This window comes from Meriones unguiculatus, chromosome 2 (assembly GCF_030254825.1).
Source record: "Meriones unguiculatus strain TT.TT164.6M chromosome 2, Bangor_MerUng_6.1, whole genome shotgun sequence".
Lineage (NCBI taxonomy): Eukaryota > Metazoa > Chordata > Mammalia > Rodentia > Muridae > Meriones > Meriones unguiculatus.
Window position 1 is genome coordinate 131,387,540 of NC_083350.1, and position 115,989 is coordinate 131,503,528.

A 115,989-nucleotide genomic window follows, 5' to 3' on the forward strand; every position below is an offset into this window, starting at 1 on the left:
CCACATAGAGAAAGTGTCAATGTTCACATATTATCCAGTTTCTTCTGTTCACTACAAAAGTATGTAGGAAGTAAGTGAAAAGCAGACAAGATGTATAGTGTATATTTCTAAAATAGTAAAAATATCCTGAATATTATTATTATTATTATTATTATTATTATTATTGCTCAAGTCCTAGAATCTTGGAAACACTGAAATAACTATACTCAGAATTAGGACAAGTTTTTAGTTGTACTACTGTATGAATTGAAAATTTGGAATTTTGAAAATAAATCATTTTAGACATTTGAAAAATGTGTAGTAAAAATACGCCTTTGGGGAAATATGCTTTAAAATGGTCATGTTCAAATTCAACTCAACAGACAATGACTGGTCTCTGCCCTAGGCAAGCCATTTAGTAGCATCCCAGCCCTTTGTGGACATTTTTGGTAGGCAGTAGCCATGTGTGAAAATTTAAATGAATTAAAATTAAATGCATCAAAATGTACTTCTGATTGCACCATACTTTAAGGTACTCTATAGCCACAGGAGGAATGGGTAGATTCATAACAATTTCCTCGTCACAGAAAGTCTGGGTACAATGTCATGATACTAGACTACTAAGAAGGAATGGCCAACTGCCTCTGAAAGGGCTTGTTTCCTCTAGAGGCTACATTTACTGCTCAAGCACATGAAAAACACAGGGCAGACTTTTGGCAGACTCATCACCAACTGTGACAAAAGGGAAGCACCATGATCAGGCCATTATGCGAAGCATCTCCTTGACGTGTTGCGATGAATTAACTGTCATGCCTTCTATGTTCCTCGCCTTTCCAATATTCCTCAGGGATCAACCACAGCAGTCTACACCAAAGGCAGGTGTCTCTTATGTTCGCCCATCTCAGAGCATGCTACAGTCACCACAGATGCCGAAGAATGGACAATTCTGCGATCCTAGAGAGAGGTCTGTCAGATACACAGGGCTCTGCTGTTGGCCCAGTCATACTTGGAAAGGAGATGCAGAACTGATGGCAGTGTGGCCTAAGAGTGAGGGAACTGTCTAAGGTTGAACGGTAGAGCTCAGGTGGCAGAGCTTTCAGACCACCCTTCCTCCTTCTGGAGCCTGCCTGTATTGGGGTTTCTTTGGCCAGAGATAAATGTTGGCACGGAAGCATGTTGGTGTAACTCAAACTCTTCAGGCCTTCTCCCTACTCTACAGAGTCCCATCTTGATTGTCACTATGCCCATGTTCAGTAAAAGTCATGAAGGAAGGGAGGAGATACATCTGTCCTGTACTCCAAATTTTAAGCTAAACAAAATTGAAGGCAGACAAAGAAGGCAGACATAAGAGGCGTAATATAACTAGGTCAAGAAATGAAGCTGATACTTGTTTCTATACGGAGATATCTGGGCCACTCTGACACCTTATGTTTCTGTGTGCTTGTGGGTCTCCATACCACCCAGCAGTGAGCCTGTGAGTGAACAGACACAGCACTAACCGTTACCCCACTCAGGCTTATCTCTCTTGCAGGTTTCTGAGCTAGCAGTTCGAGCATCGGCTCTGCAGCTCTGCACCATTCTTCATGAGAATCATTTCAGCAGAAGCCTAGATTTCCTCTAAATCCCCAAACGACAATGCAAATGAAGGAATTAAGAACAAAGTTCATCACTCCACTTTTTGTATTTATTATTATTGTAACCAGTAAAAATTGCCGTAGCAGTAATTCTGGATCCATCCAAATCATCTCCTGTTAGCATTTCATTCCTTGGGGTCTCAAACATTTCCAAATTTTGATCATATTAATTTCAGATATAAATAGCTCTGTGAGCTGCCAGTGCCTGAAGAAGGATTAGGGTCTAGCTCTCTAATTTTAGAAAAGGCACCAAACCAACTTTGCAGAGATTTAGTTGAGGAAACCTCTCTAAAGTGGAAAGAGACTGAAAGAGACAATTTTAGGACTAAGGGCAAAACTCAAACTGTACTGAAATTGTACGTAGGACAGACCTAGATCCGGTGTGAAAAGGTACAAGTGTTTTTAATAGTAACTGTCTTTTTAAATCTCAGCCTTGGCAACTCAGCCACTGAAAAAGGTTATGCATCTGTGGGTACAGCACAGTGGAACATTTAATCAGAAAGCAGAGAATTTCTGGAACAAATAAGACAAATAAAAGCCTAGACATGAAAACATTAACTGGCACCATAAGTTCAGAGGACACATGTGTCCAAATTCACTGGGCTTCTGGCCCAAAAAGCAAAGTCTGTGGAAGACTTAGAAGAATTACATTGTTTCTGAATTCACACAGTGGCCTGTTGCCATGCTAACTTGGATCGTCTGTAATGAGATATGAGAGATTAACAAAACAAACTGCAAAGGCTTAGAAACAAATATTTCTTAGTAACAGCATTGAGATGGGTTTCTTTTTTCTTTTTTTCTGGAAAAGAAATAAGTGGCCTTTAACGTCTTCATGGGAAATACCTGGGGTTTATGTCAATGATCTTCTAGTCTGGGTATGATGGCACTGGAACATACTGAATGTATTAGTTAATGACTAATGAATCACATTTTATTTGTGTGTTGTAGGATAGTTTATAAGCTCTTGTGGTTAACGCATGCAATAAAACATCTCTGAGTGAACCATGCTGCAAGGCTTACACTGGCTTTGCCTCCCTAGTTCAGGGGGGAAGAATGGTTCCAGAAGGCAAGTCAGGCATGGTTGTGTGCAAACTGATCACTACAATTACCCTTTGCTATGACAAAGACCTCAGAGCATCAGGCCCTGCTAACATTTGCTCCCCAGCTATGATTGAAACAACATGACTTATATTTATCAGGCACCGTGGAATTCCAGTGTGTTTTCTCTGGTGTAAAATAGACAGCATTATCTTCCTAACTTTAGGTTTGGGTAAGGTTTAAAATTTTCTTAGATATATATGGTATCACAGAGCTAAGCTGAAGAGGCGACATGAATGCCTTTATGTAAGTAAGCCTGACTCAGTCCTTTTCAGTTGAATTGAGTGGGAAGAATTTGCTAAACAAATTAGAAACAAGTTAAAAGAAATTACCAAACAGGTCAGGACTGTTCTAACAAAGTGCTATATAGGGAAAAAGAAGATTCTTGTAAAAGAAGATATAACGAGGTAGGCTCTAAAGAGATGGAGACAGTCCTGGGAGGTAGACAGCAGGTCCGAGAAATGGGAAGCGTGAGTCAGTGAGAAGACCAGCCTGCACAAATACTCCAGGAAGGAAATAGCTACCCACTTTTAGGTTTATCCCCTCTATTGTTTAAGTTCACAAGGAACTCAAGCACCTAGATCAACCTCTATGCTGCACAGGTGTTGTTCAGATTGGGGACTGAGCTGGAAGCTCTCCAGGATCTACACTGGGCATCCAGTGCTCTCTAATCCTGGAACCATTATAACATAGTCTGAGCACCTACCAGTAGATACAATTTAAAACATTCTGGTTAGAAGGATGAAGAAGATGCAGTTCTGGTGTCCAGGGAGGTCAGGGTAAACCAAAGAACTGTACCTAATTTGTGGAGTGGGCCCAAACATGATAATAAATATTAACCAAAAACAAGGGGCATCCCATCTGTCTTGAGGTAGAGAAGACTGCCTCAAGATATCATATATCAACAGTATATGATAGGAGTTTGCAAGCAGAACAAATAATGGTGAAGGGAAGAAAGAAAGGATGTGACTGCAGGTAATGGAAATATCAGGAACACCTACAAAGTCCTACTAGTGAAGAAAAAGAGTCCACAAAGCTGCAATGGAGAAAATGTTATAGGTATTTTGATGGGGTGAGGGACAGATCCTGCCAGAGTTTTATTAGGAAACCAGAGCATGAGGAAGAGCATGATGAGGCATTGGAGCCCAGCTGAGGATCCACGGAAGAAGCCGGTTACAGAAAGGAGGAGGCATGAAAGGTGTTCCAGTGGTACCTCAGCTATCTCAAGAGGATGCTGGTGTGGTCACAAAAGCCTGGATTAAAGTGATAGCGTTAGATGAGGGGGGGGGGAAAAGAATCACAACAGAAATAGATCCGCCAGGCTTTGTAAAGAAAAGATCAAAGACAATCTTTAGACTTGGAAATAATGGCATCACCAAATAGGACAGGGACAAGACCAAAAGTAATCAGGAATAAGTGCTACTTAAGCTCGAAGAAATATTCCTAATGCCGAACACATGCTGCTCTATTCTCAAACAACAGGGCAATGCTTTTTCCCTTAATGACTGTGTTGTCTGCCATGACAGGTGGCCCAAAGGAGGGTAAACAGGACCAGAGGACCTCCAGGTCACTGGCTCAATGTCATGGTTCTCAAGTGTCTAAACTTGTTGCCGTCTCTTATCTAACAGCTGTCCACTGACTTATATGAAAAGAATCAGAAGGCTTCAGTTAGGCTCTAGTGAAAACAGGTGTTCCTCTTTAGCCCTGATACCAACCTTGGTAGAGGAGAGACTTTTGTGAAAAACTAAACCACTTCTAGTGTTTAGGTTGTCTGCTAAGATATTTTTTTTTAACTAATCAGAACCATTTTCCCAGTAGCATTCAACCAAGGGACAGCAGATCTGTTCACAATAATTAAAAATTTTAGGGATCGAGTGCTTGCCTAGCACACATGAAGCCCTGAGTTCAATTTCCAATACCACATAAGCTGAGCATAGAGGTACACACCTGTAATCACAGCACTCAGGAGGTAGGGGCAGGAGGGCCAGCAGTTCAAAGTCATCCTTGACTACATAGCAAATCTGAGGAAACCCTGGGATACATGAGACACCCCCTCTCTTAGCAAAAAGACTTGCTAAAGCTGTCCTTAACCAGTTTTCCTGCTTTTATCTGACCTTCACTCTTTCAAGGTCATTTCCCAAAGTGACCACCATGTTGCAGAGGTCTTTTCTGTTCGGTTCTTTAACAGCATCTGGTCCTGGGGGTTGGGGGAGGGACATTCAGCTTGAAAGAATGGGTTTCTCTCTATTTGGAAGGTATTCCACATCCAGATAGTGGCACTATAGGTTTTTGAAGTGTATACATATATATTAGTAAATATATATGTATATATATAAATGTGTGTGTGTATATATATATATATATATATATATATATATATATCTTTGCAGCTCTGCCAGAACCCAGGATGATTATCAACAATGTAAGTAAGGAATCAAATCACAGCATTTTTCCACATCCCACTAACCAGATTGCACAAAAAGCAGAAAGTAGCCACAACAACTGATTAAAACTTCAAAGACAATCTTGACACGAGTTATACACCTGTTTGCAATCTTGATACAGAAAGTGTGTCCAGCATCTTTACCATAAGCATTGTGGGTTTTAATTTTGGAATTTCTGGGTTATTAGAGAAGTTTTCTTTCTTTCTTTCTTTCTTTTTCATGGTGATGGAGGAGGCTCTGTGAACTCAGCAGGGACTGATTCCTGAAAAGGAAAGAACAGCCAGGCTACCCACATGAACAGCAGAAATCTTATGAAGAAAATCAAACTAGAGCTAGCTGCTTATAGTTAAACAACAGATTCAGCCAGGGATCTTTCCTGTTATAAAGCATCTTGAGTATTTTCAGTGTTCTGATATGATGCCAGAGAGTCTTTGATTTGTTTGTTTGAGTATTTGTATTCATGTGGGCAAATGAGTTTGCCAGAGCATAAGAAGGCCAGGGGACAGATATCATTCCTCTGGTACTAGCCACTGTTTCTTATTTTATTTATTTACTCTAAGTTTAATTTTATTGATTTATATTGGCCTGAAGTCTGCCAAGTAAGCTCAACTGGCTAGCAATGGACCTCCCAAGTCCATCTGTCTCCACCTCTGGACCATGCCTACCTTTTTCCTGTTTTTATTTGTATTTCTTATGTGAGTTCTGGAAATCAAACAGGTCCTTAGGCTTCTAAGACAAGCATTTTTTGGATGGGAGCCATCTCCCCAGCTCTATTATTGTTTAAAACTCTTTATTTTTACTAGGGAAATTGAACTTCAAATGCTAGGGGGAAAAGCCCAATAGATCAACTAAACTAGGCCTCTCCACCCGTCACAGAAACCCCTTGCTGCTCTATCAATAACTGATAGTGTCAGTTTGCAATAACTCTCACTGGTGAGGTGTTTTCAGGAAGTCTCCCAACCTCATGCCAGAAAAAAATCTCACCTACACTGAACTTTTCATTACTCGATTCTTAATTTCATAGCGAAGATGCTTGGTGAAAAGTATCCCTCTCTCTCAGAGATCAAGGTAGCACTAGCATGATAAATGAGCTGGAGGCCTGAATCAGTCCTTCAACACTGGCTACCTGTTAGAGTGAGTCAGGGTATTTTAAAAGAATATTTCAAAGCTTCAAATCCAGGGACTACCCAATAAAAACCCTAGAGTGATTGAGACTGAAGCTTATGCCCTCAACATGACCCTAACGTACACCACCATATTGAGAATCACTTTTTCAGATTTGGTGCACCTCCAAGGGGAGGGAATTCTGCACAGTACTTTTGCACTCGTTGATGCTGAGCTCAAGTGACACCTAACCTTAACTCCCCATTGAAGATACCCACAGTACAGTAAGCCGGAAGCCACCTGATTTCTCCTGTGTAGACAGCTGCCCTCAGGCGGTTTCAAAGGTCAAGCACTTTAGAACCACTGCACTATGGCTAGGACACGGAAGCTCCATGCCTGAGAAAATTCACTATAAGCCCAATTGGTTCTCCCTATGCATGAGCTCTGTGGCCTCAGCCAACCTGGACTACAGACACACACACACTAACAATAATAATACTGATACTAATAATAATTACATCTGCATGAATAATAATACAAGGTTTTATTTCTTGTTGATCTCACAACCATTTACATAATTATACATAATCTAAAGTTTTTTGGGTTTTTTTTGTTTTGTTTTTCAAGACAAGGTTTCTCTGTGTAACCTTGGCTGTCCTGGAATTGCCTTGTAAACCAGGCTGGCCTTGAACTCACAGAGATCTGCCTGCCTCTGCCTCCTTGAGTGCTGGGAATCCAGGCCTGTGTCACCGCACCTGGCTTAAAGCTTAAAGCTTTTTAAAGAGCATGGGAGGAGTTTGGGAAGAGGTTAAGGGACTAAGAGCACGTGCTGCTTTTAGATAAACCTGCAGCACTCACATCAGGCTCCCCCAGCAGCCTGTAACTCTGGGGCATCCAAAGCCTCCGACCTCTGTAGACACCTGGACTCATTATATAATTATTAATAAATAACATATTAAGACACGATAAATAAAATAAATACTTATAGGACACTGGAAGATTTTCTGGCTGTGATTGAGCACCGACATTTTTATGAGTACTTGAGCCTTCATGGATTTTAGGATGACAGGAGCTCCTGGAGCCAATTCCTCAACAGGAGCCTCAGCCTGTGTCAGAGCAATCAGATACCCGTGTATAAGATTGCACAGACAGCCACACAAATGAATGTCTATTTTGAGTAATAAGTTGAAGTTGTATCCATAGAAACAACCAAGTTAATAATCATAATGGCTAATTAGGTAAGTGATTTCCAAAACCTATTCGAATGATAACTAATGTAATAAACTTCAGATTCTAACTCGGTGACATATTTTTCCATGCTTCTCTTAATAGTCCATTAAGGCTTGGCAATAAAAGTCAAGTTTTTAAACCTCAACAACATTGATTTACCCTCTTAAAAATAGCACTTGAAAAAGCTAAGCTTTTGGCGTCCTCCAGAACCCACCCTCTTTCCTTCCATCACTGCACAACCAGCTTCCTCTTGTTTCCTTAGAGTACAGAGGAAGGGGCAAGGCTGTGGAGACTTCTCAGTGGTAGAACACATAATTGACATGACCTGGGTTGCCTGTGATCTCTGCACCACAAAAAAAAGATAGAAATGGTGTCATTTGCCCCATATCAGGGGGTAAAAATTTGAGATAAATAACATCCATCTTAAAATGCTTTCCACATAGTTACTAGTAGATAAGACATCGTAACTCTTATTAAAATCCTATGCTAAACGTGGGAGCCTATCGGGATTAACGTACTATCAGAGTCTGAGCACTTGGTAATGAGTGACAAACACAAGCATCAAGTAACACCCTTCTGTTGTCTCACCAGAACATTGCAACTGGCAGGGACTAGCCTTACCCACCCTCTTTTCCAACTCCTTTTGATTTTTTTTAAGAAGGATAATGGGCAAAAATGTTTAGTGGTTACCTCTTTTGTGCCGCAATAATTTCTCTCAATTGTTCTTCAAGGTAGGGCTGGGACAGTTCTAGACAGTATTTTTCCTTCCTATCTTTTTCATTTCTGCTTTGGTCTAGCTACCAACCCCAAAGCTTGCAAGCAGGTTTCTGTGGCCTGATAAAAACACAGAGGTTCTATGTCAGTGTAATTCATTCAGCCAAGCAAACTAACTCACACGATTGCTCAGAATCTTCTGTCCTTTTCATTCTCGATAGGGTCATGTTGCCCTAGAGGTGAAGAAAGCCCTAATTCCATGCTAGCATGGTGGCTCAGCGAGGTGCTTGGCACTCAGCCTGAAGGACCTGAGTTTGATCCCTGAGTCCCACACAGTAGAAGACGAAGTTGTCCTCCACACAGGTGCTGTGGGAGACAAGCCCCACCCCACTGCCGCAGACACTTGCACACAGATAGGATAAGATAAGTACAAATGTAACAACTGTTTTAAAGGCCGGATACATTCCTGAGATCTGCTTATATTACATACAAATGCGTAATAGTAACTACCACAGCAGAAAGAATTTATATGTGTATGGGGGGAGGTGTTGGAGGGGGGTTGCTTGTGTGCTTGTGTGCCTGTGGAGACAAAAGATCAAGTACCTTTCTCTATTGCCCTTCATCTTGTTTTTTTGAAACTGGGACTCTCAATGAACCGAGAATTCATGGAATAGGCTGTGCTGGCTGCCCAGGAAATCCCAGAGACCGTCTTCTCTGTCTTCCCAAGTACCGGGACCACAGATGTTTGCTGTTGCCAGCCCTGACTTGTAACATGGCCCTGTGGATCTGAAATCAGGTGTTCATTTTAGGCTGGCACGCCCTGTACCAACAGCAATCTCCTCAGCCCATTTGCACACTGGAAGGCGTGGATTGACAGCCCTGTAAGGAGCCCTTGTTATAGACAAGGCACAGAGAGCACAGAGCTTCCCCGCAGTCACACAGCCAGGAGGAAAGGGAAGGCCTCCTCATGCCTAGCTAAATGTTTATTCATGAGGTGAGTCCGCTGCTTTCCAGAGCTCTCTCCAACTGTCTGCACAAAGCAGCACCACAGCCATCATTTCCAGCTCAGGAAAAAGCAATAGTAACTCTCCCACCCTGCTTCCCTCCCACACCGCCCCCCCCCCGGGGGGACTCATACCGGTGAATGTCTCAGGACCAAATGCATGACTGACAGCTTTTGGTAATCTGGCCAATTCTCACACTGGGAATGTTAAATGAGGAGGTCCTAAAACTTCCTTGAGAACACTCCCCATGCAAATTGCATCATAGAAATTCTGAGCACTGCTTGTGGAGAGCCAGCCCCACCACCATTGTCACTACAAGCCCGATAGACTTGATCAACAAGCTGGAAGTCCACAGAGCCCTGCCTGTGCCAGGATGCAATGCTTGTGACAGCCAGGTTTCGAATTAAAGGCTGGGGGAGAAGCTGGTGCTGCTGCCAGCATCTGCCTTGGGAGAGACGGGTCAACCAATAAGGAGGGCCCAGTCAGCGCGTAGCAGAAACAGAAGGACAAGGCTGCATGTGAGTAGCAGCTGGGAGTTTGCCTGTTATTCCTAACACAAAGGAGATACAAAAAGAAAGAAGAAAGAAAGAAAGAAAGAAAGAAAGAAAGAAAGAAAGAAAGAAAGAAAGAAAGAAAGAAATTAAGGAAGGAAGGAAGGAAGGAAGAAGGAAGGAAGAAGGAACACAAAGGAGATACAAAAAGAAAGAAGAAAAAGAAAGAAAGAAAGAAAGAAAGAGAGAAAGAAAGAAAGAAAGAAAGAAAGAAAGAGAGAAAGGAAGAAGGAATGAAGGAATGAAGGAAGAAAGGAAGGAAGGAAGGAAGGAAGGAAGGAAGGAAGGAAGGAAGGAAAGAAAAGAAAAGAAAAGAAAAGAAAAGAAAAGAAAAGAAAAGAAAAGAAAAGAAAAGAAAAGAGAAAAGAAAAGAAAAGAAATTGCATGAATTGTTATGGAAGTCACTAAACACAAAGAGTAAGAATCTCCAGTCATCATAAGACCCCAACCCCTGTTTTGTGTGGAGGCCATGTAATCAGAGAGGAACATGGCCAGTGGGCAGGATACAGGAACAGACGATGATTGATGCTTTGTTATCTTTAAAGGTTATGTGGAAATGTTCACCAAGAGACAGCAGAAACCCCTTCAATCCAACCTGAAGGAGGAAGCACTATGCAGTTTCCCAAACTGTGGTTCATACCCTCCAGAGCGGCAATCTTTTAGAAGCTTCAGAGAACAAACTCACTTCTTTTTTTTTTTTTTAAGTGTAGATGTTTAATTGTACACACTGAAAGAAACACAACCAGCACATTAAGCTCATGATTTTCTGACCATTGTTGATTAGTATACAGGCTGATTTACTTAAACGGAAAAAGAAAAGCAACTGACTGACAGAAAAGTATTGACCACATGGAGTACAGGTGGTGTGTGACTGCAGAAAAATGCAAGGTTGATGCTGAAGTAACTGAATATGGGAAAGTATAGCAGACTGGTTTCAGGCATAAGGGCTTCAGTTTGGGTCCTGAACCTAGTCTCCTCTAATGGGATAAGATGTAACTCCCATCTGTTATCTATGAATGAGGATAAGGATAGTGACTTCAAAAAGCATAGCAAAGTTCAATTGTATGGAGTGAAGGACCTTGGAAGCTGTTAATTGGCCATGGTTCCAATGCCCTGGATAGACGCAGCAGATGAGAATAAAGCCAGACTTACCAACTGCACTTAACAATGCCCCTTCCAGACCATCATGATCAAATCTAGACAGAGGAGGCCAATTTTGCCCACCGTGGACTTGCCATCCTACCCCTGCTCCAACACTCTCCAAAAGAGCTGCCCACAGCTGCTCTGGAGTTAGTCAGGGGGCTTGGTGCTGGTAGCACTTAGACTAGCATGTAAAGGTGACATTGCCCTCCTGGGTAGGTGTCATCAGTCTGCAAAGTGTGAGCCGATTGTTTGCATTCCCAGGACATAACTCACAGTTCTTCTCCATCCTAGGCCAGCATGGAAACAACCTGTATCTTGACATCAAACAGAAGTTCCCATCATAACTGTCCTGCCTTGCTTCTTAAATACTTCAAGTCATGAGATGTTCTTCTCATCAAGTCTTGCACTGGCAGAGAAACGAGGTGACTTAAAGCAGCCTTTGATTCCTGTGATAAGACTGTGTACAAGTGTGTTTATGTGCATTTAAAGATGGAGTGTCACTAGATAGTTCAAATGCACGGGGTCCAGAGATCCTCTGGCCTTAGGCTCCCAAATAGCCATTGCTTCAACCTCCAAAAAAGCATTTGTTTTAAAAGCTGCATAAAGTGGAGAATTGTCTTCCATCCACAATGCGAAGGCCTGAAGGTGTAGAACATGCCAGAGAGGACCCCTGCCCAGCTCCATAATGCACGAGAGCATCATAGCACTCCTGAGACCACTCCTGAGTCGACCCCTGACACTTAGGAGACCTCAGGCACCACTAAGAGGAGCAAGTAAGCGGTGGAGAAATGAAAGAGAATCAAAAACAGAGAAAGATGTGGATACAATGAAGAAAGGCAGAACTGGAGATTTTGGAAGTAAGAAACGGCCTGATGTGAGTAGCTGGTAATGCCATCTGGGACCATGGTGGGGTCCTGGTCTGTGCTGCCACCAGTAGCCATGTCTGGGTCCATAACCCTGCAGCAGCCCAGGTCTGTTACCACCAAAGGCCAGGCAGATGTCCTCGGTCTGGGCTGTCACCCTGGGACTTGTCAACAACTGAGGGACTGTGCAGAACTGGCCCCACCCTTCACCTGGGCACTGTGGGAGAGCTTGCCCTGGGCCGATGAGAATATGAGAGCTGATCCTGCCCCTAGCCAGCTGCAGCACTCAGGGGAGAAGGCCCCACACATTGTGGGAGTTGTGGGTGAGCCCACCTGAGAAGAGAAGCATCGGAGACCTGTCCCGACCACTCATCTCCTGTGAGGTGGTGTGGACAAGGGAGAGATACCCTCCTCTCCACTCATCGTAAGGCAGGCAGGAGGCCTGGGGTCATGAGAGTAGCAGAGCTGGCCCTGCTCCTCACCTGCTGTAGCACGCAGGAAGACTGGTCCTGCACCTCACCTGGGCAGCCCAGTAGAGCTGGCTCTAGATATGGGATTTCTGGGTCATCCACCTGAGGACGTGAGTATGAGACAGCAGCCCTGCCTCTTGTCTGCTAGGAGGTGAAACAAACGAGGGAGAGGCACCCTTTCCCTCTCCTTCATCTCTCACCATCTCTGGCAGGCAGGAGAGCTAGCCCCAGAGTCATGAGAGTAGGAGAACTAGACACATTCCTTACCAACTGCAAAAAGCAGGAAAGCAGATCCTCACTGGCAGCAGGGTAGAACTGGCCCTGGTTGCAGGGCTGCTGGTGAGCCGGTCCCGAGGATGTGAAAGCAGGAGAGCTGGTGGGCTGACCAGCTCAGATACCTCTCAGGCCCAGATCCAGGCCTTTGAATTAACCCACCCCAACATCCACCCCACTGAGGAACTGCTGGAGTGCATGAAGGGGCCTGTCCTACAGGTTGAAAAACTACAGGGTCTCAATGACACAGGCAACAACAGGATATCTGAGAGGAGTCGCAGTGAAGTCCCAGTGTTGACTGAGTAGCAGAAGCCAGAGGCCTCAAACCAGATCAATAAGTCATTGCAATGAACCATTTGCAAGCAAAGAAATGTGAAAAAAAATGTATGCTGTAGGACATGCTGTTAGACCCTACAGCTTCCATAATAAGATATTTTTCCCTGTTGGAGGGAAGGCTGCAAGGGTTGGGGCAAGAATAAGGACAAGGGGAGATGAGTGGGATTGGGGTACATGATGTGAAATTCACACTGAAAAAAAAAAAAAACAAAAAACAATAGAAGGTTTAAAAAAATTAAAATTCCCAAATATTACAACCCAGCACAAACTATTAGCATTTTGACATTTTCTTCTAAACTTTCTCTGTGAAATCTTTTTGAAAAATGCAGTTTGGTGTCTCCATGACCACTGTCTGAGTATTTCACCATGGAACCACTAGGTTTTTGAATGTCTGTTATAGCTGCAGCATTGCATCACAGATGCAAAAGAATGTGTCAAATGTGTTTTTACTATATGTTTAAACTTTCATGTTTTTATTATTTCCGGGAAAATAAATACCTTGATGTGTATTGTCCCATATTTCAGAGTATTTCCTTAGGAATGTTTTTGACTATGTGTGCTTCTCCTCCTGTCTGGGAGGCTGTTTGCCACCAGCCCACGAAAGCAGGAGGGGCGGCAGGAAATGAGGCTCAGAGCTTAGAAGGCTGGCAAGCACGATGGAGATCAGATGCTCCAGAAACCACTTCAGGGAGCTGGTTCAACTTTAATTCCAGAGAACAAAGGCTATAGACCCCTTGGGGAGTGGGTGGGAAGCGCCAAGGATAGACGTACATAACTGGTTACACCTAGACCCTTCGGGGATGCTTGGCTTGCCTTAAACAGCATGTTTCTATCCTGTGAACCGGAAGACAGTACCTCATTATCCTATAGGTGCAGGGAGAGGGGAGCTACCAGGGAGCTGTGTCAACGGCTATATATCAAATGTGGCTAGGGGCATCTAGAGTGTCTAGAGACACTCTCCAGACGAAGTCAGGCAGAGAGTAGGAGGCCTTGCTGAGGAGAGGGAGTCCTGCACCTTAAGGAGCTCAGAATGACTATCTGAACTGGGAGGACTGAAACCTCAAACAGCAGGGTCCTTCCAACACCAACAACTATGTAATTACTGGACTAAAGTATAGACACGTTCTATTGTTTTTAGAATTTTAAAATTTATTCTGTCACAATTAGATATACATACCACGAATCTTGATTAGATCCAACCTCTTCAACTTTACTTCCTTCTCCTACATGTATGTCTCCTCCTCCTCCTCCTACTCCTCAATAATTCTCTCAATATAATTAGTGATACCTTTATGCACATGGTTGGGGGGATAGCTACCAGAGCACAAGCAATCTGTAGGGTCATTTGTTTGTTTGGGGAAATCTGTGGCATAGTCTTGTGTAGCTTAGGCTAGCCTCAAACTTGCTAAGCATTGGAAGACAAGTTTTACCTCCTGACCCTCCTGTCTCCACCTCAAGGGTGCTAAGATTACCACCATGCACAACAATGCCAGCCTCTTAGGGTTTCTTTTAAATTACTTTTATGTGTATGGGTGCTGCCTGTATGTATTGTGTGTGCCACTTATGTGCCTGGTACCCTCAGAGGTCAAAAGAAGGCATTGGATGCCCTAGAACTCGCGTTATAAATAATCATCATCTACGATGTGGAGGCTGGGAACTGTAGTTGGGTCTTCTGCAAGAGCAACAAAAACTCTTAAAAGCTGAATTTTAATTTTATAGACTAGATATGGTTTTGGCTTAAAAGACAAGATTGTGCCTTTTATGGGCATATTAAATTAAAAATAATGTTAGTTGATTTAGTTTGGAAAATTACATCTCTACGTTGATTTCAGACATAAACTGTGCCTGAGATGACACTGAACATTATAGAGAAACTTAACTTTGGTTCAATAAAAAAATAAAATAAAATAAAAAATAAAAAAAACCACACAGTATTTAGCACGTCCTCAGATATGGCCCAGATAAAGCTATCCTTCTCAAAGGGAATTCTCCTCTTAGTCTCCTCACCCTTCCACCAGCTCCATCCCATACCCATCAATAGATGGCAGTTCTGCAGTGATGAGACCCGTTAGCTCTGCCTCACATTAGGGATTTGCATGCATGGGTGTCTCTGCTAGGATGATTCATTGTTCTTGGGCAAGAATGATGTTCTGTTCATCTGCAAATTCATTTGTGACCACAAAGTGTTGCCTTAATCACAGCAGAGGATGACTGAACAGAGGTCAAATTGTGCTGAACTTTGACCTATGAGAAGGTGACAGTTTAAGATGGTGACACCTCGTTGACCTTAGGGTCACAATGAGTCAACCTAGAGCCTGCCTCTTGTGCCTCCTGAGCTGCTTTGTCACTTGATATAGGAATGACAGCACGTCTCCCCAACACCTCCTCTAAGGTTCAATTAGTGTCACCTAAGCATGCCCTCCTCAGTTGTGAGCTGCTGGAGTTCGTGGAGGAGCCAGTCCTGCAGAGCCAGATGTCATTGCTGAATAGAGCTGGTCCTAGGCCCCCAGCAGGCCCCTGGCAGGAGCCTCTGTAGCTGCAGCCTGCACTGCATGCCCTGCTGGGAGACAGAGAGCACAGAACAGTGGTACTCTCTGCAGGCTGCCAGCACAAAGGTTGAGCCAGAGGAGGATGGAGATGAGGCAGGCAGGCATTTGCATGAAGCCTGCCCCCAACTGCCCTGCCTAACCCCAAGATTGTTCTGACTCTGGGCAACAGCAGGATGTCTGAGACGAATCTCAGCATTGCAAATTTGTTCAGTATTTATGGTGTGTCAGAAACCGGAAACCTAGAAGCAGGCTAAAAATCCGTTGCAATGAATATTTGCATGTAAACTTCTGTAGTCTGTGCTACCACAGGAGGCCGTGTCAGCATCCATGTTTTGGTTTGCTGCTGGAGCCATGTTGATGTGAGTGGCCTGTACTGCCTCCTGAGGCCATGTTGACTGTTGGTATGTACATCTGTAAGTATGTGCTGCTGGAAGACTATCTTGGAGTCCATGGTCCTCCTGTAGCTGAGAGTCGTGTTAATGTCAGGGACTACAGTGGTCTCCACGGCCTGTGCTGCAGCAGAGGGCAGTCTGTGCTCTGTACTGCCACTGAAGACCATGTGGAGGCCTGTGGCACATGCTGACACTGGAGGTCGTGTGGATGTCTGTGGATCAGGCTGTCTGCAGAAACTATGTGGGTGCCCATGATCCATGCTGTAAAGGGCAAGGAATCTACTTTTGCAGTGGTACTGATGACTGCAGACTCAGAGTAGAGAAAGAGAGTCTTAGAAGGCTTCGGTGCAACCCCTACCCCCACACCACCCCCCTCAAAAAAGTAACAGCTTAGACATAAAGCCATTGAAAAGCTACCACTCCTGGGCATACACCCGAAGGATGCTCCACCATACAACAAGGACATTTGTTCAACCACGTTCATAGCCAGAAACTGGAAACAACCTAGATGTCCCTCAACCAAAGAATGGGTAAAAAAAAAAAAAAACAAAAACTGGTACATTTACACAATAGAATACTACTCAGCCATTAAAAACAAGGAAATCATGAAATTTGCAGGCAAATGGATGGAACTAGAAAAGATCACCCTGAGTGAAGTAATACAGACTGAAAAAGACCTGGTATATACTCACTTATAAGCAGACTTTAGTCATATAGTACAGGATAGACATACTGCAATGCACAGGCCCCAAGAAGATAAGTCTGATGGGCATCTTGGGCTTCCTGTGGGCCCACTAGTTAGGGGAGTTGGGGTAGATCATGGCATGGACTATGTTGCCTGCTTTTTGATCACTTGGTCCTGATGGGACCTCCCTAACACCCAGGGTGGCTGGGTTGGTGTCCCAATCCTTCCACCGGAAGTCTTTTCTGGTTACAGGAGATGGTCCTTTCAGGTTCCCTGCCCCCCATTGCACAGAGTCACCCTCATAGATTCCAGGGAGTTTCCTTGTTCTAGGTTTCTAGCTAATCCCAAATATGCTCCCCCCACTGAGTCCAGTATTCTCTCCCTTCATTTGCCCCCCACCCACTTGATCCCTCCTGCTCCTCTCCTCACCCATTCCCCACCCAGTTCCGCTCTTCCATCCATGCCTGATGTCTGTTACATTTCCTTTTCTCACAAGATTCAATAGTCACCCCGTGGGCCCTCCTTGTTACGTAGCTTCTTTGGGTCTGTGGATTGTAGCATGGCTATCCTTCACTTTATGGCTCATATACACTTATAAGTGAGTACACACCATGTTTGTCTTTCTGGATCTGGATTACCTCATTCAGGATGATATTTTCTGGACCCATGTATTTGCCTATAAATTTTATAGTGTCCTTGATTTTAGTAGCTGAATAATACTCCATTGTGTAAATGCACCACATTTTCTTTATTCTTTCTTTGGTTGGGAGACATCTAGGTTGTTTCTAGTTTCTGGTTATTCCAAATGAAACTGCTATGAAGATAGTTGAGCTCATGTGTCCTTGTGGTATGGTGGAACATCTTTTGTGTATATGGCCAGTGGTAGGTATAGCTGGGTTTTGAGGCAGAACCATTCCCGGTTTTCTGAGGAACAGCTAAACTGATCACCAAAGTGGTTGTACAAGTGTGCACTACCACCAAAACTGAAGGAGGGTTCCCCTTGCTCTACATCCTCTCCAGCATGTGTTGTCACTTGAGTTTTTTACCTTAGTCATTCTGACGAGTGTAAGATGGACTCTCAGAGTCATTTTGATTTGCATTTTCCTGATGACTAAGGATATTGAACATTTCTTTAAGTGCTTCTTAGCCATTCGAGTTTCCTATGTTGAGAATTCTCTGGTTAGATATATACCCCATATTTCCAATTGGGTTATTTGGTTTGTTAATATCTAGTTTCATGAGTTCTTTTTTATTATTTATTTTTTTATTTTTATGTATATGAGTGCTCTATCTGCATGTACACCTGCATGTCAGAAGAGGACATCAGATCCCAGTATAGATAGTTGTGAGCCACCATGCAGTGCTTGGAATCGAACTCAGGACCTCTGCAAGAGCAGACAATGATCTTAACTGCTGAGCCATCTATCTCTCCTCATGAGTTCTTTATATATTTTGGATATCATCCCTTTGTCAGATACAGGGGTGATGAAGAGCTTTTCCCATTCTGTAGGCTGCTGTTTTCTCCTTTTGACAATGTGCTACAGAACCTTTTCATGAGGTTTCATTTATTAATTGTTGATCTTAGTGCCTGTGCTGTTGTTCAGGAAGTTGTCTCCTGTGCCAATGTGTTTAAAGCTATTCCCCACTTTCTCTTCTATCAAATCCTAGTGTATCTGGTTTCATATTGGGACTAGGACTTGAGTTTTGTGCAGGGTGACAGATAGAAATCTATTTGCATTCTTCTCCACATAGACATCCAATTAGACCAGCACAATTTGTTGAAGATGCTTTTCTTTTTTTCTTTTCTTTTTTGGTATAGTTTTGGCTTCTTTGTCAAAAATCAAGTGTGAATTTATTTCTGGTCTTTATTTTGATTTCATTGATCAACCTGTCTGTTTTTATGCCAGTCCCATGCAGTTTTTATTCCAATTGCTCTGCAGTACAGCTTGAAGTCAGGAATAGTGATACCTCCAGAATTGCTTTTATTGTACAGGATTGTTTTAGTTATCCCGGGTTTTTTATTTTTTATTTTTGTTGTTGTTGTTGTTTTTCCAGACTGCTTTCTTATACAACTTAGGACCACCTACCAAGAGATGGTATCACTCACAATAAGCTGGGCCTTCCCCATCAATCACTAATTGAGAAAATGTCCTATAGACTTGCCTACAACCTGACCTTATAAAGGCATTTTTTTTTAATTGAGGTTCCTTCCTCTCAGATGACTTTAGCTTGTGTCAATTTGACATCAAACCATCCATCACAGGTGGAAATACAAGTAAATTTAATATCTAACAGCTAACTCAAACAGAAGCAATTTGAGTTCCTGTGTGAGACTTTAATGTGAATAGCTGGTCGATATTTTAAGAGTTATGTGCAGAGCAGAAGTTACTTCATTCTCAGTCACTTGCTGCAGGCTGGCTTCCAAAATGGATCAAGCCTCCTGCACAGAGCTACAGAAATTGACCAATGACAAGTATTTAGGCCAGTCAGTCCCAGTCAATTGTGACACTTGGATGTCCCTCCACCCACAGGCACATCAGTTATGCCAAAGGAAGATCAATTCTTCCCCAACTGTGGACATTAGGCGGAGGAGTCATGTGATCAGCTCCATGTATCACAGGAATCAGTCCTCAGGGTGGACCGAGTACCTTCAGAAAAGTTTGCTTCCTTAGGCACAGCATTTGGCAAGATAAGAACAGAGTCAGATCATATGAGGTCATTTTGCTCTGGAGGCCCAATTTTTCTTTGTGAGAGGGGCTATTTTCTAATTAGGTAGCATAAAACCTCACAGCCCCGCAATCTGCTTCCCTCCTAAAATATGGGCTACCTTAGAATGCCGAGAGTAAACACTTGCCACAGCACCTGGTGATAGCCTTTGCACCCATGTGTTCTTGAATGCTGACAGATGTCCTAACAATATATTGTGTGTAGATGTGAAGGAAAAATGGGTTTGGTTCTTTGGTCCTTGACTTTCTTCTCTGAAGAAGATGAAGATGTCAGGAACACTGAGGAATGGGTAGCCTTCCCTCCTCCAACGAATTACCATCCCCAGTGTGTGGACAATGCTGCCCTAGCTGCCCCCTGTAACCTTGGGAGTTGGGAGCTTTGTTCTTGGTCTCTAGTTCACACTTAGTTAACTGATACTGGCTTTCACCATCAACCACAAACACAAGAACAGGCACAGGACATTCAGGCAGAGCTGAGCTTCCTCATAGCTGGGTAGCTGGTTAGCCTAGAACACAGCTGGCCCATGATGGGAAAGGGACTTAAGGAAGCTTGACATGAACCTCAGCTTTCTACTCCTGATGACAGGTGGACGGTGGTAAGTTTCTGTGACTGATGACTACCAGTCACCTGATCCTGTCAGGTTAGCTACTCTAGGATCAGGTGTTTGAGCACTAAGCAGTAGGATACTACTAAAGAAATGCATGTAACAAAACAAAATCTGAAACAATTACACATTGAGAATTCACTATGACCTTGGGAACTGCTAATTTTTATTTAACTCCAACATAGCACATAGGTAGGTACATTTGTCCCAGGAATAGGAAAACTAAAGCTCTGAAAATTGGATCAACTCAAAGTTCAAGAAGTCACAAATTAAAACAGACTAGACAAACAAACAAAAAACAGACTAGAAAAGGTGAAATAGATTTGAATCCTGCTTAACTGTCTGAATCTCCTGTACCCATATAAAGATGTTGTTACAATACCACATACTTGAAATCCCAACACTGGGAAAGAAGAGACAGGAAGATCCTTGGAACTCACTGCTCAGCCAGCCTAGCCTAACTGATGAACTCCAGAAGATGGACAGCATTATAGGAGATGACTTGTGAGATCACACTCTGGCTTTCACATGTTCATGTATACACATCAACACACACATGAGCATACACACACACACATGCACACACACAAATTTTAAAAAAAATTTGTCATGTGGGGTTAAAATCATGATCAGGCCAGGCATGGTGGCACACACTCCTAATCCCAGTACTCAGATGGCAGAGATGGGAGAATCTCTGAGTTCAAGGCCAGCCTGGTATACAGAGAAAATGCCAAGACAGCTACAAAGAGAGATTCTTTCTTGAAAAAAAAACAAAAAGAAAGGAAGGAAGAGAGAGGAAGGAAGAAGGGAGGAAAGGAGGAAGGAAGAAAAAGAAATAGTCACAATCGCCTATAGAATGTGAGTTTTATGGAACTGGCAAGGCAGAGTGAAGGAGGAAAGGAAAAGAAAGGGAAGGGGAAAAAAGAGAAGGGGTGAGAAAAAAAGAAGAAAGAGAGAAAACTAAATCTCAAAGACAAAACTTAAAGTTACTCATTTTTCAGTTTACTTTTCCCTACTAGAGAGGTCTGTACTTCATTCCCACACGTCACATTCACCTAAATTCACCAAGCAGACTGCTAACTTAGGCCTTTTCACACACACACACACACACACACACACACACACACCAACACACCAACAATTTAGTCCATGTTTCTTTCTCCTCTCCTGGCTAAAATTTGTCTTTATGATGAGAAATGAGGAAAAAGAAACACATCAGTGAATAGCGAAGTCAACCACAGATTTTCAAGTGGAGGAAGTATCCTTAAGATGATAAGCACATCTTCAGACATGAGTGAGAACTTGCACCCTGAAGGTTGGTGACATATTAAACACACCAGTTTACAACTCAGTGTTTCTGTCCAGCATGGCTTTTCTACCTTCCTTCTCTCAACTCTACCCTACGTAGTCCTCAAGATGTTAATCACTTCACGAACCAGACTTCTAGAACAGGCTGTTTGAGTCCCCTTTACTCTTTTTGTTGTAATAGTGTTGTTGTTGTTGTTGTTGCTATTTCTTTGTTTTTGTTTTTGAGATAAGGTTGCCTTAAACTCCATGTCCATCCAAGTATGACCTTGAACTCCTGGTCATTATGTCCTTACCACTTCAGTGCTGAGAATACAAGCATATGCCATCAAGCTCACTTTATGAAGTACTTGGCTTAAAACCCCAGGCCTCGTGCATGCTTGGTGAGCACTCTATAGCTGAGCTAGCCATCCTCTACTCTTCATTAAGTCCCTTTGTAAGTCTTGTCACTAGCATGACCACTGACGTTGCCATCCCTTCTTCCAACTGTGGTCTCCCCAGGGGCAGGGACAGTTGTTTACCGCTCTAGTTGGCAATGTGAATCTGGGAAAGTGGGGCCTAAAAAGGAGAAAGAGTAGGGTCTCACACAATAGGTAACTTTATTCAGAGTATCAGACAGTTTTTACTCTAAAGTTAAAAAAGAGCAACATAAGTAAAGTGCATAATCACAAAGACAAGTGGCACATGTCAAAAACGTGTTTTCCAGAGAGGCATGTGTAGTGACATTTTAAAGAATTCTGGAATTTGGTTCCTTTAAAAAAAAAACACACACACACACAAAAATATTATAAGAATGTCCTTTCATTTCATTCCCAGGTGTGGGGATGTGGGGTGGCTTCAGACTATCTGCAGCAATTGACTAGGACTTGCCTCATGCTTTAGTAGAGCTGGTTTTGCCAGCTGCAGATAGTTCTGAGACTGTGTGATGTTTGAAATTCTGGTTACTTTTCAGAAGGTACATAAATGCGAGGGCTCTAAAAGGTTGGGTCAGTGGTTGCTAGTTGTTTAGGGAGATTGGTTGTTTTACTAGTAGCCATGGTGAAAAAAGAAACAAAAGGAAAGAAGTTAGATTCAGGGATTTTCCTAATTCCTCTCCCCGCTCTATCCTTTTTCTCTAATCTAAATGGGGGTTGGGGTTGAAGAACCCATAAAGTAGCAAAAACAAGCTATAGACATGTGAATAACAACAGCTACAGTAAGCTCACTGCTATCTGCTATACCTAAGGAAAACATGGAAACACACTCTAAGAACAATTCTGTGTTTTATAGAAACTGAGGCCACAAGACTCTTATCTTGTTATTTTGGAGTTTTCTCACACAGAAGTCTCCTCACACAGCTTCATTCTTGGACTGTGTTCTGACAGACACGGTCATTGTTCTCTTTATTACCTGCAAAAACCTGAGAGGTAATGGCATCTGGGAAAAACTGAATGACCCTGATTAAATTGTTTCTCATTATAAATAAATAATACTCAGATAAATGAAACTCAAAATTGAGGTCACAGTTTTTGTTTGCTTTTATCTATCTACACTTGGTAGTGATGCCCAGCTGGTTCCAAAACGCTGCAAGCCCCTAAACCAAAATTATATAAATTAAAGCACTTTACGTTAAATCAAGTTTATGTCGCATTCCTGCCTGAGTGAAAGTAAATTTCACATGTCCTTAAAGTTTCCTTTCCGTGTATCTTGATACAAATTTATTAAGTTCTAGAAATTTCCAGTCATTTCTGTGGTTTGGTGTCCTTTAGCACATACTGATCCACAGATGTTCTCTTTCCTTGGTTTTAAATGGCCCTAAATAATTCTAACCTCACCATTTCCTAATGGCCTCCCTTTTACTAGATTCTTGTGAAATGTGCTTTTAAGTGCTGGGGCTTTCTGCTAGAGCAATGAGACCTTATGAATCATTTAGGATCCCTGACCCTCAGCTTTTCCCTTTGGAATATCTGTAAGCTCTGCCTTTGTGGGTAAGAGCGAGCAGAACTCAAGAGCATGCCAAGAAAGCAGTTGGCAGGATGTATACTGGGATGGTTAGGCAATAGCAATCCAGCTTTGGAGGTTGTGGTAAGAATTTTGGTTTCTTTGAAAATACAGAAATGTTGTATGAATACGCTTTTGTTTCAACCCCAGATGTTGGGGCTGGTTCAGATTGATCATAGAAGCTAACTGTGGTTTGTCTCATGCTCTGGCAGGGGCATGGTTTTGCCAGCTGAGGATACTTTACATTTGGAATTCTGGGGACTCTTGAGAGGGTGTATAATACCTTAAGCCTTAAGGATGGTGGCTGCTCCCCCTTCTGCTGCTTGCTGCTTGCTGCTGCTGTTGCTGCTGCTGCTTTTTGCTGTTGGTTGGACTGCTGGTTGCTAGTTGGAGATACCTTGACTACGAAGATCAAACTTGCACCAAGGAACTTGAAACTCTTAATCAGCAGAAAGTAGTCCAGCAATATCTAACCTTCTTTCTCTTCTACCTAGTGTTGGGGCACAGTTGGAAGGAATAGGGTTTGTATAGGGAGGTAGGAAAAAGAACCGAGTAAACTAGCCGAAACTCCAGCTACAGAAGGTTCCAATCATGATTCTGGTAGGCCAGGGATATTTCTTTTTTAGAATCATTGCAGGATGATTGAAAATGTATATCAAATGCAAGTCAATCATAAAGGAATAAATTTACTTTTGTAGGTTAGATTAGTAAATATAAGAAAGATGGGCTCTTAGTCTGGGTCTTCTTGAGTTCAAAGAAATCACACTCAGTGCTTTGGCCAGTAAGGCAGCATGTTAGGACTCTTTTGGAAGCTCTGTTTGATGGAATCGATATTAGTAACCTCTGAAAATGTTCCAGAAGAGTTCCTTTCGCATTAGTTCCATTTATTTCCACAAAGCTACATGGAATACATCAAAACACCACCCATTATTCCAATACCTGAAGGTCCCAAATAACAGACCTTGCTGCCATACCCATTCCCTTGAAACAAACTGTCATACCTCTCCCCTGCTGAGGTGAGTTCATCAGTTAGTGCTGGGCATAGTTCAGGTGGGCCTAAAGAAATAACCTAAATAAGAGAGGCCACTTTAAAGGAAGTACAGAAATAAGGTATGGCTTCTGTTCGAGAGAAGCCCAGCATGTCCTGGAGTTGGCAGGTGAGCAAACAATAATTATAATCCACTGTAAGACAAGGATTGTCTGAAAAAAGGACTCCAGGTGCTCAGAAAGTGATCCCAAGAATTGACAAATAACATTACAAGGAAATTTGAAACTTCTCCCCAGCAAAGAAAATCACCACCGGAAAGAATAAATAGCCCGAGGAATGGGAGAAAATCTTTGCCAACTGTCCTAGTTTGCTTTAGTTGTCAACTTGACACAGTTTAGAGTCATCATTCACTGACAGGTTGGCTGACGCATGCTTCCCAGCAAAGCTCGGGATCTCAGCCACTCAGGTGGCTGACCCCCTGAGGAACTGAATATGTAAGTATAGCCTCAGCCTGGGAAACTTCAGGAGACTCCATCTCAAAAATAAAAGCATGTAAGCATGAGGAACTGAGTTAGAATCCGCAGGAACCTATGGAGAACCATACATGGCAGCTCATAAACTTTTAAGCCCAACACTGCAGTGGGAATGGGAGCCCTGACTCACAGACCAGCTATCCTGGCAAACACACCAAGAAAAAGACAATAGGCCTTGTCTCAAGACAGGTAGAAGGTGAAACCCAACACACACACACACACACACACACACACACACACACACACACTCCTCCTGTTGCAAAACAGGAAAGTGAGCACAAAGAAGTAACACGGATGTTTAAGGTTCCCTAGGTAGGAAATGACTCTATGTTCAGGGCAGGGCAATATTTTGTTCTAACTGAATAGTCAGCTACCACCACAAAGGTTGTTTTTGAAAGTACTGACTAACTTCTTGCAACCCTATATTTGGAAATACCTGTGCAAAAACTGAAACCAGGAGGAAACAAAAGTAACACTGTCAGATTTCATCTCATGCATTTGGTTTCAGCGCTTTTGAAAGGTGGGGTGTGGGGTATGGGGGAATGCTATGTGGTAAAGTACTTGATGCACCCCTGTGAAGAAGTGAGTTCAGATCCCCATAAAACCCTCGTCTGTGATGCAGTGCTCAGAAGGGCTAAAGCAGCCAGTCAGTCTAACTGACTAGGTGACCTCCAGGTTCAGGGAGAAAACATGACTCAAAAAAAAAAAAAATAAAGCCAGCACAATGGCTCAGCAAGTAAAGGCACGGGCCACCAAGCCTGACACCCTACACAGTCTTCAGAACCCACAGGGTAGAAGGTGAGAACCCAGGCCTACAAGTTGTCCTGTGACCTCCACACACACTCAGTCAGCCAAATCGGCCAATAAACAAGTAAAGCACAGAGTGCTAGAGGATCCCCGAAATCAAGCTCTGTCCTACACACACCACACGCGTGAACACATGACACACAGAATAGTACTAACACCGCCTCTTAGCCCTGTGTCACAGGGTGAGATTCCTTACAGACTCGGACCTGGATCTTCAGTTTGAACAGTTAGCAGGCACGTGATGGTTTAAAACAAGTGGGTTAAGTTTGTGTGGCTGCGTGGCATTTTCAGTCATCGCCCTAGTTATGTAATACATGGAATGTTGTGTGCTCCTCTATAATAACTAGCTGAATGCATCCTCCAAACTTTCAGGAGATCCAGGAGTCACCATAGACCACGTTCTAGAATCTCAATTTCCGGAGTTAAAACTCCTTGGCTCAAGTGGAAGTTGATGACGCGCTAAAGTGTTCTGATGAAGTTGGGCTGACCTGGGAGCTCCAGGTATCACCTGAGGAAAATGAAGTTTACTGTTTCCTGCCAGCAGCTGCAGGTGGAGCATGAGCAGCCAGTCCACAGGCAAAGCAAAGGGGTTTTCCTTCCTCCTGAAGCCTTGGTGAGGACCCAAACGGTTACCTTTTCCTTTTGTCACCCCAAGACACACTGAAAGTGCCACAGGACATTACCTAGCACCTAATTAAGCATGCAGAATTTTGTCACTTGTACAGCACCTGCCACATGCTTGGTGTTTGTGTTAGTTACATTTCTGTTGCTGTGATAAAATGCCATGACCAAAAACAGGTTAAGGAAAAAGAGTTCCAGAGGAATAGAGAGCTTATCATCATGGATTTCGTTCATCATCATCATGGTAGAAAGCATGGTGGCATACATGCAGACATGGCTCTGGAGAGGTAGCTGAGAGTTCTAGATCAGGATCTTCGGGCAGCAGGAAGAGACGATGACAGTGGGCCTGCCTTGAGAATCTGAAACCTCAAAGCCCGCCCCCGGCCACACGCTTTCACTAACAAGACCATACCTACCCCAACAAGGCCACACTTCCAACAATGCCACTTCCTGTGAGTCTATGAGGGCCATTTTCATTAAAATCACATCCTTCTAGTAAATATTTTCTCTGGAGCATTCCCTCATCCTGAAGCCTCCTCCTTCTTACTGACTTTCATAACTATGCTTTACAGACAGAGTTGGGCCTCTTCAAATATCCCTCCATACCTGGCATCTACTCCTTGGCAATAAACCAGTTGTGAGCTCAAGTGATACTGCAAGGACATGATGACAGTGTACTTCTGGTCTTTGGTTCCCAGGTTTCACACTATTTTGAGGTCAGATATTTGTTCTGAATTCCACACTAATTATGTTATTAGTGTTACTTCAAACACCTGGCTATCTTTAGTGGGTGTGCAGTCCTGCGGATGGAGACTTTTACATGTTAAGCAAATGTCCAACCACTGAGCTGCATCCCTAGCCACCAGTTATTGTTAACAGACTCTAAGCTAAGGAAAGGGGAGTCTCGCATTTGCCCACATATTATAATTTCTGGGACATTTAATCTTAAGCTAATTTTGCACCACCCCGAAGGCAGATCCCTCTGTGCGCTACATAGGACACCCCATGAGTCCCGAGCTTTCAAGCCCCGCAGTAGGAATAGGAATAATATAGACTTTTCGGGACTACTCCTTTCTCCCTTCCGGGTGGATCTTTAGCCAGCCTGAAGATAGATGCTCAGATGCATCATGGGTCAGCAGTCAGCTGCATGCTCCAGGCAGTTCCTTGGCTGATTCTTGGTAAACACCCTCTCCAGCTCACCAACCCTGAACATTTTATCTCACAGCCTCCCAGTTTCATCTCCTTGGCTCAATGCATCTGCCAAGCTTCGCTGAGATCCCAACTCCCTTCCAGTCAGCCAGACGAGCTCAGACTCACTCAGCTCTGCCTCCTAGCATGTGGTCTCCCCTGCTCTTCAGTGTGTGGTGTTTGAAGTATTACAAACTGCCTTTTGATGTATGAGATCTACCTTTCCAGGCCCTTTGCTGTCAACCAGCAACTGCAGCTTTATGGGAGTCTACATGGAAAGATCCCTTTGAGTTGCCCCTTAGAGGAGGTTCCTGATAGTTTGAACCCAAGTGATGACTACAAGAAGAATTCTAGTGTTGGGTACAACATGGGTAGCATGCCTGGCAGATAATGTCAAGACACACCAATTCCCGGGATAGTTAGTTACCAGTGATTGTCACGTTGACAGGTTCTAAAGGCACCTAAGAAACAAACCTCTGGGTAAGTCTCTGAAAGAGTGTCACAGTCACACCACTCCTAACCTGCACAGCATGACTCCTTGGCGTTCTAGGCTGAATAAACAGGGAAAGTGACCAGCATTCATCTCTCTTCTTCTGCCTAGGGACACAGCATAACTGGTCACCTCACCCTTCTGCTTTTCTTCTATAATGGACTGGACTGTGTCTTCCTGAACTCTGAGCCAAAATAACCCCTGACATTCTTAGCTGTTTGTTTCTTTGTTTGTTTGTTTGTTTGTTTGTTTGTTTGCCAGAGCTACAAGAAAAGCAGCTAATGATGCAACCTCTTTGGTAGTTGGTGGCGGTTCTTTCTTTTTCTTGAAAGAAAATAATTCATAACCGAAAGCCGCGAACATCGGGGCTGTCTCTACTTCTGCATCAGTCTGGAGCCACTACATCTGGCAGGCTCCTTCCTGTGTGTCAAGGAGTGTAGAGTCAGGACCTTATTCACAGCCCATTTTTACAGTGACTCATTTTTTTTTTCCAGTGTCTTTTTCCAATATGTATGTGGGTTATTTGTGCCGCATCATGGCTCCAACAAGCCAGAAACTGGGAATATGCAACACAGGGCCTTCATTCTTATCTCATTTTGCTTAACTTCCTCTCCTCATCTTTTCATTTAGGACTCCTCTCCCACCAGAAACGTCAAAATCTTCTGTTTTGCATTGTTTCTCAGGGTGCCGGGCTTTAAAGTGTGCCACCATTGAGCTGTGCTGCTCCGGACCAACTTCTAACTCCCGGTCCTTTCTCCCCTAACCCACGCCTGGGTTACTATGCAGACAGTAGTGTTCTGAACACACTTTGGGCCAGCTCTGCACTCAACATCACTGGCCCAGTTTTGTAGGCAGAGGAGGGTGAACCAGCCCCCAGTGAATGAATCAAAGGAAATGGAAGGAACTGAGCCACCCTCCCTATTTGCATTTTGCCTGCAATGTGGAAAGGGTCTTCATGGGGAAAAAAATTTTTTTTGGAATTCCCCTCAGACACAGAGTAAGAGGACACACAAGAAAATCTGGTCTAAGAAAAAGGCATCATACATGTATTTTCACTTTGAATTATGTAAGAACAGATGGGAACTGTCTCTGGTGGCAAACCCACAAGTGACCAATCATTTTGTCAGGTGTCTATCTCAGGACTGTTGACACTGATGTGTGAATTAGGGAAATTCTCAGGTGGCAGTGAGGAGCATCAGGTGACACTGTGAGAAAGTGTTCGCTTTGAATTCTCTCCTACTCCTCCGATTATATCAAGATGAGAGTACTGAGAAGTCTTGGCCTCTCTGACACTTGGTGCTCTTTTGTAACAGGGAAGAAAATGGCTCAGGGTGTTAGATTAAAAAGAGAATTCAGCTAAAATTGAATGTTTCTTTTTCATTTATTTTTGTGATCATCTTTTTTTTTCCTAAACATTTTACAGATTGTGATATGAAGACTGTCTCATTCATGTTTATTGTGCTAAAAAAAGAAAAGCTCCATCCATCAGAAATGCCAACATGCAATGTCATGGCATTGACCATCACAAGCTGTATTCCATCACAAGCCAGACAATGGAACAAGAATGAAGATGCAAAGAGTTAGGTCAGGCTTGGCGCTCATGAAGGAAACAAAGTAGGTTTCTTGCTGTGGCATAGGCCTGGCCAGGGTCTTCCAGGGTCTGGGAGACAGTGAAACTGTCCATCAAACTGTGTGGCATTTGGCCACACTGGGAGGCCTTTACATCAGTTCCCTAGGTCATCACACTGCTTCTCCTATGAGTATAGAATGACATACATAGATGTGCACTTCTGAGGCTGAGGCATACTCGAGAGAGGCTGGCAGCTAGGGAAACCCACACATCCGCACACAAACATACCACACACACACAGACTGCTCACACAAATGAGTCATACACAGAGCACACACGTATAGACACCTTCCTCACACCAAATACAGACAAACATACAGTACACCAGACATGTGTACCAAACACCAAACACATGTACCAAGCTCCACAGAAATGCCACAAATTCGTATCACATACAACATACCACATCAGAAATATAATACACATAGCATATACCAATCATACATACAGAACATACATGCAGCACATTCCACATACATATCACACACACACACACACACACACCACATACCATATACACATAAAACATACACACACCACATCCACATAACATATATAGCACACTACACACAAGTACATGCACATGTGCATCACACGCACACACGCACACACCCACATACACACACCAGACCTTCCTTGAAAGGTCAGAACAGTCCATCTTATTTCTATGGCCAATTAATGAAAAAAATTTTTTCTTTTCACTACTAGTAAATCTAGGCTAGACTTGTGTGTCTGAGTCTGTGTTTCACAACGACAGCACGTGTTCATCCCTACGAACACTGGGTTGTGGCTCCTTTCAGAATAACAGCTCTTAGCTTTTAAAACTAGGAACTCTGGGTGAGAACGTCTCTGCTGTCGGCAGTTGCTTGGCCCTTCAGAGGGCCTAGACTGGGGCCATACTTCTGGGAGACTGTCTGCCATCCATCACCGTGGAAAGAAACTGTGAGAGAGAAGGTAAAAGGAGGGAGAGAAGCAAGGAAAGAGAAAAGCTCTAATCCCATTCAAGGTTTCCTAGGAAAATGGAAAAACCTAAGATCACTGCCAATTGTCTGGGGAGACATTTTTCTTCCTGATCTATTTTTGGCAGTCAGTTCGGCTTCATGCACCATTGTTTTACTTATGGCATGTACAGTAGCCAGAGAGAAAGCCGTAATGTCTTTTCTGTCTGCCGGGAATCTCATATTTTCCTGCACGATGATGAACGGTCTAATCGCAGCAATCTTTTTTTCTTTGAGGCATCACAGTGTTTAAAACATCTCCGAATCCGCAGACCACGTTTAAAATGAACAAGACTCTCCCAACGCACTAAACACAGTAACCATGGTAAAAAATTAGCAGAGCCCACCAAGCAGTAGGGTATCATCATTTGTCAGAGACGTCAATGAATACCAAGCCCCAGAGGGGTGAGGGATGTAGAAAAAGAACAAGCATGTCCACACTAAGGAAGCATCTGTTTTGAGGGCTTTGTTGTTGTTTTTATTTTCCTCTTAAAGTATGTTACTCAAGTATTTAAGCAAGGGCATAAAATTAGACTTTGTTGTGGCAAAACTAATCGCAGCTGGCAGAGTGAACTCAAGTCTGTGACTGCCTTCTTTATCTTCCGTTTAACCTTCCGTGAAAGGTAACCCTGTGTGGCACTGCCTAGCTGCTTCAGTTGCTTTTATCTTTAATGGAATTTTTCAAAAGTTTGAACTCTTCACAGGGAAATCTCTGTGACATTGGAAGCTGACTCATGTTTCCTAGTTTTTCACGAAACAATGATATTTCTTCCCCTTTGATGCTCTCGTCTGACTCCACAGGAAATTTTACTACAGGGCCACTTTCATCTCTTTCCTGGTTTGAAGATAAATGACCCTTGGTCTCCTTGAGCCCTGCATAAATCACAAAGCAATCTACTAAGAGATAACTGTGGCAAGCAGCGCCAACAGAAATCAAAAGGACAGTCAGAAACATCCATGCTGAGTTCCTGAGGAGGAACTGAGGCAGAGTGACCATCCATGTCATCCCTAGTCTAAGACACAGGCACAGCACGCAGAGTCTGTGGGGGACACAGGCACTGGCTCATAGTGTCCCCCACATAGTGGGGGTCATAGAGCCTACAGCACTGAATGTCAGTCACAGGTAATCCCTCGTGCTGTGCTCTTCCTCAGAACATGACCTATTAGAAATTCCTATAAGTACATTAATGATGAGCCTTTGCCTTGGGATTTTCTAAATTAGTAAATGTTTTTATTAGACTGCATTAATGAAATATTAACTGGACCAGAGCAAAGTCATCATTTGTAATCTTGCCATCCTGAGAACATTTCTGTTTGAGCATACATACATCATTTAAAAAAAAAAAAAAAACCAACAGAGCAGAGAGAGAATTCTCCAGACTCTCCATGGCCTCCATTTTCACTTCAGGAAAGAATGCTTCTCTCATCCTCACTTAGTCTTCAAGTGCATGTGTTCGTGTGTCTGCGTGTTTGTGTGTATGGGGGTGCACATTTCAAAAAGTCTTCCTCCATTGCTTTCCACTTTACATTCTGCTGCAGGTAATCTCATTAAATCCAGGACGCTCCAGTTCTGGCTACTCTAACTACCTAGCTTGCCATGAGGTCCCTTCTGTCTGCCCCCCAGGTGACGTGATTCCAGGTGACTGCTGGACCTTCCCCAGCGTTTTTAATGTGGGCTTCGACGATCCCAGCTCTGGTCCCCATGCTTGTGCAGCAAGTGTTTGCCCACTGAACCTTCTCCCAGCTGTTAACATTTACTTAACATGGATTTTTCTTGAACCTCAAGTTGGACAGTGTGGTCACTTGAATAAAAATGGCAGCCACAGGTCCATAGGGAGTGGCACTATTAGGAATGTGGCCTTGAAGTAGGTGTGGTAACTAGGGGCTGAGCTTTGAGGTCACAGAAGCTCAAGCCAGGTCACTTGCTGCTGCCTGTGGACCAAGATGTAGAACTCTCGGCTCTTCCCTCACCATGGCTGCCTGCACACCATCATGCTTTCTGCCATGATGATAATGGACTAACCCCTCTGAACTGTAAGGCAGCCCCAGTGAAATGTTTTCCTTCATAAGACTTGCTGTGGTCAAGGTATCTCTTCACAGCAATAGAACCGTAACTGACACAGACACTATAAGGGTGTCCTTACCAGCTCAGGTTCTGAATTGTAAATGTCTGAATCTGGGTTCCACCACTGCTGGTCTGAGGACCTTGGATAGTCTCTAAGCCTCCAGTTTTACCTACATGCAAAAATGGGAGCCTTGATAGCATTTCATTCCAAGGGTTATTTGGAAACTTACATGAGAGTTGCAATAAAAAGCCATTACTATCAGCCCTGGCTCAAAACAACCATTTAATAGGTGTTCACTGTTTTTTATTACTTACAATAAAAAAAAATTATTTTTAGCTGATGACATTATACTTGAAGATATAAGAAAAGACTTCCACGTATTTAAAGGCAGGGCAGCATTTCCACCCATCTCTTCTCTTCCTAGACACAGTTCACACCCAGAGAGCCTCCCGCAGCAGGCCGTGGTGCAGGTTCTGAGCTCCCACTTCTTGCAGTGAGCAGGGTTTGCCCTCAGTCCCCCAGTCATTTTTGTTTTTTTTTTTTTTGTTGTTGTTGTTGTTGTTGTCTTTGCTTATTGCTTATTGTATCTGCTAGTCTGGCCCTGTTTTCGGCATACTGAATATCTACAGGAATTTACCCTGGGAACTTAACTTCCCAGCCCTAAAGCCTTTCTCAGTCTCCTTGCTTTAGAATGAGGTCACCTTTTCTGGAACTCTCTGCGATTTTAGCAAGCCCTCGGGAATGAAGCAACAAAGTCAGCAAAGCTGAGATAAATGCTGATATGTCAACAGAAATAAGCAAAATCTGGCCAACCTCAAAGCTACATTCAAACCTAGAAAGTCATTTCCTTGTACTTTAGAAGTACAGATTTGGGCTCAGGGCAACCTTCCTTCTTTTCTTTCCATGTCTTTCTGTGTTTAATTATTCATTCTTCTCCTCTGACACTAGAGGAACACCAATTTTTCTAACTCTAGTTGTCAGCCTGATAAAACCTAGAATCATCTTGGAGGAAGGTCTTCATGCAGGATGATATGGATCAGGTTGTGGGTGTCTGTATAAGACTATCTTGATTACTCTAATTGATACGGGAAGACCCAATCTAAAAATGAAAACCCCTGGTTTGGGGCCCTGGACTGTATAAGAATAGAGACGGCTGGGCCTAAACATGCGTGCTCTCATATACCTCCCAAGTTCCCAATGCCTGGACTCCCCTGAAACTGTGAGCTAAAATAAGCCCCTTTCCCCCTAAGTGGCTTTTTTTTTTTTTTAATGTCAGGGTACTTATCACAATTGTAGAACTAAAACAAGGGGAGATCATTTCAAGGTACTTACAGTTTGACTCATAACAGGAAGTAATCAGTATCTTGTTTCAAAAATCTATTCTACAGGAGACTATCACAGCATACCAGGGCCGAGGAAAGTCTAAAAAAGCATCCAACTTACAGCTTAGCTACAAACCTATCACTACTGTCAATCAGAGAAGAATTATGCTTTTGATTTGTCATCCAAAATAATCTTTTCAGAAACTTGGAAAATGGATAGCATCAGCTCAGCTGAAGAGCTTCACCCTATGCTGCCCAAGGCTCATTTTTACCATGCTTTAAGATCTGTCTATTTTGACAGAGACCCTAAGTTACATGAACAATAAGCTTCTTTGAAGATTTTAAAGAAACCCTGCTCTATGGCTGGATATACTGATTTGTTAAGAGTGTGCACCTAGGATTCAGAAGACAATGTCTAATTAAAGAAAAAAAAATGTGGTTTAACCCAGGTCTGCTATGGAAGTGGGCACTTAAAATGGTAGAAAACACTAGTGCTAGCAAAGCCAACACTCCACTGTGCACCCCATAAACACTTGATGTGTTTATGAATGTTCACCTTATGCTGATGGAGATAATGCTTCACTTACCAGGCTTGCCCTGCTCTCTCTATGGCACCAGTTGGTTAGGAGGGAGGCCTTGGCTCTGCTTGTGTGCAGGGGCATCCATTCTTTCTTCTTTCCCACACGCTGTGTCTTCTCCTCCACCTAGGCTCAACCACCCTTCACCAGATCACCAGACCACGGAAAAGGACATCTGCCTTGTACTTCAAAAATAAAATAGATATATACCGTGCTGCCACTGCCTACCTGTGGTAGTTGGAATAAGACTGGCCCCATGGGCTCAAATATTTGAATATTTTCGAAGTGTCATTAGGATTGGTAGCATTGGTGAGATGGGTGTGGCCTTGTTGGAGGAAGTGTATCACTAGGGTGGGCTTTCCAGCTTCAGAAGCTCAAGCCATGTCCAGTGGTTCAATTTTTTTGTTTTCTGTTTTCCTGCTGCCTGCTGGTCCAAATATAGAACCCTGAGCTGTCCTTCCAGAGTGCCACCATGCTTCCAATCATGATGACAACAGACTAAACCTCTTAATTGTAAACAAGAACCAGCTATATATTATTCTTTGTCAGAGTTGTGGTGGTCATGGTATCTCTTAACAACAAGACACTGACCTATTATACAATACAAGTTGCTATGAAAAATGAAAGCCCCTGTCCCCGACACAGGACTTACAGCCTCTTTTTTTACTTCTTTGGGAGCCTGGGAAATATTAGCTAAGCAAAGAGTTCAGAAGAGAGAGAGGAAGGTCAGCAGCTGAGGACTGGTGTTGGATACTTTGCCTATCAGGCGCCGGGGCATAGCAGGCAGCTCCTCAATATGAGGAACTGATTTCTAACCTTTTGCTTAAGAATCTCCCAATCAGTTCCCTTTACGGAGGGGCCAGCCTAAGGACAGTCAGTCTTTAAAACAAGCTTAAGGAGGTAGTATGTTCTATCCATGTTACAGATGTGGAAATTAGCACAGACCAGTTAAACCACTCAAGTTTAGACAGCTTTCAGCACTGGCAAGGCAAGAATTTTAACTCTAGGCTGACTTGAATGCTAAGCTTTTCAATAGATTCCAGCCATGCTACCAGCACAGTAACAGTCCAAGTCTGACGACCCCCTAAAACCTGACCCGGCCACACATCTTCAAAGGACCAGGAAACAGACACATAATGGTGAAAAGCAGAACGAAGAGAGTAAGAGAGAGAGAAAGAGGGAGGGGTAGAGAGACTTTTGAATGTGGTTATAGTAGGAAAAGAACAAAGATAATCAGTAACCATTCTTTCCAGCATCCGAATCCCTCCCACCCTCGGTCCATCTTCAACTTTCTGTCACATAGCTGAGGCTTAAGCAGAGGGCAGGGGCTGAGTATAAGGCATCCCACTCAAGGTGTAGCATGTCCTTCACAACCCACCATCGTCTCAGCTCCATCCTCTCCTGCAAGGTGGCCTGATAAGTTATCGGGACTCTATGAAATCTCTTTCTGGGACACAGGTTCCTACTCTGGTTGACACAAGGCTTCGTGCCTTTTCTTTTTCTACATGAGATTTCTTGGGAAATTCCAATTTGTAGGGAATCATTGATTCAATGGTCTGACAGCCAAAGGAAGAAACATCAGTGTCTCTATAGAAATATTCATACCTGCCAGGACAGCTACAGTCTCTTTTCCTGAAAAAGTAAGTCAAGCCTCACCCTCGCCTACACCTCCAGCTTGTCTAGGCCCTCAACATCCTTCCATGCAGGAAGACCAGATGAATTAAAGACAAACTTTACAGCAGAGTATAATAAACCTTAGCTGTAGCCTTCACAACCTCTCTTCTCGTGTCCTGTTGCAGGAAGGCATATAATGTGAAATGTTTTCTAGAACTTACTAAATATAAAATGAGCCCATTAATGTGAATAGTTTTATTCTACAAATTCCATATGGAGTGTGCAAATTAATTAAGCTGTAGCACCATAAAATGCAGATGATTGGTTTTAACCAGTCTAGGACATGTACCATCAGATACTCTAAAAGCCATCAAATAATCAAGCACATTTCTGATATTAAAAGGCACATAAACATTTCATTGCAAAATAACAGTACATTTATCTAAATGGCTAGAGGTTGCTGCTGATTTCTTTCAAACTCGGCATGAGGTCTGGATTTAATGTCAGTTCTCAGGGCCAATTAATTCCTCTGCCACCAACTGAGCAGGTGATGTAATGTCCAGAAAACACTTGCTCACCCCACTTCAAAACTGATGACTCCCTGGAGCCAGACAACACGCTTTCAAAAGGCACTCATTATTTGTAAAGGGAGACAATGCTGAAAGGTGCTGCTTTTTATTAGCTTTGTACTTAAGAGGGGAATTTTGATAGTTGTAGCTTGTCCAAGTGAGAGAATCAGTGACTGTAAGTGCTCAGCCATAGCTGTGTCATCCACACCAACGCCCACCCCACACCCTGATTTAAAGTTCAGGAAAGAGTGGGCTGAAAGAATGCTAAGAGCTGGAGGACGAGGAGGAGAGAGGTGGAGCTCTGCTTTCTGAACAAGACCTGGCTGACACTAACTCACAGCAAGCATCTGTGGTTGCCAGCATAAAATTAAGTCAGTGAAAAGTCCAACATGGACAGGGAGAGTGCTTTCCAGGCCCCACCCTAGGTGGGAGAACTGTTGGCAGCTGATAGCTGCTAAGGAAAAAAGAGCCCCTTTTCTTGGGGGCGGGGGGGGGGTAGGAGTTTGGCCAGGCCTTTGGTAGATGTTCCCACACCCATTCCAAAATAGCATGAACTGGACCCAGGGAGCTCTTAATAATATTATTCAACGTGTTTTAATCTTACCCAGTCCACGCTACCTCCCTCCGATACCCCTGAGGTCTGTTGACTTAGGTCTCTCTGGAGTTCATGTCCTTTCTCAGATAAAATAAGGCCGATAAGGTTTTAATGGTTGGGTTTCCTGGCGGCACAAGCATGATGTGGTGTGTGCATCTTCCCTGTCCTTAGAACACTCTTCTGAGGTGGTTCAGCCATCACAGCCCTGCCCGCGCGGCCTAGCAGGCGCGCACACGCTTCCAGCTCTGCTCTGCGAATGGAAATGGGCTGATGAGTGAGAATCAGTGGGTTTTGATGTTGCAGATGCTAGCCCTGTAGCCAGGCTTTCAGCAGGACACTGAATTTTAAAAGTAACTCACATAGCTTCAAACCTACATGTCCAAGATCACCATTCCTTTTAGGCAGAGGCTTCTTCCCACCAAGGCTGGGTGCTAACTCCGGCAGCTAGGACTCACCGGCGCCTACAACTCAGCTTTCCTGAGGTCAGCTTCCTTTCCCCACTCATCCCTGCGGTCGGTGGGCGCTGCAGCCATCTGCCAGGAAAAGCTTCGCAAGTCCCTAACTGAGCCACACCTTCATAGTCCCCCACACACAAAAAAGCTGAAAATGAAAATGCTTAACCAAACAACTTAAGAAAGAGGGCTTCTTTTAGTTGCAGGGAACACAGCTCACTGTGGTAGGAAGTCATGGCACTAGGAGCAAGAGGTGTCTAGTCATGTCATATTTATAGTCAGGGAGCAGAGTGATGGCTGCTGCAGTCAGCTCAGTTTCTTCTCTTAAATCAGTCCAAGACCCTAGCCCATGCACCATTATCACTCACATCAGGTATGGCTCTTCCCGCCTCGATTAGCCTAAACTAGATAACCCCTTACAGACATGCCCAGACACTTCTTTCATGTTAAGTCTAAACCCTACCAAATCAACAATCTGTTTCTGTTACATCTTTAGGAAGGACTGGTTTTGCTTTTTGAGCTCTTGATTGCCGTTGAAAAGATCTCTTCTCTTTTCTTTGAGACAGGGTCTCAAGTAGCCCAGGCTGCCCTTGCTGTATAGCTAAGGATGACCTTGAGCTCCTGATCCCCCTGCCTCTACCTTCTGAATACTGGGATTACAGGTGTGCTACACTCAGCCTGGTTGATGCAGTGGTGGGGATTGAACCCCGGGGTTTGATGCATGCTCAGCAAGCATTCAACCACCTGAGCTATAACCTCAACCCTGAAAGGCCCCTTTCTGTTTTACAATACAGGCTGTGTTCCTTCTCCCACTAAACAGAAGCTATTCTGGGTAAGAACCAATGATGCCTTGTGCTTGGCTTTGTCACGACTTGTGTGTGGCCCCTGTTTCCCTATCCAGGGAACAAAGGGCGGCAATGAAACCACGGTACTGCTAAGATGTCACATGCCTGCTCTTCAGGTACATAACTCTATTAACATCTCTGCTTTGCAAACGTCCCTTTTTGACGTGTACTTCATTTCTCTAATGATAAATAGTACAGAATGGAATTAGCTATAGCTATCCAGAAGATATAATTAAGTTTATATATTCTTTTCTACAACCAATATGCAATGGGTTTCAATTTTATTCATAATTACTAACTTCAGGCTTTAAAAGAATGTGTGTATTAAGTGGGAATATTGCCCCTTTTATAGCCTCTTCTGATGTTAATAAAACAACACAATAAAATACCACCCACATAGACGATAAGCCCCACTCTATCACTTAGAAGCATAATTAGCAAATTAAAGACTTGGCCTCACAATTACACTTATATTTCTGAGGTTTTATTTTCATTTAAGTAAAGCCTGTGGCCTAAATCACAGTAATTATAGCATGGTACTAAGTAAATAGAAGTGTGTCTGTCTTTCACAATTATGGCTTAATTTCATCTCCCCACTTTCCCACACAGCAGCTAGGCTTTGTTTATATTTTGATTTGGTTTATAAAGTTATTTTTTGGCACAGTACTGTATATTCTGAAAACAGAAGTGCAAATGTGCAGATACTTGTGGATTCTTGCTGCCAATAAACATCACTATTTGCTGATAGCAAGCATGATAGAATGAGGAAATAGCAAAGTTTTCAGATTACAGAGGGCCATAACCTTTCTCAACACCTTCAGAAAGCATTCTTAGAGGAAGGGTTGATGGTGGAAATCCAGCCTTTAGGTCCTCAGACTTGCATGCCAGGTAATTTATGAGCTGAGTTGTGTCCCCAGCCATAATTGGTATAATTTTAAGTCCTAGAAACACAAGTAATATACTAAGCATTTTTTCAAAGGGATTTCGAGGTATGTTGAAGTCAATCACAGGCTTCAGGACACTGCTGAATTGTCTTCAATCAAGCCTAGCTCATAGGTAGTTTGCACCAGTCACCTTGGGGACACACCTATGTCCCCTTCCCTTGTCTGTCTGCAAAACTGTCGAAGTCTTCTCCTTTAGGAATTTTGATTAGTATGTGTTGCTGCTAATACTAACTGTCAACCTGACAGAATCATCTAGGAAACTAACCTCTCAGCATGCCTGTGAGAGATTTTTCAGATTAACTTGGGTCAGCAGTCCTTAGATGAAGGTAACTACCTAATGATCTTGGGGACCTGGAATTGTAAGAGTCTGGACTAAAACCTGCATCCGTTTGACTCCAAAGACAGTGTTGTGGGGTTAGAATCTGTCTCTGGGCCTTCCCCAGGAGACCTTTGGGAAGATGAATGAGACCGGTGCTGCACACCTGAGATCCTGCTTGCTTTGCCATTAGTGGATAGCACCATTCCGTGGGCTACTGAGCACCAGCACTCATCTCTGTTTCCTGAGAGTGGATATATGACCAAACATCTCCTGCCGCCATGTCTCCCTGCCATGACGTGTACCCTCAAACTATAAGCTCAACTAACCCCTTTCTTTCTTCAGTTGCTTTATTGGGTATTTTGTCCCAGCAACAAACGTTACCCATAACTACCAAGTAAAAATTTCAAACATTTTCAAATTACGTTCAGCCTCGTTTTATAGTTTTTGTTAATAAAATATTTTGTCCGGTAAGATGTTAGGGGCTTCTTTTTTGTTACTTATGATGTTAACAAGGAACAAAATAGTGAAATGATTCTGAGCTCCACCAACAATTTCAACTCATTTTGAATGCCTAGAAAGACTGTCCTATGCTGCCCTGCAGCCCATCCCCTTCACACCGCCCCTGCCTCTCCAAGTTTTCTGAGATAATCTTCAGCTTTATGGTTACACTGCTGTACTGAATGTGGCTGTTGGGAACCTGTGTCATCATTCATCATGGAGTTTTCAGCTCTGGGTTTGACTCTTGAAGCCTGTATTTATGTTATACTGCTGACATAGGTTGTTCACTGGCCATTCTCAAAAGATGGGGGTTCTTCAGATATCTCAGTTCTTTGTGGGAACCACAGGCCAGACTATTTGGAGCTAAGAATGTCTCAGAAAAGGGGCTCTGTGGTCTAAAAAGATATAGGTATCTCTGTGTAAGAGTAAAGGGATGCCAGAGTGTCCAGGGACACCGTGTCCTGAGCCTGCAGGGATACCCAGCACATCTAGCTATTATCACTACCCTGGTAGCAAGTGCTGATAATCTACTGCAGGCAAGCATCTGCCTGAGAGTTCCTATATACAATCTCCTCCAGTACTAATTAACGTTTTTAGATGTGGAAGCCTCCATGATCTCAGAGAGGTCACCTGAAACTGAAAGAGTCTGGACTCAGTACTGTATCTGTTTGAATCCGAAAACAGTGCTCTGGGATTTGAACTTGTCTCTGGACCAAACACAACCCCCACCAGACACTGGAAAGATGTGGGTAGTGCTGTACACCTGTGATACCAGTTTCTCAGAAACAGAGACAGGGGAATTCATTCACAGTCATTCTGGGCAATGCAGAGAGATCTTAATGCAAACAACAACAACAAAATTTAGAACAGGATAGAGGTATAGTTCAACGGTAGAGGTTTTTGCTTAGCATGTGTGAGGCTCTGGGCTTGAGTCCAGGGAAGGAACCTAACAAGGAAGAAGGGAGGAGAGGCAGAACAGCTACCCCTATGCCTCTGGGTGGCTTCCTACCTACAGCCTGCATTAGGTGTTACCATCCTTTTTTTAATATCACATTTTCTTTAGTTAGTTTAAGAGTGTGCATTCTGCGTCAAGGACATGTAAATGAGGGGAGAGCTTGGTGAAGTTGGTTCTCTCCTTCCGCCATGTGTGTTCTGGGGACTGGACTTAGGTTGCCAGACTTGGTAGCAACCACATTTACCTGCGGAACCATTTTTGCAGTCCTGTAATCCCCACTCCCTTGCCTTGCTTCAGAATGAAGCATGGCACCAGCTTCTAAAACCAGTAAGTAGCATGGGCAAACCCTACAGAGCAGCTCCATCTTTTCCCTCCAGGTAATTTTTATAACTGTTAGAATCCACCATCCATAACTTTTCACACTCTCCCCCTCAATTATTTATTATTTATTATTATCCTCATTAACACTTACTGGAACATATAAACTATGAAGGAAGACTGGCACCCCCACACACCCCTTTGGCTTTTGATTCCAACATTTAGATTCTAAACACAATGTTTTGGGCAGGTTAGTGCTGTGTTTAAAAATGGAGCATTTGCAGGAAACACCAGTTGTTTTCTTTGTGATCAACATAAGGAGTAAAGTTTGCCCCACGCAAAGATTGAGACTTGGCAAGCAAGACCCTGTCCATCTACCCACACGTGAAGAAGACAGGCACGGTGTCGTTTCTTCTTCACAACAACTGTACCCTTCCCCCATGTGTGTATGTGTGTGTGTGTGTGTTCATACATGTGACTAAGACCCATTCGCTTTCTGTTGCTGTGATAATCACCATGATCAACAACAACATGAGAGAGGAAAGGCTTATTTGGCTTGTAGGTTACAGTCCATATCACTGAGGAAAGCCAAGTTAGGAACTAGAGCAGAGACCATGGAGGTATGTTGCCTAATGGCTTGCTTCCCCTGGCTTGCCTAACTAAACTTTTTGTACAGCCGAGGCCCGCCTGCATAGGGTGGCCCCACCCAGAGTGGACTGGTGCCCTCCTGGATCAAGTAACAATTTAAAGAAATGCCCCAAAGACATGACTACAGGCCGGTTTGATGGAGGCAATTCCTCAACTGACGTCTCCTCTTCCCAGACAACTCTCGTTTGGATCAAGCTGACAAAAACTAACCTTCACCCTGTAACATGAAAGTAGATTAAGAATGAGCTGGGCGAGTGGATGGAGCGCAGTGGTAGAGTACCTGCCAATCATGCTTGAGGTGCTGGGTTCAATCGCTCAATCCCCATTAGCATCCCGAAGGATGGGGAGTGAACACACAGCGGTGGGGTGGGGGGGGGCTTAGATGCTGACTCAGCCAAACATCCTCACAAAGTGAGGGGATGAAGAAGTGAAGACCTTGGATGCCCTTTCACCAGTGAGTTCCGTGATCCTGAAACATGTCTTCCGGGAGGGTTCACATTCAGCCTGCAAGAAAATTGTCCAACCAGGGGCCAAGACCTCTGACCATAGGGTGTCTTACATTTGCCAAGTGTTTTCAGCACCACGTCTGCTTGTGGAGATCCCGGAGGTATTGCAGCATTACTGAAAGGATACACAGTCAGCTGCAGCTGTCCTTCCCCAGGGCACCATCCGCAGCTTGTTAAGGACAGAGTACTTGAGTAATAGAGAGAAAATGTTGAATTGTGGAAGAAAGCAATAGAGCCTCCTCCACAGAGCTGGCTTAACTTTGTTTGGCCTTAAATCCCAGCCAGCAACGCACAGGAAATCTGACAAAGGCAGCTTTTTAAATGCTTGCTGTATAATTTCCAGTGAGTAGCTCGCCCGTCGTTGGAAATAATTCAGAAGGCAAGCTCTTTCCAGCCTGTTCCTCAACTAATTCAGGAGCCTTGTTTGCTGCACCAACTGCAGGGATAAAAAGACGCTGGTTGCTTCACACCTGATCTAGAATTCTATTATTATGAACCAGCTTTCCAATTGAAAAATAAATCATCTCATCTCTCAGCCTATTGATGAAGTAATGAACTCTTGCCGCTCCATAATAAATATTGCATGTGTCAATTGGATTAAAAGAGAGTTTGGAATTTCTCCCTGTGACACCTGGCACAGTTTATCAGACTGCAGATTTTCTAGCCTGTTTTTGCTGTGGCAAAGATGGAGTGTTGACTCCAAGGGCCAAATGTCTTTAATTAGCCTGTAAGAACACACCCACAACATTGGCAAGTGTCTCTAATAGTGGGAGCCTTGAAAGATTATGTCATACTTCGAATGGCAAAAGGTCGGTGAAATGTAGAAGAGTTCCAAAACTGGCTAGTTACATAGTTACCAACCTATGTCTTTTACCATATTATACACTCTGAATGCAAGACCCTTCTTTCATATCCAAAATGTTAGTTTTGTTGCTTTGTTTTGTTGTTTGCTTGTCTGTTTGTTTTTAATCCATGCGTGTCTGTGTATGCTATGGTAAATGGGGCTGAGGCAGGCACATGCCACAACACATGTGGAGATCAAACTCCCATGGAGTCTCCTGGCTCCAGCTCCTATTTTGTTGTTGAAGCACTGAGATTATATACACATGCTACCATATCCATCTTCACATGGGCTCTGTACAGATCCACAGCACTTTACTCGCTGGACCACTACCCCAGCCCAGGTAAGTATATTTTGGTGATAAATTAAATAATAAATGAATTCACTGAGAATGGCCCTCCCCTTCTGAATTAGCTGACATTTGACCTCAGGAAATGAGAAGACAGCCTGATCAAGGCTAAAATGCAGTATTTTACAAAACAGCAACCTGTCTTTTTTCACTCAATATTCTGAATACAGCACTAGAGGACTGTGAATATCAATATCCATTTCTTCCAGTTAATTCTATTGCAAGTGTGCTTCTTCTGGAACTGCGCCTGCTAAAAGATATGGTGACACTTTTAGCCCCTCTCTGTTTAAAAGCAGTAACAGTATGCCTACGTTTTTTCTCCACACAGGAAGCAATCTTTGAAAGAATGCCTCCTCCCCCCACCCAATAAGGGCAATCTGAAGTTCATTTCAGAAAGGCTCCATGTTGGAACTCTGACTTCCCTGCCTAGTCTAGAGTTGCAGTTATAGCTGCGAACTGTCCAAGCAGAACACTGCACAATTCATTTCTATCATTTCCTGGCTGAATATTAGCTTCACTTCCCTGAACTATCTGGGTCTAAGGACCCAGTTCAGACCCAAACCACAACCCAAATAGACTTCCTTCATAAGAGAAAAGAAATACAGAAACCAGGCTGTTTAAATGTTTTTGCAGAAACATTAATGCTTTCTAGGAGAAAACATATATAGAATATGTTAAGGAGAATTTAAAAGTTGATCAGTGTCAGTGAAGATGGGTAGGACATAGTTGCAGGAGGGCACAATTAAGGGTCCAGCATTCTGGGCCAAGTTCCTAACTCACTAGCTCCAGGAGGGTAGGCAAATTATAATCCATGCCTTCCTAAGGCTCAATTTTCTCATCTGTGAAATGATGGAATTGGCCAGCTCCCAAAGGTTCCATTTAACTCTAACTGGTTGAGGCTGTGACTCTATAAAACAATAGAGATGACTAAAATAGGGGAAGGAGGCAGATGGTATATTGGACTCGAGAGCTCTGGCCAGGATGAGCTCTGAGAGTAATGAGTCAAGAAGTGGAAAGGAAAAAAAACAACTTAGTTTAGGAAGATGCAAGTGTATTTACAACAAACAAATGTGCAAAGACGAGAAAAGGAACTGGAGCAGGTCAAATAGCAAGAGTCTACTTCCGGAGTCCAGAAAGTAAGTACCCAATGAGACAGAGGTGGGAGAAGAACAAGGCTTTGTGAAAGTATTACTGTGGATAGAGAAAGAAAGAGAATGCTGGGACAAACTTGGGCCATCGCACATCCATACAGCCATGTATATTGAAAGAGAACCTGTATGGTTTGTGGTGAAGACAGTTTTAGAAAACCAAAATTCTTCATTTGTCAGCGTCTGTGATCTGAGCACGCTAGAAGGCTCGTCATTATAGGTGTGTGGTCAGGAAGATGTCCTGTTAAACTGTTCTACAAAGATTTTCTGCAGAAGTGTGAGGTAATACTATAGTACATCTTAAACCCCGTGATAAACTGGGTATAGCGGCAGATAACTGTAATGCTAATACTCAGAACTGAGAGGGAGGAGGATTGCAAGTCTGACATGAGCCCGAGATACAGATACCTTGTCTCAAAAGAAAAGAAAGAAATAGAAGAAAATTCATAAAACATGAAGTTTTGTAGAGAGTGAAACTGCTCTACATAAGACAACTGTAGCAAATACACATTATTATATGTTTGCTAAAATCCACAAAGCAAGGGTAAAGCCCAACTGTGAACCGTCTGGTTAAATTTTTGACTTTGGTTAACAAGGACCTATCAATGTTAGTCTTGCCCAGGGTCTTCTTTAAACCACTTTTAACACAGCTGCCATGCATAATGTGCACTTTGAAGCTATTCTCTTTATAGACACCAGCCGACCTCTGCAGCGTCAAGAAAGACATGGAGGTGAACAAAGCAAGATTTACCGTTAAAAGATACAAAAGAGGCGTTCATGGGCAAAAACTAAGAGCAAAGTGCCACCCCTTTTGGTAGCTCCCTACCTCCAGTGCTAGAGATTCGACTCGGGTCTTCTCTTGGGACTCTGGTGCATGTGTTCTGCTAACCGAGCTGTATCGCCACCTAAACAATGCAGTGCAAAGCTAGCGCTAATGCATAATGTTTACCACCGCCCTGTGGTGGTTACTCTGTGGCTGCAGCAGAATCCTGACAAAAGCAACTTAAGGGGGAAAGGGTAGGTATATTTTGGCTCACAGCTGGAGGGTACAGTCCATTGTGGTCAAAAAGTCATGACAGCCAGAGCATAAGGCAGTGAGTCACATGGTGTGCCTGGTCAGGAAGCTTAGAGTAACGAATGGGCATGGGATGATGGTGCTCACACGTAAGATGAATCTTCCCACCTTAGTTAATCCCGTCTAGGAAATTCCTCACAGACAAGCCCAGGAATTTGTCTTCTAGATGATTCGAGGTTCTACCAAAATAGCAATCAGTATTAAATTTCATACATTCAGCCTGTGTAAACTTGACACCACAAAACACCACTTTTACGTGTTGTCACAGAATGTCATGGGCATCTCAGAATGAAAATTGCACCCAACCCAACATCAAAAGTCTCTGTGCTTTTTAAGAGTTCCAACACTGTTTAGAAGTCCAAAGTTTCTTCTGAGACTCAAGGTAAACTTTTAACGGTAAGAGCCTATAAAATAAAACATGAGTTAAACCGTTTCGGCATGTGGTGGCACAGAATCAACATGATTTTTTTCAATAGGAAGAATGGGAGAATAGCAAGACAGAACAAAGCAACAGCAAAATCCAGCAGGACAAACACCAGATTCTGTAGCTCCATGGGTGCTATCTGGAGCTTGTGATAGAATTACCTGGGCTTCAAAGGACTTGCGTAGGCCAGCTGCCCCAGCTATGCTACCTGCAACACACTTAACCTCCCTTTTCCTAGCTTCTCTCTGTGTCTGTAGTGTTCTTCAGTGGACATCCTATGTCCCATAATTCTGACATCTCAAACATCCCAAAGTTTGGAACTTCTGCTTTAGCTTCACATCATGGCCTCTTGGGTCCTCCTTGGAGAGATTCCAATCACGCCATGCATTGCCTGGTCTCAGCTCTCTGGAAGTGTGGTGCAAGACTCCATGGGCCCCCTCAAACTTGTTTTTTTTCATACCTGCAAAGCCAGGACCACGGAGACAAGGTTGCCAAGCTTTAATGCCAGCTTGGGACGGACCCTGTTACCCTTAGACCACAGTTCCATCACTGGCATTTGTCTACTGACCCTAGGGAAACACTTCGTGAATGGTTGCTAGTGAGCAAGGAACTCATTTTTAAATATTCTTCATTTAGGCTCTCTCCTTCCAAATGCATGTGCAGTTTGACAAGATGGAACCTTCTATGGATGGACACTTGTGTCACACTACCCTACACATAACTTACACAGTTTCTATTGGGGGACATGCGCCAGATTTGATTCTCTTCCAGAACTTCAGGCAGCCCAACATTTCTCTTGACCACCATTTGATCAATCATTAAACAATCAATGGGATTTTGGGCCTGCAGAAATACAGGCAAAAGAACCCCAAAACCTACTCCCAAGACACAGTTCACTTTGGTAAGAGAGGGACTTTTTAGGGTTATATTTATCAAATTATTCAGTGTTCCTGGATTTATGTGAATCTTTAAAAGCATTGGATTTATTTTTTGTTAGGTTGTTTTGAGGGGCAGGGGTTGGTTTATTTTGTTTATTTGTTTGTTTTGTTTGCTTTTGATTCTTGCACAACTCCATTATTTGTTGTAAACAGCGATTAATATTTACTAATGATTATCTTTTAGTAATGCTGCTGTTAGTCCTGAACAGCTGTTTACACAAATCACCACATAGAGACTGGGTTTATTTAGTTAACCTAGAACATAATGCTGTGCAATAGTTACTCCATCCTAAACCTCCAAGCCCTCATTTAGATTTCCCACATTATATTTGCTCTTAGTGATATCTTAGGTCCAGTCCACCTCTCCATGTAGTTCCAAGATCTGTCCTCCAGCTCTCTCTCCTAGCTCTCCTCTCACCCATTCTCCTCCCACTCATTTCCTGCCCTCTAGCTCCTCCCCTCTTTCCTGTCCTCTGGCTCCTCCCAGCTCAACATTGTGTCTAGTTGCTTTATTTTTGCCTGTTTACACAAGAGTTGAGACAGGATGCTTAGAATGAGTATCACAATGCAATATCTGGATTGAAATCAGAGAGGGGGGAGAAATCAGCATTTGAGTGAACAAGGATAAGGTGTATACATTTTAAAAGAACATTATACCAACAATTATTACCTCACTTTACATGTGTGAAAGTGAAACAAAGGAAAATAACTGTCCAATGTCACAAGTAAGGCAGATGCAGAGCCAAGATTCAGGCAACAGCCCCATGATTCTGGAGCCTCTCTGTGGCTTCTTTGCCACAGAGACATAAGTACATAAGTCACAGCTAGTGTCATAAGCACATGCTCTAGTAGGCAAAGGAAGCTTTCTCTGAGAAAGGAGGAAGAAGAAGAGAAGAAGAGAAGAGAAGCAGGAAGCAGTTGGCACAGGAGAATGAGAAGCCAGAGCTGGGAAAATGTGTACAAAAGAGTACCTTTTCTTGTGCCTGACAACCTCCAGCTGGCAATCGCATGGGAGACACGCATACATAGATTTGGGTGCTAGCATGTGTGGTGCACAAACTCAGTCTGCAAGCCTTTCTACATTTCATTTGTGAAGGGGCCTACATTTTAAGTTGGGGCTCTGCTCAAATTTTAATAAATGTATTACTATTATCATTATGAACATTTGAAACCCAGGGTCCCAGACAATACTCATGTATTGTGCTTTTCTAGAAATAACCATCACATGAAGACACCATACCACATCTCTATACCATCTCTTGTGAGGACTCCACATACCCTTCCACTGGCTGTGATGTGAAAATGATGCGGGGCTGAAATGTCTCCAAGAGAAAGAATGAGAATATACATATATTGGGGCCATCTTGAAGGCATGTGACATATACTCCTAAGAAATGACAGCCCCATTTTATAGAGAAGGCCAAAGCTCAAGGGGCCTCTACCTGGACACAGTGCCCTCTCACAAAGTAGTTCTGATCACAACCACAGAAAAAGGTAGGGCTGTGCTGGAGAATGGCATTTCAGTAAGCATGCTTGTAGAAGTACATTAACCTAAATTTGACTTCCCAGCACCCCTGTAAGAAGCCAGGAGTGGCCATGGCATTGTGAGAAGGAGAAACGGGGTTTGCTGGGCTTTCTGGAAGCTAGAGTAACTTGAGATTCAGTAAGTGATCTTGTCTCGAGGGAATAGATATGTTCCTCTGGACTCCAGGGGAACCCACAAGTACCTGTACATATACCATACAATGTGGGGTGGAGAAGAAGGAAGAAAGAAAGAAACAAAGGAAAGGAAAGCAGGCAGAATGAGCAGGGATCTCATCAGCTCTTCTGAGTGCTTGCCAAATTGGGAGAAGCTACTGGGAATGCCTCTCTGCAGCAGTGTGCCTGCTGTTGACTGTGGTGTGATGGGCCTTCCTGGGACCATGACTGTAAAGGTTGTAATCTCATGTCCCCTCATTGTAAATCACGCCCCATTGTGCAATCAGTTTGTAAAATCCAGGAGTGAGATGTGAAGGTGATCCAGACAAGCCAGCATCATCATGCCAATCACTGAAGGGGCTCTGAGGAAACTTGTTGAGGGGTGAAATGGTGCCTTTTAATGGGTCAGGGCCACCCAGGTCCCTTCTCAGAGAAGGCTGGTAGAAACAGACACAAGCACCTATGCACTGTGTTCATAGGTACCATGTCTCACAAGGAAAGTTGTAGAGCAGAGTCTGAGTTATTAATTTTTTAATATCTTCTATTTATTCTTTGACAGTTTCTTGATCATATTTATACCCAATTTCCCTCTGCCAACCCCCAACTCACTCCCAAAATTTTTTCACCTTCATACCTCCCTCTTTCTTTCTCTTTCTTTCTTTCTTTCTTTCTTTCTTTCTTTTTCTTTCTTTCTGTCAGTATAATTGACTGATCCCAATTCATGCAACCTGCTGGAATGTTAACCAATCTTGTCTTGGCCCCTTTAGACCTTGTGCAGGAAACCACAGCTGTAGCACATTCATGAAGGCAATGGTGAGGCCATGTCCAGATAGCACTCCTCCCATCCTACAGATCTTACATTCTCCACACTTCTAGCGTCTCTGATCCTTGAGTGGGGGTCAGTGTAGGAGTCCCACTTAGAGCTGAGCATTTTTCACTCATCCTCAGCACACTGACAAGTTAGAAATTTCTTCATTGACTGCTGCCAACTGCAGAGAGAAGTTTCTCCAGCCAGTGTTGAGGGCAGAGCTAATTTATGGGGATAAATATAAATAATATTCTGGAGGCATCTGATAACATGTCTGTTTAGCAGAACAGAATGGATTTAATCATGCTGCTATTTAATGCTGAGATAGTATTTGTTTCACTTCCCTATGGTAAACAGAAAACTGGCCCATAAGGCCACATAAAGCTGACATTGACCTTAATTTCCATTTGACCTCTAAAGCCACTCTTTTTCTTTCTCTTCAGTTTTAATATCTCAGATATTGAAATATAGCCCCAATAAAGTCCAACTTTATACAAACAAATCAAGCATTGTGTCGTAGTTACAATTTCTATTGCTGTGATAAAACATCATGACTAAAGGAACTTGAGAGGAAAGAATTTATTTGGCTTACACTTCCACCATAACTGTTCATTAGCAAAGGGAGTCAAGACCAAAACTTACACAGGGCTGCAACCTAGAGGCAGAAGCAAAGGCTGTGGAGGAGTGCTGCTTACTGGCTTGTTCCACATGGCTTGCTCAGCCTGCTTTTTATAGAACCCAGAACCACCTGCCCAAGGATGGCACCACCCACAATGGGCTGGGACCTGGCTTATCAATCACTAGTGAAGAAAATGTCCCATAGGCTTTCATACAACCTTTTCTTAATTAATTTTCTTAATACATCATTTTTATAATTGAGGTTTTTCTCCTCTCAGATGAGGAGCTTGTGCCAACTTGACCTAAAACTAGCCAGGTATATATATATACCTGTATATTAGTTTAGATTACTGATTTAGAAAGTGTTTTCATCTCTAATATCTGTCTTTATCATTTAACTTACAGAGGGAAAAAATGAAAGATTTTGAAAAGCTGAGCTGACTTTCTACACTTTGGACATGAGTGGCAGGGGGAAAAAAAAGGCAGAAATACACATTAATAACACAGATACCCCTCTTCAGTGGGGTCGTGAATATGTTACAAGTAAATGTCAAAATAGTTATTTCTTTCGACATCTTTTTAAATAAAAGTTAAAAGGATTTAAGAAGAGAGAGAGAGAAAAAAAAAAAACATAATAACCACCTGGTAAGACAGTGCCTCTTTGAAAGCTGAATTGAAATCAAATGAGAGAAGTAATTAGGACAGCTGAAAATAATAAAAACAATGGAGACCAGACACATCTTTCACAAAACACAACAAACCAAAGAGACATGACAATGAATAATCTTAATTGTGTGATAGCTCGGTAAATGCCCCTCCTTTTTTCTTTCTGCGTTCCTGATCACAAGGAAAAACACATGATTTCAATATGCAAAGCCCTAAAGCAGTAACTCATTACAGCCTGAACAGACCTGACAATAAGCAGAGAATAAACAAAGGTGGTTGCCACAGATGTTGTATCTTCTTGCACACAATACCAGCCTTTGAACGAACTATTGTTTCTTTTCTTTGTTCCAGGATGGAAGGCTAGCATTCTCCCTCCGCTCTAAGTACATGTGCTTGCACGTGCATGTGATGACCAGAGTTCAGTGTCAGAAGTCTTTCCTCAGCAATTCATTGCCCTATTTTCGGAAAAGGGCCCTCTCACTGGCTTAAAACTCACCAGGAAGCTCCTGGCCAGGAAGTGCCAGGAATCCGCAAGTCTCTATCTCCCCGGTAGTAGGGTTATGCACCCAGGCCACTGTGACCAGCCTTTTAACATGGCTTCTGGGAGATCTGTCTCAGGTCCTCAGGGTTGCGATGGAAGAACTTTACCAGCGAGACCATCTCCATCCCCACAGCACTTTTATTTATTTTCCTTTTGTAGGACTGGGACATGTGTAGCATCTTGTGCTGACCTCAAATTAATTATGTAGCAGAAGACGACCTTCCGGTTTTGATCCTCCCGTTTCCACCTTCCAAGAACTAGGGTTAGAGGAGTGTGCAGTCATGCCTGGTTTGTGAAGAGGTAGGAGGAGTCCAACCCAGGATTTTAAGAATTCTAGGCAGACACTCTGCCAGTCCAGACACATCCTCAGCCCCCAGTTTTCACTTCTTGCAAGTTGTCTGTGGACTAAGACCTAGAGGTATACATGGGCTCAAACCTGATTTTTCAGATATGGGGTCTCAATGAAATGTCACCCATGATCTCAGGCATGTGACTACTTGGTCCCCTGTTGGTGGTGCTGTTTGGATAGAATTAGAAGGTATGAACTTGCTGGCAAAGGTATGTCATGGGGGTGGGACATGAGGTTTTAAAAGCCTCCTGTTTTTCCCAGTTCACTATCTCTGTTCTGTGCTTGTGATTCAAATATATCCATTCTCCCACCATGACAGACTTTTACTCCTCTAGGACCATTAGCCCAAATAAACCCTTGGCCATGGTGTTTTATCACAGCAATATAAAAATAACTAATGCAGGGCTTGTTTGGATTCTGCTGGGTAGAATTTTTGGCATGACAAATGTTGTGGCTTCTCTAGAATATGTTTCTTCTGCAGTCATTGCTATTCTAAGGAGCCCTGGGGCATAAGGGAAGAGACACTGGAAATTATAAACCAAAATGTAAACTCTAAATTTCATTAGGAAATTGGATTACTTGTGATTTTAATTTTCTGCATTCACTAAATTTTTAATAATTTAAAGACAAATATAATTTCATATAATGTCTTTAGTCCTATAAATGAATCTTGGAGGGGAAAATGGCCCAGAAACACATTAAGAATGAGAACATTGAGGGGCCGTGGGGACGGTGTGGGGGTAAGGTTCACAATGCAGCTCCATTATGGGGTACCTTGCTCGCACAAAGTGAGCTCCTGGAGTGGGTGCCTATGGATCTGGAAGTCAGGGTATTTGGAAGCTGAGCAAATGGCATCCTTCACTTAGTCTTCCAGTCTCTCCGCCACAGGAATATTTTCTCTGGGGCTTCCTTCCTCTGAAAGTTAATGGAAACAGAGGACTGAACATCTCCACCCTCCCTTTTTCTCTCTGGAGAACAAAGATAAAGGTTTTATCCAAACTTGCTTTATCTGAATGGAGCAGCACCTGGATGAAGTAGAGTCATGATCAGAATCATAAGAACCGGAAATTTCCAGACATTCACACACCAATGAGACAAAGGCTGGGAAAGTGGGAGGAACCAAGGTGGCACTATGGAAGTAATTCTCCCTGCTGTTAACCAAAGGGAAGAGAAACAAAAGGTTTTACTTACCCAAAATGATTCAGAGGGGTGTGTGTGTGTGTGTACATGCAAGCACAGGCACACATACATGTTCCTGGTAGAAGTATACTTGCCTATGTAAATGCATGCAGACGGCAGATGGACAGCAGGCGTCCTCTAACCTCCACCTTAGTTTTTGAGACAAGGACTCATCAGTTCACTAACTTGACCAGCCAGCAAGCCCCAGGGATCCTCTTGTCTCTACCTCCCCAGAACTGGGGATTATAGATGTATTCTGCCACACCTGGCTTTTACAAAGGTGCTAGGGGTCTGAACTCAGGTCCTCGTGTTTTCAAAGGAAGAATCTTATCACTGACCCAACTTGTCAGCCCCATGAGTTGGGTTTTTCTACTTTTAAAAAATATTTCAGCAAATGCAATTCTTTTTTATTTAAATAGCAATAGATAATTCAGTCTTAGTCTTTACTTCTTTCCGCAGGTTTCATATAGGAAAACGATTGCTTTAGTGTGTTTAGTAATTGAGGGTGATCTCCTGAAATCTGTTCAATATGAAACGCATAAGTGGAAAGATTATTGATTTTTCTTGCAAATTCAGCAATTAGCTGATAAAAATTAATTAGTAACTTGGGGTGAGTTATTTAATATTTATGAAACTTGTACTGGTACCAAGCAAATATTTGTTCAAAGAATGATTGAATGATGGTCACAAAAGGCCCACTTTTCTCAGCAGGCACTGGATTCCTGGCTCTAACCTTCTGTGACCTCTATGTGTTTAAACTATAGCAACAGGGGCCTGGAGAGATGACTCAGTAGTCAAAACCACTTATTGCAGTTTCAAAGGACCCAAGTTCAATTCCCAGCACCCATGTCAGGCAACTCATAAACACCTATAACTCCAGTTCTGGGGGATCCCATGCCTCCATCTAGTCTTCTTGGACACCTGCACAAACCTACACACACACACACACACACACACACACTTTAAACTACAACAACCCTTCCCAAACACAAATCAGCTGAAATTTTCAAGAACTGGCATGAAATGAGTGGAAATAAGGAAGGTTAACAGAATTGATTTCCCACGAGGCTGAATTTATTTCCTTTAAGAAACACTCTTTGCAGTGTGTAGAATGTACCACGTACTTTACATTAAACTTTTCTCTTTGCTTTTTTAGGATTGAGATTGAGTCTCATGTATCGCAGACTAGCACCAAATTTGTAATGCATCCAAAAAAAATAAATGTGAGCTCCTGACCACCCCCCATGGAGTGCTGTGTGCAGAGACACTCCACCATGTTTTATGCAACACTGAAAGGCAAGCACTCTGCCAAGTGGGCTACACCCCAGCCTTGCATTTTGTATTTCTCTGCAAATATTTTTTTTTCTTTTCTTTTGAGATGATAAAAGAAAGTAGTCACTACTGAAGCCCTTAGAGGTTTTGCTCCACGGTAAATTAGACCTTTTTTTTTTTTTTTCCTCTCTTTTTGTGCTCTGTGCACTCTCAAAGCCTGGAACTACCACCTCAAAGTGTATGCATTAGTTCTGATAAGAGTCGCCACAGGCAGATCCCTCATATTGGCCCAATCCCATTCGGTTGCTGATAGCTAGTGGCAATCATCTATCTGGCCTGGTCTGGTATCACCTAAGAGACATGCCTCCAGGCACCATTGTAAGAAATGTAGATTAAGTTAGCCTCCGGGCATGTCTTCCACAATTTATCTTGATCAAATTTACTGAGGTAGGAAGACCCAATTTAATAGTGAATGGCGCCATCCCATAGGCGTGGGTCCCAAACTGCAGGACAAGGAGAATGAGAGCAGAGTACCTGTGTCCGCGCTCTCTCTCCTCCCTCCACACAACATGACCGCCTGCCTAGAACTCCTGCTAGGACAGCCTCCCCACCATAAGGGGCTAGACCCCTGAACTGTGAGCACAACCAAACTCGCAATTCCTAAAGCTGATTTTGCCAACACACTTACCACAGCAACAAGAAAAGGAAGGAGCTATGACAGTCTTGCACCATTTTCCTTCCGAATGCAAAGGGGTTCGCAGATGACTGTCCACAAACTCACTCACCACTTATTGTAAGAAACCAGGTCTAATTTAATTGCCTGTCTCCCTCAGAGCCCTTTCTACAAGTGCCTCGTTCAGCCAGCAAAATCAGAGAGGCTCCCTCCTGCAGCAGATGGGAACAAATAGAGAGAGAGAGAGAGACCTACAGCCAGACATTATGAGGGAAGTGAAAGACCTTGGAACACTCAGCCCTCAGTGGGCTGTCTCCATAACCCCACCCCCACCCCCAGTGCTCAAGGAACCCCACAGAAGAGGAAGCAGAAAGAGTAGAACAATCAGAGGGGAATGGAGGAAACTAAGAAAAGATCCCCTAAAGCAACTGAGCCAAGCTCATATGCACCGACAGAGACTGAAGCAGCAAGCACTGGGCCTGCAAGCTCTGCACGAGGTCCTCTGCATATACATCACAGCTTCCAGATTAGTGTTTTTATGGGATTCCTGAGTGTGTGAACTAGTGGGTCTCTGATTCTTGTGCCTTCTCTTGGACTCTTTTTCTTCTGTTGGTCTCACTGTCAAACTTCATTGTGATAGTTTTTATTTTATCTAATTGTATTTCATTTAGTGTTTTATATACATATATATGTATATAAATGAATGAATGAAAACCTAGCCACTAGAGTAAAGGTTAACAACTGAAATGTCACTTATACCTGTGGGGAGAGGGAAAATCAGTTTTTGTCAATGGAGTGATACTGTGTATATCAACTATTCCAGGGCAGGTCCCAAGTTCAGGAGTAGAAGACTTAACACATAATGGATTCCATAGTTTTCTGTGTGTGTTTTTATTTGGTTACAGTTTGGTGGGGTGGGGTTTGTTTGTTCTTTTTAGGTGGTGTTTCATTTTGTTTTCTTGGCTTGGGGGGGCTCTGTTGTATTGAGTTTCTGCTTGTTTGTTTGAGAACGAACTTAAGAGTTGGGTGGGTAGGGAGAAGAAGAGGATCTGGAAAGATATGGGGGAGGGGAAATATGATCAAAACATATTTAAAGTTAGAATTGTTTTAAACAATAAAACATTTTTTGAAAGGAAGAAACCATGTACTGGTTTATAATTTAATTGCCTGTCTCTCTCAGAGTTCCTTCCACAAAGCTTCCATGAAACCAGCTCATGGGTAGACAACCCTGGGCCAGGCTGTTCATTTACTGATTAGCAGCCAGTAAGATCTCTCTCTCTCTCTCTCTCTTCACATCCCAATGAACACTATCACCTGCAGTGAGTGCTGGGCCTCACGGCTGTGATGAGAAGCTAGAGCTTGGGGGTCATGTTGAGCCACATGAAAGATGAGCACACAGAGAAACTGGTCAAGAAAAATACCAGAAGGCATTTCAAGAGAAAAGCAAACTCCTCACAGATGCCCAAAGCAGCTCTGAGTTCCCACTGTCAGCTGCAGTCAGATTCTGGGTTCCTTGATGAACCCAACCTCTCCCAAGTCCCTTTCTGTGTTTGAACTAATGCTTAACTCCTCCTTGGCTGAGAAAACATTGAGATAGCTGAAAACATGGCTGAAAGTCTGTGCATTCTTTTGCTTTGAACTGCACTCTTCTTCTAATTTTTAAAGCACTAAGACATACAACCAACCAGCCACTTCCTTTCCTTTTGCTTTCTCTAATGCACCGTGCAAAAGCAAAAACAAACCCCACATTTTCCAGGTGAAAGAAATCACTTCTAGTCTCAGTCCTTCTCCTTATGATGCACCTCATCTCCTGTATCACTGAGATTTGAGCTTAGGCCCAAGCCCTAGTCTGGCCCACTGCTCAGATCTTCAGCTGGGAGGCTGAGGGGAGCTCAGCTGGTGGAGTGCTGGATCTGAGCTCCAGTGCTGCCTAGCCCAGAGGTGGGTATGTGTGCCTGTAACCAGAGCACCTAGGAGATGAAGGCAGCAGTATCTGAAACTACTACCTAGTGGGTCTGAAGATAGCCTAGATAGGCTGCAGCTCAGCCCTAAAGTCTGGACCCTGAGGTACACACTCCTCAATGAGTCTGCTGGATAAAGATCCTTTATGCTTTCTTTTCTGGTGGGATAGTGTGCAGAGTGCTCATTTCATGTCACAAAGAGAGGAACAGTATTGCTTCTGAGAGTTGGTTCTTAACCTATTTTCTGTTCTGATTCTCTCGTTCTCTGTGTGTGTGTGTGTGTGTGTGTGTCTGTCTGTCTGTCTGTCTGTCTGTCTGTCTGTCTCTGTCTTAGACTGCTCTGTCCTGGGAGAAGCTGGCTGTCATGTCAGAAGAGCAGGTTGTCACATACACAGTCATTCACATTGTAAGGAACTAGAGTCTAGCAAATAGCCAGCTAGGACCTCAAACCTGTCCAGAGCACACGAAGGAGCCGAGACAATCATCACTACCCCGTGGATGATTCAAAGGAGACATAGGCTGGGCAGACAGTTCAACACAAGCGCAAGCTCACTGAATACTTTAAACGGAAACCACCTCCCTGAGTGACTCTCATGTTCCAGAAAACGTGTATTGTTTCAGTAAGTGTGTACCCCAGAGGCTTAGACATTTGAAAAAGTGGTTCCTAGTGGACAGCACTGTTGGAGAGGGTTAGAACATGTGCTCTTGCTGGAGGAAATACATCGCTGGGGTGGGCTTTGAATGTATATAGTATCACCCCACATCCAGTTTGCTTCCTGCTTCAAGTTTGCATTTAAAGATAAGAGCTCTCAGCTTCCTGCTCTGGCTGCCATGCCTGCTGCTTGGTGCTATATCTCCCTGCCATGATAGACTCTTACCCCTCTGGAACCAGAAGCCAAAATAAACTCTTTCTTCTGCAAGCTGCTTCTGGTCATACTGTTTTCTCACAGCAACTGAAAAGTACCTAATACAGTCATTTTCCAAAGCTCCTAAGTTTACAGGCAATAATGATTAATAAACTCAAAACACAACACTTAGACCCAATCACAATGTTCCTGTGAGAGGAGGACAATTTTCCCTCGGTCTACCATGAACTCACAGTTAGCTCAGTTAGTTTCAGTCCTTCTCCATGTCTCTACCATGAAGCTATTACACAAATATTTTGGTGAAATTTTCAGAAAGCTGCCACCATCTGCATCATTGTTCCAATATTTTTACATTCCCTTCTTTTTCTAAATTCCTCCCTCACAATAAGTCAAAAACAAATTCTAGATAACTTTATTATTATAGTTATTATCATCATCATTAGTGGAAGAGTATTCATGTGGAGGTCATAAGATTCCTTGCAAGAGCTACTTCTTTCCTTCCAATATCAAATTCAGATCATCAGGCTTGGAGTCAAGAGCCTTTATTTGCTGGGACATCTCAGCAGCTCCAAGAGAAACTTTTTTCATGTATCTGTGTATGCCTGTATGTGTGTTCTCATGTGTGTGGCATACCCATATGTGGATAGTGTCTTCCTCACTTGTTCTCTACTTAATTTACTGAGACAGGATGTCTCAGTGATTCAGCTAGTCTTCAATGTAGCTTTCCCTGAGGGATAACCTGTCTCCACCTCAGGAGAGCCGTGGGTTAGCGGCAGGTTGCCATGTTGGCCTGGCCTTTATATTATCGGACATGGGGCTCTGAATTCCAGTCCTTGCTTTTGCAATCTACCTATGGAGCTAGCTCTCCAGTATAGCACCTGAGGACTGTGAGAAAGACTTTGACTCTTCCCCTGTAAAGAATACATAAATCCTTCATTGCTATTTGTTTTCAGGGAAACCAGTACAATTATGCAGCATAAATTCTTCCAAAGCATCGGGGACTTTAGCTCAATTTAAAACCCTGTAGGTTTTATTACCAGAATGAACGATTATAAAATAGATGAATGCAAATGAAGAGATAAAATAAATTAAAGGGCATGTGAAATTTAATGCATGCTGCTTGTAACTCTTTGACAGAATGCTGCAAAAGGCAATGGCAGTGCCATGCCATGTAGAAATGTGGTTTATAATATCTACAACTTGAGAGTGTGATTTTAATACTGTACTGTGAGGATGTATTTGGGGGCAGGAGACAGAATGCAGAGCCAGGCATGGTGACATGACTGGAGCCTGTAACCTCAGCACTTTAGTGGTGGTGCTAGTCAAATATTGCAATACCAAAAAGTTGGAAACACCTGTGAAGTCATGGCAACCAAGAAGCGACTAGGGAGTTTTCTTATAAGGACCAGTCCTGGGAAAGGAATCAAGTGAATGATTAGGAAGCAGGACCTGGTGGTACACACCTGTAATCCCAGCACTAGGGAGGTGGAGACAGGAGGATGTTCAAGATCACTTTCATATAGTAAATTTAAGGCCAACCAGGCTACTTGAGGTTCAGTCTCAATAGCCAAAGAAACAGGACAGCAAGATGGCTCGGTGGCTAAAATCACTTGCCACATAAAATCTGACAACCTGAGTCTAGTCCTCAGAGTCAACAGGGTAAAAAGATAAAACTGACTCAAGCAAGTTGTCCTGTGATTTCCATACATACTCCATAGCACATGGATACATACACACACACACACACACACAAATAGTAGTAGTAACAATGATAGAAATAATAAATAAAACATTTAAAAATAGTTCTATTACAGAAGTTAATCAATATTTACATTTCTTTTTCCAAAAGCTAGAGTGCTGAATTTTTCCATACCTTGGGTTTTTTTTACTCATGAAGAGAAAAATCTATGGAGTGTCCCAGAGTACAGGCAGAGCTGGGAGATTTGAAGAGGAGGAAAACACTTGTGATTCATCTTGGGATTCACAGAAAATCCATCAGTAGGACGAGAGTCTAAAGCTGTGGGAAGAATTGTTCTTGGTCCTCTGTGGAACTCTTCAGTGGGTCGGATTATTTGGTTCATTTTGTTGTATTTAACAGGAGAATTTCTCTGTATCCTACAGCAGAACAGAAAAGGGCTTTTGACACGTAATTTCATGTAGGGGGTCTGGATTCAGAAAACCATCCCCCACCCCCTCACCTCCAAGAAATGAGGATGTCCCTGTACTTGCAGAAATGCCTGCGGGAGCACAGAGGAGTGGCTGCAGCTGGGAATGACCACCACTGCATGAATACTGCCTAGTCCAGTCCTGACCCCACCCTAACCCTCCCTCGCTTCCCTGTCCCCTACCCTCTCCCACTCCAGCTCACCATGCCAGGATCTGTGGCACCAGTGGCCAAAGGCAGTTTTTCCATGTAGGAAAATCAAAATATGGCCCCCAATCCTTCTTTCCAGAACCAAAAGGAAGTTTATTTTGTTTAAAATCGCAATGCTAAACAGGGGCTGTAACTCAGCTGATCTGGAGTTTGCCTAGCTCCCAAAGCCCTGGGTTCTATCAACAGAACCACATAAGCCAGATGTGGTAGAACATGCCTATAATCCCAAGCAGGTACCCAGGCAGTCACCTAAGCACGCATACCAGCTAAGTGGCTTTTGGGCAGTGCAAATCTGAAACAGCTCAAGTCTGCCTAAGCAGAAGAATAAATTGCTACTCATCATGAATCTTTGAGGTCATCAGCAAATATTTGAAACTGGGAATGTCAAATCTGGAAAAGTCATACATCCCAATGAATCTATGTGCAGACATTATCCAGGCAAGAGGAGTGTCAGGTACATTTGTGGATCAGTGGGATAAGAATCTATTTACTATATTTCTTAAATAGCATCTCAACGATCTCTAATAATTCAAGTATTTGTAAATCAGATTTCAAGGGAACCAAAATGAGAATATAGAATCGTAGAAAGTCCTTTTTTTTTTTTCCTTGAGTTGTGAGTGTATAAATAAGAGCTGCCTTGCGTTTTAGAAGACTCAGGTGAAAAGCTGTCAGGAGAAGTCGGGGGCTTCTTACATTGGTGCTCAGTACAGACAAGGTCTCCCCACTTCCAGAAGGCCATTAGGGGGAAATATCTGAAGTGACAGAAGTCCAAAAGGAGTAAAGGAAGGGGTGCACTGTCCTTGAACAGGGAGAGGGCTGCACAAGGAGGAAAGATAAGAATATCTACTCCCACCATGTCCTGAGAGAAGTGGACTAAAGATGAGAAAGGTGGGACAGAAAGAGGGAGGAGAAAGGAGGGAGGGAAGGGAGGAAAGAAGGAGGAAGGGAGAGGTTTCAGTGTGAATATGAGTGAGTTATTAACATGAACCTGGTGAGACTATTCTGAGTTGGGTTGGATTTACCTAGAAATGATTCAATTCAACACTTTCTGCCAAGTAAAAACTGACATTTGCTACGCATAAAGTGTGGCTTTGCAATCTGATTAAGATCGAGAGGTCAAGGCCATGCCCGGACTTTTGTTTATTCTTCTCTACAAAAAGGGGCAGGGTCCATCTTCTCTTCCCCAGTGAGAGCATAGGCATTCCTTGAGAGACTCTTCCCAGCCAAGTCAGCTGAGACAGATCCCTCAGTTCAACCCTGTAGTGGTTAACTCGGCAACTGTCTTCTGTGCTAGACTCTACAGAACATGAGACATGTTCGTTCATGAGCCAACCTGATGCCCAGCAAAGGACCTATATATCACTCTGTGGTGTTCAAGCTGAATGAGCAGAACTTTAATTTCACCAGAAGAAGTCATTCAGCAGATAAACTGAAGTGAGTGCTAGCCTCCAAAGATCTGACTTCATTTATCACAAAAGACCAGATAAGGAAGCTAAGGACATGCAATCAGAAAACTAGCTGACCTCCTAGGATGGCTCTTACAACAAGAAAAGATACTTGTGAAGAAACTGGGAAGGCTCAGATCAAGTCAGTACCTTACTTATGCTCAGCCATGGTGCTGCTGCCTGGAACTCCAGCACTTAGAAGGCTGAGGCAGGAAAATCATAGCTCCACAGTGAGTTCCAAGTCAACTGAGCTACGTTGTGGAGCAACTCCCCCACCCCCACCTCCATCTAAAATAACCATGAACACAACAAAAGTTGTTCAGTTATAATAGTTAGTATTCTAACACTAATTTCTTCTGTTTTTTTTTTTTATTTTTTAATTATTCTTAAGATAGTAATATTACGAGCTGCAGAGAAGGCTCAGTTTGTAAAGTGCTTGCCTTGCAAGCAGAGAGCCTGAGGTTAGATCCCCAGAAGCTATGTTAAAAAGGCAGGAAGAGTTATGTGTGCCCCCAATTCCAGCGGTGGGAAAGTGGAAAGCAGAGGCAGGTGGGCCCTGGAGACTGGCAGACCCTATTAGCTTTGCTTCTATGATGAAGTTCCAGGCCAGTGAAAGGCACTGTCTCAAACCAAAGTAGAAAGCACTTATAGGCCAGTACCTGAGGCTGTCCCCAGAGCTCTACATGCAAACAGTAGACACACACACACACACACACACACACACACACACATCCATACTTCTGAGCATGTACATACACTATATACACACAAGCACACAGATAATAACACTAAGAGAATATGAATGAAAACAACCTAGAAACACTAATTGGGTAAGGTTCCTTTTTTGGGACTAAATTATTCAGAACAAAATATTTAAATGTACCACAAGACTGGACAAACCTAGTACTTGGCTTAGATATCAGAATTATTGAAGGGGTCCCAAGAGTGGCCAGGAAAAAAAGTTGATAGGCCTGAATAATTCTTATGTTTGAACAGAGAGTATTACTAGAACAACTTCTTAGGTTAATGTTAGAGCAAAGCAAACACCAGGAAAGAAGGCACCTTCGTTTTCAGCACAAACCAGAGAAAACAAGATTATCAAAGTTTATCTCGCTTTTTGAGTTGTCACTTCATCATTTCCATTTCAACTCTGTTCTTTAATCTCAAGAATCTTTTTTTCATATCTGTGAGTCAATGATAAGGACCAATGTCTTTGTATGCTAAATATCCCCAACAGTCATCTTTTTTGCTTCCACCCTTTTAAAATTTAAGTGTGTACATAGTATCTGTACAATCAAGTTAGACTGTAATGCAAAAACAAAGACAAAGACAGCCATAAGGATGTAAGAGAGAGAAAGAGGACTGTGGGAGGCACATGGCCTGGGGCATGGCCACGGATGTTCTTCCAGCACTTCTTGTGTCCCATCAGGGGTGGAGCTCCTCGCTTCCTTAGTCCTTGACCTGTCAACAAGACATCTTCTCGGTTGGTGGGGTGTTGCTGGACACTTCTGGCTGAAATCCAAATAGGCCTGGGCAGGTTCTGTAAAAACAGGCAAACACAACTGCTTCCTGTCATGAAGAGCGGTTCGGGTCCTTTGTATGTTCTAAGGGATCTCACCATCATGCTAGGATGAGAGGAGTTACTCCTAATGTATGCCTGTTAAGGGAGATAGGAGCAGGTTTGGATTTTTTATAAAAATTAAATATATTTAGAGTGGCTAGTGCCATGGCTAATTGCATGTGTGTATAATCGGGAGGCGGGGGGAGGGGGAAACAATTGGTTTTTGTTTTTGAGTTATGATTTTATAGTTTGATGTGTTCTATGATTCCTTGCCTCTGAGAATGATAAGGACTACCTCTGTGATGGGCAACTTCCCATCGTGAGCAGGTGGTTTTGAACTGGGAGCTCGTAAAAGCAGGGCCATTATTAGTTTTCCTCTGCTGAGGGATGCCCATGACAGCGAAGGTGGAGAGCATGTGGTGAATTAATCTTTTTAAGCTTTCTCCTGTTTGGGCTGTAGCTCATATGAAATGCAAGTGTGTGTCAGCAGTGACAAAGACATATTTTTGGTGGGAGAATTGGGCAATATGGGTGACATCCATTTGCCAGAAAGTGTTAGATTTGAGATCATGGGAGTTAGTGTCCATAGTTTGTAGAGCTGTGGCAGTAGTAAGGAATACACAAGAGGAACATTCTTTATTATCCTCTAAAGTTAAGCAAGAGGGATGTGCGGGAAAATGGGCTTGAAGCCCTTTCTATATTTGTGTGTGTGCATGAATGGAATTGATCAAGTTGCTTGATGGCAACTGTAGAGGCAATCCTATCAGCCAGTGCGTTTGCCTCAGATATTGGACCTGGCAGAGAACTGTGAGATCTGACTTGCTGGATTTAGAGGGGGGTGGCTCTTCCCTGTAAGAGCTACTAGCAAAGGACATAGTGGGTTGGGGTCTAATTTGACAAAGGATCTTGATAACCAGGGAAGAAAATTAACAGCATATACACTGTCTGAGAAAAGATTAAAGGGTCCATTGACTTCCTTGAGGGCTAAATAGTATATAGTTCCTTATATTGGGGGCAGTGATGGGGCAATTCTCTGAACTGAATAATGAGAGTTTATCCCCGGGGAGTAGTACATTATTGCCATAGATCCCCTCTTTCCTCCATCAGTTCATACTGAGGGTGTCCTAGTGATACGCTTCTTTGTAAAGAGCAGGGGGGAATGGGGGTAGCCACCACAACAGAGGTAGGACAGAAACCTATTTTTCAGTAGGGTAATGATTAGCAATTTGTCTGGGGAATCCTATTAAGCTAATAGCAAAGCAGAAGTGATTTCTGCATAACCATTGAATTTTGGAGAGAAAAAAGGGGTGACAAGAATATTGGGTTATTTTCCTAAGGTTGGCAGGGCTCTATGCCTTCTATTCTTAAACATAACAGTGAGTGCATTGACCTCAGAATTCTAGGTGCACCGCCCACTAGGGTGTGGAGTCATTCCTGCACTCTCTGGGGCTGACACACTGTTCCCAGGAGGGCAGGAGAAGAGTTAAAAATAAGAAGCTGTACCGGCATTGTTGGCTCATACCTAGAGAGCGTCTTGTCTTTTAGGGCTGCGATAATGGCACCTGAAGCCTCAACTGCCTCAGAAAAGAGAGCTCATGGGGAGGAAAGGTTTTTATCCTCTTTTAGGAGATCAAAGAGAAGCTGTAGGGTACTGGAAAACCACAGTCAAAGCCAATTAAGGTTTTCCAAAAAGCTTTTTAGGGAGGCAAGAGTTAAGATTTGAGGGAAGGAAAGTGTGGGTTTAAGAGGGCATACTGAGGTGAGGGAAATGTCTGTTCCCAAGAATGCAATTGGTGGAATAAGCTGTATTTTGTGAGGAGCTATTTTCAGTCCTAGGGAGTGTAGGGATGGTATTAGTGGAACCTTAAATTGGGGGAGAAGGTGAAGAGTCTCTCCACACCAAGATATCATCCATGTAATGATAAGTGTGGAGACCTTTGTCTAAGTAGGGCCTTAATGCTGTGGCAATGGCCTCCTGGCAGTCTGTGAGACCATTTGCCATCGCTTGGTGGAGGATTGTATATTCCTATTGGAAGGCTGACCCAGAGTTGATAATGGAGAACTCAAAGCACTGGCGATCCCATGGATAAAGAGAAATAGAGAGAAAGCAGCCTTCAATGCCTATTGCTAAAAGAGGGACATTGAAAACAAACAAAAGAAGGGCCTTGATGGAAATGGTGGAGATAAAGGGTATTCCCCCTGCACAGTTTTATTAACTGCCCTTAAATCTTGTAGTAGTCTCCATCCTACTGAGCTCTTTTTTTATAGAGCGCTCTTTTTTTATAGTTCTCTTTTATAGAGAACACGGGTTGCTCACCACTTAACCGATGGCTCTAGACTTCCCCTTGTTGCTGTGATAAGCATCACAACAAAAAGCAAGTTGAAGAGGAAAGGGTTTATTTCAACTTACAAATTCCAAGGTCACAGTCCATCCCTGAGGGAAGTCAGAGCAGGAAGTCGAGGCAGGAACTGAAGGTGAGAACAGAAGCAATGACCGTGGAGGAATGCTGCTTACTGGCTTGCTTCTCTACCTTTCTTGTATAAGGCTAGTCCCACCTACACGTGGGCGTCACAACCACCAGTACGCTGGGCCCTTCCATCAATTAACGATTAAGAGCATGCCTCACAGTTATGCCCACAGGCCAATGTGATGAAGGCAATTCCTTAACAGAGGTTCCTTCCTCCTAAGTATGTCAATTTCAGAACCAAGATTAGTCATCACATTGACCTTAATACTTTCTTTCCTAGAGCCTTTCCTCTGCCTCCTGGGTTGCCTGTTGTTTATGGGAAAATACCCACACATGATTTTATAGTCTTTCTGTTTAATTGGCAACCAGCTGTCTCAGAACTAAGGCTATGTTCCACACCCCCATCTTATCACTGAGAAAAAGACTGGAAGAAATCCATTCTTAAAATAGCTTCTTAGAAAAACAAAACCTGCAACAGCTTAGCATAAAGTTAGTGCTGAGAATTCTTTCTAAAGAGTCAGCTCAATGAACTTTGTTGTTTTTCACAGAGCTGCAGAGCAATTCCTGGTCAAAGCCTACTCTTGCTTTTCGGTGGAATTAAAGAACTGGCTACTCCATCACTGGCATTTCTTGAAAGGTTTGTCGATGTTGTTTTGTTATTTTTTTACAACCCTGGGACTATTTTACGATTCTTCAATAGAACTTGTACGTAGTCTGAGAGCTGGGGCTATCAAACCAGCTTGATGATCCCTATTCAATCAATACAATGTTGGCCAGATGAAGGTGAGGGGTCACAGTGACTAGGGCTTAAGGAAGACCATCATGGCTAAGCAGGGAAGAAAACACAAATATCCAAGCAGTCTGCGAAAAGGGCAGCCCAAAGAAATGGGGAATACCTGAAGCAAATGAATGAAGAATGGAATCCCACCAAGCGGAGAAGAAATCTGCACATGGAAGGATGGAATATGAGTGCTGCTGAGTAGCCCACTACAGAAGGCACTTCATGAAGACCTGTGACTATTGGGTTAATGGAAAACCATCAGCCCTGTAATGTAATTATAAAAACAGTGTCTTATGCTTACTGAGGTTAGAGACCTAGCTGGTTAAAAGTCAGTGGCATTCTTACAGTTCCTGAGAACTTAGTAAGATGCAAAGTTTCAGAGTAAACATTTTAGAAAGCAGAAACTTCCCTTTCTGTAGTTCAGACCCAGAGTGCTTTCCTAAACCTACAAGGGGGTGACAAGAAATGCTTTGTAGGAGGAATGTAAGAGTCTCCTCAGGCTGTCACAAAAAAATCACAATAGATCATGACATTTGGAGTTTAAGAAAATCTAATAAAGCTCAGCTCCATGTAGATGAGAAAGAAATGGCCTGAGGGACCAAGTGCTGAATCTCCACTTTTCAAATATAGAGTATTCTTACAAGCATAGGCACCTTCATACAAGTATCAACCTCAGGTTTGTCTTGTTTTCAAAACAGGGCTCCAGAGCCCTGGCTGGTCTTGAACTCACTATGTTCAAAAATGACTTTGAACTTCCAATTCTCCTGCCTCTACTTCCTGAGTTGCTAGGATAACAGGTGTGTACATGCCTGGTTTATGTGGTGAGGGTGATTGAAACCACAGTCTTATAAATGTTTGGTGAGCACTCTACCATTTGAACTGTCTTCTTGAATTTATTACTTTCCCAGATGCCCTGCCCTTGGTGAGTACCATGTAATGTTGATAATGCTTCCAATGAATACAAAGGGGCCTATTGCTTTAGGCTCCCAAGAATGGATCCACATTCAATATATTTGCATCTTTCTTCACTTTATAAATTCATTAGATACATTATACCACATATTTCTTTTCAAATAAATGTCTCCAAGTTGATCGTTTGGTGCATTTAAAACCCCATAAAAGCAAGAATAAAAGTCAATTAGATAGCTGAACCTGGTGACACAGATTTTTCTGTCATCCCAGTATCTGGAAGGGTAAAGCAGCAAGGCTGAAGTTCTTGGCCAACTTGAACTTCAAAATGAATTCAAGGTGTGGTAGTTTGACTGAGAATGGCTCCACAGACTCATATATTTGAATACTTGGTCTCTAGTTGGTGGAACTGTTTGGGGGGATTAGGAGGTGTGGCCTTGTTGAAGAAGGTGTGTGTTTGTGTGGTGGTGGTAGGAGGGTTCTCAGTTAGTCTATCTCTACCTCATGCTTATGGATCCAGATGTGAGTTCTCAGCTACTGCTCAAGCACCATGCCTGCCTGCCTGCTGCTGTACTCACCACCATGATGATCATAGAGTTTAGCCCACTGAAGCCATGAGCTCCTAACAAACTCTTTCATGTATAAGTTGCCTTGGTCATGGTGTCTTATGACAGCAATAGAAATAAATGTAAGTTAAGACATAAGCCCAACAGGAATAACTCATCAAGACTTTGTCTCCAAAGGGGGGAAAAACATAGGCTAGGAATGTGGTAAAAGCATTGGCCTAGCATGTGCAAGGCCCTAGGTGTTGCAAGAAAGAAAGAAAGAAAGAAAGAAAGAAAGAAAGAAAGAAAGAAAGAAAGAAAGAAAGAAAATCCCAACTGTAAAAATACTCAGGAGCCAGATGCTGGGGTGAAAACTTGCTCTTCACTTAGAGAGGCAGAAAAAGCACCCAGCTGACCTTTCTTTTCAGCCTATGTTCCAGAAGTAAAAGGCCAAAACCAAACAGCCAAAAGCTTGCTACTGGCTTAGCTGACAGCCCAGGAAGAAGGCTTGCTCGCTCACCCAGCAGCCCAGGAGGAGAAAACCAAAAGGCAAAAATCAAAGGACTAAAAAACAAAAATTTTCCTTCTTCTTCTCCAGGATGTCTTAAATACCCTTCAACTACCCTCCAACCCTCCTTACTATTTAATCCCTGACAATTGGTTTCTTGCTCCACCTCTTGACCTGTGGTTAAATTCATTAAATCCTGTGTACAGAAAGCTCTAGGTTTGAAGGCATGTGCTAGGACTGAACCACACCATAATTATTTGTTTATAATAAACAGAAAGTTATTGAATTAAAGGTGTATGTTAGGGCTGTACCACGCTAAACAAAAGACAGTTTTTTACAGTTCACAATCTCAGGGTTCACAATGGAATCCAATATCCTGCAACACCTAAGTTTACTCCCTGAATACAGGGGGCTGGGGGAGAAGGAAGAAAAGAGAAAGAGAAAGAAAAGACCAGACCAACTGAGAAACAATACCCTCTCTTTGTTTATCGGAATGCTTGGAGCTCCAGCACACATGTGTCCTCGCTGACCATCGGCACGACCTCAGGAGCAGTTTCTGTGTGTGCTCTTGGTTTGAGCTGTGTTCCCTTCTTGACTCCTGCCTCCGTGCCGTGGCCTCCTCAGCATCCTGTTCACGGCCGAACACCTGGAGGTGGGCACTTTGGCTTTGTGTGTTATCGCTAGTAATGTGTCTCACTTCCTCCCAGCCAGCTTCCTCATCACTTGCTGCCTGTCACAAGACACAGAACCAAAGTCTTGCCTTTGTTGCTGCTCACCTGCCCTGCAAGGAAAAAAATGAGCTTTCCCTGCACATAGTTTTGTGTCTCACTGCTGTGACCAAATTTCACCGACGAGACACAACTTAAAGGATAGTTTATTTCTGCTCACCATTTGTCATGGTAGGTAGCATGGCAGCAAGTCTGAGGAAACTCAGAATGGACAAGAGTGAGGTCAAGCTATAAAAAAAACCATCAAGGCCCACCCCCCAGTGACTCACTTTCTCTAATGAAACCCCACCTTCTGAAACAAAACAAAACAAATCAAAAAGCTGGGCTCAGTGGCACTCAGGGAGGCAGAGGCAGGTGGATCTCTATGGGTTCCAGCCTGGCCTGGTCTACCAAGTGAGTCCAGGACAGCCAGAGCTTGTTACACAGAGAAGCCCTGTCTCAAAAACACAAACAAACAAACAAACAAACAAACAAACAAGAAACCTCACCTTCTAAAAGTTTCACAACCTTCCAAATCCGAGCTACTACCTGAAGACAAAGTACTGAAACACGTGAGACTACAGGAGACCGTTTCACATTCAAAGCACTATGTGCAGAATTACCCTGGGTGGTAAATGATTGTCAAATTCATTTAATAATAATAATTATTATTATTATTATTAAATTATAAATTAATAAATAATAACTATTATTATTTTACATTTTGTCTATATCTCCTGTGTATGCCTGAGTGTATATATGTAAGTGTGCTTGCACAAGTGTGTGTGTGTGTGTGTGTGTGTGTGTGTGTGTGTGTGGGCGCGCGCGCATGTATGAATGTCAGAGGACAACTATTGGGAGTCTGTTCTCACCTTCCATAATGGGGGTTCCAGGGTAGAAAGAAAGAACCACCTCTTATAAGTCATTCTCTGATATTCACAATACATGTGGCATAGCATGCACACACGCCAAATAAATGGTTTATACTGATTTGTTTTGTTTGAGACAGGGTTTCTCTGTGTAGCCTTGGCTGTCCTAGACTCACTTTGTAGACCAGGCTGACTTCAAACTCACAGAGATCTGCCTGCCTCTGCCTCCCAAGTGCTGGGATAAAAGGTGTGTACCACCACACCTGACCAATAAATGTTCAGTTAAAAAAAAAAATTAAGTATGAAAGAAAAAAAGAAACTGAAGATAATAGTGAAGCAGAAATTTGAACCTAGGCAGTCTGTGTCCAACGCCTGTGTATTTAGCCACTTGCCACACTCCTCTCAGGAGATTAGAGAGGGAAAAGAAAATATCCAAAATAAATACATGAACCTGTTTCCCATCAATCATAAACCCAGATACGCATGGAACAACCTTATCAGTCATGAACCCAAACATTCCTGAGCCTGCTTATGTCCCAAACACATGCCCTGTGTCCTATTTGTCAGTGTCCTCTGCATGCATGGCTGAACCCTGTTTCTCCTTTCCTCACGAGTTTATGATAGCTCCAAATCATCCACTAAGTTTTTGGGTGCTCAGTCTGCCCCACACCTATATATATTAAGTGATTTTGCTTTACAGGGCCTCTCAAAGCTACCCCTTTTCTAGTCACTCACCTTCTTAGCTGTCGAGTCACCAACTTAGAGCTATCAAGACTTAGATTTGCTGACTAGCATCCATGCTAAGCAATTAGCAGAGGAAAAGGACACGCAAGAAAAGAAAAATGGCTGAAGGGAAATGAAAATAAGAGGAATCCTTGCTGACTAGCAAGCAAGCAGCCTGGATGGACCCTTACCAACAGACTGAAAAGCATTTTACCACAAGCCCAGACAGAGATCTGTTTTAATAATAAATAATCATTATAATGTTCCTCCTATGCAAATATTAACACCTGCCCTCAGAAAATGTCCTCTGCCAGATTGGAAAGATCTGGTGAGAGATAGTTTCATATCTCTGAATCACTTACCCAGCCAAGTATTCAATAGCCATTGCCCTTATGTTTATCAGTGATCAGCCTGTTGAAATATGGTATTATTAGGGGCCTTTTCTAGTACCCACCCTAGCTCCCAAATAATTGACACAGAGACCTATTAGATTTATTCAACAAGCTTTAAGCTCTATAACTGGGCAGATACCTGTCATTCTACCAATTATCCTAGTCTGAGTGCCTCCCAGCAATGTGCCCGTCCCTTACCATCCCAGTCTCGCCTTGGCCTTCTATCTCTCTGTCCTCCTCCCTTCTCTCTCTTACCTTCCCATATTCTGGTTCCTACCTGAAACTCTCTCGCTGGGAATGGAAGTCCAGGCTTCCTATCTCCTCTGCCCAGGAGATAGGCTGTTCAGCTTTTTATTCACCAATCAGAGGTAATTGGAGAACATTGTTCATACAGGAGATTCTTCATAGAAATGACAGTAACTGTAATGATCTGGATTGTAACCAGATCTCAGGGCACAGAAATCAGCATCTGAATACACATGCACAAGACCATCCCCCAACATCAGCCTGTGAGTGAAGCCACGGGATATGACTGCCTCACTCAGAGAGCTAACTTGGGTTACATACACAATATACTTTTTGCAGTATGTCAAGAATCACTGAAGAGACTCACAAATGGTCAGCGTGCTGTAAGTAATTGTTGAATGCTCTATTGTTGGTATAGAAATAGAAAATCCCAACCGTTCACTTTTACCAAAGAAGACTCAGGGGCCAGGTATTAGGATGAAAACCTACTAGTTCAAAGAGGCAGAGAAAGCACCCAGCTGATCTTCCTATTTAGCCAGTGTCCCAGAAAGAAAAAGCCAAAAGCGCTTTCTTTTTCTCCATGCTGTTTCAAATCCCCTTCAACTCAAAGACCCTCCTTTCTCTTTAATTCTAGTCAGCTGGTTACTTGCTTAGCTTCTTGACCTAGGGCGAACTTTATTTAATCCTGTTTGCAGAAAGCTTTTGGCTTAAAGGTATGTGAGCCACATCACAACCACCTGTTTCCAATAAACAGAAAATTCTTGGATTAAGGGTGTGGTCTAGGGCTGAGCCACATCACAACTAAAAACAGGTTTTACAGGTCACAAAATTGGGGTCCACAAAAATCATATATTCTGAAACACTCTATCACCCCTGCGGAGGCTCAGACACCTTTTCCGAATAAAGGGTGGAAAGAATGTAAGAGCCAAGGAAGGGGTAGAATGTCATGTCTTCTGGCACAACAAAGACATTGTATGCTTGAACTCTCAGCAGCTGGGACTACCTGCACAAGACCTCTACCTAAAATCAAGAGGGCTTGTCTGGCCTCTCTCCACTCCATAAGGGGATTTTGATGGGCTTGATTTTTGAGGATTTATAGACAGCTAATGGTTACTGGGAGAGAAAACAATATTTTCCTTAGTGGTAAGGCCATTGACATCATGTACCACCGGCAAAACCCATGTACCTATAAATGGCTTTCCCACCCATGCTTCTCTAAGAAACCTAATTAAACTCGTTGGTTTGCCAAAAAGATAAATAAACAAAATTGTGTTTTAAAAAAATAAATAAAAAGACAAGTTACTTAAGAAAAATTTAAAAAAGGCATCTTTATAATCACAGCACTTGGCACTTGCAATGAAATATCAAGGAAGGAGGAAAACACCCAAGAATGGGTTTCATTAAGGTGGAAACATTCTGAGCTGACAGCTCAGGTGAACTGACAGAAGAGGCCAAACTGAATGATAAACCAAAAAAGTGTGTGGGGGGGTGGGGGGTAAGCAAAACCAACTAAACAAAAAAACTATCACAGCCTGCAGACAAGAGAAGATAAATTATAGACACAGCTAACTTGGCTTGGAGCTGATGCTGGAGTCCCCGTGTCACTCCAGCTGAAGAGATGTCATCAGGCTCTGCAGAAAATAGTGGTTCTCCCTGAACCACAGGGTGCAAACAGTTTTGCAGAAGCAATTCATGCTTAGCAGCTGTCTTCGTTTGATTCTTGCCCCTCTCCAAACCGGTCTTGATTCTCAAGTTACATTTGTGCTAAAATTTTGAAAGATTTTTTTTTTTCTCAAAGTAATTTTTAGACTTTTTTTTTTTTGAAACTAGTGTATCCCAGGATAGCCTGGAACTCGATGTAGACAAATACGCCTTTTAAAATCATTGTATTTATTCATTAATATTAGCATTGTGCAACACGTGTGTGTTCATGTGTGTAAAATATACACGCGCGCACACGACGGGGTTCTATACATTTCTATACATGTCTCGGTACACATCGTCAGAGGCCAGAGGAAAACTCTGTAGACTGTGCTCTCTCTTCTACCTTTACGTGGGTTCTAGGAATTGAACACACATTGCCAGGCTTGCTTCTTTACCTGCTGAGCCACTTGGCCAGCTCTGTTTTAGAACTTTCATTCACCCGTCAACTAAATGTTGTACAAAATGTTGGATTTCATTATTGCCTTTTCGCGGTGCCGGTCATACCACCCTCATTAGCCTCTTTTGGTCCCCTATCTCCCTGGCCTCTTCCACCCAAATTTGTGCCGGAATTTTGAAAGCGTATTTACTGGGGTTTGTGAAGAATGTTCTAAATACAGCTGGTGCATATTTTCTTCCTGGAAGACCCCTTCAGATATTTGTGCTGCGAGGAGTCCCCTTATCACTCTCTGCTTTGAGATAAGGGTGTCCTTCCCGAGTCAACGGGAGCTCCGGCTCCCCCTGTTCTGCTCCCAGCTGCTTAGGAACCCTCCATTTTTCTTGGAGATGATTGAATTATCTAAGTAAAGATGAATACAGCTTATCCTTGGGGTGCGGTGGGGAGGTAATTGATTCACGGCCAGCAGACATTTAGTCTCAAAGCAGCTGGGGAGGCTCCGGAAGTGATTAGTGATAACTGGAGCCACAGCTCTCCTGTCAGGCTAAGAGCTTTTGAAACACCAGGGACAGGGAAGGAGCATTTTGTTTCTTCATAATAAATCTCTCATCTTATTGTCAGAGGCAGTTCGCCCTCCTGGGGGCCTGTGCTTGCATCGCAGCCCTTCGCAGTTGAGCTCTGCCTCGCCGGCCGCCCATTTCCATCACAATGGCTTACAGACTTCTAAAAGAGACAATCTGCCACGTCAGGCTTCTCAGTTTCTCTGACCCTTCCTTCCTCCCCACCAATCATATCTTGACCTTTTTCTTCCCCCCCCCCCCCTTTCTTACCTCCCTTTTCAGGCATTCCCTGTCACCCATTCTTGCTCCAGGGAGCTCTTTCTCTACGTCATCCGAGAGAAACAATTCCTGGATTGAATTTGAAGTAAAGCATTATAAAACTTAAACTCAATCTCAATTACTATTTGGCACTGCATTTTATGAGGATGAAATGCAATAAAACGGCAATTTCTAAATTTAACCAGCATTACATAATGCAATTACTTATTGCAGAAGATTGTCGTTTCTACATCGCCCAAGCTATTGATTGCTATGAAAAAGGCAGGGCACAGGAAGCCATACAAATGGATCAATATTTAAAGTGACTAATCAAATATTTGTTTCCATAAATTTTAGTCCAGTAACCATGTTTCACATCACGCAATGTAGCCATGAACTATAATTCAGCTCCCCTGCAAGAGACACAGAGAAATGTCTTTCTTCTATTTCTGAAATGCTGCAACAGAACATTAAAGCTGAGTAAACCATATTTTTCTTTCACACACCCACCCATCCTCATTTTGCTCCCTCGACTAACAACCCAAAGCTGAAACCACTTAAGGATTATAATTATCCCTCATCATGACCGCCTGTGTGATGACGAGGCAGCTACCCATCACAAATGATGTTTCTGGAAAGGAAAGATGAACATCTCAGAGACGGTCCCTGCTTTGTTTTTTGCTTTATAGCCTCCTCCAGGCAGAGTGGGGGAGGGATGAAAATTCAGTCAGGAAAACAATTAGCTGGCCTAGCTTCACTGCACTGTGATATCAAATCACATAGCAATTAGGAGCTCCGAAGAATGGGGGGTTGGTTTCACACACATTCAAGGATGTAAACCGATCTGTACCCAATGAGCTAAGGCTGGACTGCAAATGAAAATGTCAAATGAGGTAAACAGTGGAAAATTTCATTCTCTGCCTAATCACACTTCAAGAATAGTGATATGGGCTCTGAGTACTCTTAGTCTGTACACAAGAAAATTCGAATATCCCCTTAAGCCTTGATAAATTGCTGCAGAATCTTCTACCATGCCTTCTACAACACATGTTCAATGCAAGAAATTAATGTTTTCAAAAAATATAGATCACATTTGCTGGTGAATAAGAAATTGTCCTGGGGTTGGGGCTATACAGACTGCCTATTAAGTAAAGTGCATCCTGTGCAAACATTTGAACACGAGTTCAATCCCCAGTACCTATGTAAAAAGCCTAGCATGATGGTGTGTATGTCTCAGCATGGAGGAGGCAAAGACAAGTGGATCCCTGGTGTTCACTGGTCAGCTAATGTAGCCTAACTGGCAAGCCCCAGGCCCCAGGACCTCAGGCTTTCTCATGCATGCACATTTCACATACACATGATGTACACAGCTGCTCATACACAAAGAGGAAAGAAAGAAAGAAAGAAAGAAAGAAAGAAAGAAAGAAAAAAGAAATCATTCAGATCACCAAAGCCTTAACTGCTGAGTTCTACACGGAAATACATAAAGCCCGATTGTATTGTAGGAGAGCTTTACTTTGAAGGTAGGAGAGCATTCTTCTCCCCCATCCCTGTCCCCTTCCTCCTTCCCTTCCTTCTTTCTTTTGAGACAAGATCTCTACCAATCTTTGAGTTGTTGGGTTTTACTATTTAAAAAAATATAATAATAGAGACAATTGTCTTTTATAGATATAACCTGCAAAGTAAACACTTCTTTTTAAAGTAGGTTATTATGTAGCATTGGCTGGCCTAGAACTCACATACAGCCAAGGATGACCTTGAACTCCTGATCCTCCTGCTCCCACTTCCTAAATGCTAGGATTACAAATGGCCCAGCTTTATCTTTTCTTTCTGTTTTTGTTTGGCTTGTTTATTTGTTTGTTCCTAATTGTGTGCTTTGCTCTTAGGTGCCTTTGTTATGATTGAACTTGGTTAGTAAGGAACCAGAATTCCCAGTACAAAGTAAGCTATGATGGCTCCTTTTCTCCTACCTACCTCAGAAGCTCTCTCCATCACTTAACTATGGGTTTAAGAAGCAATAAAATAGAATTTGACCAATAATAGATTGCCTATGCTCCTGTGGATGGTCCCACAGCTATGCACACACGAGCAGCAAGAATTGGACTCAGGGGGGTATTAATAGCAATAAAGAAAAAGGACATGAAGTTGGGAGGGAGATGGGTGCAGGAGCTCCAGGAGGAATTGGTTAGAGGGAGATAGTGATAGATGGATGTGATCAAAATACATTGTATAAACATATGGTGTTTTCAAATAATAAAATAACATTTAAAAAAGAAATAAAGTGTAAGTTACATGCTTCTCTTATTTCTTTAAACAAAGTTCATTTTAGAATAATTGTAGAATTTTAGGAAAGTCAAAGTGGTAAATCAGAAATGGTTTGTACATTCCCTCCACTTCCTCCCGTTTTTGCAGTTTAATATAGCATGGTACAACTGCCAACATTATGAAAGTGTCATCTTTGCTAGTAACTGAACTCCAGAATTCCTTTGAGCTCTGCCTGGTTTTCACTTGCCATCTTGTCCTGTTTCTGTCCCAGGTTCCAATCCATGTGATGCTGCTTTGGGCTTCTACTCCTCTGGTCCTCCTGATCTGTCAGGGACAGGTCTGGTTTTTGTGATCTTGATACACAGAGAGCCTTAACTCTCAAAGCAACATTTCTTGTTTCTAAGGCCTGTTAGAAAGGCCTTATTATACCAATTACTATTTAATACCCGTGGAAAATATGTCACAGAAAAGCTGTGCACATGAGGTCACAGCCACCCACCTGCCCCAAATGTTTATGAGACAAACAACTACTTGATATTCTGGTTGAAACACTGTCAAATACTCCAGACGATCTCCAATATTACTTAGAGACGTGACTACGACATTCTAGGAGGCAGGTGCTCACCCCGTGAGTGCACAGGCATGGGCGCTCTATACTATGCCAAAGACACTATGTGGGCTGGTTCCTATGGCAATGGCCTCTCTCATGACCACTCTTTCTTTCACCATTCATTAACCTGTCACTCCTGCCTTCAGTGGCCATTTATTAAACACCTGCTAAACACCAAATGTTTCTCTGACGTTTTGAAGCACAGAAGGGAGAGATGATAATAGCAAGTGCACACCTCACAGAACAGTGGGGTTCCATGTGAGCCTCCTGGTCAGAGTGTACAGGGCTAGAAGGAACAAGCGGGTCTGAGAAGACACTGCTCAAGAAACCTTGACAGCTGCTTCCCAAGTACAGTGCTTAGGTCGAGAAGGGCTGAGAATAAACAGAAAGGGAGATCTAGGCCAAATGAGAGCGGAAAACAGAGTTACAGAGATGCAGTGGCATGCAGTCACTCACCTTCTGAAGGGTCAAAGGAGAAGGGAAAGTCAGTGTGGTCTACCTCCCCTGGAAACATCAAATGACTTAAATCTTTCACAGCTCTGCACATACCCACAGCTCATCAAAAAGTGTGAGCAGGGAAGTCTGGGAATATAGCTAAGGTGATAGAGGGATGCATGAAGACCTGAGAGCCAACATTACCTCTACACACGCCAGACATGGCAGTAAAGTACTCAAGAAATGGAAGCAGAAGAGCTACATATTTAATTCAAAAATAACACAGGCTATAAAGGATTCTTAAAAAAAATTTGGTGAGTAGGCAAATATGTAGATGCAGAATTTGTGAATGAGATCAGTTATGTACAGATGCAAGCTCACATATTTCAAAGGCAATGACAAAAAATTTTAAAAAAAGTTTCCACATACGATAGGTAAAAGATGTATTATTACACAAGAAAATTTTATAATTTGAAAATGCAACCATTGCAATAGAAACCAGTGAACTGATGTGACAATTCAGTCTTCATGAAATATTTTTAAAGTTGGTCTTATGTACCCAGCAATTGCAATTTTAGTTGTTAATCCTGAGAATGTAAGCTTTGAGTATATGAAGCAATATGTGCCCATTGTTATTTAAAGGAGGGAAATCTTATAGTTCTAAAGACAGAGCACGGATTAAATGACTTATGATATTCCCAAAGAGCATGAAATACCACAGACATTTTAAATGATCTTACATCGTGCTTTGATACAATGTGCGCCTTCCTGGTCATGACCGCATGCCAATGACATAAATGTAACATATAAAGGCTGGTGAGATGGCTCAGTAGGTAAAGGCACTTGCCACCAAGCTTGATTCTGAGTTCTGTCCCCAGGACTCACACAGAGGAAGGTGAGAACTGTCGACTGGTCTCCACACACAAACTGGGGTATAGGCATGAGCACAGACAGATACATTCATACAGACAGACAGACCTAAAATCTTACATAATAGAAAAAAAAAATGTGGCCACCATATTTATAAATGAGCACATGCTTTTTAAACAATATTCATAGCATGAGCCTATTTTTATGGATCCACAAATGTAGTCACCAACACATTAAGATTCCTCCAGGGTCCTGGAGAAACTGCTCCATGGTTGTGAGGGTGTGCTGCTTTCCCGGGGAACTGAACTTCGGTTCCCAGCGCCTGTTTCACAGGGGCGGCTCACCACCTCTTACAGCTCACATGCACACCCACGGGCAGACACGAGGACATAATAATAATAATAAAGGTGTTTTAAAGAATTTTTTCTTTTTCTCTCCTTCCTTTTATTTTTCTCTCCTTCCTTTTATTTTTTTCTTCTTCTTTCTTATGAGATAGTCTTGTGTAGCCCATGCTATAGTTGAGGAAGACCTTGGACTCCTGACTTTCCACCGTAAGCCCCTGAGCACACATCACCTACCCGGGATGTGAATTCATCAATAATTCTGAAAAACCTCTTGTCTTTATTTCCATATTATTCTTCTAATTATCCATTTGAAACCCCAAATAGCATCTTACTAGGAAAGCCGTACAGCAACCATGACATGACCTCTGTATTCCTAGAAAAGCACACTGGCCCTTTCTCCAGCTGTCAGGATACCTGGCATTGGTTGAGATAAATGGATTAATGGGTTTGATAAGGAAAATGACCTTTTATGTCTGGTTTAAGAGAAATCAATGCTCTCCCATTTCCTTTCCTACCTTCAGACATAAGTCTAGTTTCCTTTAACATGAAAGCTGAGCCTCACATACAGTGTGGTAAATGTAGAAGAAACATATTGTCTTTTCTACCAAAGAGTTAAATAAGACAAAACTTCATTTAAAAAAAGAAAAGAAAAAAAGATTGTAAAGAAGCTGCTTGGCAAAAATGCAAATTCCTCCAGGGCCAGCAAGTCTTGAAATCAAAATATGTGCTCAAGCTTGTACTTGGTGCTCAAAGTTGCATTCTGCTTATCAAATGCATTGCTTTAAACCAGCCAATTGTGTAAGAATGTGACTGCAAGTTCTGACCGTTCAAAATGAGGCAGGGGACCCCATTGCATCAGGAATAAAAGCCCCACGGGAACCCACTGAGTATGCTTTCTTGCTTAGTCTGGCATAGCTCAGCATCCTCTGCACGAGGAAAACTTTCGGCCTTGCCGAAATATTTAGGACTGTGTTGTGGTCATTTTCTTGAGACTATTGTTAGAAATGATCGTGATCACACAGGTGAGAAGAGAAAAATTCAATGGAGCAGTTCTGTTTGGGGGCAGGGAAAGAGGGAGGGGGGGATGGGTTTCTGTCATTTTGCAGCTTGGTTATCTGAGAGGTTATCTGCTGACCTGTCAGAGGAGGTGTAGTAATGGGATGCCACACAGAACGGTTCTGAAGGATGTGTGTTCTGCCATCTCATGGACTGTTAACAGGGCCACGCCACTAGAGTCTCTGGAAAAGAGGACTAGCTTGCATGGTGTATAATGCAGGTGAGCATGCTTGTGTGTGAAGACCAAAGGCCACCCTCTAGTGCTGCTCCTCAGTCACCATCCATCTGGGTGGTGGTCACTTCGCTGGTTTGAGTCGGGGATCTCTCATTGGCCGGGAGCTTGCAAAGCAGACTAGACTAGCCAGCAACCTCCACAGATAGGCCTGGGTCCAACTTTCCCAGTGCTGGAATTGCAAGTGTGGGCCACCCCGACCAGCCTGGCTTTGTTATGTGGGTTCCAGGGATCAAATTCAGGTTCTCATATTGCACAGTAAGCACTTTACTGACTAGCTCCTGCTCTAGCCTAGGCTGTCTAGACTCTCAGGCAGATTTTGTATTCCCAAGCCTGGCCTCTCCACCAAGCTTGCTAGGCATGATCGCCTCAATTTTATATCTAGAGTGATCCGTGTTTCTATGCCAATATAAATCTTCTTGGGCTAAAGTTTCTGCTGGTTTGTATGGCAATGAACGCTGCTTCTTCAACAAAACCTTACCAAGCTGGACTTTTGCTCACTACACAGAGTAGCCAAGTGTAGCAAAGAGCCTTGGCCTCTCTTGCCCAAGGAACATGTGACCTGAGGGGAGCTGGTGGCTTCCCGAGGATACTCCCCATGGGAAAGCTTATTCTCGCCTGTGTGTGCCATCCTATGCATCCTGTACTGAGAGACTGATGCTCAGATGGCTCAGCATTTGTCAGGTCAGAATGAGCCTACCTGGCTCTTCCTGCCTGTCACACACACGAGGCATGTGGGTTTTCCCCCCCGGACTGTCCCAAGCTTAAAGTCTCAAGGTCTATAGTCATTTCAGAGCCTGTGTGTGCATCTTCTATAGGGTGTTTAAAGGCTACTATGTCTGAACCATATTGTATTGGTCACTAGTCCCAGTGCTGTGGCACAAAAGCAGCTTAAGGAAGCAAGGGTTTATTTAGACTTCCAGTTTGAGAAGGGATATAGTTCACCGTGATGAGGTACAGCAGGACCATGAGGTGGCCCATCACAGGAAATCCCCAGTCAGGAAGCAGAGAGAGAACAGGAAGTGAGTGTCCCCCTCTCCCACTCCTGCCCCATCTTCTCCAGCAAACCTCTACCTCCTAAGTACTCCACAACATCCCAAAACACAGCCAGGATACAAATGTGGAAACACATAAGCCTGCGTGGGACGTTTCACATTTAAACCACACCACATACAAATTTTTCTCTCCAACTAAACACTAAGAGGTGATGTGCACAGAGACCTATAAACTGTGGAATTAATGGGGCAACTGGGGCGGGGAGGTGCTACAAGGCCCTAGTATACGTTGCTGAGGAAAACATTTACATAAAGGAGCTAACATATGCCGAGCATGTAAGATACAGGTCCTCCTTACACACGGGACTCAGAGGAACTTGGTGACTATACACAACTGCGGAGTGAGGCAGACCAGATCGCCTCCCTGCTGCCTGTCAGTCCCAAGCTCATGGGTGCTCATCTTGCAGTCCAACATCTCGGAGCAGTTTTATCAATGAACGCACCATGGGATGACTCTCACAGGTTTGCATAAAGATTAAATGATACAGGTGAAGCAGATACTCAGCTAAATATGCCTGCTGAAAAGTATACATGACTCAGAAGAAAAACTGTTTTACCTGCAAGTAATTCACGTACCGAGAAAATCGTATTGAACCGCTACTAAGAGCCAGGCTGACATGACCACTAGGGAATTAGATGGGAGGGGAGCCAGGCCCTGTGGCCCGAGATTCACAGACTCGGCCTCACAGAAAGCAGCCGGCATTATTAACAAGTCAACCCACTCGGTGATATGTCTGTAATGGATGCTTTACAGACAGAAGTTTCCAGAATGAGCTGATTAATGGTGCTTTCGGGAAGGGCTTCCAAGAGGCACCGAGTCACAAGCTATTTCTTCAAGCCTGTATAAGAAAGATTCCCCAAACAGACAGCAAAAGAATTTTACATTATGTGATTGAGAATGAGTAACAACGCCTTGATTTCACCAAAATGTGACCCGTGTGACAGACAACCCATGAAGAGTATTTAATATGCTCCCTGCCTCTATTAGATGATGACAGAGATGAAAATGTGTGCTGGACACGTGTTTCACAAATTTCCCTTTTACTGAAAATAGATATTTTTTCATATAATATATTATAATTCCAGTTTCCTCTCCCCCAAATAATCCCAGATTTTCCCCACCTCCTCACCCACCCAAATCCACATCCTTTCTTCATCTCTCTCACTAGTAAACAAAAACAATAACAATAGGCAAAAACTAAGGCATTTTTTATGCCCTAAAGCCTGTGTTAGCTTTTGCCAAGCCCCATATTTGCTGAGACAGGAAATTTGATCTACTCATGTCTGCCTTACACTCCCAATTAATTCCATAACTTTTTTCTCCATTTTAGACACTGACTTTTCACAATCAGGATTCAGGCTCTTCCCCATCTCTTCCCAGGAATGCCCTTCCTGAGCTATAACATGAGACTAATGTTAGCCACGTGAGTACATGTTTTAGAGAAATCCTTTATAAATCTTGGAATGCCAGACCCAGGGGTGTCTTCTACCAGGTTAATAGATTTTTATCACCTCAGTCTTCTCTGGGTTAAGGACATTCCTAGAATCCTCTAGTCCAAAGAAAAGAATGTCAACTTTTCAATGCAAGGAAAGTACATGGTGAATTTTTTTTTTTTTTTTTAAGGCACAAGCACAGGTCTCCCCCTATCCCTGAGAACTGGACAGGCAGACTGCACAGGGATACCTGCAGCGGAGCCACACCTCTGCTGAGGCTTTTCCTCTCAGCGCTGGGGAAACGCTACAAACTCTCCCTCACCAAACGGCAGCCGCGGAAGCTCTCAGTAATCACTCGTACCTGAGCAGCTGGATACTTTGTGTGTATATATGTGAATGTGTGCATGTTTTCAGTTAGGGGGTACACATGTATGTTGGGATATACATGCATGCCATGTAGGCACATGTGTCTGGAGGCCAGAGGACAACCCCAAATATCACCCCTAAGGTACGATCCACTTGTTTTTGAAACAAGGACTTTCCCCAGCCTGGAATCATCAAATAAGCTAGGCTGCTTGTCTCCATCTGCCCAGCACTGGGTTCACAGCCTCAGTGCCAACATGCCCAGTTTTTTTCCACATGGGTTCTGGGAATCAAATACAGCTCTTCGTGCTCCAAGTGAGCCATCCCCACTGAATGTTTTTGGAAGAACACATCATAATCACAAAGGCTTCTGGGACCACCTAATAAGTTGTTCATACTCTTTGGAACCAAGAAGTCTATTGTCTGCAGAAACAAAATCCTCTCAAGGCTGTAATTTTGGCCAAAAGCCCAAGATGATAATAGATTAAGCTTAAAATTTGGCAAAACAGTAGCAACAGTAGACTACAGTAACAGTGAGGTAAACTGTTGAAATCACCAGGTGAAACCGAGGGAGCCTCGCCCTCTTCAAGTAACCCAACTGTAAGTCATTCTGTGTAATTAGATGGTAGAAGATCTAAACAGAGACAAGTAATAATGACAAATAGGCCGGAGGCAACAGGCCCGGGGAACTCTTCTTTGTTTGGATTTCTCTTAGTCATGTCATGAAAGAAAGATGAGAGGAGTGACCTGAAACCCCTACAACCGTGGGCCTTCCCCCCATGTCACCCAGAACTAGGGATTGGTGAGCTACTGGCACCAGAAATCTCAGGATGCATCTGTCTTTCATGGTTTCACAGAGAAAACGTTGAAAGCAGGCTAAGCTCATGATAGGTTCTGTCTCCTGCCTCCCTGCCAGAGATTTTCTTTTGCCTCTAGGAGTGTGAGGAAAATAGGGTCAGTACTGAACTCAGGGCAGCATCCACCAAAAGACCTGACCCTTCCCACTTCCACACCAACCCCCAACAGTAAGATCCTTTAGTGGGGAGCCTTTTATTTCTTTGTTTGGCTTGGTTTTTTGCTTGGTTTCTTTGCTTGTTTTGAGACAGGCTCTCATATATTTCAAACAAACCTTAAACTCCCCAAAGAACCAGGCAAAACTACAGCTGTGCACCACCTCATCCCGTTTATGAAGGGCAGGGGATTGAACCCAGGGTTTTATATGTGCGAAACAGGTAATCTACCAAATAAGCTGCATCCATAGACCACAAGAGGATTCTACCACAGGAGCAGACGCCTCCCAAGCCTGCTTTCCCTTTCATCTGCTTGCAGGAGAGCAGGCACTAAGTTCCACCAAAACCAAACCTTCTCAAGTCTCATAACATAATTCCTTCGAAAAACCCATAATCTCTCCCAAGACCCCCACACTTCTTTCAAGAAGAGAATTTTAAAGCATAAAGGGAAAAATGGCAGCCCTTTCTACAGGGAGAGCCACCTGCCTTCTGCGCCTGCCTCTTCAACTGCGGCCATGTTACTTGATAAAGCTTCGTGTGTGTGTGTGTGTGTGTGTGTGTGTGTGTGTGTGTGTGTGAATTAAAATAACTCCTTTAGGTGCGGAATCAGGGTTAGAGTCGTGTTGCCCGCTAGCACCTGTATGTACTTCAAGGAGACCGCTGCCACGGAAAGAGCTCGTGTGAAAACTGAGTGGCAATGTCCTTTGCTTCGGTCCTTGTTCCGTGGCAGCCTTACTTGACAGCACTGGCTCCGCAGTTTCCAGATATTTCTGCAATTAAATTGGGTTGGCAAGAAAGTTACTGGTGCCCATCGTTCTCCACCTCAGATTACAGTTGTTATTGAATGCTGACATATTTATTGCGTGATTTTCTATTTTAAATATATTAAATAAGCTATTTAGTTGACTTACGTGTTATATTTATGCAGAGGCTTGTGGAGGGCAGAGGACAACTTGTAGGATTCTCTGCTTCCGCCACGTAGGTCTCAAGTATTGAACTCAGATAGTCAGTGCCTTTATCCATAAAACAAAAAACAAAGCACTACAGGCAAAAGCAAAGTCAAGCTGCAGTCCATTTTTGAGTGTTACATCTTTGAAACACTATCTAAATTAAAAAAAAAAAAAAAAATGTTTATCTGTCCAGAAGAAGCAGTAAGGGAAAATGACATTTTTTTTCCTTTCAGAAAATCGTACCCAGTCTTGTCAGGTATGAATGGTTTTCAAATACCAAGACTCTGAATCTTGGGTGTGAAATATTCACATTCAAGCTTCATTTGTATGACAGAAAGACAGATTACTGTAGCTATGCTCACATTATGCCATAAAATTGTTTGTTAAATTAGATGCATGAAAGTTGGAAATGAATTCTGTCATTGAAATCAGATCTTAAAGTGGCAGCTCGCTTCAACTGGTCTTCAGAAGTTAGTTTATCTTATTATGTTGCTGAACTGTTAAAAGTCTAAAACGCATCGCCTATGCGGCTCTGTCTGTCAGTACAGTACAGCAGCCGCTACAGCGTTATTCGGTCTCAGGACAGCGGCCGGCATAGATGTGCTGGAGAGACGGCTTAGTCCGAAAGAGCCCTCACCACTCTTCCAAAGCTCAGTTCCCTGCACCCACGCCAGGCAGCTCACAACTTCAGCTGCAGAGGATCCAATGTCCTCCTTATGCCTCTTCGGGTACCCATTTACAGGTGGCATATATTCACAAACACACACACATAAGTTAAAAATAAAAAGGATAAGCGAGTGGAACATAGGAAGTTTCGTTACCAGTAGATCAGAATCCTTTCCTTCTCAGAGTCATATATACGGAACTTATCTCCTTCCCTTGAGTCGTATATTTCTATTTAACTCACAGTGACAACTTAGCTAAGTACTAAAATTTTTGCTAACTGTATTCCCTCTAATCTCAAAGACATGGATCTCTTGGTTGTTTTGTTCTTTGTTTATTTGTTTTGTTGCATTTTTCATTGCTTAATCACTGGCCTGTTAGAAAGCCAAGATTACTTGTTTTTAAACCATTGCTAGGGAAATATTTCTGGTGTGGTTGTTTAATAAAGTGAAATAGGGTGGCATGGAAGTTAGTATACCTGCAGGAAAACACTTAAGACTATAACCTCATGCTCATTCTTCCTGTTGAAAATTTTATTAGTTTGTTTGTCATTAGACAGGGTCTCATGTAACCCAAGCAGGGTTCAAATTCTCTGTATCACTAAGGATGACCCTGAACTTCTGATCCTCCCACCTATCTATACCTCTCAGGTGCTGGAAATAGAGGTGTGCACTCTCAAGCCTGCTTTATACAGTGTGAGGAGACAGCCCACGGCTTGCTGAAAACTAAGACAAGCACTCTACCAACTGAACTGCACCCTTAGCTGTTTCCATTTCTAAAGCTGCAAACTCAGGTTTCTTCCGCAGACACACACACACACACACACACACACACAATTAACTGTCTGATATCCTTAACTATTTAGCTAAGAAACTCCTGCTTAACTCTTGATCAAAGGAGTTTACACAGAGAAGGGACATGTCTGAGATTTGTGGGCACTGTCATGGCAGTGCAGGGAGCCTTCCTGACTAAGACAAGGTTAGATGCGGAAAGTACATTAAGAGGGTCCAGCAAAACACTGAGATAGAGGTCACTACCTCAGAGGGATGGAGAAAAGAAAGCAGATAAAAGAAGTACCACAGAGGTAAAATATGAAACTGTATAACCTGTGGATTGATGGGATGGACCAGAATAAGAAAGTCAAATACGGTGGCACACACCTGTAACCCCAGCTCTTGGAAAGTAAAGACAGGAAGATCGGAAGTTCAAAGTCATCTTTGATTAAGTAGTAGGGCTGTTTGAAACCCTATCTTGAGAAAATGAAAAAGAAAAAAAAAATGGAGAAAAATTACAATTTCTTACCTAATGTTACCCACCATGGCCATCATGAATTAGGTGAGCATCAGGAAAAAAAGGTAAGATGGCTGTCTTTGCGTTCTACCTGTTGAGTGCTGTGTAATAAATAGCTCCCAAACTCAAGGTTTTAAAATGGCAATCATAGTCACCATAATCATGGGTGACTTCTACATCTGTTCCCTTTGCTGTCAACAAAGCCCTGAGACTGGAAGGACAAGGCTCCCTTTGAACATGGCCAACTCACATGATGGTACGTTGGTACTAGGTACCAAGCTCTGGTGGGCTGTTAGCTGGAACATCCCATGTGGGCTTCCCAGATGATTGGTTGCCTTTTCCCCAGCAGGAGGTCTGGGGGCCAGAAGTACAACAGAAGGATGAACAACAACCTGCAACTTGAACATGGCACCATAGAACTTCCAGGGGATTCCACTGGTCAAGTGTTCGTAGAGCTCAGACTCAAGAACAGGGGCACAGTCGACGCCTCTCAGTGGAAGAAACGTCAAAAAAATAAATAAATAAATTTTGGCCATGTTTTCTTTGCCTGTTGTTACTTGGTTTGATTTAGTTTTAGATGGAATCGTGCTATTAATAGAGTCCAGGCTGGTGTAGAGCTTTCTAAGTGGCCTGGCTAACCTAGAAATTTCTACCTTCCTCTGTTCTGCTTTTAAAGGTATGGGAATATACATATGCAAAGCTTTTAAAGCTTTAAGCTTCCATATTTACAAGACATAGAAAGTCTCACTGTGAGCCAGGTAAACTCAGTTTGTAAAGTTAACATACCAATCTTAACTCTAGAAAAAAAATATTTTTCTAAAAGATACACCAACAGAGGCACATTTACTGTAATTTTAGTGGACTTTACATGCTAGGCTTTTTACTTTCAAGGAAAGGCTCTATGTAGAATTTTATACACTTTGGATCCCATAAAACCCAATTTATCTCTGAGTAAAGTTTAAATCTCTGTGTGAGAGAAACTAACAGGTAGAAAGACAATGTGTGTTTGTAGACATACATGTACGTATGTGGCTCTGTGTGCTCTTGTTGGGGGTGCCCAGAGGAGGATGCGAGGTATGCTTCTCTGTCATATCTTGTGTTATACTCTTGAGTCTCTCAATAGACCTAGAGCAAGGCTTACAGGCAACAAGCTCTGGTGATCTGTCTCTGGCCCCCAGTGTCCCTGGGACTAGTGGCACTCAAGGTCATACCTGGCTTTTTATAGAGGTTCTAGGGATTCAAAATCAAGTGCTTATGTTTGTGCCGCAAGCTCTCTTACACATTGAGCCATCTCTCCACTCTCAAATACTAAGAATGGATGACATTATCTGAGGAAGCCACATAGGAAAAAGAAAAAAAAAAGAGAGCAAAGAACTAAAGTAAAAGCTTTACTTTACTCCTACCAGTGAAGAGAAAGAAAGGAGAGCAGGGCTGAGGGTTATAGAGAGAATATGGTATGCAAGCACAGCAAGGAGTCTCAGGGTGGATACAAAGCATGAAGGTCCAGAAAGTAAAGAAAAAAATGCAATCCTTTTGAGCTAGCACCATAGGGAGCCATTAGTAACTTGTCAAAGCAACTTCAAAGAAAGAAAAAGTCAGCTCTCAGTGTGCTCAGAGGAAGAAGCGGGTTGGCTGGAAGAAATGGAGATTCTAGCTGCTGTGTCACATGCCTATAATCCCGGCCCTTGGGAGGTGTAGTCACCAAGATCCAGAGTTCAAGGACACCTTCCTACGTCCAAAGTTTGAGGCCAGCCTGAACCTATACAAAAGCCTGTCTGAGAAAAAGACAGAGATGGAGATGAGGTGGGGAGGGAGGAAGCTGGAAAAGATTAAAAAAAAAAAAAAAAATACAGAAGTAATTTTGTTAGGATCTTGAAGCCCTGAATAATGCTATAACTATTAAAGAAATTGGATCACTATTTTGAAATATTCAACCTTTCCACAATGAAAACATCAGATTTATTAAAAACAAACAAACAAAAAAAAAACAAACACCTCTTTCTGGTGTTCCAGCCCCCCTGACTTCTCTACGGAGACTCTACAATAATAACTTGGACAGATGTGCTGTAGCCTCTAACACAGATTGCTATACCCAGCAAAACTTTCAGTCACCATAGCTGGAGAAAATAAGATATTTCATGATGAACTCAAATTTAAACACTATCCATCCGCAAGTCCATCACTACAGAAAGGTGCCAGAAGGAGGATGCAAGAACATACACCCATGAGAACACAAGAAATAAATAATCTCACACCAGCAAATCCTAAAGAAGGGATGTGTGCACATGCAAAAACAAACAAAAACAACAAACAACAACAACAACAAAATAACAGGAATTAACAGCTATTGGTCACTGATATTTCTCAATACCACTGGTCTCAATTCTCCAATTAAAAAAAAAAAACCACACAGACTAACAGAACAGATTTGAAAACAGGATCCAGCTTTCTGCTGCATACAAGAAACATACCTTAAAACCAAGGATAGACATTACCTCAGAGTAAAGGACTGGAAAAAGATATTCCAAGCAAATGGACCTAAGTAGCAAGCTGGTATAGCCATTCTAATAGCTAGCAAAATAGACTGAAAACCAAAATTAACCAAAAGACAAGGGAAAAGACACTTCATACTCATCAAAGAAAAAAAAATGCCTCCAGATGACATTTCAGTTCTTAACATCTATGCCCTAAACACAAGGGCACCTGAGTTTATAAAAAATACTACAGATTAAATCATATATCGACCCTCACACGTTGATAGTGGGAGATTTCAATTCCCCATTCCCACCAACAGATAGGTCATCCAAACAACAAACAGATAAATAGTGGTGATAACAGATATTTGTCATAATCCTAACAGTGGCAGTGTCTCTGACTCTTGCCTGTGCAAAAGAGTGTTTCTCTGACTCTTTGCCTGTGCCTGGGGCTCTTTTTCCTGTTGGGTTGCCTTGTCCAGCCTTAATAAAAGTGCTTTTACCTTGTCTTATTGTATCTTGTTCTGTCCTGTTTGGTCCTTGTCTCTTGGAGGCCTGCTTTTTTTCTGAAGGAAAATGGAGAGGAGTAGATCTGGGACAGAGGGGAGAGGTAGAGGGAACTGATCACTGTGCCCCTATTGCACATCTTGACTGTCAGTTTGTTGTTCCTCACAGGATTCCCAGTTGGGTAAACCCATTACTGATTTACACTGGTATCCTTTTAAATCAAAATCTGTGAAGGTAAAGGTCCTGGGCATGATAAGTTGCAATAGCTTTTCCCAAAGTTTCTTATCTTCAGCTGAAGGTTGAGAGCCATTGCTCTCTACCTTTTCCCTAGAGGCTGCCATCAATGCCCTCGGATTCATTTACCTGACATACCAATGACTTTAGAATCTATATGCCTTGCCTCAAGTTACTGGCTAATCGAAAATGCTTTCTACTTACCTGTTGAGGCTTTTCTTCTCTTGGCAGTCCTACATTTAACCAAAGGCCCAAGGCACCTCCTCAAGGCCTTGTTGTTCCAAAGAAAGAGAATCCCAAATATCAAATTTACCAATGAAGACTCAAAAGCCAGATGCTGGGGTGCAAATCTGACAGTCCAGGAGGAAAAAGCCAAAAGCTCCTTCTTCTCTTCCATGCTGTCTCAAATACACTTGTACTTAATCCCCATTGTCTGGTAATTTGCTCCACCTCTTGACCTAGGCTTAACTTTATTAAATCTGTGTACAGAAAGCTCTTGAAGGTGTGTGCTGAGCCACACCATAATCACATGTTTACAATAAGCAGAACGTTATTGGAGTAAAGGTGTGTGTTAGGGATGCAACACACTGAACAAGAAACAGGTTTTACAGTTCACAATCTCAGGGTTAACTATGGTTTCAAGTACCACGCAACACCTCATGCCCGCTCTCCAATTTCTTGTCCCCCAGCCACAGGCTGGAAAAGAGTAGGGGCTCAGACTAAGCTGCCGATGAAAGGTGAAGCAGTTTCTCAAATTTAGCTTAGACAGTAACGTAATTGTTTTAACATGAGTGACAGTATCCTGCAGGAAGGATCAAGAGTTGTACCTAAATAAACGCAACAGAGGGACAGCAGCCAGAGGTCAGCACCATGGTAATATCGTTGATTTTTAAAATGTTTGCGGGAAGTTCCAGCGTCAGCAGAGACGGGCAAATCCTTGGAACTCACTGGTCAGCCAGCATATCCTACTGTGGGGAGCTCCATGTCTGTGAGAGATCCTATCTCAAAAACCGGGGAGACAGGGAGAGCTGGGGTAGCCAGCCTAGTGCCTGGCCTGCACGCGAAAGCATAAGGACCTGCGTTTGGATCTGCGGCACCCATGGCGATAACTGAGCTCCACAGTATGTGCCTGTAATCCCAGGCCTGGGGAGGTAGAGACAGGGGCTGGTGGAACAGTTACCTAGTCAGTCTGTGAGCTCCAGGCCAAACGAGAAACACTACATCAAAGATAATGTGGCCAGTGACTGAGGAAGGTACCTTCATCAGCCCCAGCCTCCACATGTGCACATACACATTTCCACACAGATTTACGCTCACACATAGACGCAAATAGGTAGCTGCTGCCTGGGGAATGACACCCCTCATTGTCCCTTGGCCCCCACACACGGGAACACACACATACACACCTGCATATACATGAATACCCACACACACAAAAAGAGGGAAGAAGGATTTATGGGTGGAATGGCACAGGAGGTAGAACAGGGGTTGGGTTGGCCTGTGGTGCAGGAAACCGTAGGGCCCTTGTCAGCAGAGGCTTGCTCCGTATCCATGACAAGCATAGAGTTGCCCTAGTGTAAATATGCTCTTAGCAACATTGCTCCAAAGCAATTTTCCCTCCTAGCCCGTTTGTACCAAAGGGGTCTAAAGGGACTCCCCACCCCTGCAAGAGTAAGGAAAGAAATCTTCCCACACTCTGAAACCCACATGGTAAGAAGGGACTTTCCTGCTCTGTGACAGATGGGAATCCCCTGCCACAGAGACATCTAGAAAATCAAGCATGCCACTCCACACAGAGAAAAGTGATCTTGCCCCTCACCACCTCTGGCCTCTCATAGGGGTGACTCCGTCTTTTGTGGGGAGAGGTCCAGGAATTGGGTGTGTATGTGGTAGGCAGAGGGGTCCCGTTCCTCAGGAGCCATCTACCTTGTGCATTTGAAATTTATACATGTTGCATAGGGGGGGTGGGGAGGAGGCACGTGTGTGTCCTAGCGCCTGTGGAAGATCAGAAGACAAAGGCAGAAGAGGCACTCTCTTCCCAGCTTTAGGCAGGTTCCCAGGTTCAAGGTCAGGTGGTCAGGCCTGCCGCAAGGGTTTGTAACACCCCTCAGCCCCGCCACTGCCACATCTGGGTATTTTGACACCGTGTATTTCATTGGCAGGGGGGCTTGACAATTCAGTTAGGCTGGCTCGACTTCCGGCTTCAGGGATCCCCCTGGCCTGTGTTTCCTCAGTGTTGGAATAACACATATCCCTCAGCACATGGGCCCTTTTTTTTTTTCCCACGTGAGGTTTTGTAGGTGGATGCTGGGAGATGTACTCGGGTCCTCATGCTTTGGGCCACACCACTTTAATAATGACTGAACCGTCTCCCCAACCCACAACTCACCTTTGATCTCATGTCAGAACAACACAGAATAGCACTATGAACGTTTCCTTTCTATGGGCTACCGAGATCAAAGAACCTGGGCCCCACCTTCTTCAGTAATCTGCTTCCACCGAACCTGGGTCATCACGGGAATGCAGGGGAGAACCTGAGCTCTCCTCCCTGGCCTTCTCGGGTTTCTGGGACCTGCCTTTTGTCAGGCAAAAGGTGAAGGTGCGTGGGAGGTCCAGCTCCCTTGGGAGTCTGCCAGGGAAAGCCGCCTACTCAAGCATCAACAGAGGCCAAAGTGCACACTGAGGTTCCGCGGAAAGGTGCTGCTTGTCCCGGCACGGAGGAGCTGGCTCTGCAGCCACTGAGATCGGATGGCTCCTGACTCATCGCTAAGCCCATTTATTTCGTCGCTCGTATTCATTAGGTTAAAATGATGTAATTGGCCAGGGAAGTGTGGGCTTGTTTGGGGTGCAGCATCACCCCTTCATGTTTTGCTTGTGTCCTTGCGTTTAAAGCTCAGGTTAGAGAAGGGATATTTTATTCCCACTGCATCCTTCTAGAGTCAATTAAATCCTGTTTTCTCTTGCTGCCCGCCTCATGATCTCACTGCTTTGGGGCGGCATAATGGGAAAGAACCCACTTCAGGAAATCTCTGTGCTGTGGAAAGCAGCTGAGGACTGCGCTTTCAGTTATTAGAATAAAAATAGTTTTGGTGATGAGTGCACAAATTCATTGTGTACCCAAGGCTGGATCTGCCTTTTAACAGTCTGTGCCCTTGTGAAAAACAGCCCTGCAGACATGTTGTCTAGATCTTTTCTCATCCATGCCCTTCTAGAAGAGACAAGGGTGTGAACAGAAAACACTGAAGGCCAGTGGAGCCCTGGCAAGCTCCAGCAGAACCCTGGTTCTTTCCTCAGAGCTGCAAAACAAAATAATAAAAACAGCCATAATAAAAAGAAATTCGAAAGGTGTTCATCCCAGTGTCCTGCCAACAATGGGTCCTTAGGGACAATTGGCCGGGAACAAAATTCAGTTGGTAGAGTGTAAGCCTAGCTTTTTGGAAGCCCTAGGTTTAATCCCAGCTCACATAAACCATGTGTGGTGACTCCTCCCTATAAGCCTAGCACTGGAAAGATGAAGGCAGCAAGATCGGATCAGAAGTTCAAAGTCACCCTCGCCATACATCAAGTTCCAGGTTAGCCTAAGTTGCCTGAGACCTAAGACCCTCTCTCAAAAAAAAAAAAAAAAAGCTTATTGATTTGAGCTTTTATGATTTACAACCCAAATTTTAACAGATGTCCTCAACTTTACTATCTAATATTCTTAGCCAAAGTAAGTCGCCTTGCTCTCAGAACCCCCCTCTGTATCTTCTGAGACAACTTTCCCTTTGTTCAGTCCTCCCACAGCCTTCTCAGGTCCAAGGCTAGTGTCATCTTCCTGATTAAGATCTCAGATGTCATCATTTAACAGCTTCTAAAATCCTATCCTCCTAAGAGATGCTTGCAGCCTGTCTTCCTTACCTGGGTATCACAAGCAGCTGCCGTGTCCTCAAGAGCAAACATCTCCAGCAGTGGATTAAAAAGGGCTTCTTTTCACATATTTGCTTCTTGTTGGTCGATTGTCCTGTCCCATTACTCTACAGAAAGATGCCATAATTAAGACGGAGAAATCTGCCAGAGTACTGGAGACCATCTATCTCCTCAGCCAGACTGGCACCAGCGGTACTAGCTGTGGCATTTAAGAAAATATGGGGGCTGGAAAGGTGGCTGGGCTGGAGAGATGGCTCAGCCGTTAAAGGCTAGGCTCACAACCATAAAGATAAGAAAATATGGGGAGAAAATAAGAAACCAAAAGCTTGTTATTTAAGTGGCTTCCAGGAAGGACAATACACTGTGCCTGCCTGTCTTTACTGGTGGTGTTGGCTACCTATGCCATAAAGAAACACCAATGACCAATTTTCCCACTCATCACATCAAAGACATCAGAAACTGTCTCTGTTCATGGCAAGGATCCAGGGCGTTGTTGTCATTATTGTGGAGCATTTATTAATCTTGATTCTTTGCTAAGTGAGTCAGCTTTTCCTGTTGTGATGATTTTACATCTAGCTGCACATGCAACAGCAGCTATGGGATCACTTCCTACACATGTCGCTCAAAGGCTCAGCATAGGGCCTACCTAGGGAAGCCCATCCATCCATCTATATGGCCTATAGTGCCCTGTGCTGGGCACTGAAGTAGCTCTTCTAAGAAAGACAGACAGACATCAACTCCATACTATGAATGTTACCCTGTAGGGCACCAGCCCCTTCCTGATCTGTAGCCAAGCTTTGAAATCAGCCCAGCTGTGTCCATGCTGACAGCCACCAAAGGCCTAGTTGGAGCTGTTTGCTGACAATGATGGTCAGTGCTCTGTTCTCTTATGTAGCACTGCAGAATCAGGCAGGAGTTTGTACAGAGCACATGCTTCTGGATATTATTTCACACTCTTTGGCTAACTTACCTTGGGCCGTAAACTACCCTATGTGGTGACCGCAGTGACAGCCACAGCTAAGAGACACATTGTTAATTCAGCTGGATATTTTGATGTGTCCAACAATTGAGTAGGGGTCTCTAGATAAGAAATAGATGAGGAGGGGAACGCAGTATTGCTCAGTGGCTAAAGGGGCTTGATGCTAAATCTGATGACCTGAGTTTGAGTCTCCAGACCCATGTAATAGAAGGAGAGAACCAACGCCTACAAGATGGATTCTAACCACCACCGTACGGTATGCCCTGGCATACACCACACGTAACAATAAATAAATTGTTGCTGTTGTCTTGTTGCGGTTTGGTTTGGGTTTGGGTTTTTTGGTTGGTTTTGTTTTTTATTTGTTTTGTTTTGGGTTTGTTGTTGTTGTTGTTGTTGGATTTGGTTTTGTTTGTTTGTTTGTTTGTTTTGTTTTGTTTTGGGGTTTTTTTTGGTTTTTTTGTTTGTTTGTTTGGTCGGTTGTTTTTTTGTTTTTAAGACAGGGTTTCTCTGCTTAGCCTTGGCTGTTCTGGACAAATTTGTAGACCTGGCTGGCCTCAAACTCACAGAGATCTTCCTGCCTCTGCCTCCATGTTTTCTGAGACAGGGTTTCTTTGTATAACAAGACCTGGCTATCCTATAGTTGCCTTGTAGACCAGATTGGCCTCCAACTCATAGTGATCCACCTGCCTCTGCCTCTGATATGCTGGGATTAAAGGCATGTAACATCACACCCAGCTTTTTGTTTTATTTTTAAAGTGAGGCCTGGATATGATGACATATGGTCTTTTTTTAAAAAAGAAAAAAAAAACTAGAACAGTGTATGTTTCTTTCCACTTCAAATGTTGATATTAGATTTATATGCAAATACTCTAGATTTAAGATCTTAATATTCCTATATTTTGAGGCTTGGAGAGAAAAAAGGAGAAGGAGGAAGAGAAGGGAAAGGAAAGGAGGAAAAATTGGCATATCTCAGAAGTCAAATCAATAACCCAGTCAAGTTCTGTTGCTGCATGAGCTCTTTCCTTAGGTTGGCCCATCACCATACTGAAGAGAACCAGATAAGTAAGGCATCTGATGAGCAAAACTGAGACAAATAATCACTGAGTGTGATGTGCAGGTATAGTGGAGTCTAGTTGCTCAGCAACTATGGCAGGTGTTCTTTGGATGCTGCGTACCTACTAATGACCCTCCTATGCGATGGCATTTAGAAGGTGGTAACTCGGGAAGGTAATGAAGTCATGTAGGTGAAGCTCTCCTGGGTGGGATGGATGGCATGTGTACCTTCCTGAGGAGAGACAGTCTCACACCATTAGGACATCTGAGGAAAAGACTCTTTTGGGGGGCGGGGAGTGCCTTCTGAGAAGCAGACCATGCTGATCCTCTGGCCTCATCTTGCCACACTCCAGAGCTATGAAAACTAGACTATCTTGAAGGCAGTTGTGGGGTGTAGCTAACATCCAATCAGGAAACAGTTTCCCACATACTAGTCATGCCACCATCACACCAGTGTGTACATCTTGCCTGGCAGTTCGCTATGGTGGTTCTAGGTTACAAAGCTATGTACGTAACACAGCTAATGACTCTTCTACCCTCGTAGCTCTCATAGTACTTTCTAATATTTTGAATGCCTAGACATCAGAGCAGGATTTCCAGATTGGTTCTAGTTTGAATTTTTTTTCCTATATTCTACAACTAAAATCTGTAGTCTCTTCAGCAATAGGGCCTTAGCATCCAGTTCAAGAACAATGGCAATAGTCTATACAGTTTGGGGGTTGTTTGGAGCTTTGCTGACAATGGAGTAATAGGGAGAGAGCCCATCTCTGGCACTGAAATTTTTCTTTAGTAACTGGTAGTGTCTGGGAACAGTTCTATTCACCTATGGTATATCTACTAAAACTTTTTAAAATTAGCTACAAAGGAGCGGGCTTCCTCTGGCTTTTCCACACAAACATGCTTAGCTTTGGTTTACTTTCTTCCCTACTTTCATCGCCCCCATGTCCTGCCCACCATGACCACTTAAAACTTTTTTCCCTCCCAGTCTGATTTTTATTAAATGTTCGTGAACCTCTTTTTAACAGAGGAGGTCAGAGGCTCTAAGTTGGCTTTTGGGGTTTGGTTTTTGTTTGTTTGTTTTTGACAAATAGGTATGTTTCGCCCTTCAAATTGCCTTCTAAATATTTATGTTTATTTCCCCAGATTAATGCTGCTGTCAGAGCTTGTCAGAGAAGCCTCGTTTTAAAATGGGTAGTGGTTACTGCAGAGGCGTATAGTCAGAGCGCTGAGAACAAGTGATTGCTGAGTAATCAGCCATAAATGGGCCATCTGTACAATACCCCAGCCAAGGCTCCAGAAACATCACAGAAGAGGAAGCAGGGAGAATGGAAGAGCTACAGAAAGGAGAGGAGTATTGTGAATGCTGCCTTCAGGCATGACTTAGGGAATGAGTGGGGAGAAAGAGTCCTGCTCCCAAAAAAACAGGCAGGGAAATATCTATGTTATATAATCTGTAGTTGATTTAAAAAGCATATTTACACCCACCCTCTTCTATCTCACTGTAAGTGTAGGAGAAATTTTACCAGGTAATGTATACAGAGAAAAAGTAGATTAATTAACCAGCAATTAGTTAGTATCGAGTTCTTACTGTGTTCTACATTCTGAGAAAATACAAGAGCACGTGAAGTTTATAATCTAGGGAAGCTGGAAAGATGTGCAAATCCTAAGCAATTACAGAGAAGACTGATTCAGTTCAATAAACATTTTCTCAAAGCTAGCCCTGCAAGAGGTACCATGATCAGCTCTGGGGATGGGAAGAGGGAAGAAGCCTGAGAACAACAATAAGCTTTAGAATTAAGTGCTAAATTGTGTGTGTTGCAGAATCAGGAAACTTGGAAGAGAGATACCAAAGGACACTGGAGAAAATGAGATTTATAGAAGAGGAAAGAATTAATCTAGGCTTTGAAGGATGGAAAGGACTTCAATAGGCGAGTGGGGGGCAGGGCTGGAGAGAGGAGAACCATGAATCTTGTACATGCCAGGGAGGGACAGAACCAGCTCACTAGAGACCTCCTTCATTAAGAAAGTGAGAGCAGGATTCAGTCAAGGCCAGGTTTCCAAATTACACAAGACAGAGGCAAGGTTGACTACTGTTGTCATTCAGCCCTAGAACTAAAGACAACAGGCCTTGCTACCAAACCTCTAGAGAAGGCAGGAGAAATAACACCCTCTTCCACCATAGCAGAGTGCTAAGCAGTTCTACCTTGATTTAATTAATAGTTGTTTTGGTTGGTTCATTTTGTTTGTTTTTCATTTTCAAGACAAGCTTTCTCGTGCAGCAGCCTTGGCTTGTCCTGGAACTCAATCTCTAGACAGGCTGGCCTTGACCTCAAGAGATCTGCCTGCCTCTCCCTCCTGTGTGCTGGGACTAATTGATTAATCATTTTAAAGAGTACAATGACTAGCAAATTTAAGGTAAGTGCCAGAAAAGAGAGGGAGTTAGAAGAACTTATCTCAGGAGATCTAAGACTGGGAAAGATGAGCAAATGGAAACTTTTTTGTTCTTTGTTTTTGACATAGTCTTCTGTAGCTCAGGCTATGTAGCCCTGGTACTTAGTTAGGGTAATCTTGAACTCCTAAATCTCTTGCCTTCAACTCCCAAGTGCTCCCAAGTGCTGGGATTACAGGGATGTACCAGTTTATGGAGTGATGGGATCATACCCAGGGTGCGGTGCATGCTGAGCAAAAATTCTGTCGACTGAGCTCCAGCCCCGAACGGTGCCTTTTATCTCAAGCTCCACTGTTCTATTTTCATGTCTGTCTGACCCTGAGCCAAATTCAATTCTGTGTGTCTTATGCTTCTACCTCCCCCTCCCTGTACTAATCTTCTCCAGACCCAGACGATAATCCTTCCTCAGCCATGCTTTTGCTTTTCTTTCCTCTGTTCATTATCTGAAACAAATAGAAAATTGAAAAATCAAAATAACGTAGTGTGACCTCTGACCCTCTGATCTCCCCTCATACCCTTTATCATGGGATGTGAATCAATCCTCGGTCCAGCATGTCTACCCATACTTGCTACCTACCCATGGCTCACTTTGTAGTTTGTAGATCAATTGTTAGGTATCACGGTACTTGTTTTCAAGTAACCCTTATTTGGCCAAACAGTGGTTCCAAACATAAGTACAGTGGCGCAAGGTGGGAGGAGCCTAAGGCATGGGGGAAATGTCAACGCTGGTGGTAGGAGGCAATGCTGCCAGGCAGGCACGGAGCAGAGCACACCCCCCGGGGCTGGTTCAGTACTAGCTCTGCTTACAGGAAGCTGCTAGAGCAGCACTTCTCAACAACGGGTCTTGACCCCTTCACCGGTCACTTATCAGATACCCCGCCTGCCCGACAGTTACATCACAACTCAGAACAGTGACAAAAGTGCAGTTATGAAGTAGCAATGAGATAATTTTATGGTTGGGGTCACCACAACATGAGGAACTACAGGATGAAAGGGTAGCAGTGTTTGGAAAGGTGAGAACCGCTGTGCTAGTCTTGAGGGTATTCCCTGGGGAGCAAAGCAAACTACTATGGCTGACTTTATATGGCGTACACCCTTCTCTTTTCCCTGAGGAGGGCCTCTAAGCCATAACGCTCCAGTCTCTACACTACCTTAGTCAGATTTTAAGTCCTTTTCATTTCTTATTACCCTTTAATGATTTTTCTTTTTTACTTTACACTTTGTACAAAGAACTCATTCCCACCCCTTTTTACTTTCCTTTATTTCAAGCAAGGCACATAGTCTTATTTGTATTACCAAATCATTTTCGTTTAAAAGTGAAATCCTAGCTAGGTGTGGCAACACCTAACTAAGCCCAGCACTCGGGAGGCTGGGCAAGGGGATGGAAAGCTGGGGGTCAGCTTGAGCTATGTAGAAGGTTTGGAGCACACTTGAGCTACACAGTGGGACTCTACCTCAAAACTAACTTCACATGAGAGAGCTGAAGTGAAGTGGAAAAGCCTGGACCAGATGGTCCAATTGAAAGCTGGAGTAGTAATTAGACAGGGAGAAATAGCTGTCTGGGTCAGGGGGCGAAAGAAGGAATGGAGATCATGGAGAGAGATGAAAGTAACTTTCTGAAGGGCAAGGGGTGTAGCCCAGTAGATACAGTGCTGGCCTGCGTACACAAAGCCCCAGGGTCCATCACCAGCACAGAACAAACCAATTCACTGGTGCACATCTCTAATTTCAGGTGGAGGCCAATCAGAGATCAGCCTGGGCTACTTAGACCCTGCCCACCACCACCACCTAAAAAAACTGCAACCACGGTAACTCACTTGCTGCCAATGCTGGTGACCCCAGTTCGGTTCCTGGAACCCACATAGTGGAAGGACAGAACCAGTTCTCACAAGGTGTCCTCTGACCTCTACACAAGCACTGTGGCATGCGCACACACACACACACACACACACACATGGGGAAAGGGGATATAACACAAATTTTTTAAAAAAATAAATCAACATATTCTGAACCAGAGCTGACCAAGCATGGTGAGCACCTTGCAAGGCAGCCCACAAACAGCGGTAGTGAGGATCATTCCAAGTGGCAAGATGAAACAACCTGACGGTCTCTCACAGGCTTCACCTGAAAGTTTGGCCAGGAAATTCAATGTGAACGAATGCTGTGTACCTGTCGGTGTGCAGAGTTCAGCAAACATCATGGACAAAACTCCACCAGCACGTTCTTAAGCAACTCGCTTTCATTTGATAAAAGTATTGTAGTGTCCTAGCTCTGGGTACCTATCAGCTCTTGTCCATAGTCCTTACACTGTAGGCTCATAACAGATTAAGGCTCTCAAGAGTCTCTCAGGCCTGGGAGTTCTTTCATTTGGTATTGTGTATTTGTAAGTGTGTTCGTATGGGGGGGGTTATCGTCAGGTGTGTTCCTCGATCACGTTCTACTTTCTACCTTACACAGAAGACACAGGCTCTCTGTCTGATCCTGGAGTCTTTTGATTCTTCTTGACTGGACAGCCATCAACCCTGCAGGGATCCTCCTGTCTCTGCCCACCCATTTCCTAGGTATTTCTGCATCTGGCTGTATTACAGGGGATCCAAACTCAGAACCTTGTGCTTCCACAGCAAGCATGCTACCCACTGAGCCATCTCTCCAGCCCCTACAACCCAGATTAGCTTACACTACGCCTATTCTGGTTCATTCCATAGGATGGTGGACACATTAAAATTGTCTGCCATGGTAGGGCCACCGGCAAACACCAACCACCGGACTATAGAATCACTGAAAGGGCTTCTAAGTGTTTCTTATGTGCCTGTGAGTGCAGATTCATTTACTTGTTTATTTTCATGAATGGAGTGTGATGTGCATGAGCGTGGGGTACAAGTTCTCATGAATACATACAGAGACCAGAGCCAAGTGCCAAGTAATCTTTATCTATCAATCTCTGCCTTTTGTCTTTGGGAGAGGGTCCCTTGTCAAACCAAATACTTTCTGTATTGATGGTGCTGACTCATCAGTGAGCTCTCTGAACACACCCATCTCTAGCCCCATGCCAGAGTTACATACAGCCCTGTGCAGCCAAGTCTCACTTTGTAGCGGGTCGAGGGGACAAACTCAAGTCATAGGCCTGGCTCCACGATGGCTGGTAACAGGCCATTTTTCCCTCCAAGTTTCAGAACATGGATCCATTTCAGGCTTGAGGCTGTCCCAAAATCTGTCACTATTATTGCAGTGCTGGAAAGATGGTTCATTTGGTAAAACAGACATTTACCATCAAGCCTGACAACTGGAATTTGATCCCCAAGACATACTTAGTGCAAAGAGAGAATTGACTCCCCAAAGCGGGGTTCTTAATCTATGGGACTCGACTCCTGTTGGGGTCACATGGCAGGTATGCTGCACATCAAATATTTATATTATGACTAATAACAGTAGCAAAATTATAGTCATAAAGTAGTAATAACCAAATATTTTTATGGTTGGGGGTCACCACAACATGAGGAACTGTATTAAAGTCACAGCATTAAGAAGGTTGAGACCCTCTACCCAAAAGCTTTCCTCTGGCCTCCACACAAGCACCTTGGCACACACACACACAGACACACATACAAACACACACACACACATACACACACACACACACACACACACACACACACGATAGTAAATAGATAAATAAGATGATGTTTAAAAACTGCCTTAAAGGGGGTATCTTTTTAAAAATGTGGGGAGCAAGCTGAGAGCTTAATGTGTACAACTGTGAAGGTTGAATTAGCGGGGCATATGTCTTTATGTTACAGCTCTAGAGCTGTGGGGGAGGAGAGAGGTTCAGAGAGAAGCCCTGCCTCAAAGAAACAAGGGGAGAATGATAGATGACAACACTTGACACCTGACATTTTGCTCTAACTTTCCAATGCACAAAAATGCAAACACTTCCTACACATATATATCACATACATATGGGGTATTACTTACTTACAAGAACATGGTGAGGGGTTACCTACAGGAGGTAAGTGACTTCCAAATCACCATGTCACCAAAAAGTTTCACCCTAGCATAGATCATGACTCTCCCATGGCTGCATGGAGTTCCACCTACCTGGGGCGGGGTGGTGGTGGTGGTGGTGGTGTTTGAATAGGAATAACTCCCATAGACTCATATGTTTGAAGAGGCCATAGGGAATGGCACTGTTAGGAGATGTGGCCTTCTTGGAGTAGGCGTGGCCTTGTTGAAGGACGTGTGTCACTGTGGGTGTGGGCTCTGAAGTCTAACATAGGCTCAAGCTACACACAGTGTACACAGTCTCTCCTTGCTGTCTGAGGATCAAAGTGTAGAACTCTCAGCTCCTTCTCCAGCACCAGGTTGCCATGCTTTCCACCATGTTGATAGTGGACTGAACCTCTGAAACCGTAAGCCAGCCCCAAGTGGTGAATTAAAGGGTTGTTGTTTTTTTTTTTTTTTTCCCTATGTCCACTCTAGTTCCTAAACAATTAGACAAAGACCTCTTATATTTATTAATAAGTTTTAGAGCACTACAGCTTAGCAGATATTAGTCTATTCTAACCCATCTATACTGTCCTGGCTACTCCCCAGCCGTGTGAGCTGTGCTACTTGCCATCTGATTTCATTTCGGCTGCTCCTGCTCCATCTTTGTCCTCATGGTGACTCCTCATGGCCTGTTACTTGTCTCTGTCTCTTACTCTGCCTCTCTCTCTCTCTCTCTCTCTCTCGTTCTATTTACCTGGGACCCCCAGACTAGGAACAGAAATCCTCCCTACTGTCTCCTCTTCCCGCTCATAGGCTCTACAGCAGCTTGTCTATTAACCTATCAGAGATATTTGGGGAGTCATTTCTTACACAATATTGAGACAGGAGATTCCTCAATAGCAATGAATATACCAGAATCTGTTAGCATTTAGCTCACTGCCAGTTCAGCAATTAACAATCAAGTACACAGAGACACACCTTAATACAATGTAAATGAAGGTCACCTTTACACCCAATTAAATGTTTTCCTTTATAAGAGTTACCATGGTCATCATGTCTTCTCAGAAATGAAACCCTAACTATGACACACCCCCAGTTAACCGTCCATACTCTGTGTACTCTACCACCTCCCAAGACCTTCTGCAGATGAGGAAGAAGGACATTCAGCTGGAAGGGATGTGTCAGAGGGAAGCTGGAATCTCTCCTGACCCTTGATGACTCATACCTTCCTCAAGGAGGGAAGGTCAACAGTGGAATCCTGAGGGAGTTTTTTTGTAGTAATGGAAGCTGCTCTGATTAAGACCATCATGGCTGTTCTGCACAGAGAACAGTGTTCCATGATATACAATTATTTTCCTTCTGCTACACAGAAGTGGACTTCTTTCCAGCGCAGCCATTTTCCAACTCAGAAGCATGTCTGCTCTATGTATACGTGAAGACCTTCTTACGGCACACAGCCACTTTCAGGAAATCAACCCCTATGAGTGCTGTGTGTCAAAGCAATCTCTGTATCACCTGTGCCCTACCATATTGAGGAAATCAAACCCTCATGTCCATTCCAGTGGCCCAACATTGGCAAAGCACCAGCAAAGACCAAATTAAATCGTTAAGTGTCAAGGAAGCAAAGAACACAGAAGATTTGAAATAAATATATTTACTGATCAGGTATTTCTTATTCTCTACTCTCCATGAAAGGGAATGCAATAGGAGCTAACCACAGCTGATTTGTTTGTTTGTTTGTTTGTTTGTTTTGTTTTTCAAAACAGGGTTTCTCTATGTAGCCTTGGCTGTCCTTGACTCACTTTGTAGAGGCTGGCCTCGAATTCACAGAGATCTGCCTGCCTCTGGCTCTCTGAGTGCTTGGATTACAGGTGTGCACCACAATGCCTGGCTACCGCAGCTGATTTTTAACAAGGCATGACTTCCTTGGCAAACCATTCAGAAGGTGTTTGAAGGATCTTGAGATAACATTGCAATACTACTTCCATAACTATTTTTTCCGTATATATGTGTGTGTACACACTTAGGTGCATGTGTGAACAAAAAATTATAACTAGGACTGATGCCAAGCCTGCTTTTCCAAGTGACAGGTAGTATAGTCATCCACAGATACAGAGGCTAATTGGAAGAAAAGTCACATCCTCCTCATTAAGATATACATCATCAGGAGCTGTCTCAGTCAGCCGAGTGTCTGCGGCAGAAAAATTAAGACCTGAGTTCAGAGCTCCAGCACCCACATAGAAGCCATGCACAATGGTACACATCCGTGACACCAAGCATGAAGGGGCAAGAAAGGAGACAAGTGGATATCCAGAGTTCACTGCAGAGCTGTCCTAGCCAACCTATGAGCTTTGGGTTCAGTGAGAAACTCTGACTCTAAAAATAAGGTGAAGAGCCAGCAAGAGGGCTCAGTGAGTAAAGGCACATGCCTACCTTCAAGTCTGATGACCCTGGAACTCACATGGTGGAAGAGAGCCAACTCCCTCTGACTTCTACAGGTAAGCCATGACCTGAGCTCACACACACGTGTACTCATGCGCACATATAATATACATAAACATATACACTGTCAATTATAATAAAACTTAGAAACATACAAAATTTTAAAACCATACATAGTTTTTTTAAATGAAAATGTATACCTCTTTTCTCAATGATATATAAACACAGCTACATATATTCATGGAGCAAAGTGATGAAAAATTTGCCAGGATTCTTCTTGTTATTAAGCTTCTTTCAGTCTATGGATTTTAGTTTGGTTATCATATATATATATATATATATATATATGCCTAATATTCGCTTATAAGTGAGAAGTGGGTATATACCATGAATGTCTTTCTCCTTCTGGATTACCTCACTCAGGATGATCTTTTATGGTTCCATCCATTTGCCTGCAAATTTCATGATTTCCTTGTTTTTAATAGCTGAGTAGTATTCCATTGTGTAAATGAACCAACCACTTTATCCATCCTTCAGTTGAGGGACATATAGGTGGTTTCCAGATTGTGGCTATTTCGAATAAAGCTGCTATGAACATAGTTGAGCAAGTGTCCTTGTTGTATGGTGGAGCATCTTTTGGGTATATGCCCAGGAGTGAAGGCTTAATTCTCATTCAGAAGGGCAAATAGGATAGACACCGGAAGCAGTAAAAGAGAGGGAACAGGATACAAGCCTACCAGAGAGGTCCTCAGAAAGACTCCACCCAGCAGGGGATCAAAGTGATGCAGAGACTCACAGCCAAACTTTGGGCAGAGGTCAGGGAGTCTTTTGGAAGAAGGGGTGGGGGGACAGAAGGACTGGGAGGGTAAAAAAGCTCAAAGAAGACCAACAAAGCCAAAAGGTCTGGGCCCAGGGACCCTGCAGAGACTGTTACACCACCAACATGGCAAGGACCTAGACCCCTTGCTCAGATGTAGCCCATAGACAGCTCAGTATCCATGTGGGTTCCCTAGTAAAGGGATCAGGGTTTATCTCTGACAAAGACTCAATTGCCTACTCTTTGATCACTTCCCTCTGGCAGGGCGGCCTTGCCTGGCCACAGAGGAAGAGGATCCAGGCAGTCCTAATGAGGCTTGATAGGCTAGGGTCAGATGGCAGGAGAGGGCTCCCCCTTTCTGTGGACTAGGGGGTGTAGGACTGGGAGGAGATGAGGGAGGAGGCTACAATTGGGATATAAAGTGAATAAATAATATAAATAAATAAATAAATAAATAAATAAATAAATAAATAGAAATTTGCCAGCATTAGAGAAGCATTTCTTCATGAATTTTTAAGCGAATAAGAATGGGTATTATATTGCTATACTTTTTTAATCCCATTAGATAATTTTTTTAAAGTGATAGAACAGCTTTGTTTTAAAATGTCAATTTTTGTAATATGCTGGATATGATATTGTAAGACCTAGGGTCTCACAGCTCAGGAGTTCAAGATCGTGCCCCCAGACCACAACTCGTTGCAAAAGCAAGAGGTTTAATTTAACCATTCCGCAACGGGGTCACCCCTGCCGGTCAGCAAGGAGTAGCACCGGGAGACAAAGGCCTTTAGGTTTTTAAAAGAAAAATTGCGGGAAATTTGAAGTTACAGTTTTGGCAATTTAGGATTGGATGAGGAAGCTATAAAGTAAGATAATTGGTTAGTCTTAGGAGCTCAAGCTTGGCCAGTCCTGCCAAGTGTGGATGCAGCTGCAATTTAAGGTGGGGTTGGTTAGCTCATCCTTGAAGATTAGGGGCTGCGGATTTTTGGCTGGAGATCAAAAGCTACTCAGAAGAAGTCTTGGTTCGTGGCTAAGAAACACTATCTTGAGGACAAGGGTCTGGTCTTTCTTTTTGCTGAGTGAAGGTCATTGCTTGCTCGCTTTTTTTAATCTGTCCTCATAGATAGGGTCACATTTCTCCATTCTCTGGAAAGGTACTAAGAGGCTTTAGCTTCACCTGAACCTAAAACTCAAAACTATAGGCTTTAGAAGACATACAGGTTACAAAGTTAGTCTAACCCTTTCAATATCCTTCTACTTGGGTTGCCAAGCAGTAACTATAATTTCCTCTTTTGTTAGGAATCAAACCTGTACATGCAGATGTTCTATCCCTGAGCTACACCTCAGCAATGTAGGTCAGTTGTTTTAAAGACAAAATCCCAAAGGCTTGATTTTTACCAATATACACTCAGGAGCCAGATGCTGGGGTGAAAGCCTGCTGGCTCAGAGAAGCAGAAAAAGCACCCAGCTGACCTTCCTACTCAGACTCTGAGTAGGAAAAAAAAAAGCCCTTTCTCCTTCTCCAGGCTGTCTAAATACTCTTCAACTCAATGTCCCTTCTTTCTGTGTTTTCTTATGTCAACTGGTAGCTTGCTCTGGCTCTTGACCCATGGTTGGCTTTATTTAGCTCTTGTTTACAGAAAGCTCTTGGGTTAAGGGTGTGTGCTAGGGCTGAGACACACTTCAATTACTCCTTTACAATAAACAGACTCACACCACTACTAGAAATAGGTTTTTCCAGTACAGTGGGATCAAATATCTTGAAACAGTCAATCTTCTAGAGAGTGGTTCTCAACCTTCCTAACTTTACGGCCCTTTAATAGAGTTCCTCAGACTGTGCTGACACCAACCATAAAATTATTTCATTGCTACTTCATCACTGTCATTTTGCTGCTGTTATGAATCATAATGTAAATATTTTTGGAGACAGAGTTTTCCAAAGGGGTTCTGGCCCAAGGATTGAGAACCACTGTTCTAGAGGATGCCTGCACAAAACAGCTGGAAGATAACAGCTATTATTCTTTTCATAAGAAAGTAAATGAAGACCCAACATGGGAGCACAGGTTTTTCGTCTCAGCACTTTGGAGACAGGTTGATTTGAGGACAGTGAGTGGGAACAACAGAGATTTTAATTCTTTTGATTTTTTGTATTTTTTTAATATTATTTTCTCTATCTAGTTGAGAACCATCATAAGTTCTGTTCCTTTGGTCTCCATCTCCCTAGCACTAGAATGACGGGCATGACTCCCTTCCCATCCAGTTTTATGAGGTGCTAGAGGTCAAACCAAGGGCTTTGGACACTCTAGGGAAGCACTCTACCAACTAAGCTACAACCAACCCAAGAAATGAATTTCAAAATCCATCAATTAGCATACTACTTGCAGCTTTGAAGGAGCATTTCTCTTTGGCTCAACCCAGTGGTCGCTGTGGTTTGTATTGCCTGAAGCTTTTTCCTTTACAGAAAAATAGGAAGGTTTGTTGGTTTGTTTGTTTACTAAGAAATGAAAACTCCAGAGTTTTATTCCAGTTTGGATTTCTGTTGTTTTTGTTGTTTGTTTTGTAAAGTAAAGCAAAATTGATCAGGCAGGACCTTAAACACCAACAAGGGCTAAATTCATTTCCTTGGCTCTCCAGTTTGCCTTGTCGGCAGCACTTCTATTCAAAGTTAAGCTCCCATCCAGGTTCAAGGACCATTCAAGAACATTTCACGGCTAGATGTGCATAGTAGCCAAGATTTTGAAATAGTAACAGCTCAACACAGAAAATTTCTAAATCTAAGTTTTGATTCAGTAAACCCCATTTTACCTGTTTTCTAATTTTTTGTTTAATTAATTATTTAAGGACAGGGACTTGCTATATAAGACTTTCAACTCAACATCATCTTACCTCGGCCTCCTGCCTGCTGGGTTTATAGCTAAGTACCAACACATCCTATTTCTGTTTTTCTAATTTATAGCCAGAAATACCAGTGAGCAATGGGTTAAAAATCTTGCCCATAGACAGTTTATGCATTCAGTAATTTATGTATTAATTAGCATACAAAATAACAAGTTTTCTTATGGTGCTTTCAGACTTAATTAGTTTGAATTGGTTCCCCCTACCCGCTCCTCCCTGCCTCCAGTCCCATTTGTACCTCTGCAGTCCCCTTCCACTCTCATCCCATATGTGTTCTATGGCCCTCCCTACCCTTCTCCCTTGAAGCATCTTTTTCCCTCCATCTTTTTGCCCCTTTCTCATTTTCCTTTACCCCCCCACTTACTCCCAGGTATAAACACACACAAATGTAAAAATTAAAGTTAGCATCTGCATATGAGAGAGAGAGAGCAATGAGAGACAGCATGCAGTGTTTGTCTTTAAGAGCCTGGGTTACCTCACCTTTTCATGATCCATAAATCAGTTAATGGACACCAAATCTGGTGTCCATTTCCTAGCTATTGGGAGTAGGGTGGCAATAAATGTGGACGTGCTGGTATTTCTGGTCTTGCTGGTAGAGCTGGGTATGGTGGTTCACATCTGTAGTCTCACCTAATGGGTAGACTATGCTGGGGGAAGTGCTTGGACCAAGATGTTTGAGACCAACCTAAGCAGCACAGTGAGACCCTATCTCAAATTTGGCTGAAGAATCAGCATTGCCATGGTATTCCTCAAAGCAAAGTATTATTTCAATACTCTCCCTTTCAAAAACCAAAATTAGAGGACTCTGCACCTGACCCATCTATAGAAGAAGAAGCCTGTGAATCAAAGTGTACCCAGTTCTATCCAGCTGGCAGATACTTGGCAGGAAAGGCTCAGCAGGCGACCTCTGTTTTCCAGAGGAAATAGAGAAACACCAGGGTCAGTCTTGACCAAAGATGCCCCAGGGAGAACAGTTGAAGGAGTGGCCTCCGGCACTAGGTTCTTCCCAAGCCAGCTTCTAGTTTGTGTCCCTCTGCACAGGCAGAAAGCCAGGGTGAGCAGGTGACTGCCAGATACAGAAGATCAGCGCCCAGAACCAAATGGACGGAGGATATCCTTGTCTGGCAATAAGTTGTTTATCACCCAGTTGTAACCAGGAGGGGCTGGATCAGCTGGGCCAGCAAGCAGCCATGCTACTAGACATTTCCAACCCGCTTCAAGGGGCCACGTGTAGCCAAGGATGGCAGAGGATGCAGCCCGGCACAAAGTCATAAACGTACTCTGATTGTTTATGCAAATAAGATTGATTTACTTATTTATAATTTGGTTGAGCAGTTCTTGAGTGTAGACTTTGCAGATGACAACAGCCTGTTTGGACACACTTGGTAAAGGCTTAAGAGACTCTCCACCCTGAAAACCAAAGAGGCTTGGCACAGTTCTGCACTCCTCTCCAGTTTTTTTCTTTGATGCAGAAAAAAATTTTTTCAAGGGGAGCCAGTATGAAGTGGAGCTGGAAGTTCTTTAACAACAGAACAGGCAGACACTTGTGGGGCAGAACCTACTTATGAGGAATGGGCTCCTCAAAGAAGGGCCCACTTCATTGTCTTTAGAATAGTCATGTATATGTGTAGTGTGTGGTGTGTGTGTGTGTGTGTGCATGTGCGCACGCGTGTGTGCATGTATACACATACACACACATATGTGTATATGATATATTTGACATATGTCATATATGACATGCATGTGTATATGGTTGCATGATTTTAAAACAAACAAAAACATGTATTTTTAAAGGAATTTAAATGACATCTTATGACATGATTACAATTGATAAAGTTTAAGTAAGACCCTGGGTTACAGGGATGTGAGAAAGTAGGGTATCTCCACTGCAAACAAAATTAGTATATTTTTTATTTCAAAAAATGTATTAGTATCGTATAATTACATGATGCATATGTCTGGGTTCACATACCAGGGTGCACATGTGTAGGTAAGAGAAAGCTCTGTGGAGTTGGTTCTTTCCTTCCACATGGGTTCTGGGGATGGAATGCAGATCTCCAGGCTTGCAAAACCTTGAGCTGTCTCACCAGTTTTAACAATCTTGTCTGTAAGCTTCCCAAACAATAAAGCCATACTCAATGTTGTGATAGATTTAAAAATATGCCACACATATGACAGATCTGGTATAAAAGAGATTTATTGGATGGAGATGGAGACAGACAGGGAAGGAGAGAGAGAGAGGGACAGACAGTCAGACATAGTGAAGGAAGAGGGGCACCTGGACGGACAGAGGCAAGAGAGCAGAGAGGAGCAAGTGAGCAGGAGGGAGAGGGAGTGGCAGACTGGCCACTAAGTCCCTGGCCCAGATGATGTCTGGGTACTGACAGAGGGCATTGTCAGGATCCTAAAGGTCCCTAAGGGCAGGCCAGTTGAATTGTCTGCACAACATAACACTCAAGATCACATAGGCCTGGGTCTTAAGCAAGTTTCATTGCTAATTTGACATAAATTATTTCTAGGTAAAAGGAATCTGGTGGTCGGTCAGTACTGCACTTGCCTCACAAGTGTGAGGGCCTTTGTTTGGTTCCCTAGAACCTTCATGGAAAGCCAGAGTTTACCATATAGTCTGCAAGATGGCAAAACGGGAGGTGGGAGTAGGCAGGTGGCTGGAAAGCTCTGGAAGTGGACCATGGGGCTGTAGCTAGGACTTTAACAGCATTTGCTGCTTTTTCAGAGGACCAGAGATCAGTTCCCAGCTCTGCAAACCCCAGCTCCAGGAGATAAAATGCCTTCTGACCGCAGTTGGCCCTTACATACACACATAGAAACGTTCATACATGTGAAAAAAAACCAAGCCTGAGAAAACCCCATCTCACACGAAAACTGGTAGTCACCTGGTGGGAACCCGGTTGAGGCTTTCTTCTGACGCTCACACGCTTGGACCTGGACCCATGCACACACACAGGAATATTGTTTGCATGACAGCAACCTTCACAGCAAATGTGAAATTCAAAAAATATTTGCTTTTTTTTTTTTTCTTCCTGACCCTATAATTTCCATCCTTCTGTATTTCTCACCACCCCAGTCACTTCTCAGGCACCCAGGGCGCCATCTTGGAGGTTCTTGCCCTCACTCTCCCCGTGCCTGAATTCAAGAAACGACAGCTTCAGAGCCTTTCTCTGTGCTGCCATTTCGAGGGAAGTTTCCCTAACCTACTGAAATGACTGACTGCAGGGAGAGAACCCTGGCTAGCTGAGTGGCTGTCTGCCCTGCTTCCTCCAGGGGAGCACTTATGGACCTTTAAATCAGGCCGCTCCGGGGAGGGTAAGATGAGGCCAAGGAGGGACAGCCCTTCCCCTCGCCATTTTCCAAATTAGGGCTGGCTGCTATTTTTTTTTTTCCAATTAAAAACACTGAAGAGAATTTAAAGGAGACCTGCCCCGTGTCTGTAAATAAATAGCCCGTTTGGCCAAACAGAAAAGGAACCATGTTGTGTGAGTTATGGGAATGTGTTCTCAGAACAAAATGGCAGCAATCTTTACAATTAATTAGTATCAAAGCTACTTTCATGTACCGTTTACAGCAAGGGGGAGGGGAGTGAGCTGCTAAAATGCATAAAATTATTTTTAAAAACTCATTTTAGGTGAAGGAAACGCCAGAAGAGTAAGATAAAAAAGATCTTAATTAACAACAAATTAATCTACTTCCCCTGCTCCAGAACCGAAACAGAATACTAAGGCAATTTGCTTGGAGAGCAGTTTTGCACCATAAATCTGGGGCATGTTTTTCTGTGTGTTTGCCCTGCACGAAGCTTAAAGAGAAACTCAGGCACCAAAACCGCCAGGTCAGCCTTGGAGGAAAAGCAAAACCCTAATCAACCGCAATGGTGATTACGTAACACCCCCAGCCTCAAGAGGTAGGCTTTGGCCTCCGCTCAGAGCAAATGCCTTTCTTTTTTGCCTCTTGTGAGGATCACTGAAAAAATGCTCTTTAAGGACCAAAAGTCAGGGCTTGTGTGTATTCGGAGGAAATGGAGGTCACTTGAGGGTGACTTATGAGTGCACCCCCAAGCCAAAATGAATCTGTATCGATATCTAAAGTGCATCTGCTTTTAGAGCAGAAGCCACCATCTGTTCCTAATTGGTGCCCTGGAGGTACTCCCGGTGGAAAAAAGGGCCTGGCCGCAGCAGCCGCGCCTCCCCGGGGCTGCAGACTCCGCTCCCGGCCTGCTGGTGCAATCGAGTGCTCCTCTCTTAGATAATGCCAGGTATTCTGGAAAGTAGCCGTGTAATAATACACAAACCCCTGATGATGTCAGCGTGTTATTGACTTTCCAAGTCTGAATGACTGAGCAGAGGAGCCGGGGGGTGGGGCGCCATCCATCCGGCGGCGCAGAGACCAGCCGAGCGAAAATGGGCTCGCAGGCCAGCGGGGGAGGGGAGCCGCGGCGGCTGCCTGGCCAGGCTGGATCTCAGTCGTATCAGGGTCGCTGCCACCGTGTCAAGAGGGGTCCTGGGCTTGGGGGAGGGGCCCTCTGATGCTGATGTTTAGGCGAAAATTCCTCTGGCTGGTATAACTGGTGCCCCCACACACCTCCAAGGGTGTCCCACGTGGCAGAGCAGGTTACAAAAGCCAGCCATAGGGGAGGTGGGGGTGGGGAAGGCCTTGCTCCACCCCACCCCAACAACCCTACACACAAGATACTGTCCTCCTGGTCTGGAAAGCTCAAGGTCCCTTTCCCTAGTGGATTTCCCTCTGCAAACAGCCTCTAGGAAACTGCACCTCCGCTCTGGTGACATTTTGTGGGCCCTGATTTGCTTGTTTCCTTACAGGTGCACAGTGAAGGTTCCTGTTCCCACCCTGCAAACTGCTCACTGGCTCCTCGGCCATCTTCAAGGCTAGGATTCAGCAAGCTAGGTTACCCTTAACAGGATTTGCATTAAAAGACGGAGAAACCCCCTAACCCCAGACCTGTGCTACCAACTAGGGCGGGGCCTGTGGCACCCAGCTGGCGTCTCCTCGTAGAGCCATGGCTTTTCTTTCAGCACTCACACACTCGGCCTACCCAGCTTGGCTAGTAGCACGAGGGCAGGAGAAGCCCATGTAGTCCGCTTCCACTACCCCAGGCCAGTCAGCCTGAAGCCGAGTCAGCTCAGAAAAAAGAAGGCCCGGCCTGTGCAGAGATGAAAGCAAACTAGTGGCTTGGAGACTCAGGGACTACTCAAGCCTTCTGAGCTCGGACTGAGTGCTCAATTGTGTGTGGTCACAGCAGCGAAATGGGGGCAGCCACTGTTCTCCAAAGAGCCCAGAGAGCTGGCTCTGAAAACAGCCTGCAGACCTTTGGGTTCCTAAACTCCGCCTTTCCACTCTGGTCCCAGCTTCAAAGCTGCAGCCCCTTCTGATCCTTCCACACCCACGAGGTTCCCAGAAAAACAACTTAGAGGTCTGCGAGGTAGGAACCACTCGCAGGGACCTACCTACCTTGCCCCAGAGGATTGGTCCAGGATCCTAGTGGTGACACATTTTAATCCAATTAGCAGCGTTCTTAGGGAAAACTAGAAACTGGAAGTATAAAAGACAGTTTCTCCCTAGAGATAAACTGAAAAAAATTATGAAGTTCTATGTGACCCCATTTCCTGGCCTAGTGCAGGAGGGATTAACCAGTATGAAGGCAGAGATAGTCAGAGAATGAAACAAGAAGGAAAAAGAAGCCAGCAGCAGGGACTCTGAGGCTGAGGGTCATGTGTGTCCCCTGCCTCACGTCATATTCCTCATGACAGCCTAGTTTTGTTTTGTTTCTTTTGGTTTTACAAGAAATTCTCCTTGTTGTTTAGCTTAATTTATATCTGTGTTACTTCTACACTCAATCTCCAAAGCCAAACTGTATTTCAAAATCCAAGTTGCCCGAGATCTCAGAGTAATTCAGAACTAGCTCTGCAGAACTCATGTGAGCTGCTTTGAGCTGTGTTCTCAGTCCCCACCTCGGCCTCAGTCCCCACCACCAGCTGTTCAGTAAATCCACTGCAGATTGCAGGGGCCCCGTTTGGATGGCAGGGAAGTGGCCTGATGGCTGTTGGAAGCAGGGACTTTGGGTGATGTAAAAGAAGAATGTTACACATTGCTTCAGGCTTCCAGAAGCCTGTCTGCCCTGCCCTTGTGCTAATTAGGGTTTATTGGAGTAAGTAGAAAAAAGAAAGAGAGAGAGAATATCTCTCTAAATTGCATTCCATAAAAAATTTGAAGAAAATGAGTGACCGGTCAGGCTTCATAACCCCCATGCTTTGGCTGGAGGAAGGCTGAAAGAGTGTAAAGTTCCCAGAGTTTATGGGCGAGCAGGTCCACACTTTATCTTATGATAAAACTCAGTCAGGGCGGAACTGCCTTTCATTCCCCCACGTTTGCTTCCAAAAGGTTTTTTTCCAACCCGTGAGTCACTTCCAAGTTAGAATCAGAGACAAAAGCCTATAACTGTGTGCCAGTGAGTCAGGTCTGCACCCTGCCTTATCATAGACTCCCTCCCAGCTCCGAGAAGACAGGGCAGTCTGTAGCCACAAGGCACAGCATGCAAGCTGTTACACACTGCTGCTTGCTGGAACAGACTCCCAAGCCCACCTCTGGCATCCAGCATCATATTTCCACCCATCAAAAAGCAGTTTTCCCTTCCTAGTCTTATCCTCAATCAGGAACTGTAAAGGCTATCAGCTATCTTCTCTGTTCATAGAGTGCCCCCATTGAGCCCAGAGAAATAAAAGAAACCAAGCCTCTAGCAAATCACCAGATAAAAAAGAAGCCCAGCATGGCTGTACAGGCCAGTAATCCCAGGACTCTGATGGATGTGAGGCCAGCCTAGACTACAGAGCAAAACCCTGACTCATAAAACAAGACAGCAGGGCTGGCCAGATGGATCAGCACGTAAAGGTGCCTGCTTCTAACCCGGAGGCTCTGAATTCCATTCCTGGGACACACAGAGTAGGAGAGAACTGACTTCCTCAGTTTACCTATCCTCAGACTTAGACACACACACACACACACACACACACACAGGCTTTTGAAAACTCAAAGCCCCCCCCCCCCATGCAAACAGCTCCAGACACTGATGACTAAGCATTCAAATACATGAGCCAATGGGGGTCATCTTACCCAAACCACCACACCTTCCAAACAAAAAATGAGTATTATCGTGGACAAGCCCCAAGGGCTCTGAAGGCCTCTGTGCCAGGACCACCACAGTTGCCAGAAACTAACATCTGCTATAA

The 115,989-nt window shown here is 43.4% G+C and overlaps 1 long non-coding RNA gene across 2 annotated transcripts; it reads right to left on the reverse strand.

Annotated features, from left to right (window-relative positions):
• Positions 1 to 21,780: 21,780 nt before the first annotated feature.
• On the reverse strand, positions 21,781 to 114,404 carry LOC132652454 (uncharacterized). 2 transcript variants are annotated; one of them, XR_009590041.1, is made up of 4 exons: positions 114,215 to 114,404; positions 94,109 to 94,224; positions 59,849 to 60,090; positions 21,781 to 23,575 (listed from the first exon to the last, which is right to left on the reverse strand). It is a non-coding gene; the product is annotated as an uncharacterized LOC132652454 (long non-coding RNA). The 2 variants fall into 2 exon arrangements; XR_009590042.1 differs by lacking the exon at positions 21,781 to 23,575 and adding an exon at positions 49,687 to 52,939.
• Between the last annotated feature and the right edge of the window lie 1,585 nt (positions 114,405 to 115,989).